This window comes from Anolis sagrei, chromosome 3, assembly GCF_037176765.1.
Source record: "Anolis sagrei isolate rAnoSag1 chromosome 3, rAnoSag1.mat, whole genome shotgun sequence".
NCBI classification, from domain to species: domain Eukaryota; kingdom Metazoa; phylum Chordata; class Lepidosauria; order Squamata; family Dactyloidae; genus Anolis; species Anolis sagrei.
Window position 1 is genome coordinate 170921630 of NC_090023.1, and position 123804 is coordinate 171045433.

General features: G+C 41.7%; 3 protein-coding genes across 4 annotated transcripts; all 3 read left to right on the forward strand.

Moving 5' to 3' along the window:
• Window positions 1-33020: 33020 nt before the first annotated feature.
• SRGN (serglycin) lies at window positions 33021-45810 on the forward strand. The gene is made up of 3 exons (XM_060768880.2): window positions 33021-33230; window positions 41896-42043; window positions 44667-45810. Exons 1-3 carry the CDS (start codon window positions 33158-33160, stop codon window positions 44875-44877), a joined length of 432 nt encoding a protein of 143 aa, XP_060624863.1. The 5' UTR covers window positions 33021-33157; the 3' UTR covers window positions 44878-45810.
• Window positions 45811-52061: 6251 nt separating this feature from the next.
• On the forward strand, window positions 52062-74783 carry VPS26A (VPS26 retromer complex component A). The gene is made up of 9 exons (XM_060768879.2): window positions 52062-52230; window positions 63135-63284; window positions 65786-65861; window positions 66644-66800; window positions 67876-68040; window positions 69406-69512; window positions 69945-70013; window positions 70269-70411; window positions 73111-74783. The coding sequence occupies exons 1-9, from the start codon at window positions 52228-52230 to the stop codon at window positions 73222-73224; spliced, it is 984 nt and encodes a 327-aa protein (XP_060624862.2). The 5' UTR covers window positions 52062-52227; the 3' UTR covers window positions 73225-74783.
• A 10063-nt stretch (window positions 74784-84846) lies between these two features.
• SUPV3L1 (Suv3 like RNA helicase) lies at window positions 84847-121461 on the forward strand. Of its 2 annotated transcripts, XM_067465684.1 has the most exons (15): window positions 84847-85169; window positions 88886-88963; window positions 89284-89391; window positions 90738-90852; window positions 93581-93749; window positions 95692-95803; window positions 98398-98475; window positions 98779-98870; window positions 103007-103187; window positions 105128-105221; window positions 107056-107275; window positions 109458-109538; window positions 112450-112626; window positions 117018-117166; window positions 120969-121461. In XM_067465684.1, exons 1-15 carry the CDS (start codon window positions 84848-84850, stop codon window positions 121435-121437), a joined length of 2445 nt encoding a protein of 814 aa, XP_067321785.1. In that variant the 5' UTR covers window position 84847; the 3' UTR covers window positions 121438-121461. The 2 variants fall into 2 exon arrangements, with proteins under 2 accessions (XP_067321785.1, XP_067321786.1); XM_067465685.1 differs by lacking the exons at window positions 84847-85169; window positions 88886-88963; window positions 89284-89391; window positions 90738-90852 and having other exon boundaries at window positions 93628-93738.
• Window positions 121462-123804: the final 2343 nt, after the last annotated feature.

The following is a 123804-nucleotide window of genomic DNA, read 5'->3' on the forward strand; positions in this document are numbered from 1 at the left end:
CCACCAAATGCAGCATTGCCCAACATGAATCGAGGAACATGAAAGGCACTGCAGACTAACTCAGCCAGAGAAGTCAGCCATAGCAGAGCATCTGACGAATCTACCTGAGCATAACATATTATTTGAGAACACAGAAATGCTGGACCACTCTAACAACCACCATGCCAGACTACACAGAGAAGCCACTAAAATCCATAAGCATGTGGACAATTTCAACAGAAAGGAGGAAACCATGAAAATGAACAAAATCTGGCTACCAGTATTAAAAAACTCTAAAATTACAACAGCAAAACAACATCCAAACACAGGGAAACTCCAGAGAGGAAACAATCAGGGACAGCTAATCACCTCTCAACAAAAGATTCCCCAAGGAACTAACAAGCCACACCAAAAAACTGCCAGGCCATCAAATGCTAATCATGGTGGCCAACTGAAACATTCACACCTATCTCTAACAGACAAGAGTTTTTTCTCCCAGCCTGGACATTCCATAGATATATAAACCTCACTTGCCTAGTTTCCAACAGACCTCACAACCTCTGAGGATGCTTGCCAGGCGAAACGTCAGGAGATAATGCCTCCCAGTGGTTCTCAACCTTCCTAATGCCGCGACCCCTTAGTACAGTTCCCCATGTTGTGGTGACCCCCAACCATAACATTTTCATTGCAACTTCGTAAATGTAATTTTGCTACTGTTAGGAATTGTAATGTAAATATCTGATATGCCGGATGTATTTTCAAATCCCAAATACCCAATATGCCCAAATTTGAATACTGGTGGGGTTGGGGGATTGATTTTGTCATTTGGGAGCTGTAGTGGCTGGGATTTATAGTTCACCTACAATCAAAGAGCATTCTGAACACCACCAATGATGGAATTGAACCAAACTTGGCACACAGAACTCCCTTGACCAAGAGAAAATACTGGGAGGATCTGGTGGACATTGACCTTGAATTTTTGGAGTTGTAGTTCACCTACATCCAGAGAGCACTGTAGACTCAAACAATGATGGAATTGAACCAAACTTGGCACACAGAACTCCCTTGACCAAGAGAAAATACTGGGAGGATCTGGTGGACATTGACCTTGAATTTTTGGAGTTGTAGTTCACCTACATCCAGAGAGCACTGTAGACTCAAACAATGATGGAATTGAACCAAACTTGGCACACAGAACTCCCTTGACCAAGAAAAAATACTGGGAGGATCTGGTGGACATTGACCTTGAATTTTTGGAGTTGTAGTTCACCTACATCCAGAGAGCACTGTAGACTCAAACAATGATGGAATTGAACCAAACTTGGCACACAGAACTCCCTTGACCAAGAGAAAATACTGGGAGGATCTGGTGGACATTGATCCTGAATTTTTGGAGTTGTAGTTCACCTACATCCAGAGAACACTGTGGAGTCAAACAATGAAGGATCTGGACCAAACTTGGCACGAATACTCAATATGCTGAAATGTGAACACTGAAGGAGTTTGAGAAAAATAGACCTTAACATTTGGGAGTTGTAGTTGCTGGGATTTATAGTTCACCTACAATGAAATAACATTCTGAACCCCACCAACGACAGAATTGGACCAAACTTCCCACACAGAACCCATGACCAACAGAAAATACTATGTTTTCTGATGGTCTTTGGTGACCCCTCTGACACCCCCTCGCGACCCCCACAGGGGTTCCGACCCCCAGGTTGAGAAACACTGTTCTAGAACATGGCCATACAGCCTGAAAAAATCTACGACAACCCAGTGATTTCAGCCATGAAAGCCTTCAACAATACATAGAACACAGTACTCTTCGAACATGCAGTTTTGTGCAGTTAAATGATATCAAAGTAGTGCTTTCAAGTTGAAATGAATAACTTTTAATATCATGACACTGAGGTCCCTTCTACACTGTGCTGATATTAAGGATCTGATCCCAGGTTATCTGCTTTGAACTGGATTATATGAGTTTCCACTGCCAGATAATCTGGGATAATCAGATAATCTGAGATCAGATCCTGGGATATAAGGACAGTGTAGAAGGGGCCTGAGATCTCTTTTTGCCATAAGCCTTTGCATCTATGAAATAGTTTACCTGGTAAAAACAAAATCCCTTTTAATTTTTTTCTGTGTAAACGTCACATGTATTTATTTCTCATTTAAACATATTAAGATTGGAACGGAATACAACTTTCAATGTCTTTAAGGTGTAACTGACTACTTTCCCGACTCCAAAATCAGCACTTCCGTTACTCAGTAATTGAAGTTCCCTCTGAATCAGAGACTTGGGAAATTGTAAGTTCGCTTGGATGTAAAAGAGGTCTTTGAAGGGAAGACACAAAATAATTATACATTGACTGAGTGAAATTAACTGTTTAACTATCACAAGGCTGCAAAATTAAAGATCATAATAACTTCTTTAAAATGTCTGCTAGATTTATGGGAATTATAGATCCAAAAATGACCTAAAATTTCCACCACCACATACAGCCGCCCCCCCCCCCCCACTTTGATATTTTAATATTGTAATATGTGGCTGAATGAAATGAGAAGAGGCTTATTTTTTTTTAATCTGAAACAGGACCAGGAACGTTTTCTACTTGAGATTTTGGAATATCTGCAGAGGCGGCCCTAGGTAATTTTCAACGGTAAGCAAACAGTATTTTCGCGCCCTCCCGCCCCTCAACCAATCATTGATATATATTTTCTGTTCATCGTGGGAGTTCTGTGTGCCATATTTGGTGGTTCAATTCCATCATTGGTGGAGTTCAGAATGCTCTTTGATTTTAGGTGAACTATACATCCCAGTAACTACAACTCGCATATGTCAAGGTCTATTTTCCCCCAAGAGCACCTCAAGAGCGCCCCTGGGCAAAATCAACTATACTGCAAATGCTTACTTTGCATAATGGGTTGAGCTGCCCCTGGGGGGAGGTCAAGCAGCACCCCTCCCCCTCTTAGTCTCTCTCTCTCTCCCCCTTAAGGGGGAGGAGGAGGTCAAGCAGTACCCCTCTCTCTTTCTGTCTCTCTCTCCTCCTCCCCTCCCCATAAGGGAAAGAGGGAGGAGGGGGTCAAGCAACACCCACTCCCTCTCCCTCTGTCTCTGTGTCTCTCCCCCCCTCCCCTCCGAGGCACACTCCCCTTTTGTCCCCCCTTCCCTTCTCACACGCGAAGGCATCCACTCGCCCACCCGCCCATCCACTCGCGCTCCACCTGCCTCGCGCTCCTCTCCTCTCCCCAATCCGTGGGTGGGCCAGGAGTCGGAGCCGCCGCGCCGCACTTGCTCCCTTGCCTGGCCCGCTTCAGGGCCAGAGGCGTGTCTGAAGACTCCAGCGTGCACACCAAAAGTCGCCTCTTCTCCTGACGTTCTCCTCAGCTATTGGGACCAAGAGAGAGAGAGAGAGAGAGAGAGAGCCCTTCTGGCTGGAGGTGTCTCCCACCTCTGCTCCCTCCTTTGTTTTTGTGCCTACCTTCAGAAAAGGCGGGCCTCTCTGGAGGGGCTCTCTCTCTCTCTTGGTCCCAATAGCTGAGGAGAAAGTCAGGAAAAGAGGCGACTTTTGGTGCGCACGCTGGGGTCTTCAGACACGTCTCCGGACCCGAAGCGGGCCAGGCAAGGGAGCAAGTGCGGCGTGGTGGCTCCACCCCTTGGCTCTCCCGCGGATTGGGGAGAGGAGAGGAGCGCAAGGCGGGTGGAGCCACGGGGGCTTGGGAAAGGGAGCCGGTCATGGGGAAGGGATCGAACGCGGAGAACGATTGAGTGCCGGCTCTGTGCATGCACCCGGTGGCCGGGTGAAGCAGGAACGAGAGGGGCTAGGTGAGGCTCAAGGGCCCGGCCCCTTCGGGAAGAGGATCGCCCGGCAGCGAGGCAAGGAAGCCGAGGCTCCCCCCGGACTGCTAGGGCTGTTGTGAGCCGAGGAGGCGCTCCTCAAGTGGCGATCGAGGGGCATTTACAGAGGCGCCTCTGCGCCCCTGGCAAAAAAGTGTACCGCAACCGCTTACTTTGCGTAATGGACAAGCCGCCCCTGAATATCTGACTTGGCATATACCATATGCCTTCCACCAATTCACAGATTCTCAATCTCTCTTCAGACTCCTTTCTCACAAATACAATGGGGATGAGGCTTTTGGGGAGACCAAATTTGTGAAATGGCAGGAGGTGTGGAGTCACACTGAGCACTACACTTCAATCCTGCCATTTCACAAAACTTTATTCTCTCTCCAGCCTCATGTCTAGTTTATGTATGAACAGTCCAGCTGGAGAGAGACTAAAGACCTGAAAGACAACCAGGAGCACCACAGATGCCACTTCAAAAGCAAAATTGGCAACTGCTGGCAAAAGTTTCACATTTTGGAGATTTCATGTTTGTTATTTATATTGAAATCTATATATATAACAAACATCCCGCCTCGGAGTTTAAGATCTTCTGGGGAGGCCCTGCTCTCAGCCCCACCTCTATCACAAGTGAGATTGGTGGGGATGAGAAGCAGGGCCTTCTCGGTGGTGGCCTCTCACCTGTGGAATTCACTCCCCGGGGAAATTAGGTCATCGACATCCCTCCTCTCTTTTAGAAGAAAATTAAAAACATGGATTTGGGTACCAGGTGTTTGGGTAACCTGGCAGATAGATAAAGGACAATGACAACTAGAATTGATAGGAACTGACAATGTGGAATGAATTTATGGATTCTGAGCTGGCAAACATTGAGCATGAGATTGGTGTTATTGATTGTGATGTATAATTGATTATTTTAACTGTTTATAATTGTTTTAATTGCTGTTTATATATGTTTTATTTGTACTGTTGTGTAGGCATCCAATTGTGCCTTTTGTAAGCCGCCCTGAGTCCCCCCTCGGGGTTGAGAAGGGTGGGGTAGAAATACGCGAAATAAATAAATCAATGTATCTATATAGGTGATTTCCAAGATGGCACCCACTTTCAGAGAGCACTGTGACTCCCACCAATGATGGATCTGGACCATACTTGGTCCACAGACCTCACATGACCTCAGTGAGCTCAGTTGATCATGCTGGGTAAGAGTGCCAAGTTTGGTCAAGATTCATCATTGGTTGGGTTCAGAGTGTTCTCTGGATGTGAGTGAACTATAACTCCCAACATTCAAGGTCAATTCCTTCCAAACCCCCAGTATTCAGAGTTGGTCACATTGGGTACATGTGGCAAATTTGGTTGAGAAATGTTGTTGGCAGGAGTCATAGGGTTCTCTGGTGTGCAGTGAACTATAACTCTGCAAATCCAGGGTCAATCCCCCCAAACCCCTCCAGCATTTTTGCTCTGAGTGGATGTTGAAGAAGAAGTGCATGCGCTATTAAATCATGCAATAACACTATGTTCCTGATTTTTGTTCCTGAGTTAGAAATTTATTTATTTATTTATTTTATTTACAGAATTTTTATTCCGCCCTTCTCACCCCGCAGGGGACTCAGGGCGGATTACAATGCACATATACATGGCAAACATTCAATGCCATAGACACGCAACATATATAGACAGACACACAGAGGCTATTTAACATTCCAGCTTCATGAGGGTATTCTGGCCACCAGGGGAGCTGTTGCTTCACCGTCCATTTGTGACACTGATGGAGTACTTCCTCATTCTTTTGCTTGCTTTCTGGAGATTTTATGGCACCGTAAATTAGTTAAATTAGCCTCCCTGCATAAGCGGTACCTAAATTTCCTACTTGACAGATGCAACTGTCTTTCGGGCTACAAAGGTTGACAACAAGCTACACAGATGGTCGGAAGCTCACTCCGACCTGGGCTAGCTTCGAACTCATGACCTTTTGGTCAGTAGTGATCTTAATGTAGTTGACTCCCAGCCAGCTGTGCTACAGTCCCAGTGCAATGAAATGTCATTTCCTAATTGGTTCTATCATAAAGACACAGAAAAAGTTCATTAAACTGCAAAAACTTTGTTTTTGCGGGCCGTCCTGCAGCACATTTTGCCATAGTTTTTCAATGAATATCTCATAGAATTTCTGGGAATTCCTACGTACATATTTTCTGCCTCTATTGCATCTCTATTTCATGATAACAAACTTTTAGCATATGATTCAATAGTTTTATCTAACGAGAGAGCAAGAAAAAGCACAACGTTGTGTTCAACGGAAAGAGAGAAAAAATCTAAGCGATAAAACCATAAGTAACATTAATTGGTGGCCATTTGTAAAATCAATACCAAACAGCTGTTTCAGAGATATCAGATCAATAAAAAGCATTATACACATATCATTCAAAAAGCATGTTGTCTTAATTCAATTGTATATGTCTTGCATTTCACAATCTTCATAATTCTGAGATGGATAACGAACATTCTCAACATCTGATACTAATCTGTTTTCCTCCAGTATTGATAAAGAAACTGACAGATAAACACCAATCTGAAAGACTCTTTAAAAGAGATAGAAATGACCAAAAGATAGCTTAGGTCACCAACTGATCAGTAAAAGAACTAGGTTTCTTTTACATTTTGAAGCCAGCGGCAAGAAAAGCAAAGGCAACCAACATGTTTTAGCAGGAGCGACCTCTTATTTTAGCCTTCAAGGATTTAGCAGAAGAGTCTGAGGAGGCTGGGATAAGACATTTGGGGGCGAGAAGTGTTCATAAGCATAAAAAGGTCATGGGGGTCCTGTGTTCCAAGTTTGGTCTTGATCTGTCTGGGGGGGGACGGGGGACAGGGATCTATGGTTGCCCAAGTGTTTTAAAGTACTACATATCCCATAATCCTTTCATCTGAAGAACAGAGAAGCATCCCAAGCTCTGAGGATCACCTGGGAAGGAATCCCACTGGAGCATTGCAGCGCACCCAAATACCTGGGAGCAGGCCTGTAGCGAGGGGGTGGTTTTAGGGGTTCAAACCCCTCCCGAAATGTTTCAGATTTTTAAAACAACCTGGTTTACTCATGAATTTTAGCTGGTTAACCCAATCCCCATGCTGCTAAGTCTATGAGATGCAAAAAATTAAGAGTCCCTCCAGAACTGCAAGCACTATCTCAAGCAAATATTGACAATGTATTGACACTGTCATTACTTGCAGCAATAGCCGATGTAGTGAAGCAACCAAGTTGGGTGTGTGTGTGTTGAATGCTCCCATTAAGGAGGCCAGACTTGGTGGAGGTGGTTGACAGGGGCAGAGTTGCAGGCTATTGAAGGCTGCTCTACCCCCTGCTGTATTCTTTGCTTCAGCGTGAGCTAGGAGGCAGGTTTCAACCCCCCAGTGAAAATTTAAAAAAAAAACCCCGCGAAAATTTCAACCCCCCCCAAAAAAATTTCAACCCCCCCCAAAAAAAATTTCAACCCCCCCTGTGAAAATTTCAACCCCATCACGAAAATTTCAACCCCCCCCCCCCCCGCAAAAATTTCACACACCCCCCATGAAAATTTCAACCCCTCCCGAAATTTTTTTCTGGCTACGGCCCTGCCTGGGAGTCACTCTGGACCGTGCTCTGACCTACAAGAAGCACTGCCTGAACATCAAGCAGAAAGTGGGTGCTAGAAACAATATCATACGAAAGCTGACTGGCACAACCTGGGGATCACAACAAGATATAGTGAAGACATCTGCCCTTGCGCTATGCTACTCTGCTGCTGAGTATGCATGCCCAGTGTGGAACACATCTCACCACACTAAAACAGTGGATGTGGCTCTTAATGAGACATGCTGCATTATCACGGGGTGTCTGCGCCCTACACCACTGGAGAAATTACACTGTCTAGCCGGTATCGCACCACCTGACATCCACTGGGAAGTGGCAGCCAATAGTGAAAGGACCAAGGCAGAGACATCTCCAGCTCATCCCCTGTTTGGGTATCAGCCAGCACTTCAACGACTTAAATCCTGACATAGTTTTCTAAGATCTACAGAGACACTCGCTGGAACGCCTCAGCAAGCGAGAGTCCAAAAGTGGCAGGCTCAAACCCAGAACCTCAACCAATGGCTGATACCAAATGAGAGACTCCCCCCTGGGCACACAGAGGACTGGGCGACTTGGAAGGCGCTGAACAGACTGCGCTCTGGCACCACGAGATGCAGAGCCAACCTTCAGAAATGGGGCTACAAAGTGGAATCCTCGACATGCGAGTGTGGAGAAGAGCCAACCACAGACCACCTGCTGCAATGCAACCTGAGCCCTGGCACATGCACAATGGAGGACCTTCTTGCAGCAACACCAGAAGCACTCCAAGTGGCCAGATACAAACTCACACATTTTGTATTTTCTCTGTTTGTTTGCTTTGTTCTGTTAGAAATGTAATATAATTGACTGGCTGCCCTGACATGAGAAATAAATAAATCCCATAATCCGTGGTCCACCTCCCCCAAACTGTACCAGAACGTAAAGTGGGTCATGGGGGTTATTTGCGCCAAATTTGGTCCAGGTCCATCACTTGTGCACGTCACAGTGGCACGTCACAGCTAATCAGAACGCTGCCACATACATACACCGCCCTCCCTCCCGCAGCATACAAACAGTGACTTTTATTATATACATAGATTTACTTGTTTATTTCATTTACATACCACCTTTCTCTGGTTATAGGACCCAGGCAGCTGACAAAAAAGGCCAAAACAAGATCAACTAAAATCCTGATAAAATGTTAAAACACCATTATTTATTATGTTAAAATATCATTAGCTTTAACATTGTTTAAAAACAGAATAATAACATCTAAATGCAACCATCCAAAGACTCTCAAATGCCTGAATTATTAAAATTATGAAAAGCCTGCTTTTGCCCTCTGGTGAAAAGAGAACAGAAGAGGGCAGTTTAGCTTCCATGGAAATAAATTTGACAGCCTTGGAGCATCAATGGCTGTCCTCCTTCCTCCAGAATCGGGGACTGCGTGTGGTGAGGGGAGGGATAATTTCCGAGAGATCTCCACTAACTTGCGGGGTCCCGCAGGGAGCTCTCTCCTCTGTTATTTAACATCTATATGCGACCACTTGCCCGACTGGGCTTGAGTGCCACCAGTACGCTGATGACACTTATCTTATTCTAAGGATGGAGGGCCGGCCGGACTCTGTACCCGAAAATTTCCATCAGTGCCTTGAGGCTGTTACTGGATGGTTGCGTGCCAGCAGGTTGAGGGTGAACCCAGCGAAGACGGAGATCCTTTGGCTGGGCCGTCCGGGTGGGAGGGAGATTCCAGTTGCCTACCCTGGATGGCAGGACACTACGTCTGTCATCTTCTGTAAAAAGTCTTGGTGTCTTATTGGACCCTCTACAATGGAGGCCCAGGTCTCTGCTGTGAGCAGATCTGCGTTTTTCCATCTACGTCAGGCTAGGCGACTGGCCTGGATACGTCAGGATAGGCTCCCTACCTATCTAGGAACAACCTGGCTACGGTGATCCAGGCAACGGTCATCTCGAGGCTTGACTACTGTAACACCCTCTACATTGGCCTTCCTTTGTCAGCGATCCAGAAACTGAAGCTGGTGCAGAATGCGGCGGCTCGTCTTCTCGCCGGGGTGTCGGCGAGGTGTCGTATTACCCCAATTCTCCAACAGCTGCACTGGCTACTGATTGAGTACCGGATTACTTTCAAGGTGCTGGTACTAACCTTTAAGGCCTTATATGGTCTGGGGCCGGCGTACCTGAGGGCCCGCTTATCCCCCTACCAACCCCAGAGATTACTTCAGTCCGAAGACCAAAATTTGCTTGAAGTCCCCAACATCCGGACTTATCATCTGTCCTCGACTAGGCAGAGAGCCTTCTCGATTGTAGCCCCTTATTTATGGAATGCCTTACCAGTTGAAACCCGAACTATCCGAGACCTACTTGCTTTTCAGAAAGCCTGTAAAACCTTTCTCTTCCGACAAGCTTTCAGTGGGTGAATAACTCGGGACTATGTCGGTTCTTGTTTTTATTGTATTTTAAAGTTAATTGTATTGTTTTAATCTACTGCTGTAAACCGCTCCGAGCCAAATTGGGACTAGCGGTATACAAGTCAAATAAATAAATAAATAAATAAATAAATATTTGCTTTATATGGTCAGTGTAGATGAAGCCCGTGAAGGCTCTCTCTTGTGTCCTAGACTGGCCTGTTATGGTGGTGGGACCAAAATAAAGATCTTCTCAGCCTTTAGGTAAAGGTAAAGGTTTTCCTCTGACATTAAGTCCAGTCGTGTCCGACTCTGGGGTGTGGTGCTCATCTCCATTTCTCCAAGGTCATGTGGCCAGCATGACTGCATGGAGCGCCATTACCTTCCCACCGGAGCAGGACCTATTGATCTACTCACATTTGCATGTTTTCAAATTGTTAGGTTGGCAGAAGCTGGGGCTGACAGCTGAAGCTCACGCCGCTCCCTGGATTCGAACTTGCAACCTTTCGGTCAACAAGCTCAGCAGCTCAGTGGTTTAACCTACTGCGCCACTGGGGGCTCCTCAGCCTTTATCTAGGGATATGTTGGACGGGGTCGTACTCCCCCTGAAGACGCAGGTTCGCAGTTTGGGTGTGATCCTGGACTCATCGCTGAGCCTGGAACCCCAGGTTTCGGCGGTGACCAGGGGAGCATTCGCACAGTTAAAACTTGTGCGCCAACTGCGACCGTACCTTGGGAAGTCTGACTTGGCCACGGTAGTCCACGCTCTGGTTACATCCCGCCTTGACTACTGCAACGGTCTCTACGTGGGGTTGCCTTTGAAGACAGTCCGGAAGCTCCAATTAGTCCAACGGGCGGCAGCCATGATACTAACAGGAGCGGGGCACAGGGAGCATACAACTCCTCTGCTGTACCAGCTCCACTGGCTGCCGATCTGCTACCGGGCTCAATTCAAAGTGCTGGCGTTGGCCTTTAAAGCCCTAAACGGTTCTGGCCCAACTTATCTATCCGAACGTATCTCAGCCTATCAGCCCACCAGGGCCCTAAGATCTTCTGGAGAGGCCCTGCTCTCTATCCTGCCGGCTTCACAGGTGCGGCTGGCGGGAACGAGAGACAGGGCCTTTTCTGTGGTGGCCCCTCGGCTTTGGAACACCCTCCCTATAGAGGTAAGATCAGCCCCCTCGCTGATGGCGTTTCGGAAAAGACTGAAGACATGGATGTTTGAACAAGCATTCGGATAATCCGACGAAACGAATTTTGACGATTAAAGGATTGGTAATCACAGACGATGAATTTGGACTGCGATTCCAGTTACGAGATGCATTTGGATTGTTATTGGTGGCCCAATAATTTTGTATTGTATATGTGTTTTTATGCTTTTAAATTGAATATTGTTGTTTTTTAAATGTTGTAAACTGCAATGAGTCGCTGATTTAGGCTGAGATATTAGCGGTATACAAGTGCAATAATAAATAAATAAATATTTTGGTAGTCCATATAGGAACATAAAATCTTTGAAATAATCTGGACCTAAATGATGTAGGGCTTTATCACAAGCACTTTGAATTGTATCTGGATATGGACCAGGGTTGAGTCCAGTGGTTCACCCAACCTAAACACTGTGGCCCTTTCTACACTGCCTCTGTAGTATCTAATTTTCTTTGAAGGATACGGCTATCATCACAGAATCATATAATCAAAGAGTTGGAAGAGACCTCATGGGCCATCCAGTCCAACCCCCTGCCAAGAGGTTAATTCCATTTTCTTAGCCCTGCCTGCAGTTCTGAAGTGATATGTAGCATAGAAACAACTCCCACCCCTCCTTTTTGGGTGTTTTTGAGGACTAGGACATAGTTGTATGTTAAAACATGTGAATTTCTGTCGTGGTGTCTGTGGGTTAGATCGCAAGGATGATTTTTGTAATGCCATTTCTCATAGCAGTTGCTTCATGCAGAAACCACAAAAGACGTTAAGAAGGTATGTTGCAAAGCTGTGCAGTAATAACAACACAGGATTGACCACTTGCAGCCCATTCTCATGCACATTCACAGTGGCAATTATTCACTCATAAGGGTACACAAGATGTACAGTTGTACACATCAGTGATTCATTGCCCTACATCATAATGGTGAACAGGATAGTGACGTCTCTCTGACATAACAGTACAGTCAGGTGTAACCACAGCACACAAGTATAGCAGTTTGATACTACTTTGACTATTCCTTAGATTCCATCCTAAGAGATCTCAGGATTTGTAGTTTTGTTAAGCGGTTTCAGCTCTTCAAGAACCATGGGTTTAGGGACCCAGCGTGTCAAAAGCTCCCAAAGAATGAAATAAAACACAGATGGGATTGAAGCTGATAGGAGCTTAGGAGGGTCTTCCCCAGGAGGAGGGACCCTTAGACCCCACCAAAGAGGGTTCGCTACTTTGGCGAGCCAGAGAAGCCTGATTTCAGCAATTGTATTTAGATTAAAAATTCAGCATAAAGCTCACCAAAGTTGAAGAAGTGGCACTGAGGTGTTTTTATTAGCGATTCAGCTGAAAGGGATGCAATGTAGCAATCATTCGCCTACAGAGCATACCAGTACAAAGATCAGAGGCATTTTTATAGGAATTTACAGGTTTGAAAGTTCAAAAGGTTATTCCCCGGGCGTAGAAGCCCGAAATGCAAAAAGCGAGATAGCAGATAGTGTTAGAATTAAACTAGGAAAAATATGCCATCAAAATGGAGGCGATCCGCCATCTCGCAGATACTGGGGCCCAAAAGGGGGGACTCAGTATCCGCGGTTGGGGAAGCGCAGATTCGGCCTCCCCGGAACGCCAGGAAGGCATCCCGGGCAGGCCTGCAGTCTCCCGCGGCCTGGAAAAGGTTAGTTTCATGCTCTTAGATAGTTTCAGGCAAGGAAAAGCACAAAGAATCCAAAGCTGGAGAGTTAAAAGTTGCAATTTCATTAAGTTTTATTTGGGGATTTGTTACAAAGTTGGGGCTGGAAAGTGAAAAGAGAGAGAATAGGGCAGTGTTGAGTCCCCGGTTGAGCTTGCTGTTGGGGCACATTTCATCAGTTTGGCCCAATCTTTGCATCCAGGAACTGCGGAACTCCCTGCTGCAGGTCAAATTAATTTAAAGGCAGGGGTCTGAGCTGCGCTCGGTATCAGAATGAAGACAAAGAAAATAAGTATTTATTTACCTTGGCCAAAGCGGATCTCGGCAGAGTCTGGGCTCCAAAAGCTAACATGGTGTGGGAAGGGAAATAATATGAGTAGGGCTTAAGATAATGGGTACTACTAATGATGGTAGTTTCCCCAGCCTGGGAGGGCAATGGTCTGTGTTGGTGAAGTAATGGGTGGCCTTGGGTGTTAACCATCCTGTATGGGTTCCCAGGGGAACAACAGAGGCAGGGTGTTGGCCAACTTCCATGGTCTTTGGTTTGGCTCCATTGTTAGGTGTGTTATGCCTTCTGGGGTTTTCCTATGTTCTCCCCTGCTGACAGTATGTGAAACTTATACGTCCAGGCTAAAAGTCATCTGTGGAGGTTAGCCTAATTAGGAAATTTTGAAATTCTGTGCCACAAACCTCTAGCCAAATTTTTGAACTACAGTTAATAATAATAATAATAATAATAATAATAATAATAATAACAGGGTTGTTGTAGGTTTTTCCGGGCTATATGGCCATGTTCTGGAGGCAATTTTTCTCCTGACGTTTCGCCTGCATCTATGGCAAGCATCCTCAGAGGTAGTGAGGTCTGTTGGAAGTAGGATGCTTGTCACAGATGCAGGTGAAATGTCAGGAGAAAAATTGCCTCCAGAACATGGCCATATAGCCCGGAAAAACCTACAACAACCCAGTGATTCCGGCCATGAAAGCCTTCGACAATACAATAATAATAACACTTTATTTGTACCCCGCTACCATCTCCCCAAGGGACTCGGTGCGGCTTACATGAGGCCGAGCCCAAATACAACAATACAAGCAATAAAACAACAATACAAGCAATAATAATAATAAATCATATACAATAAAATATACAACATTATCAATAAGACAACACACCGTTAAAAACAGTGGGAAGGCCAAATGTAAGGTTAAAAATGGAAGTAATGCTGGGACATGGACAAAAAGGTGATAATGGTGTTTGTGTACGTGGTGCTGCCCTTGAAAACGGTCCGGAAATTCCAACTGGTCCAATGGGCAGCGGCCAGGCTGTCAACTGGTGCTCCTTACAGAGAGAAGTCAACCCTCCTGTTTAAGGAGCTCCATTGGCTGCCATTCATTTTCCGGTCCCAATTCAAGGTGCAGGTGCTTACCTACAAAGCCCTAAACGGTTTGGGACCCGCATCTCCGTATACGAACCCACACGATCTCTCTGGAGAGGCCCTGCTCACAATCCCACCTGCGTCGCAAGCGCAGTTGGTGGGGACGAGGGACAGGGCCTTTTCTGTGGTAGCCCCCCAACTCTGGAACTCTCTCCCCAAGGACATTAGACAAGCCCCAACGCTGGCAGTCTTCAGGAAGAGCTTGAAGACGTGGCTGTTCCGGTGTGCTTTTCCAGAATAGGAAGCTCCTAGCATCATGTCCCAAATGCACTTTACTAGAGATTTAAGATTGTCTGCACACCACACCTATCTCTAAAAACCTATACATGTCACCTGTCATGTCCAGCACTTTTAAATTTTATTCATTACATTTGGCTCGGCCTTAGTTTTAAATGCGTCATGGTGTTATTGTTTTTAATGTTTATTGTTATTGCTTTAATTTTTTTGTTTGATTTATGAGTTTTATTGTTCTATTTGTTATGCTGTTGTTTTATTGTGGGCCTTGGCCTTTTGTAAGCCGCACCGAGTCCTTCGGGAGATGTTAGCGGGGTATAAATAAAGTTAATAAATAATAATAATAATAATAATAATGATAATAATAATAATGTGTAAGGGCATACGAGCAGACCTAAAGAAATGTAAAGTGCTTTGGAGGACAAAGTGCTATGGGATCATTATTTCGGGAAGGCACACTGGAACAGCCACGTCTTCAAGCTCCTCCTGAAGACTGCCAGGGTTGGGGCCTGTCTGATGTCTTTAGGGAGTGAGTTCCAGATGCCGAAAAGGCCCTCTCTCTCATCCCCACCAACTGCGCCTGCGAGGCTGGTGGGATCGAGAGCAGGGCCTGTCCGGATGATCGAAGGGATCGTGTTGGTTTGTATATGGAGATGTGGTCACGCAGGTAGGCAGGTCCCAAACTGTTCAGGGCTTTGTAGGTAAGAATCTGCAGCTTGAATTGGGTCCGGTAGATGAATGGCAGCCAGTGGAGCTCCTTGAACAGGAGGGTTGACCGCTCCCTGTAAGGCGCCCCAGTTAACAACCTGGCTGCCGCCCGTTGAATCATCTGGAATTTCCGGGCCATTTTCAAGGGCAGCCCCATGTAGAGTGCATTGCAGTCAGGGGCGGCTCAACCCATTACACAAAGTAAGCATTTGCAGTATAGTTGATTTTGCCCAGGGGCGCTCTTGAGACGCTCTTGGGGGAAAATAGACCTTGACATATGCAAGTTGTAGTTACTGGGATGTATAGTTCACCTACAAAGAGCATTCTGAACTCCACCAATGATGGAATTGAACCAAACATGGCACACAGAACTCCCAAGCCGAACAGAAAATATATATCAGTGATTGGTTTGGGGGGGGGGGGGGCAAAATACTGTTTGCTTACCGTTGAAAATTACCTAGGGCAACCTCTGATTGCAGTAATCCAGTCTAGAGGTGACTAAGGCGTGGACCACTTTGGCCAGATCCGCCTTCCCGAGATACGGTCGCAGTTGGCGCACGAGTCTTAATTGTGCAAAGGCCCTCCCGGCCACCACCGACGCCTGAGCCTCAAACGTAAGTGGAGGACCCCCAAACTGCGGACCTGTGACTTCAGGGGGAGTGCAACCAGCACAGGTTGCCACCCTATTCCCCGGTCTGGTTTGTGATCACCTATCCCTATTGTTAGGTTTACCTAACAACAGGGTTATTTGAGTGGGATCTGCTCACAGTAGAATCATAGAATGATAGAATCAAAGAGTTGGAAGAGACCTCATGGGCCATCCAGTCCAACCCCCTGCCAAGAAGCAGGAATATTGCATTCAAGTCACCCCTGACAGATGGCCATCCACCCTCTGTTTAAAAGCTTCCAAAGAAGGAGCCTCCACCATACTCCGGGGCAGAGATTTCCACTGCTGAACAGCTCTCACAGTCAGGAAGTTCTTCCTCGTGTTCAGATGGAATCTCCTCTCTTGTAGTTTGAAGCCATTGTTCTGCGTCCTAGTCTCCAAGGAAGCAGAAAACAAGCTTGCTCCCTCCTCCCTGTGGCTTCCTCTCACATATTTATACATGGCTATCATATCTCCTCTCAGCCTTCTCTTCTTCAGGCTAAACATGCCCACCTCCTTAAGCCGCTCCTCATAGATATATCTTTGTTGTTGTAGGTGGATGTCTTTGAGTTCAAGATTTTTTAAACACCTTTGACTGACGATGAAGCTAATGGAGCTTTGAAAGCTTAATTAATGTATTTTATGCCCAATAATGCGATGGATGTTTTGTGGATTTGGGATGATTTCTACGTAAGATACAGAAATAGCGATATGTCTAGGCACAGTGGAACCAGAGCATGCCACGTCTATATGCCATGTCAACATGTCTTCCTTGTTCCTTCTGAGCTTAGCCACAGTCTTTTGGGTTGATAGAGGGAATCTGATTGCCGTAACAGGATGGTTGACATTGTGTTAGGCAGCTAATGATGTTGTAAATCAGACTTGCAACCTTGCAACCGCATTGCCTTCACATTTAATATCACAGCAGCATTGTCATGATCACAAATGTCTGTAATGCCCTTGATGAGTTTGGTGCAAACTGATTGTATAATCCCAGAAAATAAATTCTAATGTAAACTGGAATCCAAATATTATTTCATAATATTCAAGGGCCCCGTGTCTTTATGTGCTCATTAGGAGCTACTTTCAAATTTCAGAAATAATCCCAGCTATGCAACAATGAGCCACATGTGTCTGCTTGGACAGGCAATGCCAGACTATTCACAGAAACTAAATCCCCCTTCCTAAATTAATGCCTTGGAAGAATGCAGAGCTCTTAATCTAGTTCACATGCAGTGTGAAGGTAACATTGCATTGGGTCTGAAGTGGAGGAATGCAATTAACTGAGTTTTACATATTGCTTCCCCTTGTATTATCTTTTCGGTTCCTTCTGAATCCTTTTAAGAAAAAAGATTCTTGTAGGGGGTGGTTTTAGGGGTTAACCCCCCCCCCCCCGAAATGTTTCAGATTTTTTTTAAAAAACCTAGTTTACTCGTGAATTTTAACTGGTTAACCAAATCCCCATGCTAAGTCTATGAGATGCAAAAAATTAAGAGTCCCTCCAGAACTGTAAGCACTATCTCAAGCAAATGTTGACAATTTATTGACACTGTCATTACTTGCAGCAATAGCCGATGTAGTGAAGCAACCAAGTTGGGTGTGTGTGTGTTGAATGCTCTCATTAAGGAGGCCAGACTTGGTGGAGGTGGTTGACAGGGGTGGAGCTGCAGGCTATGGAAGGTTGCTCTGCCCCCTGCTGTGCTCTTTGCTTCAGCGTGAGCTAGGAGACAGGTTTCAACCCCCCCCCACCCTGAAATTTTTAACCCTCCCCGAAATTTTCAACCCCCCCCCCCCGAAATTGTCAACCCTCCCCGAAATTTTTTTCTGGCTACGGCCCTGCTTGTAATGTTAAGTAGTGTAATGTTAAGAAACAAAAAAGAGAGATATACTTATTGAGGAACTTGTATCTTAGCAAGTACAGAGATGTATTTCTTGAGGCACTCTGAATTTTTTTTTTGGTAGGAATCTTTGAGATGGGCTTGTTCTTTGATAAGCTCTTTTGATCTAATATTCTTCACTGTCCTATGTGTAAACTTAGAGCCAACAACATATATCAGTGTTTGGTCCTGATATTGCAACTTCTGCTTCTTTACTTACTTAGGCGGACCCTTGTTCTCTGAGTATGATGGCCTTCCAAGTGTAGTATCTTGGTGGTGGGTACATAGGTGACTGTGGAACCCTATTCTTGAGCTGGATGTTCTCCCACCATGAGGGCATTGGTTTTCAGGTGGAAGGCGGTCCTGGTCAGGGTTGGCTTGATGCACCTTCCTCTTGACACATTTCTCTCTTTCGCCCTCCATTTGTGCCTCTTCAAATTCTACAGCACTGCTGGTCACAGCTGACCTCTAGTTAGAGCACTCAAGGGCCAGGACTTCCCTGTTCTCGCCACAGTTTTTAAAGTTAGCTTTCAGCCCAACTTTAAATCTCTTTTCCTGTTCACCAACATTACGTTTTCCGTTCTTGAGTTGGGAGTATAGTAACTGCTTTGGGAGACAGTGATCGGGCATTCAGACAACATGGCCAGTCCAGCAGAGCTGATTGCATAGAAGCATTGCTTCAGTGCTTGTGGTCTTTGCTTCTTCCAGCATGCTGACATTTGTCTGCCTGTCTTCTCAAGAGATTTTTAGGATTTTTCAGAGGCAATGCTGATGGAATCATTCCAGGAGTTGAGTGTGATCTTTGTAGACAGTCCACGTTTCTCAGGTGTATAGCAGGGTTGGAAGGACAATAGCTTTATAAACCAGCACCTTGGTCTCCCTATGGATGTCCCAATCCTCAAACATACTCTGCTTCATTTGGAAAAAGTTTGCACTCACAGAGCTCAGGCGGTGCTGCATTTTAGTATCAATGTTTACTTTTGGTTCATTCAGTAGATGATGCATCAGTAGTTGATGCATCACTAACAATACAATAATACATCATAGAATCATAGAATCAAAGAGTTGGAAGAGACCTCATGGGCCATCCAGTCCAACTCCCTGCCAAGAAGCAGGAATATTGCATTCAAATCACTCCTGACAGATGGCCATCCAGCCCCTGTCAATGTATTGTTGTTGTTGTGTGTGAAAGGTCCAATGTGTTTTCTATTTAAGTTAACATTTAACAGTCTTATTTAATGGAAAATTTATAATTTGAGCCCCATTGAATTATACTAACAGAAAATAATTTAAGGCATAACACCCTAAAGACACAAAATGCCATCAGATCTTGGAAATCAAACTGAGTCAAGTCTCGGTACTTGGATGGGAGACTGATAACAAATACTAGATGTTATAAGAATATATTTCAGAGGAAAGAACTGGTAAAAACTGGTAAAATTATCTGTGAGTATTCCTTGCTTAAGAAACCTCTAGGCAATGAATGGGGTCAACAGAAGTCTACCTGTTTATTTACCAGCAATTGTTTAATTCATTACATTGTTAGATTTTAAAACAGCATTTTCAAGTACTAAAATGAGCAATAATTAAAGTGCTGAGCAAAGTTATGTTAATGCCACTGTTTTAAATCTCAAAAACTATGATTGTAATTTGGTGAAATGTTGTCTATCCTGTCAGGTCAAGTAGTGAGAAAACGTTTTCCATACTTCCACATGTGATCAGAATGCTAAGTAAGGAAAAAAGGGGTCAGATTAATTTTGGTGAAACCAGAGTAGCAACTGGGCTGTATGTATCTAGAAAGCGTTCATTACAACTTGGCAAATCTTGCCTTCTTCCAGCCATGATATTCATGGCTTCTCAAGGGAAGCTTGAAGCACAGGTATCGGCAGTGGCCGGGAGAACCTTTGCACAATTAAAACTTGTGTGCCAACTGCGACCATACCTCGTGAAGTCTGACTTGACCATAGTGGTCCATGCCTTAGTGACCTCTAGACTGGATTATTGCAGTGCACTCTACGTGGGGCTACCCTTGAAGACGGCCCGGAAATTACAACTTGTCAAGCCAGATTAATAACAGGGGCGACTTACAGGGTGCAGTCAACCCCCCTGTTCAAGGAGCTCCATTGGCTACCGTTCATCTTCCGATCCCAATTCAAGGTACAGGTTCTTACCTATAAAGCCCTAAATAATTTGGGACCCGGCTACCTTCATGATCATATCTCTCTCCATGAACCAGCCCAAACTCTTCAATTTTCAGGAGAGGCCCTCCTTTCGCCCTTGCCAGTTTCTCAGGCTTGCCTTGTGGGTACAATGGAGACAGCCTTTTCCTCTGTGGCCCCTCGACTCTGGAACTCATTGCCTGGAGAGATTAGGAAAGCCTCTACTTTTAGAAACCTTTAAAAAGAGTCTCAAGACCTGGCTCTGCCGTTGCGCTTTCGGAGAGTAGTCACATAATCTTATGCTATTGCTCCCTCAACGTTCTTGTCCTAGGAGTACACCCCCCTTGTACAAAGGTTTGTTTATTTCCCTGTCTCTATATGAGTTCTCCCTTACAAATAGTTCTGCCCCTTTAAACTCATTCTGAGTTTTTAAATCATTTTATGTACATGTGGCCAGCTCACTGTCATTATGTTTGGTTTACTGTTTTTAAAAAAAATTATTTTATTTATTTACAGCATTTATATTCTGCCCTTCTCACCCCGCAGGGGACTCAGGGCAGATTACAGTGTACACATTAATGGCAAACATTCAATGCCAATTTTGACATACAACATATGCAGACATACTCAGAGGCTATTTTAACTTTTTCTGGCCGCCAGGGGAGCTGTCGCTTTCATCGTCCATCTGCGACACTGATGAAGTACTTCCGCATTCCCTGCATGCTTTCTTGCTGGAGTGCTTTGCTGGAGTCTCTTTTATGGCCTCATAAATTAGTTAATTTAGCCTCCCCACACTTTAAGGTGGTACCTAATTTTCCTACTTGACAGACGCAACTGTCTTTTGGGTTGGAAAGGTCGACAACAGGCTACACAATTGGTTGGAAACCCACTCCAATCCGGGCTGGCTTCGAACTCATGACCTTTTGGTCAGAGTAATCTTAATGCAGCTGACACTCAGCCAGCTGCGCCACAATCCCGGTGTGTATATGTTTTGTGTATATTGTTTATATGCTTTTATGTTTTATACTTTAATGTTATGTTATTTATTTTATTATATCTTATTGCATTGTAATTTGTTGTTCGGGCTTGGCCTCGTGTAAGCCGCTCCGAGTCCCTGTTGAGGGAGATGGAGGCGGGGTATAAATAAAGACTATTATTATTATTATTATTATTATTATTATTATTATTATTATTAAGGGAAAATAGATATATGCAATTATTCAGTAAAGTTTTCTGCTTTGGTTCCTAGAGAAGGGTTTAAAGTTATAGGACGGAAGTTTTATACATAGGAAAAGATTACTGTTGAACTGAAAGATAAATCTAGAGGCATTTATCTATATTGTTGCAAAAGAGGCCACTTCCTTCAAGGAGGTGGGTAGATTATCTCTAATAAGCACATTAAATGTTCTCTTCATCATACAGTTTGGGCACTTTTTGCCTGCAATGAACATATTATTGAGGCAGACCTTCAAACCTATGCTTTATTTCTCTGTCTCAAATATATGCCCACTTCCGCATCGGAACATTGAATGCATTTGTTTAAATCACCCTAATTGCAATTGATAGCAATGCACATTCAATGCCTTTTTCACATGTTCTCCTGCCTGATAAGGTTTTATATAGTGCATCCAAAGGTTCAGGTAACCTTTGAGGCCCAAGTTAAACATCTATGCTGGGTTTGGATTCTTTGAATCCTGTGGCATAAAAGTTGTATTGTATATTTGAGGAAACAATGGGCAGAAAAGTCACTCTCCTCTTGTTTCCAAATTCCTTCCTTTCCTGTAGTAACTTCTTCTATGAATAATATATAATATAATATTAACTTTATTTTTATACCTCGCCAACCATCTCCCCAAGGGGACTCGGGGCGGCTTACAAGGGACAAGCCCAAAATTTACAAATAGAACACACGATTAAAGCATCAGATAAAATATAAGAACAAACATAATTGTAAACAATATCAAACAATATGGCTGAGAAAAAGCATAGCTCACGTTCAGGCTCCATGAGTGCAATACATCCTGAAGAGGAGCGCAAGGAAAGTGCAAAAAATCAAGTAGACAGGACTGGGAATAGTGTCGTCAAAGCGTTGAGGTGGATGATAAGACGGCCGGACATAAAGTGCTGAATTTAAAGTAGGGACAGGGAAAAATTATTGCTGGACTGCTTAATCGAAAGCACACCAGAACATCCAGTTGATTCCGGAAACAGGACAAAGTAGGAGCCTGTCTGTTCTCCTTAGGGAGGGAGTTCCTGAGCTGGGGGGCCACCACCGAGAAGGCTCTCTCTCTCATCCCCACCAACCATGTTTCAGAAGTCGGAGGGAGAGAGAGAGAGAAGTGCCTCCCTGGATGATCTCAAGGTACACACTGGTTCATAGGGGAAGATGCGATCACAGAGATAAGCAGGTCCCGAACCGTTTAGGGCTTTATAGGTAATAACCTGCACCTTGAATTGGGACTGGAAACTTATTGGAAGCCAGTGGAGCTGTTCCCTGTAACCAGCTCCCATACATAGTCTGGCCACAGACCTTTGGACCAACTGTAGTTTCTGGGCCGTCTTCAAGGGCAACCCCACGTAGAGTACGTTGCAGTAATCCATCCTACAGATGACTAGGGCATAATTGTAATTTTGCTATTGTTATGAATAAATTGCCATTTGGCTGTTACATGTGTTTGTGTTTAATATACAGTATTTTTCTTCGGTGTTGAAATCAAGCAAATTTAATGGGTCACGGATAGTGAGATCCGGACTGCGGATAGCAGAAACCTGAAGTGCAGATACCAAGGTCTGTTAAGTGGATAGGAGGTACTGGCCGGAGGTTGCCTGTGGATCTGTGCCTGGCTAGCCCAAGAAGCTATAAACCCAATGTTTCCCAATCAAAAGATTTCACCAGTTGAAGAAGAGGTATTTGGAAAGCTCTGTTCTAGCTTCTCCACTGCAACTTTATGGCCCACCTCTGGCAGAATCTCACTTTCTAGAGATTCCTAGAGAAAACATTAAAGTCAAATCCCCAAACAATCAAATCTGCAAAAGTCATTTTCTTTCTCAGTTGCCTCCATGTCTGAGTAATCTTTATCTATACTTTGCACATGTAGTAGTTTACACACTGATGTGGAGATATTGGAAATATAGATATTTATACATATATTATATGTACATTACAAGCACTGAAATATAGAAAAATCAGGTTCTCTCTGTATTAGGAAGCCATGCTGACAGGCCAGAAAGAATGCTGTGCAGGTACAACTGTACCAGGAGCCCCAATTTTGTTTGCTTTGCATTGAATGTTTGTTGTAGTCTTAAGTTTCAGGGACTCTGCAGATAGGTGGCTTCTTTTGGCTGCAATCATAGGGCAAGCCACCTGTCAATTATAGTTAGGTTCCCTGGTCCCACCCCCTTTGGGTTTTTGGAGGGAATAGGAGCCATTTTGGGTCAGTCCACACAGAGAAGCTTTCCATGCAGGACATAATACGAAGAGCTCCTGTAGAAAGCTTTGTCTTCTATGGCTTGGCCGGGAGATATACAGCCTTACAGCTCCTTTGCTGAGGGAATCTGGTCCCACAGCACTTCAGCCAGCCATCACAGACACCTGAACTCCTTTTCCCCTGGAAGTCTACAAAGCTCTGCTTGGTAAGGGTCACTCGCGGAAGCCAGACGCAGTTGGTACCGGGTGTAGGGGCTCCACGCCAACAGAGGCAAAGAAAGACTGCCCAGATTAGAAGTTAAGGATTTCCCCATTAGTTAAAATACCAGTCATGAAGATAGTGCCTGTTCCCTGTAGACAAGATTGAAAGAGCCTATAGACTGTTAAGAAAGCCTTGAAATACCTGTTTGATTTCATTAATAAAGAACTTTGTTGAACCTCTAAGCAATCTAAAGACTTTGTTTTGGGGAGGTCCAAGGGCCTTTAATCTGAGGCAGCCCCGGCGTCCCGTTGGGCACACAGAATTTATGTCCTGTCTACAGTCTTATGCACAGGCCCAGCGTGCGACAGCATAAATGCTGAAGCAGATCTGTGTTGAAAGGGGGATGGGGAAGGGGAGCATGTTATCTATACAAAGACTGGTATAGTTAGCACAGGCCATACCTTCTTTCTTCTAAAAAGTAAAGAATCTTCCTCCCTCCTGACAGGTCAAAAGTAGGCCCCTGATGAATGTAAGCTGCTCTTTAGAAAAAATACAGAGACGTGCCCCTTGCATGTTGGAAGATATAATTTGATATTTCTATGATGCTTAAGGTGACGTAGTGATGATGTTAATGTATGTAGAAGCATGTTTCTGTTTGCCTGCATTTGAAGATGTATAAAAGGAAAAGTCAACGCATTTATCCTCACTCTGGTTTGCTTTTGCATGAGATTCCACGCCGAAGTATCAGCTGAAAATAAACGTTCTTTTCTGCCTCCAGAAAGGATCGCTCTTGGAGAACAAGCCCTATAAGGAGCGGCTTAAGGAGCTGGGCATGTTTAGCCTGAAGAAGAGAAGGCTGAGAGGAGATATGATAGTCATGTATAAATATGTGAGAGGAAGCCACAGGGAGGAGGGAGCAAGCTTGTTTTCTGCTTCCTTGCAGACTAGGACACGGAACAATGGCTTCAAACTACAAGAGAGGAGATTCCTCTCTTGTAGAGAGTCGTTCAGCGGTGGAACTCTCTGCCCCGGAGTGTGGTGGGGGCTCCTTCTTTGGAAGCTTTTAAACAGAGGCTGGATGGCCACCTGTCAGGGGTGATTTGAATGCAATATTCCTGTTTCTTGGCAGGGGTTGGACTGGATGGCCCCTGAGGTCTCTTCAAACTCTTTGATTCTATGATTCGATGATTATCTCTCCTATCAGCCATAACAACACAGTGCTAGAATTGTCTTTGGCATCTCTTGGTTGCTAGAGCATGAAGGTCATTTCTGAGTGATTTCCTGGTGGCATGAAATTGGTTGAGAACAGCATCATACAACCAGTTCCACTATCTTGAAACATAACAGTTTAGATAAAGTGGTTTCCTCACCCCCTTCATCTGTATTCAGATCTGTTAAGAATTCATGGTATGTAAGGGAAAGACGGGAAGTTGTTCTTCCCCACTTAACAAGAATTATGTTGTCATAGGAGGTATCTTTCACAAAACGGGAATGCTTCTCAAGAAGGCTTTTTACTGTGTTGTGGAAGCTCCGAAATGTTGTCATCTCCTATTTGCAACCCTCCTGTGTTTTTCCACTTCTGCTTCTGTCTGTTTCTCCTCTAATAACAGATAATCTACTATGGAGGGGGGAATTGAATAGCTGCACAATGCCTTTTCATTGATAGTATGGATAAATCAGGATCCACCATCACCACCACCATTTTTACCCAACAGGCTGGAGATGTATCCGTCTTCAATTTCATTTGTGGTTGGCTTCCCCTTCTTTCATCTGATTTTACTGCTCTTGATTTTTTCCCCAGTTGTCCTTTTCTGTTTTGCCAGGGTTTTCTTTTCTTCGGTTAACTCATGTACATTTTTGTACTTTGGGGTGTGTTGGAATATTTGTGGTGGACATTGTAGCAGCATGGAGGGGGTTTGAATCTGTTATAAGGCCTTTTAAGACCTGTTTAACAAAAAGAAAAAAATATTTTCATTATTTCCACACTATGCTTGTGGAAACGGAAAGTAAAGTGAGTGAGAGGCCCAGAACTTTATTCATATTAGACATAGGTTTGTCACGGATGCTGTGGCAAATATAGGCTATGACCAAGCAGGAAGGGTGTCGAGTCTCTTCTTCTTCTCTCTCTCTCTTTAAAGTTGGTGCCTTGCTGTCAATATGAAACGTGGACTAGACATCAGGATCAAACCTGGAGTTATCATGCACCGTAGATCCGTATTACGTACACCAGTGTTTCTCAGCCTTCCTAATGCCGTGACTTAATACAGTTCCTCATGTTGTGTTGACCACAAACCATAAAATTAATTTCGTTGTTACTTGTTGTTGTTCATTCGTTCAGTCTTCTCCGACTCTTCGTGACCTCATGGACCAGCCCACGCCAGAGCTCCCTGTCGGCCGTCACCACCCCCAGCTCCTTCAAGGTCAGTCCAGTCACTTCAAGGATGCCATCCATTCATCTTGCCCTTGGTCGGCCCCTCTTCCTTTTGCCTTCCACTTTCCCCAGCATAATTGTCTTCTCTAGGCTTTGCTGTCTCCTCATGATGTGGCCAAAGTACTTCAACTTTGTCTCTAGTATCTTTCCCTCCTGTGAGCAGGTGGGCTTTATTTCCTGGAGGATGGACTGGTTGGATCTTCTCGCAGTCCAAGGCACTCTCAGAACTTTCCTCCAACACCACAGCTCAAAAGCATCTATCTTCCTTCGCTCAGCCTTCCCTAAGGTCCAGCTCTCACATCCGTAGGTTACTACAGGGAATACCATGGCTTTGACTAGGCGGATCTTTGTTGCCAGTCTGATGTCTCTACTCTTTACTATTTTATCGAGACTGGACATTGCTCTCCTCCCAAGAAGTAAGCGTCTTCTGATTTCCTGGCTACAGTCTGCATCTGCAGTAATCTTTGCACCTAGAAATACAAAGTCTGTCACGGCCTGCACGGTTTCTCCCTCTATTTTCCAGTTGTCAATCATTCTTGTTGCCATAATCTTGGTTTTTTTTTTGACGTTTAGCTGCAACCCGGCTTTTGCGCTTTCTTCTTTCACCCTGATTAGAAGGCTCCTCAGCTCCTCCTCGCTTTCGGCCATCAGAGTGGTGTCATCTGCATATCTGAGGTTGTTAACGTTTCTTCCAGCAATTTTTACCCCAGCTTTGCATTCATCCAGCCCTGCACATCGCATGATGTGTTCTGCATACATGTTAAATAGGTTGGGTGAGAGTATGCAGCCTTGCCGTACGCCTTTCCCAATCTTGAACCAGTCTGTTGTTCCGTGGTCAGTTCTTACTGTTGCTACTTGGTCCTTGTACAGGTTCCTCAGGAGAGAGACAAGGTGGCTTGGGATGCCCATCCCACTAAGAACTTGCCACAATTTATTATGATCCACACAGTCAAAGGCTTTAGAATAGTCAATGAAGCAGAAGTAGATGTTTTTCTGAAACTCCCTGCCTTTCTCCATTATCCAGCGGATATTGGCAATCTGGTCTCTCGTTCCTCTGCCTTTTCTAAACCCAGCTTGAACATCTGGCAACTCTCGCTCCATGCATTGCTGGAGTCTTCCTTGCAGGATCTTGAGCATTACCTTACTGGCATGAGAAATAAGGGCCACTGTACGGAAGTTGGAGCAGTCTTTCGCATTTCCCTTTTTTGGTATGGGGATATAAGTTGATTTTTTCCAGTCTGATGGCCATTCTTGTGTTTTCCATATTTGCTGGCATATGGCATGCATCACCTTGACAGCATCATCTTTTAAGATTTTAAACAGTTCAGCTGGGATCCCGTCTTCCCCTGCTGCCTTGTTGTTAGCAATGCTTCTTAAGGCCCATTCAACCTCACTCCTCAGGATGTCTGGTTCTAATTCATTCACCACACCGTCAAAACTATCCTCAATATTATTATCCTTCCTATACAGATCTTCTGTATAGTCTCGCCACCTTCTCTTGATCTCTTCAGCTTCTGTTAGGTCCCTGCCATCTTTGTTTCTTATCATACCAATTTTGCCTGAAATTTACCTCCAATGTTTCTAATTTTCTGGAAGAGGTCTCTTGTCCTTCCTATTCTGTTGTCTTCTTCCACTTCCATGAATTGCTTATTTAAAAATTACTACATAATTGTAATTTTGCTACTGTTATGAATCGTAATGTTAATATCTGATATGCAGGATTCACTGGATATGCAACATTCTGATATGCAACATTCACTGGACCAAATTTGGCACAAATACCCGATATGCCCAAATTTGAATACATCAATATATTCACATTTGGTTTTGTTCTTCTGTTGTTTAGCTTTCATAGGTTTCCTTTGTTACGCACAAGTAAGCATTTTGGTTGTCACTTTTGTCCTTTTAGCAGGTATCTTGTACTGTATCAATACAGGATTTTGTAATGTACATCGCACATTAGATAAATTAAAACGGATCCAATCTTAAGTGGAGACACTGTTTTACAGATTGTTTGCTACATTTGCTGTTTCCCTCCTCCTCCTTCTAAATATTAATAAAATTAAGCTAAAGCCAGTAGTAGTTTTGGTCGCCTTTTCTGTCATGGCTGCTATGAGTCATCTACAGATACATATGAAAAACAAATCAAACATCAATATAGATACAGGGGGAAATTTTCGTGTTCCCAATTTTTGCTTTTTTGCCCTCTTGTTAACATATAGTAGTCCTGTCAAAAGAAAACTGGATAGGTGGGTACCAGTTGATTGCTTGTGATAAAAAAATGCATAAAAAAGAGAAAAAAATACAAGCAGAAAATCTATATAAATAAAAATGCAATGTTCGTTTGTGGGATTAACATAACTCAAAAACCACAGGATGAATTGACACTAAATTTGGACACCATATACCTATCAGGTCAACGAGTGACCATCACTCTAAAAACACTGAAAAAGACAGTGGAAGGGACTTAAAAAGCAAAAAGACACTACAGTTCATGTGGAAAAAATGACTCCCCAGCAAATAAAACACACAAAAGCATATCCACGCTCTCTTCCGGACTACAGCTCCCATCATCCCCTAGACCAGGCCCTTTAGGAGAGGAGGATGACTCAAATGCACTGCTTCCAAGCTGCAAGCTTTCTTCTCTTTGGTTCTCTTTGAGAGCATCCCAATCCCTGCATATTTCCAATTTCCTATTCCTGGACTGCAACTCCCAACAATCCTTCAGATAGAGAGATTAGATAGAGATAGGTAGGTAGATAGATTGATCAGGAGGACTACTGGGGGTTGCAGTCCAAGAATAGGTAGAGAAGGAAGAAAGGGTGAAAAGAGGAAGGGAAAGAAAAAGGGGGGGGGGGCGAGGAAAGGAAGAGGAAGAGAAGGAAGGAGAGAAGGAAAGAAAAAAGGGAAGGAATGAAGGAAAGAAAGAAAGGAGAGAAAGTGGGAGGGAAGGTTGGCCACAGCAACACGTGGCAAGTTCAGCTAGTTATATATATACTAGTTGTACCCGCCACACGTTGCTGTGGCCAACCTTCCCTCCCTCTTTCTCTCCTCCTTTCTTTCTCTCCTTCCTTCCCTTTCAAAAATTTCCTTCTCTCCTTCCTTCCTTTTCTTCCTCTTCCCTTCCTTTCCTTCCTTGGGCAAATAAGGAGGGAGGCAATGATACATGATGATACTATACCTTTGACTGGACAAACCAACACTATGTAGATTTATCACTTTCAGAAAATCATCTGCATTTTAATTCTTCAGTAGTTTAAACTTTTCCATGGAAAGTATGACATTGTTATCATGTATATGTTTTCTGTGACATAAAGGAAGTTGTAGTAGTGTTCAAGTGACAGAGTCATTCTGCCCTGTGAGTTTCCTACACAGCCTGCTTATCACCTCTTAACCAAAATAACTTTGAGGGTTTTTTTAAGGAAATGAGAAACATTTTGGTTGTTGAATGTGTGGACAGTTCGTCGAGGCGAGCTTCACATTAATTTCACATCTTCCAATGAAGAAGATTAGAAGAAAAAATAGGAAGGCTCTTATTTATTTATTTATTTACTGCACTTGTAGACCGCCGTTCTCAGCCCTGGGGCGACTCACGGCGGTGTACAACATGTAAAATCAGGTACAATTTACAACATAAGCAATATCAAAAACAACATTAAACAGCATCACTATCAATAATACAATTACACTAAGTCATTCGCGACGTCTCATTGTTGAATCACAATCCAAATCTCATTATCCATGTTCCGTTCCAATCGTCATTGCCAATTGTTGCAGCACTTACTCAAACGCCTTCTCAAACAACCACGTCTTTAGTCTCTTGCGGAATGTCATAAGGGAGGGCGCCAGTCTGATGTCCACAGGAAGGGTGTTCCACAGCCGGGGGGCCACCACCGAGAAGGCCCTGTCCCTCGTCCCCGCCAGGCGTGCCTGTGAGGCAGGCGGGATCGAGAGAAGGGCCTCCCCGGACGATCTCAAAGTCCTCGTGGGCTCATAGGCCGAGATGCGGTCAGACAGGTATTTTGGGCCGGAACCGTTTAGGGCTTTGTAGGCCAACACCAGCACCTTGAATTGGGCCCGGTAGCAGATCGGCAGCCAGTGGAGCTGGTACAACAAGGGCGTTGTATGCTCCCTGCGTCCCGCTCCTGTTAGTAACATGGCTGCCGCGCGCTGGACTAGCTGGAGCTTCCGGGCCGTCTTCAAGGGCAGCCCCACATAGAGAGCGTTGCAGTAGTCAAGGCGGGATGTGACCAGAGCGTGTACTACCATGGCCAAGTCAGACTTCCCGAGGTACGGGCGCAGCTGGCGCACGAGCCTGAGCTGTGCAAATGCTCCCCTGGTCACCGCTGAGACCTGGGGGTCCAGGCTCAACGATGAATCCAGGATCTTACTGCATTGTACAGGCAGTCCCCAAGTTACAAACATCTGACTTACAAATGACTCTTAGCTATGAACGGGGATGAGACAACAGGAAGTGAGAGAAATCTACCCCTCGGAAGGGAAATTTACTCCTAAAAGAGTTATCATGGGGAAAAGGTGTCTCCACTGAAGCTTTCTCACTAATCTTGGTTTCCATAACAAGCCATTTTTTTTCAAATTACAATCATCACAGGGGCAGGAAGTGTGGTGAAATCTTCTGAAAAGAGACACATAGCAAAACAAACACCACAGGCATGTTAATTCTTCCCTATGCAATTCAAAGCTAAATCTATATAAATAAAAATGTAATGTTCGTTTGTGGGATTAACATAACTCAAAAACCACTGGATGAATTGCCGCCAAATTTGGCCACAAGACACCTATTACCCCAAGGAGTGACCATCACTTAAAAAAATGATTTTGTCATTTGGGAGTTGTAGTTGCTGGGATTCATAGTTAACCTACAATCAAAGAGCATTCTAAACTCCACCAACGATGGAATTGAACCAAACGTGGCACACAGAACTCCCATGACCAACAGAAAACACTAGAAGGGTTTGGTGGGCATTGACCTTGAGTTTGGGAGTTGCAGTTCACCTACATCCAGAGAGCACTGTGGACTCAAAAGATGATGGATCTGGACCAAACTTGGCACGAATATTCCATATGCCCAAATATGAACACAGATGGAATTTGGGGGGAAAAGACCTTGACAATTGGGAGTTGTAGTTACTGAGATTTATAGTTCGCCTACAATCAAAGAGCATTTTGAATCCTGAAGTCGAACATGACCGCCCGCCCCCCCATAAAAGATAGTAACTTATAGTTTCGCTAAGGACAAGGACATCACACTGGATAATAAGGGTTAAGCCTTTGTCAAATTGCCAAGACACTAAAAACAACAAGGACCCTTCCCATGTTAGATAGTGTGTACATTTACTCAAGGTTTTATGACTTACGTTTCATATATAGCAGAAGGTAGCACGTTTATTACTGAGAAACTACCTCCCTTTACACTTATGTGCTCTCTTGAACTTCTATGGGACTCTGGTGGGAGGGATAAGTGGGTATATTTGCTATAACATGATTTCTATATTTCTATATTCCTCCCTGTGTATCTGACCTTTTCCTGACCCTTTTGCCCAATTCCCCTTTATTGAAAAATGTATAAAAATACAAGGCAGCAACCCCTGTGTGACCCTGGAAAGAAGGAAATCTCCAATTAAAAAGACCCTTATCAACAGACACATTTTGCATGGACAATAACAAAGGACCGTGACCTCTGGCCTCGGAGTTGGTCCCCCAGAGGAAGCAGTCACTTGGCATTTATGATCATATCTCAATAGGACAAAGGAAGCCTTCGGAAAGCCATACTTTGTCCTAATTCAACTTTTATCCACTGAAACCACAGCCAAAATTCCCTCATTGTTCCTGTCTCTCAGCACTGGAAAAATCCGGATTTTGGCAGGATTGCCAAACATCAATGTTTATTGCAGCCACTCAGTGACAATAGCCAGACTGGCTCGCAGTTCCTTGGGACTCGCTGGTTACTTAGACATCTCAAAATCTCCATAATCCACTCAAGAATGCATTGTTTCCTCTCGTCCCGCCTCCCTCTCTCCTGATTTGTCAAGATGCCGAGGCGGCAGAAGCCCAGTGATTGGCCCAGGCACTCGGGAGAAGGCCAAGCCTCCTCCCAGCTGAAGAGCACCAGCCAATCATCGTCGTTTGAGAGATTCAAACCTGGCAGCTCTGTTTTATGTATAAAAACAGATGGCTCTTTGTCAGGAGGGCTTTGATTATGTTTTCTTGCCCTGGTGAAGAGAGTTGGACTGGATGGCCTTAAGTATTTTTGGCTGGTCACGGGGGTTCTGTGTGGGAAGTTTGTCCCGATTCTGTCATTCGTGGGGTTCAGAATGCTCTTTGATTGTAGGTGAACTGTGAATCCCAGTGACTAAAACTCCCAAATGTTAAGGTCTATTTCCCCCAAATGCCATCTGTGTTCATATTTGGCTGTATTGAGCACTTGTGCCAAGTTTGGTCCAGATCCATCATTGTTTGACTCCACACTGCTCTCTGGATGTAGGTGAACTACAACTCCCAAATTCAAGGTCAATGCCCACCAGATATTTCCAGTATTTTCTGTTGGTCATGGGAGTTCTGTGTGCCAAGTTTGGTTCAATTCCATCATTGGTGGAGTTCAGAATGCTCTTTGATTACGGGTGAACTATAAATCCCAGGAACTACAACTCCCAAATGACAAAATCATAATTTTTTGAGTGATGGTCACTTCTTGTGTAGTAAGACGTTTTGTTGCAAAATTTGGTGTGATTTCATTCATTGGTTCTTTTGTTTTTAAGGTACTCATTATGCACAGAGCATTTATATATATGGCCGGAGTTACACTTAAAAATGTACCTGTTCTGACTTACAAACAAATTCAACTTAAGAACAAACCTACAGAACCTATCTTGTTTGTAACTTGAGAACTGCCTGTACTGTAGTAATTCTGCCTGGATTCCCACCACTTCGCCTGTGAAAATCATGTTGTCCCATGATAGGTTCCTTTTGGGTTTGCCATGAAGGCACATACATCCTTTGTATAGTTGCTTTGAACTAACTCCTGTTGAGTTAGTGGGTCTTATTTCTGAGTAGACACAAAATAGCTTTGTACATGTTCAGACCAGTTTTCTTGTGGTAAGTGGGTCAAGAACTGTAGAAGGCAGATCTAGTTTTTGATACTAGATGAGCTACTTTTCGGTGCTCAGGAAGCTGTGACGCAAGTCATGGGTTGGGTTTGAGGTTTCCGAAACCTTTTGTAAAGGCACTTGCTTTCCTTGTCCTGCCACAGTTTGAAAAGTCCTAGTGACAGTTTGCGGAGTGTGGAGGTGCGCAGGCAAAACAGACATGCTTGCCAAACATAACGGGAGGATTTTCATCGCTCTCTGTGTAATCCTCTTTACGGGATGCACAGTACAAGGTAAAACTCTAAGCTTTGGTCTTTTGGGAATTTCCCTTCTTAAGCTCTTTAGGATGGTATAGCAGAAGCCAATTCTTCTGTACATCTCTACTCATAGAAGTAAGCAAAGGGATCTTGTAATATCTCTGAGAATACGTTGGTAGCAGAGAAGTAAATTTTACTGAGTTTAGCAGGCAATTCCTAGTTCATTGGATATAGAACTGCAGATTAAAATACACACGTCAACTTGTTTCAGGTAATGTCCTCCTTTCCTAGATCTTCTGTTTAGTGATATATGTTGGTGGTAGTGGTCAGTATGGTGATATCCTATTGTCAAGCAGGAATGGGGAGCTATGTCTGTATCCAGAATTAAAATAGTAAGGGTGGTGCATTTTGCTGTTATTTTTGATAACAATTTATGTTTAAATATTTCTATATAGATACTAGCTCCCCCTGCCACGCGTTGCTGTGGCCCAAATGGGGGTTCTGTGTGGGAGGTTTGGCCCAATTCTATTGTTGGTGGGGTTCAAAATGCTCTGTGGTTGTAGGTGAACTATAAATCCCACCAACGCAACTCCCAAATGTCAAGATTTTATTTTCCTCAAACTCCACCAGTGTTCACATTTGGGCATATTGAATATTTGTATAGAGTTTTGTCCAGATCCATCATTGTTTGAGTCCACAGTGATCTCTGGATGTAGGCGAACTACAACTCCAAAATCAAAGGGCACTGTCCACCAAACCCTTCCAGTATTTTCTGTTGGTCTTTGGGGGAACTGTGTGCCAAGTTTGGTTCAATTCCATCGTTGGTGGGGTTTCAGAATTCTATTTGATTGTAGATGAACTACAACTACAACTCCCAAATGACGAAATGAATTTTTTTGAATGAAGGACATACATTGGGTTGTTAGGTGTCTTGTGTCCAAATTTGGTGCCAATTGCCCCAGTGGTTTTTGAGTTCTGTGAGTAGCACAAACAAACATTACATTTTTATTTATATAGATATCTAGATCAGTGTTTCTCAACCTTCCGAATGCCGTGACCCCTTAATAAAGTTTCTCATGTTGTGGTGACTCCCAACCATAAAATTATTTTTGTTGCTACTTCATAACTGTAATTTTGCTACTGATATGAATTGCAATGTAAATATCTGACATGCAGGATGTATTTTCATTCATTGGACCAAATTTGGCACAAATACCTGATACGCTCAAATACTGATGGGGTTGGGGGGATTGATTTTGTCATTTGGGAGTTGTAGTTGTTGGAATTTATAGTTAACCTACAATCAGAGAAGGAAGGTAGGAGAGAAGAAAAGAAGAAAAGGGAAGGAAGGGAGGGAGGAAGGGAGGAAGGAAAGAGGGATCAAAGGAAGGAGGGAAAGAAAGAGAGAAAGAGGGAGGGAAGGTTGGCCACAGCAATGCGTGGCGGGTACAGCTAGTCCCAAATAACTGTTAATGGCTAAGCCAGCACTCCTAAATGGGCTAACTTTTAAACAACTATTTTAAGACTAAAAATACCAGTTTTACAGATATCTACTTTATTAGCTGTCTGAGCTTTTTCTCGAGAAAGAAGCCTGTTGTTAAGCAGTGGTTAAATGTGGAGAATGTTAATCTGGTGAGGGAGAAATGTTATGCTAACCAATGGCCTCAATGGGATATTTAGTATTATTTACATATCTTACTGCCACATTTCCACATCTATTTAAGCCAGCCTGACTTTTATATACTACACATGAATGAACTGCAGGCTAGTGGATGCAGCCTATCCATTCCTGTTTCACTTGATTGTTTTTTTTTAAAAATAGGCAAACAAAGCAGGAATGGGAAAAAGTAACATGATATCTGAAAATAGGATTTTGATTAATTGCATCCAAACAAACCAGGAGTTGTAAGCTATTCTTCCGCTATGGTTTGCAAGCTTGCTTGAGCATGCTGAACCATAACACCATGTAACTGTTGTTTTCTCTTATATAATTGTATTTTTAGAGAGTTATTTATGAGAGTTTTCTGCCTCTGGTTTCAATATTGTAGGTCTATATCGTGTAGTTGGACTTTATTTATTTATTTACGATATTTATAGCCTGTCTTTCTCAGCCATACGGCGACTCAAGGCGGGTTACAGATTGGCACAATTCAATGTCAGGCATTCATAAAAGTGCCATTAAAAGTAATCAACATTACAATACAAAACATAAATAAAAACTGTTAAAGTGTATAATCATTGGTGCCATCTTGTTAAAAACGTTATCCAGTAACTTCATCTGGCCATTCCGTGTTCATCATCCATAGTTCCGTGTTATCTATTCCGCTGCATTCTCAAAAGCTTGCTCAAAGAGCCAGGTTTTTACTTTTTTTCTGAAAGTCAGGAGGGAGGGGGCCGATCTACTATCCCTGGGAGAGAGTTCCATAGCTGGGGGGGGGGGGGGGGGGGCACCACTAAGAAGGTCCTGTCCCTCGTCTCTGCTAATCGCACTTGCAGGGCAGGCGGGATCAAGAGCAGGGACTCCCTAGACCAGTGGTTCTCAACCTTCCTGATGCCACGACCCCTTAATACGCTTCCTCATGTTGTGGTGACCCCCAATAATATTATTATTTTTGTTGCTACTTCACAACTACAATTTTGCTACTGTTATTAATTATAATATAAATATCTGATATGCAGGATATATTTTCATTCACTGGACCAAATTTGGCACAAATACATGATATGCCCCAATTTGAATCCTGGTGGGGTTGGCAGGGGATTGATGTTGTCATTTGAGAGTTGTAGTTGCTGGGATTTATAGTTTACCTACAATCAAAGAGCATTATGAACTCCAACAATGGAACCAATCTTGCCACACAGAACTCCCATGACCAACAGAAAATACTGGAAGGGTTTGGTGGGCATTGACCTTGAGTTTTGGAGTTGTAGTTCACCTAGATCCAGAGAGCACTGTGGACTCAAACAATGGTGGATCAGGACCAAACTTGCCATGAATAGTCAACATGCCCAATGTGAATGAACACTGGTGGAGTTTGGGGAAAATAGACCTTGGCATTTCAGAGTTTTAGGGTTAGGGTTTTAGAGAGTTTTAGTTGCTGGGATTTATAGTTCACCTACAATAAAATATCATTCTGATCCCTACCAATGATAGAACTGGGCCAAACTTTTCACATGGAACCCCTATGACCAACAGAAAATACGTTTTTGGATGGTCTTTGGTGACCCCTCTGAAACCCCCTCGTGACCCCTCAGGGGTCCCGACCCCCAGGTTGAGAACCACTGCCCTAGACGATCTTAAGCTCCTAGATGGTTCATAGGAGGAGATACGTTCAGACAGGTAAGCTGGGCCGGAATCGTTTAGGGCTTTAGGAATGGGTTTGCTCTGTCTCAGGCAGCAAAACCTCTTAGGCCAACCCTGCAACTTCCTCAGTTAAGACTTCAGGTCTTTCTTCCGGCAGTAAAGAAAATTTGTGTAAGTAAGTGTGAAGAAACAGAGGCTCTGCTCCAAAAAGATTACTACACAGTATATGTACAGCACAAACTTATGAACGTTGGCCTCAGGGATATCTTGCTTTTAGTGAGACCTAATCATGGGTACTGTATATACTCGAGTATAAGCCGACCTGAATATAAATCGAGACACCTAATTTTACCACAAAAACATATTGACTCGAGTATAAGCCGAGGGTGGGAAATGCAGTAGCTACCAGTAAATTTCAAAATTAAAAGCAGACACCAATAAAATTACATTAATTGAGGCATCAGAAGGTTAAATGTTTTTGAATATTTACATAACACTCAGAAATTAATTGCACTGAATTTAATGGGTTTAATCTATATAAATAAAAATATAATGTTCGTTTGTGGTATTCACAGAACTCAAAAACCCCTGGACGAATTGACACCAAATTTGGACACAAGACACCTAACAACCCAATGTATGTCCTTCACTCAAAAAAATTGATTTTGTCATTTGGGATTTGTAGTTGCTGGGATTTATAGTTCACATGCAATCAAAGAGCATTCTGAATCCCACCAACGATGGAATTGAACCAAACTTGGAACATAGTTCTCCCATGACCAACAGAAAATACTGGAAGGGTTTGGTGGGCAGTGTCCTTTGGTTTTGGAGTTGTAGTTCACCTACATCCAGAGAGCACTGTGGACTCAAACAATGATGGATCTGGACCAAACTCTACACGAATACTCAATATGCCCAAATGTGAACACTGGTGGAGTTTGGGGAAAATAGAAACTTGACATTTGGGAGTTGTAGTTGCTGGGATTTGTAGTTTACCTACAATCACAGAGCATTCTGAACCCTACCAACGATAGAATTGGGCCAAACCTCCCACATAGAACCCCCATGTGGGCCACAGCAACACGTGGCAGGGGACAGCTAGTTTAAGATAAGACTGTCCAACTCTGATTCTAAGATGCTTCCGTGTAAATGTGCTTATGTATCCTTCCAATAATAATAAAGAGAGTACCATAATAAATGTAATAATAATAAGAAGAATAGAGTAAATTAATGGAAATGTAATAATAACAGTAATATAGTAAAATAATAAATGTAATAATAACAATAATAGAGTAAAATAATACATGTAATAATAACAATAATAAAGTGTCATAATGATGTAATAATAATTGAGTAAAATGATAAATGTAATAATAATAATAATAATAATAAGAGTAAAATAACACATGTAATAAAAGTAATAATAACAGAGTAAAATAATAAATAACATTGACCCTAGTATAAGTCAAGAGGAACATTTTCAACCTATAAAAAGGACTGAAAAACTAGGCTTATACTCGAGCATAGACAGTAATTTGTATTCAATTACAACCTAAATAATTAAATAGAAAGGCAGTTCACAATTACGTTTATTTAACCTGTATTCTAAAGCAAAGTAATTTTCCAAGACCTTGTTTAAAGAAGCCAAAATAGTATCCACCAACATTTAGGATAGAGGTCTTCAGACATAAATGTTTTGAAAATAGTATTGTAAGGCAAGGATGAGCAACTCTGTCTCTGGATTTTGCCTCCCACAATCTTGCATCATTATATTTATACAGCCAGGGCCCTGAAGTTGTATGTTGGAAAACATCTAGAGCGCCACAGCTGTTGGAACTAAACTGCCAAATGCAAAAGAACCTTGAGTAGGTAAAGGTTTCCCCCTGACATGAAGTCCAGTCGTGTCTGACTCTGGGGTGTGGTGCTCATCTCCATTTCTAAGCCGAAGAGCCGGCGTTGTCTGTAGACACCTCCAAGGTCATGTGGCCAGCATGACTGCATGGAGCGCTGTTACCTTCCCGCTGGAGCAGTACCTATTGATTAACATTCTGTATGTTCAGAAATCCTATCTTTTACGTACTATTAATGGTATTGTTGTAATTGTTGTTATTATTATATTTATTTGTACCCTGAATTTCTCTCTGGATCGAGACTTAAAGAAGAGAATTTGCATCCTTTTTCTACCTTACTCCACAATGTCATGTTTTGTAAAATCTCTCAGTTTCAAGTTGGGCAAATGAAACAGAACTGCAGGCACTCGTGCCGTACTGCTGTAGTCAGAGGCGGTCCTAGGTAATTTTCAACAGTAAGCAAACAGTATCCCCCCCCCCCCCAACCAATCACTGATATATATTTTCTGTTCGTCATGTGAGTTCTGTGTGCCATATTTGGTTCAATTCCATCATTGGTGGAGTTCAGAATGCTCTTTGATTGTAGGTGAACTATACATTCCAGTAACTACAACTCGCATATGTCAAGGTCTATTTTTCCCCAAGAGCGCCCCTGGGCAAAATCAACTATACTGCAAATGGGTTGAGCCGCCCCTGGCTGTAGTCCAACCTCAGAAAGAGTATGTTTTATACTTTGTATTCAAACCATTAAACTGGCCTCTAAAGGACATCTTTGAGTTCTACAGTAAAGGTTTTGACTTTCCATTTCCTTTCAATGGCAGGATCATGGTCGTAGTACAATAATTTAGTACTACTTAGGAGAGGGATGAAAGCTGAAATTCATAAATAGTTCTGCGTAGCTTTAAGTGTTTCATTCTACTCTTTTGAACTTCAAAGAAAAAGGAAGAAAAAAATAGGCTGGAATGTGGTTAAACTGAAAAGGAAGTAGTTGAACTGAGACATCTCAGTTCCTTAAGTCTGGGCCTATTAGGAAACATCTGCAGCAGTTATTTCACATTGCTGATAAACGGAAATACACAAACTCTACGCAGCCAGGTACTATTGCATCTTCCCACTTGTACGAGGTAAGATTGGAAGATGTGAATGGGAGAAATGTTTGAATCAGAGCATGAAACTCAACCCTACATTTAAGGCAGGGGTTCTCAAACTAAGGTCTGGGGGCCGAATACAGCCCTCCAAGGTCATTTATCCGGCCCTCACTCAGAGTCAACCTAAGTCTGAAACGACTTGAAAGCACACAACAACAACAACAATCCTATCTCATCAGTCAAAAGCATTGCAGCGGACCCAAATACCTGGGAGTCACTCTGGAAGCACTGCCTGAACATCAAGTAAAAAGTGGGTGCTAGAAACAATATCATACGAAAGCTGACTGGCACAACCTGGGGAATCACAACCAGATACAGTGAAGACATCTGCCCTTGCGCTGTGCTACTCTGCTGCTGAGTATGCATGCCCAGTGTGGAACACATCTCACCACCCTAAAACAGTGTAAGTGGCTCTTAATGAGACATGCCGCATTATCATGGGGTGTCTGCGCCCTACACCACTGGAGAAATTACACTGCTTAGCCGGTATTGCACTACCTGACATCCGCCGGGAAGTAGCAGCCAATAGTTAAAGGACCAAGGCAGAGACATCTCCAGCTCATCCCCTGTTTGGGTATCAGCCAGCATGTCAACGACTTAAATCTAGAAATAGTTTTCTAAGATCTACAGAGACACTCGCTGGAACACCTCAGCAAGTGAGAGTCCAAAAGTGGCAGGCTCAAACCCAGAACCTCAACCAATGGCTGATACCAAATGAGAGACTCCCCCCTGGGCACACAGAGGACTGGGCGACTTGGAAGGTGCTGAACAGACTGTGCTCTGGCACCACGATATGCAGAGCCAACCTCAAGAAATGGGGCCACAAAGTGGAATCCTCGACATGCGAGTGTGGGGAGGAGCAAACCACTGACCACCTGCTGCAATGCAACCTGAGCCCTGCCACATGTGCAATGGAGGACCTTCTTGCAGCAACACCAGAAGCACTCCAAGTGGCCAGATACTGGTCAAAGGACATTTAATCAACTACCAAACTCACAAATTTTGTATTTTGTCTGTTTGTTTGCTTTGTTCTGTTAAAAATGTAATATAATTTGACTGGTTGTCCTCACACGACAAATAAAATAAAGTCAAAAGCAGGCCCACACTTCCCATTGAAATACTAATAATTTTATATTTGTTAAAATTGTTCTTCATTTTAATTATTGTATTGTTTTAAAGTGTTTTTTGCACTACAAATAAGATATGTGCAGTGTACATAGGAATCCATTCATATTTTTTTTTCAAATTATAATCCGGCCCTCCAACAGTTTGAGGGACTATGACCTGGCCCTCTGTTTAAAAAGTTTGAGGACCCCTGGTTTAAGGATTGGATAGAAGACGATGCTTCTGCTGGTGTTGTTTGTTTAGAATTAGATAACCAGTGACACAAACATTGGGTTCCTCAACTATCACAGACATCATCCTGGTCTTACAGATGTGGACCTCACTACAAAAGCTGGCAACTCTAACCCTCCAGCTGTTCTTACCTTAAAATTTCCATGATCCTTAGTTAGGTAAAGATGAGGGATTATCGGTTTTGAACTCCAAAAACATCCAGAAAGCCAGAGTTGCCCAACTTTGAGACACACAGTCCTCTGAGGCAATTCTGGCCATTGTCTGAAACATAAGCATGCAAAAAATAGATTACAATAATATTACAATAATAATATAATATATGTCTCCCCTCAACTGAGTTAGGACTTAATCATAAGGTGAAACTGAGGATTTTAGTACATGTGGGGAGATAGAATACCAACAAAGGTCTTGTTTCATATGCCAATTGACTTCTTTAAGCAGTATTCAATATTTGTAAATGCAACATGCAATGTCCGCAAGATCTCTGCAAACAATTGAGCACTGTGTTTGTATTTTGGATTCTGGATATTTTACTTTAATGTACGTTTTATCGTCATGTGAGGAGTATTTATTTCATCTTGTAAACTGTCTTATCTTCTATAATTAAAAGCCTGTAAATACTCATAAACAAATTCAGAAGGTTCTTTTTAAAGAATCTGTGGGTTGAATACGAACCCACACGCAAACAATTCAAACTTGTAGAACAAGAGGCTATTGATTTACCTTCAACCATAACACCATCCTTTATTGCTACATTTTTTGCTATCAATGTTAGGAAAAGAAAGTCGATTATCGTATTCCCATGAATTGGCATTAAGACAGAGAAATGATTATTTGGATTCTGGTGGAAATTATAGTTTGCTTGTCTTCAGACCTCTATTTGACAACTATTTGAAACTTCTAACACTTGTGCTTTGCATAAACTATATGTGAGAATGAGGATAACTATTTGCATTTCATATTACTGGGTTGGCACATTAATTAATTGCTGAAATTCATGAATATATCTGATTTTAATATCTATCTATCTGTTTTTTTATCAGGGGGTCCTGTCCAAAGAGGCCGTTACATGCGCGTGAGGTGCAGACCCAATGCCCGTTTTGCAAATTGCATTGAAGAACAAGGGCCCGTTTTTGACATTCCTGATGGAAGTGCTAACATGATCCTTCCTCCCAAAGCTGATCCAGAACTGTATGTAAAATTAATTTTCATCAAACATATGAATGCTACTTTTTGCTAATTCTGAATGCATACCAAGCATGTGAGTGATGGAGAGTGATGGAGCAAAACACAGTCATTTCATTACTTGCGCAGACAGTGTCAGATACTCTGCATTTTAGCAATATATTTCGGTAGAAATGAGGTTACTTTTATTCAGAATACCATGACTTGATTTCTAAATATATATACACAGATAGGCCTGCTCTCTCTCTCTCTCTCTCTTGCCCACTTGCTTGCTGCCAATAATAATAATAATAATAATAATCCTTTATTTGTACCCCACTACCATCTCCTGCAGGACTCGGTGCGGCTTACAAGAGGCCGAGCCCAAAGTACATCATTAACAAAAACACAACAGACAACAATACAATGCAACAATAAATAAGCAAACAGTAAAACAATAACAAAAGCACGACACTGTTAAAAAAACCTGTGGCAGGGCCAAATGTAATAGTTAAAATTCTAAAAATGCTGGGCATGTCCAGGTGAGGTAGAATGGATATTTTGGGAATAGAAGGGTGTGCAGACAATTCTAACTCTCTCATAAAGTGCATTAGGGACAATTGCTTGGGATTCCTTAATCTGGGAAGGCACACTGGAACATCCATGTTTTCAAGCTCCTTCTGAAGACTGCCAGTGTTGGGGACTGCCTGATGTCCTTGGGGAGGAAGTTCCAGAGTCGTGGAGCCACCACCGAGAAGGCCCTGTCCCTCGTCCCCACCAATCGCGCTTGCGATGCTGGTGGGATCGTGAGCAGGGCCTCACCAGATGAAAGTTTCACATAGCTGAAACTTTTCCCACTAGGAAAATTAAACTACTCTAGGGCTGGATCTACATTGCTATATAAAATTAAGATGATCTGCTGTGAACTGAACTATATGGCAGTGTAGACTCATATAATCCAGTTCAAAGTAGATAATGTGGATTATCTGCTTTGATGATCTGGATTATGTGACAGTGTAGACCCAGCCTTAGTTTGAAGCAGGAACTAGAACTTTATCACATGAAGGCAGTTGCTTTGATGACGGTTCCTATCATATGATACTTGGGTGATACCCATTGCTGCTCTGCCACCTTCTTGCAATGAAGCCATCCCTGGCTATTGATGGGCAAAGCCAGTCAATAGTTTCTGATTACACCGTGGCACCAGAACTTATGTGCTCTGATGAGATCCAGGTGCTCCTGTGGCGGCATGCAATCTTCTCCTCTCACTGAAAAATTGATAAAAAGGCTATTTAACACGTTTAAAAAGCAAATAATAATAATAATAAAGAAATAAAGGGGCGGGGGAAGTAGCAGAGTCGAAAGATGGAGTTAACATCCAAATGGAACCGTGGTGCCGCAATTGCACAATGCCAGCAGTAGTGCAATAACGACAGTAATAATGCTGATAAGCAGCCACTACCCCAGACTGCAGGAACAAGGTGGGATAGCGGCGTTGTGCAATAATGTCCACAGCCCAGGCCCAGTGCTGGTTACCCTTTTTTCTAGTAGTAAAAATCCAACCTTCATTTCTTTGACAGTATATGTATGGTCCAGGTTCAGCCCCTTTCCTCCTCACTGATGTATATATCGTGCCAATGTTTTACTTATCAAATTCAGAGAAGCACTATAATTAACAGCTCTGCATTTGTAATATATTGTTGTCTTCTGCCTTCAAGTCATTTCGGAATTATGGTAACCTTAAGGCAAACCAATCACAGGGGTTTCTTGGCAAGATTTCCTCAGAGGGGGCTTTCCTTTGGTTTCATTATTCTCACTTTATTTCTCAATTGCCCAAACTGGCTGCCAGTTTGCTACCGGGCGCAATTCAAAGTGCTGGCTTTAGCCTATAAGTTCTGGCCCAACTTACATGTCCGAACGCATCTCCCCATATGAACCATCTTGGACCTCTGGGGGGGCCCTGCTCTAGTTACCGCCTTTGTCACAAGTACATTTGGCGGAGACGAGAGACAGGGTCTTCTCGGTGGTGTCCCCTTGGCTATGGAACGCCCTCCCTATAGATATTAGATTAGCCACCTCTCCTTTTAAAATTCTGGAAAAAAGTCAAGACGTGGCTTTATGAACAGGTGTTTGCAAATGCAGAGTAACTGACACATGAAAATGGAACGACTAGACAATGAATTCGGACAACTTTTTTAACAAGGAGACACTATGAATTTATATTTTATTGATTTGTTTAGTTTTTGTTATATGTTATGTTTTTAATTGTATTTAAGGCATTGAAACATTGAATTTTGCCCTGTTAACCGCCTTGTGGGCTGAGAAAGGCGGTATAAATAAATAAATAAATAAATAAATACAAGTACAATTAACCTGAGTGAATAAGTTAGAATGAACCTGCCCACTGCAATCAGGGGAATGCACTGGTGCGAGAAATTGATTTTTCTCACCCATTTTTATTTGCATCCTTAGAAAAATCTAGGGAGGATAGTGTACCACCTCCAGTTCTAACAAACCAAAGATAAATAGTGAATTTCATTACTTTAATGTTAATTTAATACTAACAGTTTATCCTGGGTTTATTTGTTGGGGGTGGTAAGGAAGGCGTTATATCCATATATATATGATCTTCTGAAAATCTGTATTGCAGAATGAAAGAATTTCAAGACTATCCTGATGCTTTCCAGCTTTCTGGAGATGAATATGGATCTGGAAATGAAGGAGATCCAGAGTTTGGGTCAGGTGCTGAGTATGATATGGATGATCCCAGTATGCCTAAATCTGATGTGAACCAACCAGATCAGAAATTGACGCTTAAATTAACAAAGGAAGGTTTATTTCTGCATGAAAACAGACTGTGATCTCTGTTCCGGCAATTATGATCTTACTTCTTAAATTCCTTTGGAGTTTTATGACCAAGTGCAATTACATATTGGTAAAAAAATATTGTACGAACTATAAAATGAATAATAAATACCTTAAAACGTTTAGCGCTTTTCTTTGATATAAACTGTAATGAATGCAAGCTTTTCCCTCTCTAAGATGTAAACCATTTCATAGCCTGGGCCTCTTTGTATTGTTGTAGTAAAAAAAGTAGCATGAGTTTATCAGACATATAGTCAAGAGTGAGCTAAATGAAGAAAGATGACTACAATGATATAAGATGAACACAGTGATGCTAAAATCAGCCATACCCTTTAGAGGAATTCAAGGCAAATTTCCTCCAATGCTTCTTTTTCTTTTTTCTTTCTTTCTTTTTTTCTGGTAACCATGACAAATCAGTAAGAGTGAACCCTAACAATCCCATGTCATTCTGGAAGTTTAAGGACACACTTTCCTCTTTACACAAAGAGCTCTAGCAGTGCTACAACATGGAGCTGTGCATTATTCCCATTGATAGTTTTTGATTTATGCCACTCATGGAAGCCCTCCAGTTTGTGTATTTACATTGAGCCCTTCATTTCCACTGAGGATTAGTTTCAGGACCTTCATGAATATCAAAATCTGTGGATGCTCAAGTCTCATTATATACAGTGACGTAGAAAATTGTGTCCAGTATATAAATTTTTCAATTTTTTTTCAAGTGGGTCAACTTTATATAACAGTTTTCAAAATATGCTTTTGAAGTGCCTGCATTAGTAAAAAGCAAAAAGAGCGGTTTTGTAATTCATAAAAAAATGTTAAGCTGTACTTCTCTGGAATATGTTGTTTATAGTCAGATAAATTTTAAATGCTCAAATCTCTTGTCCTGTTTCCAATTATAATAAAACTTGGTCTTGTGTTTGCAAATCTTATTAATCTTGTCTCTTGTTCAGTACTTGTTTTTACTGTAAACTGCTGGATTTTCCCTTGAGACATGCTTTTCTTTACCAATAACTGTCGCACCTCAGGATAGCTTCGCCTTGCTCAGAACACCACACACACCAAGGCTGTAGGTTTGGTAGTTTATTAAAGAAAAGGCAGTCTTAAACACAAAAGTAAGATTGCAAAAGTTCAATAGCCAAACAGAGTCTTAAATGCAAAGGCAGAGTTTCCCAAAGTCCAAAGGCAAATAACATGAAGCATAATCCATAAGCATTGATCAAACAAGATTCCATGGCAGCATGACAGAGTCCCAAGAAGCCAAGATCCAAATCAAAGTCCCAAGAAGCTAAAAGCATTGCCCAAAAGCCCAGGCAATTCCAAGAAGTTATCAGGGTGTTCGCTGAAGTTGCACTGAAAAAAGGTTGCCTTCAATGAGCTCACTAAACATACTTTCCCAGCATGAAAGCATTCCTTTGACCTCTAACCAATCTCTTGTTCGCAAGCCTTGTACTACGGTGAACCCTGAATTGGAAACGATCTTCCCTACCTAGATCTGCAGAGCTTTCAAGGTCTAATAACTCATAATCTTGGAGCTGGGAATTGCCAGCCTGAGACTCACCAGTCAGAGCTGGCTCAACTCCTCCACCTGCACCTGTGAAGTTTTACTAAGATCAGAAACATCTTCTAAGACAACATCCCTTCCCATGGGAAACTGGAACTCCTCGTCTTCATCATCAACATCGTTTGTATCAACAATAGGAACATGTTTAGGAATCTGAAACCCATCATCCCTTTCCTGCTCTTCCTGAGGCTCCAGCTGAGCTACAACAATAACTCTGTTAAAATTTAATCACATCTGAAGACTTGTTCTTCATTTGGTAGATACCAGGCTAAATACCGGTAGTTTGGCCATACTGTTGAAAGCAGGTTATAAACATACTATCCAAATTAGAATGCATGTGAAAAATGAAAAGTAGATTGGGTTGTTGTAGGTTTTTTTCGGGCTATATGGCCATGTTCTTGAGGCATTCTCTCCTGACGTTTCGCCTGCATCTATGGCAAGCATCCTCAGAGGTAGTGAGGTCTGTTGGAACTAGGAAAAAAAGTGTTTATATATCTGTGGAATGACCACGATAGGACAAAGGACTCTTGTCTGTTGGAGCTAGGTGTGAATGTTTCAACTGATCACTTTGAGTAGCATTTGATGGCCTGACAGTGCCTGGGGCAATCTTTTGTTGAGAGGTGATTAGATGTCCCAGATTGTTTCCCTTCTGTTGTTTTGCTGTTGTAATTTTAGAGTTTTTTTAAATACTGGTAGCCAGATTTTGTTCATTTTCATGGTTTCCTCCTTTCTGTTGAAATTGTCCACATGCTTGTGGATTTCAATGGCTTCCCTGTGTAGTCTGGCATGGTGGTTGTTAGAGTGGTCCAGCATTTCTGTGTTCTCAAATCATAGAATCATAGAATCAAAGAGTTGGAAGAGACCTCATGGGTCATCCAGTCCAATCCCCTGCCAAGAAGCAGGAATATTGCATTCAAATCACTCCCGACAGATGGCCATCCAGCCTCTGTTTAAAAGCTTCCAAAGAAGGAGCCTCCATCACACTCCGCGGCAGAGAGTTCCACTGCTGAACGGCTCTCACAGTCAGGAAGTTCTTCCTCATGTACAGATGGAATCTCCTTTCTTGTAGTTTGAAGCCATTGTTTCGTGTCCTAGTCTCCAGGGCAGCAGAAAACAAGCTTGCTCCCTCCTCCCTGTGGCTTCCTCTCACATATTTATACATGGCTATCACATCCCCTCTCAGCCTTCTCTTCTTCAGGCTAAACATGCCCAGCTCCTTAAGCCGCTCCTCATAGGGGTTGTTCTCCAGACCCTTGATCCTTTTAGTCGCCCTCCTCTGGACACATTCCAGCTTGTCAATATCTCTCTTGAATTGTGGTGCCCAGAATTGGGCACAATATTCCAGGTGTGGTCTAACCAAAGCGGAATAGAGGGGTAGCATTACTTCCTTAGATCTAGACACTATGCTCCTATTGATGCAGGCCAAAATCCCACTGGCTTTTTTTGCTGCTACATCACATTGTTGGCACATGTTTAAATAATATGCTACGTCCAGGTTGGTTCATCAGGTGCTCTGCTATGGCTGACTTCTCTGATTGAAGTAGTCTGTAGTGCCTGTTTGGGCACAAAAGATTGCCCCAGGCACTGCCAGGTCATCAAATGCTACCCAAGGTGGTCAGTTGAAACATTCACACTTAGCTCCAACAGACAAGAGTCCTTTGTCTCACCCTGGTTGTTCTACAGATACGTAAACCCATTTTCCTAGTTCCAACAGACCTCACTACCCCTGAGAATGCTTGCCATTGTTCCCCCATGGTCGCAATTGCGTCTGGCGGGGACAAGGGACAGGGCCTTTTCTGTGGTGGTCCCCCAACTATGGAACTCCCTCCCGAGTGAAATTAGATCTGCTGCATCCCTCCTGCCCTTCTGGAAACAAGTAAAATCCTGGCTATGGGATCCTGGCTATGGGCCTTTGTAGATTAGGCTGACTTGCTGATGTGTTGACTTATAGAGAACTGATGGACTGTGGAACAAGGGTTTCAAACTACAAGAAAGGAGATTCCATCTGAACATGAGGAAGAACTTCCTGACTGTGAGAACCGTTCAGCAGTGGAACTCTCTGCCCCGGAGTGTGGTGGAGGCTCCTTCTTTGGAAGCTTTTAAACAGAGGCCGGATGGCCATCTGTCAGGGGTGCTTTGAATGCAATATTCCTGCTTTTTGGCAGGGGGTGGGACTGGATGGCCCATGAGGTCTCTTCCAACTCTTGATTCTATGATTCCCTGGAGACTGGGACGTGAAACAATGGCTTCAAACTACAAGAAAGGAGATTCCATCTGAACATGAGGAAGAACTTCCTGACTGTGAGAGCCGTTCAGCAGTGGAGGCTCCTTCTTTGGAAGCTTTTAAACAGAGGCCGGATGGCTATCTGTCAGGGGTGATTTGAATGCAATATTCCTGCTTCTTGGCAAAATGGGGTTGGACTGGATGGCCCATGAGGTCTCTTCCAACTCTTTGATTCTATGATTCACACTTAGCACCAACAGACAAGAGTCCTTTTTCCCACCCTGGTCGTTCCACAGATACATAAACTCACTTTCTTAGTTCCAACAGACCACACAACCTCTGAGGATGCTTGCCATAGATGCAGGCGAAACGTCAGGAGAAAATGCCTCTAGAACAGTGTTTCTCAACCTGGGGGTCGGGACCACTGGGGGGGGGGGGTTGTGAGGGGGTCTAAGAGGGGTCGCCAAAGACCATTAGAAAAAACAGTATTTTCTGTTGGTCGTGGGGGTTCTGTGTGGGAAGTTTGACTCAATTCTATCATTGGTGGAGTTCAGAATGCTCTTTGATCATATTTATTTACCTTACTTATATACCGCTGTTCTCAGCCCGAAGGCGACTCACAGCGGTTCACAACAAATACGAACAGCAAATATTCAGTGCTACAGTATAGAAACAGTTAACAACCTAACACATTACACAATTAATAAACAGTTACTACAATACCCATTCACTGTCTTCTCATCATCAAAAACATGTTCCAGATTCGTCATCCATTGTTCCATTCCAGTGTTCATTAACCAATCATTGCACTAATTATTTGAACGCCTGCTCAAACAGCCAGTTCTTCACCTTTTTGCGGAATATCATTAGAGATGGTGCTAGTCTAATGTCCGTAGGAAGGGAGTTCCACAGCCGAGGAGCCACCACCGAGAAGGCCCTATCTCTCGTCCCCGCCAGCCAAGCTTGAGAAGCAGGCGGGATCGAGAGCAGGGTCTCCCCGGAAGATCTCAAAGTCCTGGTGGGTTCATAGGCAGAGATGCGGTCAGATAGGGAGCTTGGGCCGGAACCGTTTAGGGCAATGATGGACAACCTTTTGAGTTTGGTGTGTCAATACTCGCCAAAAAACCAAGCATAACTCGAGTGGGGTGTCACTTCGAGAAAAACCCATAATTTCATGATATTTATAGTTTAATAGCAAAAATATGTTATTGTAATATATAACTGTATTTAATAAACCAAAAGCTAATTATTTAAGTTACCTGCTTTTTCTATAATGCCATATATCTTGGCATTATAGAAAAATGCTGGTGTAGGAGCCATGGATGAAATGTCCTTCTTGGGATGCGGCCCCATCTTCGCTGTGTGTCATCGAAAATGGCTACACGTGTCAGTGCTGACACATGTGTCATAGGTTCGCCATCATGGGTTTGGGGCTTTAAAGGCCAACGCCAGCACTTTGAATTCAGCCCGGTAGCAGATCGGTAGCCAGTGGAGTTGGCGCAACAGGGGAGTTGTATGCTCCCTGCGCTCCGCTCCTGGCTGCTGAGCGTTGGAACTATAAATCCCAGCAAATACAACTCCCAAATGTCAAGGTCTATCTTCCCCAAACCCACCAGTGTCCACATTTGGGCATATTGAGTATTCATGCTAAGTTTGATCCAGATGTATCAGTGCTCTCTGGATGTAGGTGAACTACAACTCCAAAACCCAAGGTAAATGTCCACCAAACCCTTCTAGTATTTTTTGTTGGTCATGGGTGCTCTGCGTCCTGAAGTTTGGTTCAATTCCATCATTGGTGGAGTTCAGAATGCTCTTTGATATTGTAGGTGAACTATAAATCCCAGCAACTGCAACCCCCAAATGACAAAATCAATCCTCTTCTCAACCCCACCAGTATTCAAATTTGGGCGTATCGAGTATTTGTGCCAAATTTTATTTATTTATTTATTTATTAATTATTTAAACTTATATGCCGCCACTCCCCTGGGGCTCGGAGCGGCTTACAAGAATAGCTAAAATCTAACAAAGTTTAAAACAATTTAAAACAATTTAAAAACAACAGTATCAAACATTAAAAGCCTGTCGGAACAGGTATGTCTTACATGCCCTGCGGAAAGCTGGCAAGTCCCGCAGGGCACAAACTTCAGGTGGCAGAGCATTCCAGAGGGATGGCGCCACTGCTGTGAAGGCTCTGCGTCTGGTTGCCGTTAGACGCAAGGTCTTGACACTGGGGACTTCCAATAGATCTTGGTGCTCAGAATGGAGGGATCTCTGGGGTTGGTAGGGGGTGAGACGATCCCTCAATACATTGGCCCCAGACCATGCAAGGCCTTAAAGGTGAGTACCATCACTTTGAAAGTAATCCAGTGTTCAATTGGTAACCAATGCAGCTGTAGTAAGATTGGTGTTATGTGGCATCTCATCGGAATTCCCGCAAGAAGTCGAGCAGCTGCGTTTTGTACCAACTTGAGCTTCCGGATCACCGACAGAGGGAGGGCAATGTAGAGGGCGTTACAGTAGTCCAGTCTTGAGATGACTGTGGCCTGGATCACCGTAGCTAGGTCGTCCCTGGACAGGTAGGGGGCCAGCTGTCTAGCCTGCCGCAGGTGAAAGAAGGCGGTTCTGCTCACAGCGGAGACCTGGGCCTCCATTGACAGCAGAGGGTCCAAAAGGACTCCCAGATTCTTTACCAATGATGACGGGCGTAACGCCTCACCATCCAGGGTGGGCAGATGGATGTCCCCACTGCCCGATCCACCCAGCCATAGGATCTCCGTCTTTGCTGGATTCACCCTCAACCTGCTGGCACGCAGCCATCCAGTCACGGCCTTGAGGCACTGATGGAAACAATTGGGTACAGAGTCCGGTCGGCCTTCCATCTTCAGCACCAGCTGAGTGTCATTGGCATACTGATAACACTCAAGCCCAAAACCTCGAACCAGCTGAACAAGTGGTCACATATAGATGTTAAACAACAGAGGGGAGAGAATGGCCCCCTGAGGAACCCCACAAGATAGAGGGGACCTCTCAGAATGAGAATATAATTCTGCATATCATATATTTACAAGATGATTCATAACAGGAGCAAAATTACAGTTGTGAAGTAGCAATGAAAATAATGTTATGGTTGGGGGGTCACCACCACATGAGGAACTGTATTAAGGGGTCGCGGCATTTGGAAGGTTGAGAAACACTGCTCTAGAACATGGCCATATAGCCCGAAAAAACCTACAACACAGTGATTCAGGCCATGAAAGCCTTCGACAATACACTCCCTCAACCGTTTTGAGGCTCCAGACACAGGAAAGAGCCAAACCGGAAAGAGAGCTGGCGTAGGGCGGGGCTTCCGGCGTCCCCTGCCCTCTAGCGCCGGGTACCTTCCACTACCGCTTCCTTTCCGGCCTCCTACCTCAGGGAGGGGCGGTCACGTGCCGGGGGCGTGAGCGAAGCCCCGGCCTCTAAGGTCACATGACAGGGGCGCGGGCCCGGGTTGCTGCCGCCGCCTCTGCTGCTGCTCGGGGAGGGGGCCCGGAGCCTGACTGACTGACCCACTCAATCACCATGGTAAGGGGGCCTGTGGGGTGTGGAGAGGCCCAGGCGGCTCTTACCGCCTCCTAAGGCCGTGGAGGCCCGCTGTCGGGTGAAGGGAGCGGAGGAGGCTTCCTCCTTCTCACTGGCTTCTTCTGTCAGGCGAGCTGGGCCTTGTCTTCGGCCGCCCGTCTCCATGGAGACGGGACCCCCTCGACTCCCCCTCCCCCCGGACCAACGGCTCTTTCTGGGCGCGCGCGAAAGGCTGCCATTGGTCCCCCCTTTCTCTTCCTTCTTCCACGCGCTCGCCCCGCCTCCCTAGCTGGCGTCACGGAGAGCAGCGCGCGCCGGGGGAGGGGGAGGGGGGGGGAGTGAGACTTTACAGCGTCCAGATAGTTGAGGTCTCCCTTCAGGAAAGCAGGGGTGCAAATGGTGCCTCTACGCTGCTGAATGAATGCAGTCTGACCCCACGTTGACCGCCATAGCTCAGTGCTATGGAATCCTGGGAGTTCTCACTGTGTAAGGCCTTCAGCCTTCTCTGATAAAGAGTGCTCCTGCCTGCCTCTTAAAACTATGACTGCCACGATTCCATAGCAGTGACCCGTGGCAGTTAAAGTGGAGCCGAACTGCCGTGTATCTATGTATTGTCGAAGGCTTTCATGGCTGGAATCACTAGGTTCTTGTAGGTTTTTTTCGGGCTATAGGGCCATGTTCTAGAGGCATTTCTCCTGACGTTTCGCCTGCATCTATGGCAAGCTTCCTCAGAGGTAGTGAGGTCTGTTGGAAATAGGAAAATGGGTTTATATATCTGTGGAATGACTGGGGTGGGGCAAAGAGCTCTCTGCTGAAGCTAGGTGTGAATGTTTCAGCTGACCACCAGATGCAGGCGAAACGTCAGGAGAAATGCCTCTAGAACATGGCCCTATAGCCCGAAAAAACCTACAAGAACCTACCGTGTATCTATCTATATAAATAAAAATATAATATTCGTTTGTGGGATTAACATAACTCTTGTGTCCAAATTCCCGCTTCTTGGCAGGGGGTTGGACTGGATGGCCCATGCCCCATGAGGTCTCTTCCAACTCTTTGATTCTATGATTCTATTTATTTGTCATGTCAGGGCAACCAGTCAATTATATTACATTTCTAACAGAACAAAGCAAACAAACAGACAAAATACAAAATTTGTGAGTTTGGTAGTTGATTAAATGTCCTTTGACCAGTAGCTGGCCACTTTGAGTGCTTCTGGTGTTGCTGCAAGAAGATACTCCATTGTGCATGTGCCAGGGCTCAGGGTGCATTGCAGCAGGTGGTCTGTGGTTTGCTCTTCCCCACACTCGCATGTCGTGGATTCCACTTTGTAGCCCCATTTCTGAAGGTTGGCTCTGCATCTCGTGGTGCCGGAACGCAGTCTATTCAATGCCTTCCAAGTCGCCCAGTCCTCTGTGTGCCCAGGAGGGAGTCTCTCATTTGGTATCAGCCATTGGTTGAGGTTCTGGGTTTGAGCCTGCCACTTTTGGACTCTCGCTTGCTGAGGTGTTCCAGCGAATGTCTCTGTAGATCTTAGAAAATTATGTCTAGATTTAAGTCGTTGACGTGCTGGTTGATACCCAAACAAGGGATGAGCTGGAGATGTCTCTGCCTTGGTCCTTTCACTATTAGCTGCTACTTCCCGGCGGATGTCAGGTGGTGCAATACCGGCTAAGCAGTGTAATTTCTCCAGTGGTGTAGGGCGCAGACACCCTGTGATAATGCGACATGTCTCATTAAGAGCCACATCCACTGTTTTAGCGTGGTGAGATGTGTTCCACACTGGGCATGCATACTCAGTAGCAGAGTAGCACAGTGCAAGGGCAGATGCCTTCACTGTATCTGGTTGTGATCCCCAGGTTGTGCCAGTCAACTTTCGTATGATATTGTTTCTAGCATCCACTTTTTGCTTGATGTTCAGGCAGTGCTTATTGTAGGTAAGAGCACGGTCCAGACTGACTCCCAGGTATTTGGGTGCGCTGCAATGCTCCAGTGGGAATACTACCCCAAGGAGTGACCATCACAAAAAAATGGATTTTGTCATTTGGTATTTGTAGTTGCTGGGGTTTAAAGTTCACCTACAATCAAAGAGCATTCTGAACCCCAACAACGATGGAATTGTACCAGACTTCGCACATAGGACTCCCACAACTAACAGAAAATTCTGGAAGTGTTTGCTGGGCATTGACCTTGAGTTTTGGAGTTGAAGTTCACGTACATCCAGAGAGCACTGTGGACTCAAACAAGGATGGAATTAGACCAAACTATACGAATACTCAATATGCCCAAATGTGAACACTGGTGGAGTTTGGGGAAAATAGAATCTTGACATTTGGGAGTTGTAGTTCCTGGAATTTGTAGTTCACCTATAATCACAGAGCATTCTGAACGCCACCAATGAACCTCCCACACAGAACCCCCATGACCACCGGAGTAGGCCACAGCAACGTGTGGCAGGGGACAGCTAGTCTATCTATATAAATAAAAATATAATATTTGTTTGTGGCATTAAAATAACTCAGAAACCACTGGACGAATTGACACCAATTTGGACACAAGACGCCTACTACCCTTGAGTTTGGGAGTTGTAGTTCACCCCGGGCCAAATTGCCTGTCCAAACGCATCTCCCTCTATGTACCATCACAGAGATTAAGATCCTCCGGGGAGGCCCTGCTTTCCGTCCCGCCATTGTCACAGGCGCAATTGATGGGGACGAGGGACAGGGCCTTCTCTGATTGCTCCCCGGCTATGGAACTCCCTTCCTCGTGAGATCAGGTCGGCACCCTCCCTCCTGTCCTTTAGAAGGATGGTAAAAACTTGGCTGTGGGACCAAGCTTTCGGGTCAGGACAATGAAGCGATAATGGGAAAGATGACAGGGCCAATTGGATTTGATGTGGATGGCTAGGACTGTTTTAAATTGTGTTATTTTAAATGGTGTATTTTAATATTTAGATAAATGTTTTTTAATGTTTATGTATTGTACTCAGGCATTGAGTGTTTGACATGTATATGTTGTGCTCCGCTCTGAGTCCCCTTCGGGGTGAGAAGGGCGGAATATAAGTGTTTTAAATAAATAAATAATAAATACATCCAGAGAGCACTGTGAACTCAAACAATGATGGATCTGGACCAAACTTGGCACAGATACTCCATATGCCCAAATGTGAACACTGGTGGAAATCTTGACATTTGGGAGTTGTAGTTGCTGGGATTTATAATTCACCAACAATAAAAGAACATTCTGAACCCCACCAACAATAGAATTGGGCCAAACCTCCGACACAGGACCCCCACAACCAACAGAAAATACTGTGTTTTCTGGTGGTCTTTGGCAACCCTTCTGACATCCCTTCACAACCCCCCCCCCCCCCCGGGGTGCTAACCCCCAGATTGTGAAATGCTGCCTTAAGGTCCACCTCCCCTCACCAGGGCAAGAAAATATAATCAAAGCCCTCCTGACAAAGAGGCATCCAGCCATAGATATAGGTAGATAGATAAATATGATTCACACACACACAGATATAGTATCATAGATTTGAAAGGGACCCCTAAAGAAGAACAATTATATGTTACATGTTCCAGAGTAGGCAAATCAGACCATCTCCACATCGACCCTGATAAAGAAACAAGAAGAAATGCTGTTTACCCACAAGCATAAAGAAATTACATATATTAGAAACCAACACTTTCTCATTACTTTATTTTCCAGATCGGCAGACTGGGCCACAGCAACGTGTGGCAGGGGACGGCTAGTGTAGAATAAAATCCTACATTTTCTGCTTTAAATTGGAATATATGGTAGTGTGGACTCAGATAACTGAGGGCCCTTCCCCACAGCCATATAACCCAGATTATCAAGGCAGAAAATCCCACAATATCTGCTTTGAACCAGATGATGGTGCTTGAGGAGAGCTTCTTGTCAAAAATGGAATTATTATATGACAAACCATAAGGTGTGCCTTCAAAAACAGTGTTAGCTAAGGACAGTATGTCTTCTCTGAATGAATGTCTGGAAGAGGGAGTGGGCTGGATGAAGAAAGTCAAACTGAAGCTGAATTCAGGCAAGATGGAGACCATACTGTCAAGGGCCTTTACCAGGGTTTGAAGGTGTGCTAATCAGTTCTGGATGGTGTGTCCCCCACCATCACCCAAGACTGTGTTTGCACCATGGGGATGCTTCTGGATCTGGGTTGTAGGTTTTCTGGGCTGTATGGCCATGTTCTAGAAGCATTCGTTCCTGACATTTCACCTACATCTATGGCAGGCATCCTCAAAGATTGTGAGGTCTGTTGGAAACTAGGAAAAGGGTTTATATATCTGTGGAATGTCCAGGGTGGGAGAAAGAACTCTTATCTGTTGGGGCGAAGTGTGAATGTTTCAATTGGCCACCTTGATTAGCATTTGATGGCCTAACGGTTTTTAGGTGTGCCTTGTTACTGCCTGGGGGAATTCTTTGTTGAGGGGTGATTAGCTGTTCCTGATTGTTTCTTCTCTGGAGTTCCCCAGTGTTTGAGTTTTGTTCTTTATTTATTGCTATAATTTTAGAGTTTTTTAATACTGGTAGCTAGATTTTGTTCATTTTCATGGTTTCTTCCTTTCTGTTGAAATTGTCCACATGCTTGTGGATTTCAATGGCTTCTCTGTGTAGCCTGACATGGTAGTTGTTAGAGTGGTCCAGCATTTCCCTGTTCTCAGATAATATGCTGTGTCCAGGTTGGTTCGTCAGGTGCTCTGCTATGGCTGACTACTATGGTTGAAGTAGTCTGTTCCTTGATTCATGTTCCTTGATTCGTGTTTGGGCGCTGCAGAGAAGAAAGAATCAGGAACAGCTAATCGCCCCTCAACAAAGAGTTCCCCCAGGCAGTAAGAAGACACCTAAAAACTCTCAGGCCATCAAGTGCTGGCCAGCTGAAACATTCACACCTAGCTCCAACAGACAAGAGTTCTTTCTCCCACCCTGGACATTCCACAGATATATAAACCCCATTTTCCTAGTTTCCAACAGACCTCACAACCTCTGAGAATGCCTGCCATAGATGCAGGTGAAACATCAGGAAGAGAACACTTCTAGAACATAGCCATACAGCCCGAAAAACCTACAACAACCCAGTGATTCTGGCCATGAAAGCCTTCGACAGTGCTTCTGGATCTGTTGCTCCAAATGACAGCTCAGACATATGTGATGACTAGTGGCACCTATTATCAGCTTCAACTATAATGCCAGCTGCTTCTCTTCCTAGAGCTGGAGGAGCTAAAGATGGTAGTGCACATGCTGGTAAGCTCTACAGAAGTCCAGCCTTGAGCTAACCAGAGTGTGCACTACTATCTTAAGATTCTCCATCTCTGCGTTGGCTGTTTCTAGTTCAGAAGCCTGATTGGTCACTGGTACAGCAATGGATTATCATATTACACTATATTAAATTCACTCTACTGGCTACCAGTTAATTTCTGGGAAAAGTACAAAGTGTTGGTTAATACCTTTAAAAGCCCTACATAATTTGGGCCCAGGTTACCTACGGAATCTCTTCCTCCCATATAATCTGTTGACACACTCAGGTACTCTGTGGGACATTTAGTTAGTTAATTAGCCAGAACTTGGCTGGCAACGATCGTGTAGAGGACTTTTTCTTCAGCCACTCCTAAATTGTGGAATGACCTGCCTGAAAAGCTGCAACTGCTAAATGTGTTGTCTGAATTTAAAACATTGTTAACGGCCAGTCTCTTTTTGGTAGGCCTATCCAGATTATTTTAAATCATGATATTTAAACTATGTAGTAATTGTCTCATAGTATAAATTGTCTATGTTCTTTTAAACAGATATACATTGTATGTTAATATATTGTTGCTCCCCATCTCAATCCATGGTGGACAGGCAGGTAGGAAGTAATAAGAACAACAATAGTCTAGTTCTCTTTTAAAACTATTTAATTTAATGGCCAACATCACCACATTTTATGGCTTCAAATTCCATAGTTTAAATGTTGACTGCATGAAGAACTACTGTATTGAATCTAATGACACTATTAAATGACTCTGGTTTCTATCATTATGATAAAAAGAAAATAACATCTTCCTCAGGAAGGCTAAAAGAGTCTCGGGGTGTATTTACACTACTGCACCTATGATTCCACAGCATTAAACACTGGCAGTTAAACTGCATTGATTCTGTAGTGTAGAATTAGATGCACCGTCATTGCCTTGTCATCTTCCTTGAAGTGAAGTTGTTGCAGCTCTCAGACCATCTGGCATGTCTGAGACACTTTTCTCAGCTCTACAAAATAATCTGGAAATATGGCAGCCAGAAATGTGCACAGTATTCAAAAGGTCACTCCACAGATTTGAATGAAGTCATTGCTTGGAGTCTTCTTGTTGACATATGCATGTGTAACTTTAGGTCATGTCATGTGCATTGTTTTGGGATGGTGCTATGCCCACCCCTTACTGGTGCTGCCATGACCATCTACCAATGGGGGATAGAGACCAGGTAAACCCCATTTGGGCTTGCAGCCAGGAAAGAGAATGAGTTCATTTATTTTATACTAGCCGTCCCCTGCCACGCATTGCTGTGGCCCAGTCTGGTGATTTGGAAAATAAAGTAATGAGAAAGTGATGGTTTCTAATATATGTAATTTCTTCCTGCTTGTGGGTAAACAGTATTTGATTACGTTTTCTTGCCCTGGTGAAGGGAGTTGGACTGGATGGCCTTAAGTATTTTCTATTAGTCCTAGGGGTTCAGTGTGGGAAGTTTGCCCTAATTCTATCATTCATGGGCTTTAGAATGCTGTTTGATTGTAGGTGAACTTTAAATCCCAGTAACTACAACTCCCAAATGTCAACGTCTATTTCCCCCAAGCACCATCTGTGTTCCTAGTTGGGCATATAGAATATTCGTGCCAAGTTTGGTCCAGATCCATCATTGTTTGCATCCACAGTGCTCTCTGGATGTAGGTGTACTACAACTCCCAAACTCAAGGTCAAGCCCACCAAACCCTTCTAGTGTTTTCTGTTGGTCATGGGAGTCCTGTATGTCACCTTTGGTTCAATTCCATCATTGGTGGAGTTCAGAATGCTCTTTGATTGTAGGTGAACTATAAATCCCAAGAACTACAACTCCCAAATGACAAAATCAATTTTTTTGAGTGAAGGACATAGATTGGGTTGTTAGGTGTATGCTGTCCAAATTTGGTGTCAATTCGCCCACTGGTTTTTAAGTTCCGTTAATCCCACAAACGAACATTATATTTTTATTTATATAGATTCTGGCTTTTACTGGAGTGGAACCCAAGGCAGCTTCCAATCACTATTCTTTTGGATCTCCAGCACATCACTGGAGAGTGGTGTGAATTATTTTTTCATGGATCATAGTAGTAGTAGTAGTAATAATAATAATAATAATAATAATAACAATAATAATAATAAATAGAATTAAAACTTTATTTATAATCACCCTATCTCCCTTGGAGCACTTTTCACCAAAAGATGGCAAACATTGAAGGCTATAATAAACAATAGAAAGAAAACAAACTAAATCAAATTTATAGTAGGATGTGGTCTGTGAAAGCCATCACAAATCATGGTCCACTGATAGATGCTAGAATATCTCTTTAGAGGCAACCTATTCATTGTCATGACCATGTTCAGCAGAAACCTTAAGTGTTTTGGATATAATGTAAAATTTTGGCACTACATGAATGAACCTCCCAGGACCCTTGATTTCAAGGGTTGGAATCTATTGGTGCATATGTTGCAAGTGGTTTGAGTTTCCTAATTTGAAAACGTGGGAGAGCAGAAGTGGCAGTGGTTGAGAATACAGCCTACCCCAAGCCATTTATTTCATGAATTCCTGATTTGAGGTAGGTGTGGTGTAATATCGGAACAGCGGATAGGAAAATTGCCTGTGCCCACTCCTGAAGCTAGGCAAGGCATAGATGGTTTGGAGCTGGTTGTGCCTTCCTCTTGACTTCATCATCTTTATTTACAAAGATTTTCTAGTTCTTGTAATTACACTAGTAAAACAATAGGATCTTGACAATGTATTTTTCTCACCATACATTGTGATTCTCTCTCATCTTGATTTAGACAGACTGGACAATTGTGTGCTTATTCTTGGTCTGCAAATGAAAACTGGAAAGTACTATTTGAAATGTAGTATGTACCGTAAGTTTATTTTAACCAAGAAAACACAAGCTACAGTGACTAATAATCACACTGCATTATTAAATCCCCATACGTACAGGTCTAGGATTATTTCCCATTTTCTTTCATTATCGACAATCCTACTGTCCTGTTTTATATATTCTTCTGTATGTTGCTGAAAATGCACTATTGGAGTATACTTACTTTGGGCTTGATACTGTAAGTAGAGCATTTATGTAAAAACAAATTCCTTTACAAGCCAGAAATCTATCCCATTGGATGTGTATTCATTCTAATTTTATGGGCATTGTGTGGTGCTTATGGGTGCATTTACTATCATACCTTGGCACAGTGTTTGTGCATGTAGAGGGAAAAAATAGGGCTCTTTATGCCCTATGGAAAACCTTCAAGGAGAGCTGGATTAAAACTATTGTTTTAGTTGTTCACATGATTAAACAGCTAGTCTTAATTAAAAACACACACACAAATGTGTAAATGAAGCATTTTTATAGATAATGAAAATCTTGGATAGTTATTTCAGTGCTATCTGGAATTTGGCTTTAAATGATTTATTTACAGTCAGCTTTCCACATTCGCTAAGGTTAGGGGCATAGTGCCCCTGAAAAAAAAATAAGGAAAATGTGGATAAAAAACAAGGAATTTCTAGATGTCATCTCTAGGAATAAAAATAGAAGAAACAAATCGTATGATTTGAGCTGAACAGGATTTAGAAACTAATACAGTGGTATTGCAAGAAGATTCATTTTCCTTATAGAATTCCTTTATTTGCGATCAAAGTTTTCATAAAACTATATAATGTATCAGGTTCCCCCGTCCCCCATTCTGCCAGAAAAGGTTTGTTTTGCCTTTAGTTGTCCTTATTGAATGCTTCTGTGATTTCTTTGAAGTCTGGTCTTCCGTTTTGCTTATTTTTAAAATAGTTAGCATAGTTTTTGATGACAGAATCAACAGTTTTATTATTATAGAGGGGCTTGTGTCAACAGGTTGAGCCAGAATGCCTTTAATAATTCCTTCAAAATGCTTTGAAGCACTAAGACAGGATACAGGTGTTCTGTGTTTCTATTTATTCCTCCACAAGTCTCTGTAGTGATGCTCCTTTCCTGCTTTATATGCAAGGAAAATTATGAGTCTTGATGGCCAAAGAAAATAAAAGAAAAAAAAACTAGAAAAGAGGATCTGTAAAGAAAGGGGACAGAAAGTACATAAGCTGTATCCTGTCTGCATGCTTTTCAAGTTGTGGGCCCCAGATGGAAATGAGGTGGCCCTCGAGATGTTGGATTGAAATTCATTCCATACCAGCATTCCTCACCATTGATTACACTGGCTACAGTGACCTATGCAACCGGCAATGGACTGATTCTGGAGCATGATTTTAAACTGTGGAATTTTAATTTTATATATATAAATTTTGAATTTTAAAAAAAATTGAATGTTTATAATTGTTTTTAACTGTTGTTTATTTATGATTGTTTGGGTTGTTGTAGGTTTTTTTGGGCTATATGGCCATGTTCTAGAGGCATTATCTCCTGACGTTTCGCCTGCATCTATGGAAAGTATCCTCAGAGGTACCTGAGGATGCTTGCCATAGATGCAGGCGAAACGTCAGGAGATAATGCCTCTAGAACATGGCCGTATAGTCCAAAAAAACCTACAACAACCCAGTGATTCCGGCCATGAAAGCCTTCGACAATATGATTGTTTGGTTTGATGTTCAGCATCTAATGGCTGCCTATTGTAAAGCCATCCTGAGCCCCCCCCCCCCCCCCCCCCGGAGTGAGAAGAACAGGGCACAAATGCTTGAAATAAATAAATAAATATAGTTGGCTGTAAGTAGCAGTATATCAGCATGGAGCAGGCTGCATAAAACTCTTTTTACATCCTGAATGTCATAATGATTAACTTCTTTTTTGTAGAGTGGGATCCATGTATTATGATTTGCTAGCTGCTGGGGGCTAGGGTGCCACACTGGGCCCCCAAAAGACATTGGAGAACTGAACCCATTAAAAACATAATTTAAAAAATATCCTGAGAAGCTCCAAAATGCAACCTTATAGGACAGAGAGAGAATTTTGCCGTGGTTTTGTCCAGCAAAGACGTTTTTCCTCAGTAGGAAATGACTCAAAAGTCATATGCAATGAAATTGCACTCTCTGGGAGACATCAAGGAATTTGGAGGCCTTGGAGCCACAGAAATTGACACTGGATTGCACTTAACAGTTAAACTCTATAAGAAGACCAAATAATTCCCAAATAGTTGTGATTTTACTAGAGTGAGGAAAGAAAATAGATGTCTAGAGGAACATAATTTGGCAATTTGACTAGGCAATGGGCTGTTTTTGAATGTAGGGCATAGAACATTTATTATTTACCACTAATATTGGCATTTGAGCAAAACCCACCATAGATTAGGGTTCTATCAAGCAGGTGTACTGGATTTTACATAGGGATGTGAAGTCCTGAAAAACTTCAAGAAAGAAACTAGGAGTTTGTTTTGGGAGTTGGAAGGATGAACCGATTGAATGTTTTCCATTTTCCCCTAGCGTTCTTCTGTTGTCTCCCTATTATTTCAGCTTCTTCTTCCAGCTAAAAGTTTAGCTAGAACATCATTTCTGTTTTTGTATCCAAGATCAATTGTGCTAAACCATAGAGCTTTGTTCTAGTAACTTAGCTTCTAATATCTTTTGAGGTTACAATACTGTCCTGTTTATTTCCTGTTTAGTCTATCTAAATTCATATGTTGTTTTTATTGCAGAGTTTTCTTGGAGGATTGTTTGGTCCCATTTGTGAGATTGATGTCGTTCTTAATGATGCAGAATCACGAAAAACAGCCGAAATCAAAACAGAAGATGGTAAAACAGAAAAGCATTATCTCTTCTATGACGGTGAATCAGTTTCAGGAAAGGTAAACTCATTTTCTTGTCTACCGAAATCTACTTTAGAAAACACAACAGTCAGAAATATATACCAATGAGTAGACTGTTGTTAACTGTTGTTTGTTGATTTTATTCTGATCTTACAGTATAAGATGGACCCTGAGTCCTAAGTTTAGTTATTTAGAAGTGAATTGAAATAGTTAAATAAGCTTTCCATAAATTTTTGTCCTCAGATGTTTAAACTTCCGCTTTGGTCAATCCCAATAAGCATGGCCAATCAATTAAAATGCTGAGTTATAGTTGCAGATATTGTGAGAATTCCACGTTGAGAAAAGCAGGTCTAAGAAATATCCACCACCTCAAACTAAAGATTGTCTTCTCTGTCTCTTGTTGTTTGCTATCAGAGCTAGTTATAAAGCTGTAAGTCGTACATATTCATAACTAGTTCTGGGAACAAACAACACTGAAGGGCATTTTTACTGTTTTGTATAGTGCTTAGAATAAGATCTATTAAATAGGGGGCTACTCATCACTGATTTCAGCAAAAAGCATTCATGTAATTGAAATGAAACTTTTTTTTGTTTAGCTCAGTATTGTTGGGACTACAATACTGGAAGGCTTCCTATTTTGCAGGCACTGTAAACATCCCGTCTTTCTGTTTCTTGTATGAGACTTGGTGGAAAAAGCTTCAAATTATGGGGAATGTTTAAGGCCCCTCAAACTTTTTAAAGAGAGGGCCAGGTCACAGTCCCTCAAACTGTTGGAGGGCTGGATTATAATTTGAAAAAAAAAAACATGAATGGATTCCTATGCACACTGCACATATCTTCTTTGTAATGAAATAAAATAAAACAATACAATAATTAAAATGAAGAACAATTTTAACAAATATAAACTTATTAGTATTAGTGTGGGCTTGCTTTTGGCTGATGAGATAGTATTGTTGTTTTTGTTATGTGCTTTCAAGTCATTTCAGACCTAGGTTGACCCTGAGCGAGGGCCGGGTAAATGACCTTGTATTCGGTGTTCGGGCCTTAGTTTGAGGATCCCTGGTTTAAGGTAAAAGTGAGAGCTAGGTATAAGGGCCAGAATTGCTCAATTTTCTTCCTGTGTGAAGAATTAAATAATTTCTGTTGTATGGCCCGGAATTTTCAGATGATCCAACGGGCGGCGGCCAGGTTGTTAACTGGGGCTCCTTACAGGGAGCTGTCAACCCTCCTGTTCAAGGAGCTCCACTGGCTGCCATTCATTTACCCAATTCAAGGTGCAGGTTCTTACCTACAAAGCCCTGAACGGTTTGGGACCTGCCTACCTGCGTGACCGCATCTCTGTATACGAACCCATGCGATCCCTTCGATAATCCGGGGAGGCCCTGCTCTCGATCCCACCAGCATCGCAGGCGCGGTTGGTGGGGACAAGAGAGAGGGCCTTTTCGGTGGTGGCCCCTCGACTCTGGAACTCACTCCCTAAAGAAATCAGACAGGCCCCAACCTTGGCAGTCTTTAGGAGGAGCTTGAAGACGTGGTTGCTCCAGTGTGCCTTCCTGGAATGATGATCCCATAGCACTTTGTCCTCCAAAGCACTTTACATTTTTTAGATCTGCTCGTATGCCCTTCCACAAACCCCACTATCACCTTTCGTCCATGTCCCAGCATTATTTCCATTTTAACTTGGCCTTCCCACTGTTTTTAATTGCGTGTTGTCTTATTGATAATGTTGTATATTTTATTGTCTATGTTTTTATTTTAATTGCTTGTACTGTTGTTGTTTTGCTTGTATTGTTGTATTTGGGCTCGTCCTCATGTAAGCCGCACCGAGTCCCTTGGGGAGATGGTAGCGGGGTACAAATAAAGTATTATTATTATTATTATTATGGGCATGTCCCATCTCATAGAATGAAAAGGCAGTTGGCACCCAATCCAGAGCTTTGTATTCTTCTGTCAACTCTTTAAATGTTTGGAGAAAAAAATGGGCGGTGAGTTTGTCGCAGTCATTCACCTTCAAATGCCTGTCACTTCCTAGTTCTCTGATTTATCTCAACTCTTCATAATTCATTGCTTAAATAGCTGTTTCACCAGTTTTTCTTCCCACAGTCATGAGTTCCTTATTTTTTTTAACATGATAAGTGATTGCATAAGGAGGAATTGGGCGTTTTGTGGAAAAGGGTTGTCCTTTTCTAGTAATTTGCCTATATTTTTATCTGCAAAGAAACTTTGGTTCAACTTTGGTGAAAGGCATCAAAATGTCACACAATCCAGCATTTAACATGGGCTAGGAGCAAATTATGAATAGCCCTGTTTTTAACAAATTCCATTTTTATTGACTGAAACTTTCTCAGTTAATTTCCTGTTTGCTTTTTCCTGGTTTTAAATAATTGTGAAATGCACAGATTGTCAAGCTTACCACAGAAGAATGATATGAAAATTATTTTAACAAGTAATCCCATTTGAGTCCTTGTAATGAAAGTGATTTGGTGCATTTATGCACAGGGGAAAGAGTATTTCAACATTGTCGTGTGTTTTTTTTGCAGGTGAACATAGTGTTTAAACAACATGGGAAGAGGTTAGAACACCAAGGAATCAGAATTGAATTTGTAGGACAAATTGGTGAGTTACAAAAATTGTACTGATTTGCATAATCTTGATGTGTGGAAATCAACACCTGGATTGGTCAGAAGAAGTTAATATGTTGAATGTGTCTGCTTTAGAGTAGAGTGAAAACTTAAATAAAATAAGTGATTTGTGCTGTTGTCTGTCAAGCACCAGTTACAAGAACAAGGTAACATCTTCCCTTTATGACCGTGAGTTAGCTAGGGAATAGTTGCTTTATTGGTCCTAGAGAATTATATTCAATAAGTAAGAACGGTGTACTTTATTGAAATAAGTTTTCTTGAACATCCCAATTTTGTTCCATTTTTCTTGGAGGGAGAGCTTTTTCAAGGGTATCTGCTTTGTTTCATTAGTGAAAGTGCATCAAAATGTATCTCTAGTTATACTATGAAAAATCTAAAAATCCTTATATTTTAGAGGAGAATAGATTTCCCCTGATTTCTCACATTTATGGTATAAAGTTGCTTTTTAGTCTAACTATCTGGGATTAAAAGAAGGTTGACTTTTGTGCAGCACAATAAATAAAACAGTTATTTTTAAAAAATGAATTTAGGATTTATGCACAGAAATTGAAAGACTGCTGAATTAATATGCTAAAAGAGCAAATGTACTCTTTAATCTTAAAAAATGCTAGATTCTTTGTACATTTTACCTTTTTCTCCCCTCAATTCTTACTCACTGCTTCTAGCATTCCAAGTGCCTAGCCATTAAAAAGCGATTGTATGTTCTTCAGAAAAACTTCTCTACTTGTTTTCTAATTGTGTTTTTTAATTTTGTAGAACTTTTCAATGACAAGAGTAATACTCACGAATTTGTAAACCTAGTAAAAGAGTTGGCCTTACCTGGTGAATTAACACAAAGTAGAAGTTACGACTTCGAATTTATGCAAGTTGAAAAGCCATATGAATCCTACATTGGTGCCAATGTCAGATTGAGGTATGGAAACCGATAAGGTGATAGGCTTATCAGTAATGGAATATATATACATTTTAAGGAGTATCAGAAAGGTCAACTTGTGGGTTTGATTAAAGGATGATTTGTACAAAAAGAAGGGTGAAAGGGACTTTTGCTAGATCCTCCACAGCAACACGTGCTTTTTGAAAAAACTGATCTGGAGGGTTAAGAATTGCAGGAGGAAGAGGCTCTTGGGGAAATTCAGACTATAAATGTCAGTCAAAGTAACTTTGGGGATTAAAAAAACACTTCACTAGCATATTGTTTAATTGTAGAAATATAGAAAAACTAAACAAGATGCAGTAAACAGGAATAAAAAAATCTTACATAGAAAAACAGGGTAATCCATTCTTTTTATACTATAATTCTCCAATGCTATAAACGGTAGCATTTTTTTTTTAAAAAAAACCCCTGCAGTGGGTTAAACCACTGAGCTGCTGAACTTGCTGCGGTTTGAATCCAGGCAGCGGGGTGAGCTCCCGCTGTTAGACCCAGCTTCTGCCAACCTAACAGTTCAAAAACATGCAAATGTGTGTAGATCAATAGGTATTGCTCCAGCAGGAAGGTAACGGCGCTCCATGCAGTCATGCTGGCCACATAACCTAGGAGGTGTCTATGAACAACGCCAGCTCTGTCTATTTCTTTTTGGGCATTGAATGTTTGCCATTTTGTTATTATTTGTAAACAGCCCTGAGTCCCTTCGGGGAGAGAGAGCGGGTTATAAATAAAGTTTTATTATTTATTATTATTCAGCTTAGAAATGGAGATGAGCACCAGCCCCAGAGTTGGATACTACTAGACTTAATGTCAAGGAGAAACTTTTACCTTTACCTTTTTGTAGAAACTCGGCTAGATTTTTCCCATGTTTTGGAGATGATGACTAGCTTCTATGAATTTATGGTACCTTTGCAAAAGAAAGACTAGCATTGTGGGTTAATGCAATTTATTATCCTCAATATAATCTTATGGTATTAGCTCAGTTGAAAAAGGTAGCCAAATATATAGTCCTAAATATATGAAAATATATGTACAGAGTCTTCATTAAATTGTTTTACAGGTATTTCCTTAAGGTGACAATAGTAAGAAGATTATCAGACTTGATAAAAGAATATGACCTTATTGTTCACCAACTTGCAACATACCCAGATGTTAACAACTCTATTAAAATGGAAGTAGGCATTGAAGATTGTCTGCACATAGAATTTGAATACAACAAATCCAAGTATGTATGTCTCTGAATAAGCCAAACACATGGTCTTGTGAAGGGCAATCAATAAAGGACTTTAAATGAAGCCTAGCAGTGATAAGCAAGAGGTCGCTTTTGGATTGTTCATCAGGATATGTGGGGTTTCCACTGAAAGTTGTCACAATTCTGAAAAAATTCATTTTGCCTTGAAGCAACTGTTCATGTAGCTTCCCCTTTTTACAATAAAGCTTTAACTATACATATTGAATATTCAGTTCTTGGAGTGATACAGGGATTCCAGAGCAGAAATGATGTTTAATGTTTCATGTGTATTAAAGATGTAATTAGATTATTAAATAGTGAACTGGCCCAGCAAGAATTAGGTTGTGGTAGCATCTCCCTCCCTAGTGGGCTGGTTCCTTACTTGAAGGGATATTCAGCTGGGAAGCATTCAGAGACATCATTAGACTCCTCTAGATTATCTTTGTTGTCCTTATTCCATCTGCTGCACATCTGTGCTGGTGTGGAGATAATCTGGAGCTGGCTTGCTTTTCGAGAGCAAGGTAATGGTTGCAATAAGTAAGGAATAGTGTGCCACCATGCTTTGAGAAGAGGATTTGGCCAGAGTTACACATGTCTATTATGAACTATAATAAACATGCCAAGGTTGGATTATTGTAATTACCAATCTGTGTGGGATTACCTTTGATGAATGCTTGGAGTCTTTGGGTATCAGCTTGCACAAAAAGCTGTGGCTAGAGTTTTGATCATGGTCAGTTGTATTTTAGATGCTTCAGTTTGGTGTTTTGGTTCCTTTGTGTGTTTCTCACCTAAGTTTTTAAAGTGCTTGTCATTGCTTCTAAAACTTTTAATAAATTTGGGAATATTTTTGCCTGCCTGCTCAGAGAATTGAAAGAGACGTTGTGCTGTGTCCCACCACAGCTGCAGTATGACTTGGTGGATATGCCAAAGAAGACTTTCTGAACAGGGTTTCTCAATTTCTGGAACTGCTTTCCCTAGGAGAGACACTTGGTTTCTGGTGAAAAGAATGGATTAGGAATAAGGAATGTTTACCCCACGATTTGCATACAGAATCTCAGTGCTGTGTCAAAACAACTTTGTAATGGAACTTTTTCAGTGATGGACACTATCCATGAGTGAAACAAATAAATCAGTTCAGTCATGAATATTGTTAACATGATGGCAAATGTTTAAATATCTGAGGACCAATGTTAGATTCACTGGTAACTGGCAACAGCAACAAGATCAATTTTTTTTGAAGAAACCTAATTTTGTTTGATTCAAAATCTGAATATTGTTAACAAACATGTACCATAAATGTCTGTGTGCACGCAATGTACAAATTCAACATATTTACATGTTGTCTTCCTTTGCATTAAGGTATCATTTAAAGGATGTGATTGTTGGAAAAATTTACTTCCTTTTAGTAAGAATAAAAATACAGCACATGGAATTGCAACTGATCAAAAAGGAGATTACTGGAATTGGTAAGATGAGAGAAAAGATTCATTCATAGTATAGATCTAGCTTTTTCTAACAGATTTCCTCTCATTAGGTAATGTATGTAGTTGTTTGTAATTTCTACTTTGTCTGTGACACATATCTGTAGGTTTGTTCACAGTGACAGGTTCTGAAATAATGAATTCTTCAAAATGGCCTTTAAAAAGGGGTTGATAGAAGTGTTGGGTTGAATCCAACTTTTAGCATAGAAGACTGGGCTGGCAGAGGCATACTTCCCTGCCTTGTCTTTTCTCTAAAAATACTACACAAAGGGTTTGGGGGCTTTTTTGAAAAATGTAGAGTGTAATTTGTGGGTGAAGGGGAGATGCTGTCCGTAGTAATTGTGTTCAATTATAAATGGAAAACTGGAAATAAAATATAGAAAATACAGATGAACAGACTGATCATTGTTATTCTAGGACCCAGTACTACAACAGAGACAGAGACTATTGCAAAATATGAAATCATGGATGGTGCTCCAGTTAAAGGTGAGTACCTACATGACAAAATCTGTGGAGTACTTTTATATTACATGTAGGCACTTTACAACAATGTTTGTATGTAATACTAGAATAGGAATTTTAAAAGTCTAAACCAGGGGTCCTCAAACGTTTTAAACAGAGGGCCAGGTCACAGTCCTTTAAACTATTGGAGGGCCGGATTATAATTTGAAAAAACAAACAAACCATGAATGATACTCTATTTTTCCCCTACAAAACTCATAATTTCTTCTGTTATTTAAGGTGAATCTATCCCCATAAGACTCTTTTTGGCTGGCTATGACCCTACTGCTACAATGAGGGATGTGAATAAAAAGTTCTCCGTGAGATACTTCTTGAATCTAGTGTTAGTTGATGAAGAGGACAGACGGTACTTCAAGCAACAGGTACATTCTGCAAATTGTAGCATTTTAATGAGATGGTTTTATCCGTTTTGTCATTTTCTGTTGTATTTGAAGTGCTAGTGAAGTCATAATTAGAATGCTAATCAATAAAACAGATTCCATTAAAATTATTCAATCAGAATAGCAGCAGTAGAAAGTTCTCATTAATATTTGTTAACTAAAACCATTATTTCATTAACTATTTTTTCTGAACTCATGGCTGTTTCTGCTCACAATTTTGAAGAAACCACGCTTGAAATACATTTCTGAAGAAATCAGGCTTAAAGTAATTGAAGAGCACTTCTTTGTTGTATTCTATTTTTAGGTCTATGAAATTCAATAAGAAATATTCTGGTTTCATATTGAATTTAATATTTAAGATTTTCTGTATTTCTTCATGGATTGGTTTCCAATATTTCTTGGCTTTGTCGCACAGCCACCACATATGGTAGAAGCTTCCTTCTTGACATTCACACTTCCAACAGTTATTGTTTAAGCTCTTATAGTATTTACTTAATTTGGATGGTGTTATGTACCATCGGTACATCATTTTGTTTTGTTTTTTAATATAATTATTGAATATTTGGATAATACATATTAGTTAAAAATAAAAAGTAAAAGAAAAAAAGAAAAGGAAGAAGAAGAAAAAGATAGAAAAAAGAGGGGGGGAAAGAAGAGGAAGAAATGTGAGTTAAAAACAATACGAAACAAAGAACAAAATTTTTCATTCTTTTTCAGTCTGACTTCCAGGGACCTTCGAGGAGGGTATCTTCCTTTTCCTTCTTCTATAATTTTTCTTCTTTTTCTCATTTATTCTTTACCTTATATTTTACAGTTAGTGGGGTTAATCTGGAATTCAACATATCTTACTTTTCCCTTCTTATTTTACATAATCATTTAACAGTGTCCAATCTGTCTCTTTTTCTATTATCTCTTTATATTTTTGCAGTAAATAGTTTAGCCTGTCCATATTTCTTATGTCCATAATTTTCTTTTTCCAGTCTTCCATTGTGGGTGTTTCCTTTTTTCTCCATAATCTAGCATAACAAATTCTAGTCGCTGTTGTGGAGAGAAATAAAAGTTTCTCTATGTTGCTGTCAATATTTGTATCCAAAATTCCCAATAAGAATATTTCTGGTTTTAGTGGGATATTAATTTTCAATTTTTTTGCAAGTTTTCTTGTATTTCTTTCTAATAATTTCTTGCTTTCTTGCATTGCCACCACATGTGATAGAATGCATCTTCCACTTCTCCACATTTCCAACATTTTGAATTTAAGTTTTTATAATTCTTCCCCAATTTATGTGGTGTCAGGTACATCGTTTTGAACCAGTTTTCTTTTAAGTCATATGAATAAGTTTGTTTGATTTTGTTATTCCAGCTTCTTTCCCACTCCTCTAACTTTATTGGTCTTCCGAAATTAGTGGCCCATTTTATCATGCAGTCTTTTATTAAATCCCTCTCTATCGACCACTCCAATAATTTCTTGTATATTATCGCTATTGTTTTGTTTTCTGATTTCATTATTTTCTCCCAAAAGTTTTCTCTTTCCGAAAATCCTATTAGTTTAACTTTATTGTAATACTCCTTTAATTGTCTATATTGAAGCCAAGAGAGGTTTCTGAATCTTTGTTTTAATTCTTCATGTGTTTTTATTTCAAAAATATCTTTTCCTTTTATTAATATGTCCTTGCAAGTCTGCCATTTCTTCCAACCCAATAATCTTCTCTGTGAGGCTTCTAAAGTTGAGATCCAGAGGGTTTTTTTGTGTACATTATCTTTTTATATCTGTCCCAGATCCTTATTAGTGCTGCTCTTATAAAATGGTTTCCAATTTTTTTTCTGTCTTTATTTTCTGGTACCATATATAGCCGTGCCATCCCACTCTTAAATCATGGCCTTCAAGAGTTAATGCTTTTTCTCGATGTAATGTTGTCCATTCTTTTATCCATAATAGGCCCGATGCATCATGGTATAATTTCAGGTCCGGGAAATATAAATCATTTTTAAAGTGCTGTTAAATTGCATTCTTCTTCTATCTCCTTCCTTTTTATGCTGTAACAGAATAATATGGCTAGTTCTCTAAAAACGTTTTACGTATCAGTTGAAAAGCAAATTGCATCCCATCTTGGTCTTGAAACAATTACATGACTTATTGGTTAACTTTTAGATACTAAACAGTAGATGCTTCTTACACTGCTTGTATGGTGTTATATTTCAATTCTTACGTTCAAACAAGTTTGTGGGGGTTTTCCTTTTGTTATGGTTACCATTTACTTTGTTTTATCCACCTTAATGTGAGAGAATTGTTTTGTACTTCCCCTACCATTTGGGGAATAGTAAATGCAGGATAAAAACATTGTAAACGAAATAAATTATGTTGCATTTTATCAGATATGGTTTATGCAAATAACTCAGTTTCTAGGTTCTTGTGGGGTTTTTCGGGCTATAGAGCCATGTTCTAGAGGCATTTCTCCTGACTACCTCTGAGGATGCTTGCCATAGATGCAGGCGAAACGTCAGGAGAAATGCCTCTAGAACATGGCTCTATAGCCCGAAAAAACCCACAAGAACCTAGTGATTCCAGCCATGAAAGCCTTCGACAACTCAGTTTCTAGTTCAGCTGCTTCTGTCTAATCCATTGATCTATCTGTTCAGCTATCAAACTTCTAAATTGTGTATTTTATCTTCTTGTTAAACAGGAGATCATTCTTTGGAGAAAAGCTCCTGAGAAACTGAGGAAACAGCGAACTAACTTTCACCAGCGATTTGAAAGCCCAGAACCACAAGCCTCCGCAGAGCAGCCTGAAATGTGAACCAGGTGTAGGGAGTGAAAGAACTGTTGATAGGATCAGCAGGTTAAAGGTGGCAACGGGCTGTAGGGAAGAAGACCAAAACTCGCATTACCAACTGTCTTCGTCATCTTACAGTACTGCATTTCCCACACTACTAAAACATTCTTCAAGTAAACATTCAAATGTGTATATACATTTAAAACAAGTGCTTTCTCAAACACTGGAACTTTCTTAAGCTATTTTATACTGCACATTTTACTTTTGTCTGATGTGATGCACTCAGATATACATAAAGCTTACAAAAAAGTCTAGCTATACGTTTCCATGCATGTAGGCTGGTGCATTTAAGTTTTGCTAATCATTGATGATAAACGAAAGCATTTCCTCTTCTATGCCACATTTCATATCATACATATTTTCTCAGTGTCTGTTACCTGTGTCCTTGAAAATGTAATAAAATATGTTGTCCTAAAATGACACATTCAGGGTTTAAAATAGGATTTTACTCTAAAAAGTACATCAGTCCTTACCACAGGGAATAGGTGACACGTATCAAAGATGATGTGCTTAGGATAAGTCTAAGACTATCATGGTCTCAGATCTGTGCATCTTTGAGGAATATGTATAAATAAGTTCTGTCCTCAAACTTGCTTTATAAAAGGAGTAATTACACTTCTATATTCCTTCCTAATTCTAATGAGTCTGTTATCAGGTTTTAACACCCTTGAAGATCATATGCCCTATCTAAATGAAATAGTTTTTGCATCCTGCCCTATTTCAGTGGAGAGGGCATGTGTAAGAAAGAAACCATGTTTTAATACAATTGTATTGGTGACACTGTTGAAGTCTGAGTCACATACACACAACTTTATTCTTGTTGCACTCATATTGCACCCTTTCACTCTCTTTCAAACATGCCCAAATATTGAAAAACATCCATATTTTATGCTCAGTCCTTAGCTACATGGATGGAAACCATCTAAATTCTAAATGGATATTGGATGTTGGTGTGATGAAATATCTGATAGTTTTTTTTATTTTTATAAATTCATTCATCAGGTGAATTTAGCATCTTTGGAAAGCTGCCATCTGTCCACAATTAAGCATGTCGTTCACAAACAAGGTGCTTGTTTTGGGCACAACCTGCTGAATAGAAGGCTACTCACCTTTATAATTCACTTGGCCTATCTACAGATAATGTTTCTGAACTTCAGTGCAAGTGTTATTGGTTACCTTACTTTATGAGTAAGCAAAATTACTAAATTACACATTGGTAAGAACTGTTTTATTACTATGGCACTTTGATAAAACAGTCAAAGATGCTGCGTGCTGGGATATTTCTCTTATAATGGATGCCTGGGACTGAGAGAACTTAATCCCCTCATGTAAGTGCCTGTTCAGAATTTCAAACAAAAAAATGCCAAATATTTTCATGAACACTTGCATATAGCAATCTGAAAAATATTCCAAGAAATTTTGAAAACTGATTGTATTTAACCAGCCTCAAATTGTGCATCTGTGTATAATAGACATAATGAACTGCTATTTGAATTATTAAAATAGTTGTATTCTCACTAAAACATTTTGATTGTCTTTAATTTAACATGGCACTGTATGCAATGCCTCTCACTCAGAGTCAACCACATAGATTAAGTAGACATCTTGAAGTCAGACTTGGGTTCAAAGTATGAAGCTCTGGGAATGGAGAGGAATACTTTTGTCATTAGTTGAGTGATGATACCCAAGTACTTCATGATGAGCAGTTTATGATTTTCAGAAGATGCCCAATTTTTATCATAAACATCTTCACATAGCAAGAAAAATACTGGTAAAAGCATATTTCTGACAGTAATGAGTAGTTTATTTGTGTTTCCATGCCTAACACTTTGATTAGCCGGCCATCTGGTGGGGGTGCTTGGCTTGTGCTTTTCCTGCATGGCAGGGGATCGGACTAGATGGCCTGTGTCAGTGGTTCTCAACCTGTGGGTCCCCAAGTTTTTTGGCCTACGACTCACAGATATCGCAGCCAGTTTACCAGCTGTTAGGATTTCTGGGAGCTGAAGGCCAAAACACTGGACTATGTGGTCTCTTCCAACTTTATGATTTTATGATTTACTACATCCCTTGATGTCAGGTGTACTTTTGCATATAGGTGTATTGCTCATTGATTTCAGTGTGCATGTCTTCTTATATTTATACAGCTCTGGGTTGGGATAATTCCCAACACTTCAACAATAGCACTAAAATACATTGCCTTAGGATATGGGCAATGATACATAGAAGTCACAGAGAAATGTATTACTAATGTCTTGTTTTAGCCTGAGGATGTTTTGAGAACCTCCTTAATTCAGCACTAAAAGGTGGAGAAGATGCCCTGCCATCACTTAAAGGAAGATAAATGACACAAGGATGGGGAAGACTGCCTCTTGGTATTGTAAGGGGTGCAATATTGTGTTTAATGTATTGCCGAAGGCTTTCATGGCTGGAATCACTGGGTTGTTGTAGGTTTTTTGGGCTATATGGCCATGTTCTAGAGGAGGAGGGAATGCCTCTAGAACATGGCCATATAGCCCGAAAAAAGTTTATTTATACTCCACTTTTTCTCTCCACAAAGGACACTCAGGCCCCTTCTATATTGCCATATAAAATTCAGATTATCTGCTTTGGTAATCTAGATTACATGGCAATGTAGAAGGGCCCTCAATCGGGTTACAAACCAAGGCGTTGCCATTCTGCTTTGACTGAGTAATTTATCACGTCGGAAGCAAATTGGGAATACACTTCTATATCTATATAAATAAAAATATGTTTGTTTGTGGGCTTAACAGAACTCAAAAACCACTGGCCGAATTGACACCAAATTTGGACACAATAAGCCTATCAGGCCAACAAGTGACCATCACTTATGAAAACACTGAAAAACAGCAGAAGAGACTTAAAAAGCCAAAAAACAAAAAATACATTACAACACATGCACAAAACCATATATATATGTGGCCGTCTGGTGATCTGGAAAATAAAGTAATTAGAAAGTATTAGTTTCTAATATATGTAATTTCTTTATGCTTGTGGGTAAACAGTATTTCTTGCTGTTTCTTTGTCAGTGCTGATGTGGAGATTGTCTGGTTTGTCCACCCTAGAACATGCAACATATAATTGTCTTTCTTTAGGGGCTCCTTTCAAATCTATGATAATATATCTGTGTGTGCGTGAATCATATATATCTATCTATGGCTGGATGGCTCTTTGTCAGGAGGGCTTTGATTAGGTTTTCTTTCCCTGATGAAGGTGAAATCGAGCTCTTTTGGGAGGGTCTCCCAGCGGGAGAGATCCCTGAAGACCGCTAAAGGAGTCTTTAAACCTCGGTGAGCAGCCAGCGAAAGCCAATCCAAAGAATGAAAAATATTAAGAATTAATCCCACCGGAGGCTGAAGAGGTTCAGTGACCGAGGCGTTTATTGTGATTCAGCTGAGATCAGATGCATTGCAGGAATCATTCCTCTGCAAGCATGGTTTTACAGAATTTCCAAGCATTTTTATAGTACACAGACAAAGGAAAACAGTTTCAAAAATCCCGCCCGCCCTCTGTCAGCCGGCTTCGTGCTGATTGGCTGGCCGCGGAACAGCTGGGAGGAGGCTTGGCAGCATGCCTCGCCTCTGGACCAATCAGCGGGCTCCGCTGCCTCTGGGAGGCCAATCAGTGCCTTTCTAGCGCCTCTGAAGATGGACCAATCGGCAGCTAGGAGGCGGGACGAAGCCTGACAAAGACTGAGGAAATGGCAGCCTTTGTGGCATCTGTGTGGCTTTTGTTTTCTACACGGCGGGGTGCTAGGTAGGAGAACAATGAGTTTCCTGGTCTGAGATGGGATTTGGGAGGAAGTATGAAAAGGAGCTTTTGATGGTATTTGGACCTCAGAACCTTGTAAACAAGGGGGATCAACAAATACCTAAAAATGATACAATCAGCTTTTTATCCTTGAGTTTCTGTTGACCCTCCTCTCATCTTTTTTTTTTTTTTTTTTTTTACTTTTTTTTTTAAAGATTTTATTTAAATACAATAACAACTTACAAAATAGACAAAACCCAAAACAGTGAACATTTTACAAACACATAACCCCACCACCAAGGCCTGAACAAGTATAATTTCCTTCACCATGTATTTATAAATCAGCCGTTAATCAAATGTCATCTCCAAAATTCCTGACCAACCAAATTCTGTTGTTTTCCATTTTCGCTCTCTAAGACATATTTAATAAAGACCGACCAGTATGTCTCAAAATCCGACCTGTTAATTTCCCCCCTGAATACCCTCATTTCCATTGTTAGTTTATCGTTTAAAGCTACATTCCAAACTTCCCTGTACCATGCATCCAGTGTTAGATTGGTTATTATTTTCCAGTTCTTTGCTATTATAATTCTTCCCACTGTGAGCAAAATAGTCACCAATTCTTTCTTAGTTATTTCTACATTCAGCTTCGTGGTGTCCATTAATAATGCTAACCTAGCATCCGGCATAATGTTTAATCCTATAATGTTGTTAATTTCGATAAATATATCCTTCCAAAAATTCTTCACTTGGGGGCATTCCCACCATAGATGAAAATATGTCCCTTTGTGTTTGCCACATCTCCAGCAGAGGTTACTTTGCTTGCTATCCATCTGATGTTGTTTGACTGGCGTAGTATACCATCTCCATATAACTTTGTATACATTTTCTTTTAATCTTATTGATAGGTTCTTGGCCACTCTCCACTTCAGGACTCCTTTCCAATCAAAATCTGTCAGAGGCCCTAGGTCTCCTTCCCATACGTTTTCTAACTGCTTCAGCCCTATTTCTTCGCCAATTAATCCCTTATATATTTTCCCAATTAATCCTTTCCCCATTATTTCTTTGTTTTTAAGCTTGCTTAACCATTCCTCATATTTATTCAGTGCTCTACATCCGGGATTTTTACCTAACCAGTCCTTTCTCCAATTATACAGCTGTTGCCTCTCAAACCAATTCAAGGCACCTTGTTCTTCTAATTTATTAAACTTGCCCATCGAGTTTTGTATCCATTCCTTCCAGGAAAGAGCAGTTTCCCCCTCCACTAATTTTTTATGTTTAAGTTTAATTCTTAGGTCTTCTGGGAAGTTTTCCAGTACCACTATTGGAGTTAGGGGGGAAACTCCTGGAAATATCTTATTTTTTAACTTAACCCATGTCTCCATAACATCTTTAGCCAGGTTATTTTTACACCCCTTAATTTCTTTGCCTATTTTTGACCTAAAAAACATTTCCCCATAATCTCTGTGCCAGCATTTTCCTTCCACTTCCCGCCAGATTAATTTAGGTTCCGAAAGCAGCCTAAACACCCCCTTTATTATATGTGTCTGATGGTAGGTTTTTAGTTCTGGTATTCCTAGTCCCCCTAATTTCTGAGAAATATACCATAAGCTTCTCGGTAGCCTAGATCTTCTACTTCCATTACAAAATTCATTGACTAATTTCTGCCATTTTTTAAGATCAGCCTCTGGCAGTTTAATAGGTAACATGTTACAGAGGAAGTTAAATTTAGATAATATTTTCATTTTAAAGATTGCAATTCTGCCGAACCATGAGAGATTGAATTTTTTGTATTCTAGTAGCCTTTCTTGAATTTCCCTAAATAGTCTGTCAAAATTTAATTTTTTTAACTCTGAGTAATCGACAGATATTGTAACTCCCAAATACTTAATTTTGTTTCTAATCTTGACTTTAAATTGATTAATTATTTTCTCTTTGTCTTTTCTCTCCAAGTTTATTGCCATTACCTCCGTTTTCTTCCAATTAATTATTAGGCCTGTTATATTTCCAAACTGTTTTAAATGTAGGTTTATCCGGTCTAGTGCCCTATCTGGATTTCTGACCGTCAAAAGTGTGTCGTCTGCAAATAAGCTAATTTTGATTTTGTTGTCCACTCCTATTCCCTGTATTTCTTTATCCTTCCTGATTGCAGAGGCTAATAATTCCATAACTAATATAAATAGTACCGGAGAAAGAGGGCAACCCTGCTTTACTCCTTGCATGATACTAAAGGGTTCAGTACTTGAGTCATTAATTATAACTTTAGCCCTATTTTCCGAATATATTTGCTCTATTATATGTTGGAACCCGTCTCCAAAACCATATTTTTTAATTAATGATTTCAACACTGTCCAACCCACTGAGTCAAAGGCTTTATATATATCTAATGCAATAATGCCTACTTGAGCTTTCTCGTTTTTTGCGTTCTCTATAATATTTATCAGTCTGCGGACCAAGTCAGACATTTGCCTGCCCTTAACAAACCCACATTGATCTGGGCTAATATAATCCTCTATGAAGTTTTTAAGTCTACTTGCCAAAATTGCCGTAAAAATCTTTGCGTCTTGGTTAATTAGAGAAATAGGGCGATAAGAGTCTAATAATAATTTATCTTTGCCCGGTTTAGGTATTAATATTATCCTAGTGTGTTTCCATGAATTTGGTATGGGTTTTCCCCTTAATATTTCATTGAATAATATCTGTAATTTGGGAACTAGAAATTCTATATAAGTTTTATAAATTTCAGCTGGAATACCATCTTCACCCGGTGATTTACCCTTCCTTAATTTATGTATTGTGTCTTTAATTTCCTCTTGTGATATAGATTTCTCCATTTCCTTACTGTGTGTCTCACTTAATTTCTTATCTAAGTTTTGTTCCAGATATTTATCCAGCTCAGCTGTATCCACTTCTGTATTTCTGTACATATTAGAGTAGAAATCCTGTATCACTTTAATTTTATCTACCATTCTGGCACTTACAATGCCATTACTATCCTTGATACATCCAATCTCCCTTCTTACTTTTTTAGTCTGTGCTAATTTTGCCAGCAGTTTTGAGCTTTTGTTATTATATTCAAAAAAGTATCTGTTTGTGTACATCATATCTTTTTTAACTTTTTCTATATCTTTAGCCTCCAACTCTTTCTTTAGTCTTGTAATATTATTTATAATCTTCAGATCCTTTGTTAACAAGTACATTGATTCCAGTTTTTTTATTTCTCCTATCAGTTGGTTCTCTCGTTCCCTTTCCTGTTTCTTCCGTATGGCCGAATATTTACTAAACAGTCCTCTCAAAACTGCTTTCATTGCATCCCAGAGCACCTCATATGAAGGGGGTTCCCTTGCATTCAACTCCCAAATTTCTGCCCATTCTCTTAAAATATTTTCCCTTATAGATTTATTGTTAATAATATTTATATCCATCCACATTCTTTTTAGAGGTTCATAATCAGTTTGGTAATCTAATATCATGTTCACATCTCGATGGTCACTTATAGAATTTAAATTTACATAGACATCTTTAACATATTTTACTAGGGGTGGTGTTATGAATATATAATCAATTCTAGTGAACACCTTGTGCACTGCTGAATAATATGTATATATCTTTTCGTTCCCTTTCATTATTCTCAGTACATCCTTTAAATTATAATTATTAATCAACTGAACAAAAGCACGCCTCGCTTGTAAATCCCCTCTCTTTTGTGATGATGAATCCAGTTCCTGATTGAATGTTGCATTAAAATCCCCTGCCACTATCATATTGTCTGTTTGTACTTTTCTCATCCTTTCGTCAACCCCTCTAAAAAAATCCCTTTGACCACTATTTGGGGCATAGATGTTCACCAGTACATAGTCCTCATTATTTACTGTACCCTTAATAATCAAGATTCGCCCTTCATCATCTTTATCAATTGAATCAATCTTAAATCCCACTTTTTGTGAAATCAACACTGCAACCCCCCTGGCTCTAGCACTTCCAGATGCCTTTATATAATGCTCTACCCAATTCAAATGAATATCACTACGTCTCCCTCCCTGGTGGATCTCCTGCAGAAAAATAAAGTCTGGTCTTGACCTTTTTAAATACGCTCTCAATCTCTGAGTTTTAAGCTTTGATAAGATACCCCTAACATTAAGGGTAATGCATTTATAACTATGCATTATCAACAAAAGTAATAGGCATAATAAGTAAATTCCTCATTACAGGCCTTACACACACCCCATTTGACATACAAAAAAACATAACAGAATGCCCCATTTGCCCTAATTCCCCTATACCCCCACATACATATGCATTTCCCGATTCTGCCTTGGCTATAACCACAGCCAGCTTGTTAGATACTAACATGTGTCTAACAATCGGGAGGAGAAACCACATTAGTTGGCCCGCACTTAATTATTTCCTAACCCTTCTACCCATATATATATATTACCGAGTAATATTTGATACAAAATACATTCCTTTGACCCCTTATACACTTATCATAATTACAACCCTTCTCATTTTAACTTCCTTCATTTTTATTTTTTATGTTATGTTTTATTTTAATTCAACTTGATATTTTTCTCTAACTCACTCCTTTGACTGAAGTTATCAGTGTTTATATAACCTTGGCAGCCAGGCATGCTGCCAATCTTGTGCACCTGGAATTTACATCAACTAAACCAAACCTCCCTCCTCAAGCAGAAGCAGGCAAAAAAACCAACAAAAAAAAAACAACAACCAAAAAAACAAACACTCCAGAGTCCTTTTGTTAATGTCTTTTTGAGTCCCCTTATTAGTCCTCGGAGTCTTCATTTTTATGATTTTCTTCATTATCTTCTTTGGTCGTGCCTTTCCCCCAGCAGAAGCAAGCAAAGAAGAAGAAAAAACCCAAAACCAAACACTCCAGACTTAACTGTGAGTCCTTTTGTTAATGTCTCTTTGAGTCCCTCTATTGATCCTCGGAGTCTTCATTTTGATGATCTTCTTCATTATTTCCTTTGGTTGCCTATTGTTCCAGTCCTAATTTTCGCAGTAACATATTTCCTTGATCTATTGACTTGGCAGTTAGAAGTTTCCCATCCTTATAAATCCTAATAGTTGCCGGAAATCCCCACGAAAATCTGATGTCTGCAGCTATCAAACTTTGAGTAATAGGGCGCAAATCTGCCCTTTGTTTGATCGTCTCTTTCGCCAAATCTGGGAATACCAAGATTTTTTTCCCTTCATATTGCAAATCTTTGATGTGCCTGAATTGTTTTAAGACCAAGTCTCTTTGGGATTCCTTCACAAAAGCAACCAAAACATCCTGAGAGTTGTATTTTTGTGAACTGTAAACTCTGTGAGCTCTTTCAATTTGGGATGGCTGCAGTTTGATGCCATAAGTTTTTCCCCAGGCAATCAGTTTGTTTAGTAAATCAGTATTAGACAGGTCATTGGGCAGACCCTTAATTCTGATATTCTTTCTTCTTGATCTGTTTTGAAGATTTAATAATTCAGCTTTCAAGTCTGCCATGTCCTGATGAACAGCATGTAAGTCTTTCTCGGTTTCCTTGCTTCTGGTTTCTGTCACTGTCATGCGCTGGTCCATTTCTGACATTTTTGTTTGTATTTGAGCCACCTCCGCCACTAAAACATTTACTGATGTTTCGACCCGAGTTTGCGATGCCTGCATGGACTCAAACGCCAACAACAGCTGGTCGATTTTTGTTTCTATTGATTTACTGGGCGAATTGCTGGGCGATGTAGGTGCAGTCTTATCTTTAGGCTTTGTTGCCATCGTGATTATATTCTCTTATATACACTGAAATACCAGTGTTATTGTTTTCAATTCTTCTTAACTGCAACTTGAACTTCTTTAGAGCTATCAACGGCTCCTGAGCTCTCTGTTGCAGAAGTTAGATAGCAAACTGCCTGCCACAGCTGCCCTCCTTTAAAGCCAGTTAGCTGTTTAATTATAAAGTTCCTTCATAAAATGTTGTGAGATAGAAAATTCTTCTTACAGAGCTGCATATAGTCCGTTATTAGCAAGGAGTCTTCGTAATTCTGATAAAGATATCTATATTACTCACATTCCTTGTGCGGAGCTACCGCCAGATGCGACTTATCTGACGGCCGGCATGCTGCAACTCCCCGACCCTCCTCTCATCTTACTGTCTGCTCTGAAAGTAAGTTTGAAGAGGGGGCCAACTATAGGCCCATGCAAATGTAAATATGAACCATTTCGGGAGGACAAAGCGTTTCCTCCCTGTCACAGTAATCCTCAGGTCACATTCCTTTTGGGGCATGGGTCAAAGAGGAGAAGCAGGGAGGGGGACCAGAGAACATTTCATACAATATTCCATTACATAGATTTCATATATCTTACATTTCATGAGACAATCCCTCCCCCATCCCCAGCGAAAGTTTATTACAATATTGGATCTTTATTATAACGCAAACTGGAGATCTCATAGTCCTTTGGCAAAGGTGTGTGGAAACTGAGGCTGCTTGCATTTCAAGGCAAGCACCAGAAGGAAGTTCGTGGATGTGCCAAACAGTTCAGTTCATGAAGCAGAGAGTCAATAAGAAAAAGGCAGAAGCCCAGCGATGGGCGCTGGGTTGGGTAGTAGCAGAGTCCATAGTCCAGTGCATAAGTCAGAGAGTTCACAAAGAGGAGACAGGAACCCAGTTATGTGCGCTGGGTCAGGAAGCAGCAGAATCCATTGTCCGGCCCTTGGCGAACTACAAATACTTGGGAGGGGGGGGGGGGAAGATGCTCAGTATCAATTGGAGTGGACTGGATGGCCTTAAGTATTTTCTGTTGGTCATGGGGGTTCTGTGTGGGAAGTTTGCCCCAGTTCAGAATGCTCTTTGATTGTAGGTGAACTGTGAATCCCAGTGACTACAACTCCCAAATGTCAAGGTCTATTTCCCCCAAACTCCATCTGTGTTCAAGTTTGGTCCAGATCCATCATTGTTTGAGTCCACAGTGCTCTCTGGATGTAGGTGAACTACAACTCCCAAACTCAAGGTCAAAGCCCACCAAACCCTTCCAGTCTTTTCTGTTGGTCATGGGAGTTCTGTGTGCCAAGTTTGGTTCAATTCCATCGTTGATGGAGTTCAGAATGCTCTTTGATTGTAGGTGAACTATAAATCCCAGCAACTATAACTCCCAAATGACAAAATCATAATTTTTGAGTGATGGTCACTCCTTGTGTTGTGAGATGTTTTGTTGCCAAATTTGGTGTGATTTCATTCATTAGTTCTTTTGTTTTGTTCATGCTCTGTGCATGAGTGCCTTAAAAACAAAAGAACCAATGAATGAAATCACACCAAATTTGGCAACAAAACATCTCACAACACAAGGAGTGACCATCACTCCTTGTGTGTGTGTGTGTGTGTGTATGTATGTATATATATATATATATATATATATATATATGCACACATACACACACACACACACATATACATATACACACGCAAACATATACACAGATATACACAAAACACATATACACAGACTGGGCCACAGCAACGCGTGGCAGGGGACGGCTAGTAATGTATAAAAAAAAACACAAAGTGGTTTGACTGAGTGAGAGCAAACTTTATCAAGACCCATCCAGCTTTACAAGGGCACATGGCCAGCCAGTGCCTTCCTAGCTGGCTATCGCTTTGCCTGAGGGGGCCTTTCAGACGAGGGCGCCAAGGTCCTTTGCGAGAGGGTTGGATCAGAGTCGGCCTTCTGGCTAACCCTTCCCTCGACTTGTAGGTTGCCTTGAGGCATTCTGTTTTCCTCCGCCGTTCCAGGCACCTCACTAGTCACCTCAGGGGCCTGCATCGCGCGCTGATGACGACAAGGAAGTGCGCCGGCGTCTCACGCTGGTTTCTCCTTGGCGGCGTCGCGTCCATGTCTGTCCGCAGTTACACTCGGCTCCTGGCGGGCTCGCTCCGCTATGGCGGCGCCGTCGCTGCTCTCGGGAGGCGGCGGGGAGGCCTTGCTGGGGCTAGAGCGGCCGCCTCGGCTTCCTCCTCCTCCTCCTCCTCTTCCGATGGCGGCGGCGGGCTCCGTGCTCCGGACACTTCCTTGTTCGTGCCGCTTCCCGTCTCCCCTGCGGCGCCGGGCCCTGAGGGGGACATCGGGGCCGAGCTCACCCGCCCCCTCAATAAGAGTAAGGCCTCAGGGTGGGGGGGGGGAGCGGGCCCAGAGCGCGGGGGTCCCACAAAAGGAAGGCATTTCCCGCCCAAATAGGAAATATTCCTCACGACCTCCCTTTACTTGCACTCGCTGCAGGACCTTTCACGCAGCCATATATCATAGAATCAAAGAGTTGGAAGAGACCTCGTGGGCCATCCAGTCCAACCCCCTGCCAAGAAGCAGGAATATTGCATTCAAATCACCCCTGACAGATGGCCATCCAGCCTCTGTTTAAAAGCTTCCAAAGAAGGAGCCTTCACCACACTCAGAGGCAGAGAGTTCCACTGCTGAACGGCTCCCACAGTCAGGAAGTTCTTCCTCGTGTTCAGATGGAATCTCCTCTCTTGTAGTTTGAAGCCATTGCTTCGCGTCCTAGTCTCCAAGGAAGCAGAAAACAAGCTTGCTCCCTCCTCCCTGTGGCTTCCTCTCACATATTTATACATGGCTGTCATATCTCCTCTCAGCCTTCACTTCTTCAGGCTAAACATGCCCAGCTCCTTAAGCCGCTCCTCATAGGGCTTGTTCTCCAGACCCTTGATCATTTGAGTCGCCCTCCTCTGGACACATTCCAGCTTGTCAATATCTCTTCAATTGTGGTGCCCAGAATAGCAAGGCAGATAATCCACAAGATCTGCTTTTGAATTTCCAGAGAAGTCGTGCTTCCCCTCTCTTCTGCTTTGGTTAGACCACACCTGGAATATTGTGTCCGATTCTGGGCACCACAATTGAAGGTTGACAAGCTGGAATGTGTCCAGAGGAGGGCGACTAAAGTGATCAAGGGTCTGGAGAACAAACCCTATGAGGAGCGGCTTAAAGAGCTGGGCGTTATGCCGTTACGCCCAGACGCTTTAAAATAAAACTTTGATGTGCTGGCTATCTATGTCTGGGCGAAACTGCTGGGGTCTTTCTTTAGACAATTGAGCTTTCTTGAAAAACTGAGTCCACTTCAAGATTGAAACATTAAACAGGGTATTTATTCACGAAGTCCTGGTAGACTTGGTTCCGCTTATCAATATTACAAAACAATCAATGAGTAATCAACTCCATCTATATTAATAAATTCTATCTATATTCAATTGTTCCCTATCTATGACTCAATTAAACTCAATTACTCTATCTATCTATCTATCTATTTATTATCTATAGATCTCAATTAAACTAAATCACTCAATTAAACTAAATTAAACTCATTTTTTTTTACAATGGTATCTTCTGAGGTACCTGTCTGCCAACAGCACATCATGGATTCTTCCTTTAGGCTGAAGAGGCAGGGAGACCTCCTAAATGGCTGCTTCTACCCTGGAAACAGGGGCGGGCCCAAAGAGCTACTCTTTGGCCAATGAAAACTGCCTTTCCTGCCTCTGGCTGCTAACTTTTTAGGCCTTTGCAGAGGCTGCAGTAGCCTAGGAGAAAGGCAAGGGGCAACCAAATTAAGCAACCCAAAAAGGCAATAAACCCAGTCTCCTGGGAGACGGAACAGGCGTGTTTAGCCTGGAGAAGAGAAGGTTGAGAGGAGACATGATAGCCATGTATAAATATGTTATTTTTATTAATTTATCGTGTCAGTGAAACCAGTCAATTATATTACATTTCTAACAGAACAAAGCAAACAAACAGACAAAATACAAAATTTGCAAGCTTGGTAGTTGATTAAATGTCCTTTGACCAGTATTTGGCCATTTGGAGTGCTTCTGGTGTTGCTGCAAGAAGGTCCTCCATTGTGCATGTGGCTGGGCTCAGGTTGCATTGCAGCAGGTGGTCAGTGGTTTGCTCTTCTCCACACTCACATGTCGAGGATTCCACTTTGTAGCCCCATTTCTGAAGGTTGGCTCTGCATTTTGTGGTGCCAGAGCGCAGTCTGTTCAGCGCCTTCCAACTCACCCAGTCCTCTGTGTGCCCAGGGGGGAGTCTCTCATTTGGTATCAGCCATTGGTTGAGGTTCTGGGTTTGAGCCTGCCACTTTTGGACTCTCGCTTGCTGAGGTGTTCTGGCGAGTGTCTCTGTAGATCTTAGAAAACTATTTCTAGATTTAAGTTGTTGACGTGCTGGCTGATATCCAAACGGGATGAGCTGGAGCCTTGGTCCTTTCACTATTGGCTGCTACTTCCCGGCGGATGTCAGGTGGTGCAATACCGGCTAAGCAGTGTAATTTCTCCAGTGGTGTAGGGCGCAGACACCCCGTGATAATGCGGCATGTCTCATTAAGAGCCACATCCACTGTTTTAGTGTGGTGAGATGTGTTCCACACTGGGCATGCGTACTCAGCAGCAGAGTAGCACAGCGCAAGGGCAGATGTCTTCACTGTATCTGGTTGTGATCCCCAGGTTGTGCCAGTCAGCTTTTGTATATTGTTTCTAGCACCCACTTTTTGCTTGATGTTCAGGCAGTGCTTCTTGTAGGTAAGAGCACGGTCCAGAGTGACTCCCGGGTATTTGGGTGTGCTGCAATGCTCCAAAGGGATTCCTTCCCAGGTGATCTTCAGAGCTCGGGATGCTTCTCTCTTCTTGAGGTGAAAGGCACATGTCTGTGTTTTAGATGGGTTGAGGATCAGCTGGTTTTCCCTGTAATAGGCAATGAGAGAACCTAGAGCTTTGGAAAGCTTCTGTTCTACCATTTCAAAGCTCCCTGCTTGAGCAGTAATGGCACGATCATCAGCATAGATGAAGCTCTCTGTTCCTTCTGGCAGTGGCTGGTCATTTGTGTAGATGTTGAACATGGATGGAGCAAGCACGCTCCCCTGAGGCAGGCCGTTCTTCTGCTTCTCTGGCCCTGGAATTCAACAAAAAGCTCCTGTTTTGTAGCAGGTTTCCTATGAGACAGGTGAGGTGGTAGTCCTTTGTGATATTATACATTTTTCTCAGGAGGAGAAACACTTGCGATGTGCAGCTTTTGCTTTTTCTGAAGCCAGCTTGCTGTGGGAGCAGACAAGGGTCAATTTATCCTCTTTAAACTGGATTATCTGAGTCCACACTCAAATAATGTGGGATTTTCTGCCTTGATATTCTGGGATATAGGGCTGTGTGAAAGGGCCCTGAAGGTGAGTGGGAAAACATGCTTATTGAAAAATTTCCCCAATAGAGATGTCAGTAGCCTTTTACCTTCCATAAAGGACATGCTATTGTATATTAATGTATATCATTGCTTTCCTTCCACAAATAAAAATATTTGGCCTCATATCATATGAGTGTTTACGTACCAGTGTTTTGTAGGTTCCAAACAGCTGAGTAAAATCCCACATTATCTGCTTTGAACTGAAGTATATCGCATTGTGGACTCAGATAACCCAGTTCAAAGCAGATCTTGTGGAATTTTCTGTCTTGATGTTCTGAGTTATATGGCTGTGTGGGAGGGCACCTAGTTTCATTTTAAATCTGACCATCTATGATGTGACAGAGAGCCCCTTTCCCAAAGTCATTGACTAGTTTCTACAAATATCCCTGATCTGAATGGCCTGTCACTTTATTTTGGATTTCAACACTTCATGTTTTGTGAAGAAAATAGTTTGAAGCAGGTTTAAAGAATATGGATTTCAGTGTGTATCTGGGGACAGTTGCTTCTCTCTGAATATATATGTATACACACACACATAAATTAAATGCTGTTAATAAAAGGTAAATAGCTGCATACTGTATATTTCTGTAACATTTCTTGTATTTATTAGTGTGATACAATCTTTATTTTATCTTCTAGGTGAAGCGCTGAAAATATTAAATAAATTTTACAAGAGGAAAGAAATACAGAAACTGGGGGCAGAAAATGGACTAGATGGTATGAAATGCGTAGTTCTTGGATATTATTGGATATTTCTTCTGAGATATAGTTCTCCCACAACATGATCTTTTTTTTAGCATCACGAACCATTCTGAGGAAATTCTATTTGAAAAGCTAGCTGCTTAAGACTTAGATTATGCTAAAATATCAGTACCCAATAAAATAATGTTTTAAGAGTACCAAGTATCTATGAAGAACCTTGAAATGTTATAGGACCTATCATAAAACAACTTCTTAGTGTATTCAATTTGTGTTAATGTTTTAGTATATGGAACTTTACAAGCATTTCTGAACTTTTTTTTTCTTTCCCTTTACAGCTCGCCTTTTTCATCAAGCATTTATAAGCTTTAGGAAATACATTATGGAATCCAGTTATCTGAGTCCTGATATTCACATTATTCTAAATGATATATGCTGTGGTGCAGGTAAGCATGGAGAAAAGAATATTTCATAAACATCCTTTTAATACAATCTCTGGTTAAAGGTTATCAACCTTGATCTTGCTCAGGAGAGTCTATTAGGGATTAGATTACAGAGTATGTAGTGAGATGGATACTGTGGTCTTTTGAAAAGATAAATGTGTCTTAGACAAGTTAAGCCTGAACTCTCACTAGAAGCAAAGAAGACTAAATGGAGGCTATTGTATAAAATCTGTATTAGAAGTTACCTATTTTCCAAAAGATAGTTATCATTTATTTTAAAGATTCTTTTTGAGGGAAAAATATAAATATGATTCAGAGTTCTCATGTAGGGATAAGATGGTAATGCAGAACAGCTCTCCCAGCTGTGAAGGGTCAGAATAGTTTTATACTCATGGTGGTCCGCGAGAAGGCCTTACTGATACATTATTTAAACTGTTATGTTTATTCATATCATGATCTGATCACCATGCTCAATATATCTCATGTGCATGGGGGTATTGGGGTAATGATACAAAAGGTTTGCTAGGGTAGACCCTCTTTCACTTACACTCAGCCCCCCCCCCCCCCCCGAATCAAAATCCTGGCTACGGGCCTGACTGGTAAAATCAGTTATTTGCATTTAACAAGACTACACTTGTTCTAAATACATGTTTTACCCATCCACTCATGATTTTTTTTATTGCAGCATTTTAATTCCTTTTCTCTGTTCAGCTGTTAAAATGCCGATCCATAAAAACGGACAACAGCAATGGCATTGTGTGTAGCCTCCAACAATTCTTCCTCTGTACATGAGGCAGGGCATAGTAGACAAGCATACAGAGGAGTTGTCTGTTCTGCTCCACAGTCACATAAGGTGTGGGATTCTTTTAGGCAGTGCCATTTTACCAGGTTGTCTTTTGATTTGCCCACTCCACTTCTGAGTCTGTTCAGGGACTTCCAAGTTGCCCATTCTTGGTTTGCCCCTGGAGGAAGATCCTCGTGGGGGGCCATCCAGCTGGGGTTTCCTGGTTTAGCTGCCCAGAGGGATACCCTTGCTGTTGTTGGGGGGACGCCAAGAGGAGTGGTAGTTTTCATAAAGCTTTTCCTTAATTTGAGTCTACTGGGAGGAGGCTGGTAGCCATGTAGTGGATGGCTTTATGGCTTTCACAGTGTTCAACCTTATTTCTCTCACATTTAGCAGCAACTTCCTGTTGCACATCGGGGGTGGGGGGGTGGGGGTGGGATGCCAGCTAGCTTGTAGAGTTTATCAACACGTGTAGGTTTAAGACATCCTGTGATTATTCTGCATGTTTTTGCTAATAAATTATTTTAAGTTTCTTTTATCCTTTCTCTCTCTCTTCCTCCTGCAGGCCATGTCGATGACCTATTTCCATTTTTCATGAGACATGCTAAGCAGATCTTTCCTATGTTGGAGTGCATGGATGATCTGCGTAAAATCAGCGACTTAAGATTGCCACCCAACTGGTTAGCTTTTTAAAATCACTAACACATTTTCCACTTTGTAACTATATACTATTGTTAATTGCCATTAAATTGCTTTGACTTATGGCAACCCTATGAATGAGAGACCTCAGAGTCTCCATATTATCAAAAGCTCCGCTCAGGTCTTGCAGACACAGGATGTGGTTTTCTTGATTGAGCCTCTCCATCTGGAATGTGGTCTCCATTTTTTCCTACTTCCCAAACTTTATAATTTTTTCTACTGAGTTATGTCTTCTCATGACAAACATGACAGTCTTAGTTTAGCCATTATGGCTTCTAGGGAGAGTTCAGGTATGATTTACTTTACAATACATTAATTTGTCAATTTTAGCAGTCCACATTATCCATAGAACTGCTCTCCAGTACCACATTTCCATTGAATTGATTCTTTTCCCATCCACTTTCTTCACTATCCAGCTTTCACAACCACACATAAATAAGGACAATGATGGCATGGACAATCCCAATTTTTTAATTCAATTATATGTTTGTGCACTTCAGGATCTTGCCTAGTTGCCTGTCTGTATGGCATTCTCTCATGGCCAAACAGCCCGGAAAACCCACAGCAACCCAGTGATTCTAGCCATGAAAGACTTCGACAACACAGTCATTTTGTTTGTTTCCTTAACCACACTTTTCCAAACATCTTGCATGTGTTATATATGCTGATTGTTTTGGACTTGTGTTGCTTTTAATATGTTGTAAAATACTTTGGGTCCCTTTGTAGGAAAAAAGCGGGATACAAATAAAAATATTGTTGTTGCTCCATCCTACATGACCCCCATAGATGCAATTATGTGTCTTACATCTCCAACATTTCACTCAATGAAATTTATCCATTTTAGCTAACATCTCTGGTGTTATATAACATCTATAGAACATTTTATACCTATTTATCTAATAAAGACAGCTATTGAAAAGTTTAAATCATCTTTTTCATAGATATTCCCATTTCTTCATCTTCCAGATATAGGAATGTAGCTGGACTAATATTTTCTGCTCCTCCCTCTACCAATAGGGAACTATCCATGGGGCAAATTCAATGGAAGATGAGATGCTTGGAGGAGAACAGAATTCTGATCTCTGCAGTAACTAAATAAGTGGGTTATGATGGTGTACGTTGGATCTGTGTCGTCATAATCCACTAACAGGGTGCTAGCTTAATAATAATAATAATAATAATAATAATAATATAATAATAATAATAATAGTAATAATAATAATTTATTTATATCCCGCCACCATCTCCCCAAGGGGACTCGTGGCGGCTTACATGAGGCCAAGCCCAGCAACACATCAGTAAAAACAAAACAGCAAGCAAATAAAACAGTACAATTAATATAACTCGCATATAAACAATAACACACCGAATTAAAAACCTTATGGTCGGGCCAAATGTAATAAATTAATTTTTTAAAAATAAACACTGGGCGTGAACAGAGGTAGGATGTATCTAAGTAGGAGGGATTTAAAAGATAATGTAGGGAGACCAACCCAACGGATAGTAAAGTGCTTCTGAGGACAATTACAGAGAATTAATTAGAGCAGGGCATTGTTTCCTTATTCAGGGAAGGCACACTGGAACAGTCACGTTTTCAGGCTCCTCCTAAAGACTGCCAATGTGGGGGCTTGTCTGATATCCTTGGAGAGTTAGTTCCAGAGTTGGGGGGCCACCACAGAGAAGGCCCTCTCCCTTGTCCCCACCAATTGCGCCTGTGAAGGGGGCGGGAGCGAGAGCAGGGCCTCTCCAGATGATAGATCGCGTGGGTTCGTATACAGAAATGTGGTCACACAGGTAGGCGGGTCCCAAACCGTTCAGGGCTTTGTAGGTAAGAACCTGTATCTTGAATTGGGACTGGAAAATGAACGGCAGCCAGTGGAGCTCCTTAAACAGGGGGGTTGATCGCTCCTTGTAAGTTGCTCCTGTGTAGTTTAACATCAGTGACTTTTGCTTTATTCCATTACTTGACAAGTTAGGTTATGTAGATTTGCTACCCAGTTATCGAATCACATGCTCTAAAATAATATAAAGCTGCATTACTAGTTTATTAGGTTTCAGTGATATTTTGAATACATTTTACTAGTTCAGCATTGCACTCCAACATTCTTATTCCATCGTATTTTTACTTGGGACTAAGGTTTTCCTGTTTCCTGGGATATTCTCCCAAGTCAGTGGGTATAAGATTCCCCCAGTGGCGCAGTGGGTTAAACCCTTGTGCTGGCAGGATTGCTGACTGACAGGTTATCGGTTTGAATCTGGGGAGAGTGGGTTGAGCTCATTCTGTCAGCTCCAGTTCCAATGGGAGGACATGACAGAAGCCTCCCACAAGAATGGTAAAACATCAAACAGCCGTACGGCCAATTCTCTCACACCAGAAGCAACTTGCAATATCTCAAGTTACTCCTAATACAAGAAAAAAAGTGTGTATAGGATTTCTGTCTATGTGCTCTGCACCTTCAATAGAGACTTGTTTCATAGTGTGAACTGAAACGTGCTGGCAACAATCTTTCTCAGATGAACAACTCAGACAAATCAGGGTTAGTATTTAAAATGGGTGAAATGACACGTGCCACCTAATAGGAAAGGGGGATTGATTCAAAAGTGAATCTAGACTGCCTTATAACTTTGCATTTTTGTATGTTTTTTTAATTTCCGATTTCCTATATTTATACCCTGCCCTCTCCCCCCATTTGTGTTTGTGTATTCTAGGTATCCAGAAGCAAGGGCTATCCAGAGGAAAATTGTGTTCCATGCTGGCCCTACGAACAGTGGAAAAACCTATCATGCCATCCAGAGATATTTAGCAGCAAAATCGGGAATCTATTGTGGCCCTTTAAAGCTTCTGGCACATGAAATCTTCCAAAAGAGTAATGATGCTGTCAGTATGTCAGTGTATTTTAATGCTGTTATGTTCATGTAGTTTATGCTGTGATAGCAAGTATTCTGATGATGATACATGAAATAAAAATGCCAAGTTGGAATAATGTTTTTTTCTCTTAATTGTATAAATTGGTACTCCCTAGAAGTGTATGATTTGTATTTTTACTGTGGAGATGAGAGTAGAAAGAAAAATAAGACAGAATAAGAGTATTATGGATTTTTTGAATAAGAGTACAGTATTATTTTATGAAGAACTAGCCGTCCCCTGCCACGCATTGCTGTGGCCTACATGGGGATTCTGTGTGGGAGGTTTGGCCCAGTTCTATCGTTTGTGGGGTTCAGAATGCTCTGTGATTGTAGGTGAACTATAAATCCCAGCAACTACAACTCCAAAATGTCAAGATTCTATTTCCCCCAAACTCCATCTGTGTTCACATTTGGGCATATTGAGTATTCGTGTAGAGTTTGGTCCAGATCCATCATTGTTTGAGTCCACAGTGATCTCTGGATGTAGGTGAACTACAACTCCAAAACCAAAGGACACTGCCCACCAAACTCTTCCAGTATTTTCTGTTGGTCATGGGAGAACTGTGTGCCAAGTTTGGTTCAATTCCATCGTTGGTGGGGTTCCGAATGCTCTTTGATTGTAGGTGAACTATAAATCCCAGCAACTACAACTCCCAAATGACAAAATCATTTTTTTGAGTGAAGGACATACATTGGGTTGTTAGGTGTCTTGTGTCCAAATTTGGTGTCAATTCGTCCAGTGGTTTTTGAGTTCTGTTAATCCCACAAACGAACATTACATTTTTATTTACATAGATAGATGGAAATGTGTACTTCTGTAATTGTTATTGCATGTTCTGTAATGGTTTCAATTTGTATAAATAGGTATCCCTAAAAGCATATAATTTATATTTTACTGTAGGCAAGTAGGACAGAGATTAGAAAAATACAGAGGAGATGAGAGCAGAAAGGAAAAAATAAGAATATTATGGATTAGATTGTATGAAGGATCAAAATGTGTACATCTGTAATTGTTATTGCGTGTTCTGTAATGGTTTCAACTTAAGGAATCTAGAATAACTGAGCTGCTTGAACGCCCACACTATTGCAGAATTTTGCATGGGCTTTTTTCCTCTCCCTTAGAAAGAAAACTAAGCCAAAATGCAAGAAGGAAATGAAGCTTAGACTGCTTTTACTATCTTTTGCTAGTAATCGAGCCTTGCAACAGTTTATATATCTCTGTGTTTATCTACCATCTTATGTGTCTCTGTAAATGTAACTTCCAGTAATTTTTCATCCACAATATTATTTATTTATTTATTTATTTATTTAGTACACTTGTATACCGCTAATATCTCAGCCTAAAACGGCGACTCATTGCGGTTTACAACATTTAAAAACAACAATATTCCAATTAAAAATATAAAACACATACATATACAATACACAGTATTGGGCCACCAATACAGACCAATGCATCTCTTAAATTAAAATCATAATCCAATTTCGTTGTCTGTGATTGCCAGTCCTTGATCAGAGATTTCATCGCATCGGATTAGCCGAATGCTTGCTCAAACATCCATGTCTTGATAGTTATTTCCAAAATTGGAAAGGCTACAGTTCAATAGTATATCTGAAAACTCTTAATTTTTTGGGGGCATTTCCTAGTCAGCCCTGGGAAGAGCCTCATCTATCATCCTACAGGTAATATAGAGATAGATCAGCCCATATTTATGATAGTTTCCATGGAAGTGAAACAAATTTGATATTACCTATTGAATCTAAAGGAAATGTGCTTTAGAACCTACATTCCTAAGGGTTTGAGTGTTTCAACTATATTTAGGACTTTACTTTTCACATCTCTCAAGTGTAGTATCGATGATACTTTCTGACCATCATTTTGTTTGCATCCATTGCCTTTTTCTTCCTTGCAGAATGTGCCCTGTGACTTGGTGACCGGAGAAGAACGTGTCTCGGTTGATCCCGAAGGTCGGCCAGCTGCCCACGTTGCTTGCACCATTGAAATGTGCAGTGTCAATACACCCTGTATGTATGCTCTTTTTATTTTTTGAAAAGTTTTTCAAGAATTTTGAACCATAGTCATAATTGATTTTTTTTTTTTAAAAAATTGGGAAATATCTTAACTAAAAACTCGTTCCTGGCTTTGTTTGCTAGATGCCAACTTTGGGGGAGTATATAAATTGAGTTGTAGGGTTTTTCGGGCTATATGGCCATGTTCTAGAGGCATTTAGGGGGGAATGCCTCTAGAACATGGCCATATAGCCCGAAAAAACCTACAACAACCCAGTGATTCTGGCCATGAAAGCCTTAGACAATATATAAGTTGAGCATCCTTTATCTGAAATACTTGGGACTAGAAGTGTTTGGGATTTCAGATTTTTTTTCAAAGTCTGTATTTTTATAGTAAAGGTAAAAGGTTTCCCCTTGACATTAAGTCTACTCGTGTCCGACTCTGGGGGTTGGTGCTCATCTCTATTTCTAAGCCGAAGAGCCGGTGTTGTCCGTAGACACCTCCAAGGTCATGTAGCCGGCATGACTGCATGGAGCTCCATTACCTTCCCGCAGAGCAGTACCTATTTTTAATCATCTTTATTATACAATTTTCCTTAATTATTATATACAATACAGAAGGGAAGGGGAAGTGAAATACACAGTTGAATATGAAGGTTGTCAGAGAATGGGGATGGGAAGTGGGGGAGGGAAGTGAAATGGTAAGCGTGGGCATGTGGTGTTCTGTGCAATGGTTGACTTCCAGAATAGTCCACAGGGTTAAATGAAAAAAAAAGTCCTTGCTTCCTATATTCTTGTTGCATTCTAAGATCACCTTCACTTTTACTCTATCTGTATAGATTTCTTTTCTTTAAGATACTTCCTTAGTGGTTGCCAATCAATTATTCTCTTCTTATTCTGATCATAAACCATGTTCGCCAAGTTATCCATGTCCATATATTCTCTTATCTTAAGAATCCAGAATTCAAATGATGGGAGTTCTTTGGTTTTCCACTTTCTAGCTAATATAGTTCTTGCAGCGGCAGACAAATAGTATAGTAACTTATTATTTTTCCCTGGATCAAAGTCCAGTAGATGTAATAAATACTCCGGTTTCATGCCGAATTTAATATGAAATATTTTTTGTACGTGAGTATGTATCTCTTTCCAAAAGATCTTTACTCTTTTGCATCAGAGCAGTACCTATTGATCTACTCACATTTGCTTGTTTTCGAACTGCTAGGTTGGCAGGAGCTGGGGCTAACAGTGGGAGCTCACCCTGCTCCCTGGATTTGAACCACTGACCTTTTGGTCAGCAAGTTGAACAGCTCAGTGATTTCACCCACTGCACCATCGGGGGGGGGGGGCTCTGTATTTGCATATATGTATGAGTAATGAGATATAATGGAGCTGGAAGCCAAGTCTAAATAAAAATTATATAGTGTATATTGTCGAAGGCTTTCATGGCTGGAATCACTCAGTTCTTGTGGGTTTTTTCGGGCTATATGGCCATGTTCTAGAGGCATTTCTCCTGACGTTTCGCCTGCATCTATGGCAAGCATCCTCAGAGGTGAGGTCTGCTGGAACCATGGGCTATATGGCCATGTTCTAGAGGCATTTCTCCTGACGTTTCGCCTGCATCTATGGCAAGCATCCTCAGAGGTGAGGTTCCAGCAGACCTCATCTCTGAGGATGCTTGCCATAGATGCAGGCGAAACGTCAGGAGAAATGCCTCTAGAACATGGCCATATAGCCCGAAAAAACCCACAAGAACTGAAAAATTATATACTTTGGAGAGCTTGGCCATTAGAATATAGTCTAATAATTTCCCTCTCCAGTCCTTTATAACTAACTCGTTTTCCTCCTCCGATTATTTTGCTATAATTAATTCTGCAGCAACAAAACTGTATCAACAAATCTCTACATCTCATTAACTAATTCTTTCATAAAATAAACCTAATAGACACATCGGGGAGGAACAAATGAACATTTTGTTAGAAAATGGAGGCATTTGAGTCTTTAGAAAGGAAGACAAATGTAGACTTTAAGGAAGCTGCAAGTGGGCTGTATTAATATAAAGATAAAGGTAGTTTTTTAAATTTAGTTTCACTCTGAGTGAATGGGTGGCGATTCACGGGTGAGGGAAGGGGGTGTGTTTGGTGGACAGATGTACCTGTATTACGTGTATTTGAATTTCCTTTTGCATTCTGTATACCACCTTTACACAATAAAATTTTGTTAAAAATAAAATAACAATTATATATTTTTCATGTATATCTTATAAACATACCCAGAAAATAATTTCATAATATGTTAATAGTTTTATCCATGAAATAAAGTTTGTATACATTGAACTACCAGGAAGCAAAGTTGTCACTACCTTAGCCATCGATGTGGACAGTTTTGGATTTTGGGGGTATTTTGGCATTCAGAATAGGGATGCCCAACTTTTCCAAGCACTTATTATGATGTATTGACAATCTAGAAAAATCAAAACATGGAAAACACTTTTAAAATGAATCACCACTTTGAAGAGCTCATACTAAGAATCACGAATCACTATTACATTGTGCCTTTATATTCTGTATGGCTTTCACTGCATGCCCCACTATCTTGTTTTTTTTTTCCAGATGAAGTGGCTGTGGTGGATGAAATTCAGATGATTAAAGATCCTTCTCGAGGTTGGGCCTGGACGCGAGCTCTCCTGGGTATGTCTTTTTGCTATTTCTAAAACATCTTATCCAGAGGCACAGGCTTGTATGGCTTCCCTTAAATGTTTACTACGTAGCTGTTCTATTATACTGATATGAATATGCTGAGTATTAATTTTCTCTGAAACTCCAGTCGCTATACACCACTTTGAAAGGAGTCATACTAATTATAGGTTTGCATTGGACAACACTTGCAGGACAGTGCTAGTTATGTCAGGATTGTGTTTTATTACATTTATTTATGTTGCAGGTGAATTGCTTTGAAATTCTTTTCTTTTCTGTATGTGTGGATATATTCAGGACTATGTGCAGAAGAAATCCATGTTTGCGGTGAAGCTGCTGCTATTAATTTGGTGACGGAACTCATGTATACTACAGGGGAGGAGGTGGAGGTATGTTTCACAACTTTGCTTTTATATCTTCCAGCTGCCTTTTATTTAAAATAGTCATGAGTTCCTGTTTGCTAAAATCACGATTTTTATATTAGGAGTTATTTTTTAAGGTCTCCCCAAATTGTGTTTTATTAGCTATAGCTATATTACATGAAACTAGTGGTTTTTTCTGGCATAGATATATTACATGTAACTAGTGGTTTTTGGTTTTTTTTGGCCCCCTAATTTGTACTCTAAGCTATAGCTATATTACATGTAACTAGTGTTTTTATTAGCATAGCTATATTACATGTAGCTAGTGGTTTTTTTGTAGTGGCAGCCCCCTAATTTATACTCTTGAAGTCTAGTGGCAGCCCCCTAATTTGTACACTAAGCTATAGCTATATTACATGTAACTAGTGTTTTTATTAGCATAGCTATATTACATGTAGCTAGTGTTTTTTTTTTTTGTAGTGGCAGCCCCCTAATTTGTACTCTAAGTGTAGTGGCAGCCCCCTAATTTGTACACTAAGCTATAGCTATATTACATGTAACTAGTGTTTTTATTAGCATAGCTATATTACATGTAGCTAGTGTTTTTGTTTTTGTTTTTTTGTAGTGGCAGCCCCCTAATTTGTACTCTAAGTGTAGTGGCAGCCCCCTAATTTGTACTCTAAGTGTAGTGGCAGCCCCCTAATTTGTACACTAAGCTATAGCTATAGTACATGTAACTTGTGTTTTTATTAGCATAGCTATATTACATGTAGCTAGTGTTTTTGTTTTTGTTTTTTTGTAGTGGCAGCCCCCTAATTTGTACTCTAAGTGTAGTGGCAGCCCCCTAATTTGTACACTAAGCTATAGCTATAGTACATGTAACTTGTGTTTTTATTAGCATAGCTATATTACATGTAGCTAGTGTTTTTGTTTTTGTTTTTTTGTAGTGGCAGCCCCCTAATTTGTACTCTAAGTGTAGTGGCAGCCCCCTAATTTGTACACTAAGCTATAGCTATAGTACATGTAACTTGTGTTTTTATTAGCATAGCTATATTACATGTAGCTAGTGTTTGTTTTTTTGTTTTGTTTTTGTTTTTTGTTTTTTTGTAGTGGCAGCCCCCTATTTTGTACTCTAGGTGTAGTGGCAGCTCCCTAATTTGTACTCTAAGCTATAGCTATATTACATGTAACTAGTGTTTTTATTAGCATAGCTATATTACATGTAGCTAGTATTTGTTTTTTGTAGTGGCAGCCCCCTAATTTGTAATCTTAAGTGTAGTGGCAGCCCCCTAATTTGTACTCTAAGTATAGTGGCAGCTCCCTAATTTGTACACTAAGTTATAGCTATGTTACATGTAACTAGTGTTTTTATTAGCATAGCTGTATTACATGTAACTAGTGGGTTTTTTTTGTAGTGACAGCCCCCTAATTTGTACTCTAATTGTAGTGGCAGCCCCCTCATTTGTACTCTAAGCTATAGCTATATTACATGTAACTAGTGTTTTTATTAGCATAGCTATATTACATGTAACTAGTGTTTTTATTAGCATAGCTATATTACATGTAGCTAGTGTTTGTTTTTTGTAGTGGCAGCCCCCTAATTTGTACTCTTAAGTGTAGTGGCAGCCCCCTAATTTGTACTCTAAGTATAGTGGCAGCTCCCTAATTTGTACACTAAGTTATAGGTATGTTACATGTAACTAGTGTTTTTATTAGCATAGCTATATTACATGTAACTAGTGGGGTTTTTTTTGTAGTGGCAGCCCCCTAATTTGTACTCTAATTGTAGTGGCAGCCCCCTAATTTGCACTCTAAACTATAGCTACATTACATGTAACTAGTGTTTTTATTAGCATAGCTTTATTACATGTAGCTAGTGTTTGTTTTTTTGTTTTGTTTTTGTTTTTTGTTTTTTTGTAGTGGCAGCCCCCTAATTTGTACTCTAAGTGTAGTGGCGGCCCCCTATTTTGTACTCTAGGTGTAGTGGCAGCCCCCTAATTTGTACACTAAGATATAGCTATATTACATGTAACTAGTGTTTTTATTAGCATAGCTATATTACATGTAACTAGTGTTTTTGTAGTGGCAGCCCCCTAATTTGTACTCTAAATTCCCTTCTGGATTAGAGGAGGGAAAACTTATCATGTCCAATATACAGCTTTTGGGGATGCAGGTATGTTGCCCTCATAGAACCATCATTGTGTAGTGATTTGAGCATTTGACTATGACTCTGGAGGCCAGGATTTGAATCTCCATATTGCTATAAAAACCCTGTGTGGGACAAATCACATTCTCTCAGCTTCAGAGGAAGGAAAAGAAAAAAAAACGCTGCAAACAAATCTTGTCAAGAAAACTCAGTGATAGCCGTGCCATAGGTCGGAAAAACACACTGCTGGGAGCTCTCTGGGAAGCTCTGGGTCAGTATATGAAGATACTTGACCTTTGTGTCAGATCCCTTTTCCAGGTTGACCCTGCAATCCCAGTCCTTGGACTTCCTGTCACTCACCCTGCCCTTTCCTCCTATGGATGGGCTTCCTTGTAGTGGGCATGACCTCATTAACAGATAGTAATTAGATAGTCAGAGGCAGTCATAAAAAAAACCACATAAAAGTTTATTAAACAAGAGACAACCTGTTGACCCCTGAACATTCTGTTTATTAACAGGCCACCAAAACCAGAGTCTTATCTCTGATTGACTATCCTGTTACAGCATTCATTATTTCTATGTGAAATCCAAACAGTTCTCTGTGTCAGCTTTGTCCTGTCTGGCTTCTGACAGAGACAAGTGTCTATTTTGTAATATTTCTTCCTCACATCAACCACCTCTCCCTCCATATCACAGACTTCACTGCACTGCGGAATTTGGTTTCAGTTGGTTCCTGCTTCCTGAAAAACCTTTGAAAACAAAAGACCATTGCACTTATTTCCTTCCTGTATTTGCTTTATCTAGATCACATGGTTCTAGAACCATGTGATCTAGATAAAGCACATACAGTAAATTAATTGGATGACTTGACGAGGGTGAAGCACTTCAGTTAGGGTGCTTTGTTTCCAGGATGTGGAAAAGTTACTATTTTGGCTGTTCTGGCTAGATGATCCTGAATTGTGATCCAAAAAAATGGGATGTTTACCACACTCTGTTTTTTGGGGTTTTTTTTTTGTGTGTTTGTGGCTCTGGAACTCGCTACCTGGTGAGATTAGGCAAGCCCCACCCCCTTTAAGAAAGATCTAAAAACTTGGCTTTTCCAATGTGCCTTCTGAGAGTGACCATTCAACTCATTTTATTTCTTTTCATCTACTTTCCCCTTTCCTTAATTAAGGCCAAACCCTACTGCTCCCTCTTCTTGGGCTCCTCCCTCACAAATATACTTTTTAATACACTTTTTTATTCCTATCTCACCCAGGGTTTTAACATTTTATCTCGTGCATTTGACCCGCCCTTTGTGTTTGATTTTTATTACGTTATTTTGCACTGTTTATTTTATTCTGTTATTTTATTATTTTGTTGTGATGTAATTTTTCTGTTGTTTTGTGTCTAACTTTGCTGTATTATTTTTGGGCTTGGCCTCATGTTAGCCGCCTTGAGTACCCTTTGGGGAGATGGTGGCAGGGTATAAATATATTATTATTATTATTATTATTATTATTATTATTAATAGTCTGGGTTGTTGTAGGTTTTTTCGGGCTATAAAACCGCATTGAGTCGCCTGTTTGGGCTGAAAAATGCGGTATAGAAATAAAGCAAATAAATAAATATATTTTCTCCTGACGTTTCGCCTGCATCTATGGCAAGCATCCTCAGAGGTAGTGCTTGCCATAGATGCAGGCGAAACGTCAGGAGAAAATGCCTCTAGAACATGACCATACAGCCTGAAAAAACCGACAACAACCCAGTGATTCCAGCCATGAAAGCTTTCGACAATATATTAATAGTCTGTGACCAAGATTAGAAAGTCAGTTATTGCAAAGTCTGTATACGGCCTCCCTGCCTTGGTCTGTTTGGCAAGCTGTGTTTGAAATCCAGGCGGCTTTCAGACTTTGGGTATAGGAAGCAGACGTTATTTCACACAATCAAGGCCTTGTTGTGCCAATATGGCTTCTTAGATGCTCTCAAAGATTTTTTTGTTAATGACAATTGTGTTACAATTGCTGTCTGTCTCTAGGTGAGAAACTACAAGAGGCTGACCCCTATCAAGGTGCTGGATGAAGCACTCCAATCACTAGATAAGCTCTGCCCTGGAGACTGCATTGTCTGTTTCAATAAGAATGATATTTATTCAGTGAGTCGACAGATTGAAGCACGGGGCCTGGAATGTGCCGTCATCTATGGAAGTCTGCCCCCTGGTAAATATGCATTTGGAGAAGTTCATGGGGGGGGGGGGGGAGTGCTGTGACGCCCAGCTATCAACTGCTGAAGTAAGTGACTTATAGTGGGCCTGCCATACCCAATAGGATTCATTACCAGGACCTGACATGGATAGCAAAACACAGGCTGTTGTTTCTCATATTACTAATTAGTGGTCATGTGAATATTCATCACCTCAGTTGACTAATATGGGATGTAACCATTCACGGTCACTAGAAATCATAAATTTGGATGCTGCAGACTGAGAGGGACCTCTGTATATCCTTGGTTTTCAGCTATTGAATTAGTATGAAATAAACTGTTGCGACTACTATATTAACATTCCCTGTGATTTGGTCTTGGATTAGGTATCTATCTGTCTTGTCATGTCTTGTGAAAAACAACTTTTAAATCTGTTTTGTTCACTTAATTCGTAATAGGGCAGTGGTTCTCAACCTGTGCGTCCCCAGATGTTTTGGCCTTCAACTCCCATAAACATCAAACACCCAGTCATCAAACACCCAGTCATCCCCTGAGCAACATCCTTGCATTTCTGGGAGTTGTAGTCCAAAACACCTGGGGACCCACAGGTTGAGAACCATTGTAATAGGGAGCTACTTGATTATCTAACCTGTATAGTGGAGATATGTAGCCAAACCACATTAATATCATTGAATGATGTGGAAGTCACTCTACCTATGGGGTTGTGTCTAAGTTTGTATTTCTTGAGAGAGTACTTTATGGTTTTTTGTTTGCACATCTTAAAGTATTGTGAGCAGTGTGAGAGAATACAGGTGTTTAAGATGGAAAGACAGCAGGAATATTAATCTAGGCAGCTGTTCACTTTTTGTGAATAGCTTACACACAGAGAGAAGTTATCTAATCTAACCCCTGCTGAAATTAGTGTTCCTTATTGGAGGGAATCTGCTCTCAGAAACCTTTCACAAAGGAGAGTAGCTTCAAAGACAACCTGTGATAAGAGGAAGTTTTTCCTCATGTTTATTCAATTCCTTTTTCCTTGGAGTTTGTCCTAGAAATAGAGATATTGTGTGGATTTGCAAGTCCAAGTAAGAAAGTATATACATGGCTTCTGTAGCATTTTCTTAACCTTCTGCTGTAATGGGAAATTTGTTTGATGATATAGTACAATCCGCATATCCATGGAGGATACATTCCAAGACCTTCAATGGGTACCTGAAATAGCGAGTCCAATATTTTGACTATTTGGTTTGAAAGCATACCATCGAGTTGCACTGGAGGATCTAGACAGGTCCACAGACACTTATGGGGGAATATTTTCTGGAATATGGATAAATAAAACTGTGGCCATCAAATCCATATACAAAAGAGTTGTACTGTAAATGGACAACTCCATATTGATCCATTTGTTTACTCAAATAGTGCTGAGCACAGGCTGCATGTTACCAAAGGAATCTCAGTGGACCGTCTTTTGTGTGTGTGTGTGTGTGTTAGGAGTGATTTGAGAAACTGCAAGTCACTTCTGATGCAAGAAACTGCAAGGAGCCCCTGGTAGTGCAATACGTTAAACCCTTGTGCTAGCAGGACTGCTCACTGACAGGCCAGAGGTTTGAATCTGGGGGGAGCGGATTAAGCTCCCTCTGTCAGCTCCAGCTCGCCATGCGGGGACATGAGAGAAGCCTCCCGCAAAGATGGTAAAACATCAAACACCCAGTCATCCCCTGGGCAACATCCTTGCAGACGGCCAATTCTGTCACACCAGAAACAAAGAGAAGAAGTGGGCCATTGATGTGCCTGGTCTTTAGCAGTTCTTGAGTCTATATTTATGCAGTCCACTGGAAAATGCCACTGTGGATGGGAACGAAAAAAGTTGTGATTCTTACATTTCAAGCCAATATAAAACCAGAGAATAGAATTGTATCTATATTTGGGGCACAGTCTGTTTTTGTGGTTATTTCAGGTACAAAACTTACCCAGGCAAAGAAGTTCAATGATCCTGATGATCCATGTAAAATCATGGTTGCTACAGATGCAATCGGGATGGGCCTCAATTTGTAAGTATGCATGTTATATCTCATTGAGGTGCAGGTGATGGTGGTCCTTAGCTCTTTCAGATTCTTTTTCTAAATGGTGTGCCTCCCATGAGCCAGTGCAGTGTACTGGGTTGAGTTTTGGGCTGGGACTTTTGGAAGCCAGAGTTTAACTCCCCTCTTTGCCATGAAACTTGCCCACTGGGTAAACTTGGGCAGCTCACATTCTCTCAGTGACCTTGCCAAGAAAACCCCATGATGGGTTCACCTTAGGATTACCAAAAGTTGGTAATGATTTAAATGCACACAAATACATGCACTGATTTTTCGTTATTTAAAATAAATATTTAAGATTCGATGTGTTTTTAGAAATGAAACAGCTTCAAGCTTCTTAAATTTCATTTACAGTACTTTTTTTGGACTTCAAAACATGTGCCTCTTTTATGAGCCAAGTGCAAGTGATACAGATACTAGGTTCTTGTGGGTTTTTTCGGGCTATAGAGCCATGTTCTAGAGGCATTTCTCCTGACGTTTCGCCTGCATCTATGGCAAGCATCCTCAGAGGTAGTGAGGTCTGTTGGAATTAGGACAATGGGTTTATATATCTGTGGAATGGCTGGGGTGGGGCAAGGAGCTCTTCCCTGCTGCAGTTAGGTGTGAATGTTTCAGCTGATCACCTTCATTCGCATTTGAAGGCCTGCCTGAGCCTGGGAAAATCTCTTGCTGGGAGGTGTTAATCTGTGCCTGGTTGTTTCCTCTCTGTTGTTTTGCTGTTGTAATTTTAGAGTTTTTTTTAATACTGGTAGCCAGATTTTGTTCATTTTCATGGTCTCTTCCTTTCTGTTGAAATTGTCCACATGCTTGTGGATTTCAATGGAACATGAAAGGCACTGCAGACTACTTCAACCAGAGAAGTCAGCCATAGCAGAGCACCTGATGAACCAGCCTGGACACAGCATATTATTTGAGAACACAGAAATGCTGGACCACACCAACAACCACCATGTCAGACTACACAGAGAAGCCATTGAAATCCACAAGCATGTGGACAATTTCAACAGAAAGGAAGAGACCATGAAAATGAACAAAATCTGGCTACCAGTATTAAAAACCTCTAAAATTACAACAGCAAAACAACAGAGAGGAAACAACCAGGCACAGATTAACACCTCCCAGCAAGAGATTTTCCCAGGCTCAGGCAGGCCTTCAAATACGAATGAAGGTGATCAGCTGAAACATTCACACCTAACTGCAGCAGGGAAGAGCTCCTTGCCCCACCCCAGCCATTCCACAGATATATAAACCCATTGTCCTAATTCCAACAGACCTCACTACCTCTGAGGATGCTTGCCATAGATGCAGGTGAAACGTCAGGAGAAATGCCTCTAGAACATGGCTCTATAGCCCGAAAAAACCCACAAGAACCTAGTGATTCCAGCCATGAAAGCCTTCGACAATACATTGATACAAATACTTCTAGGTTGGTAAACTACAACTGTTCAAATAGTCTGCCTTCATGCTTTGGTCTTTCACTCTTTATGTCCTTCAAACTCTGTGGAAGATCAAATACCATTAGGCTTGTATTGTTGACTCTTGTAATTGAAACAAAACAATGAGCAACAAGGTTGTTTTTAACACATTGCCTCCAAGCTTTAGTTGTTAACAGCTTATGTTCATCACTTGAGAATGTCTAGAAAGCTTTCAGTTTTGGGTATCTAGCAACTTTCCGACCTATATTTAGACTTCTAATTGTGTTTTGGGCTGGCATGAGTAGGGTCTTCTGAAGGAGCTGTGATCTGGTGTAATATAGGTAGCAGTTTTCTCTGTCTTCAATCCGTCATCTGTACTTTTGTTCTAGGAGCCTTAAAAGGATCATTTTTAACTCCTTGGTCAAGCCCACTGTGAATGAGAAGGGTGAAAAAGAAATGGATACAATTACAACTTCCCAAGCACTACAAATTTCAGGCCGAGCTGGAAGGTTTAGCACGGTTTTCAAAGAGGGGGAAGTTACTACTATGCACCGAGATGACCTTCCTTTGCTGAAGGAAATCTTGAGTAAATCGGTGGATCCCATACTGGTAGGATCTTAAATATTATAAACTTGATGCTAGAGCTGTGTTAGATCACATTAACCTGAGTTAGGTAACACCTTCTACTACAAAGGTGGGACACTTTAGTCTTCCAGATGTTGTGGACTTAAATTCGTATCATCCCTCATTATTAGGTGTTCTGCCTAGGGCTCTACTGATTGGCCCAGCTATTCATCTAGGACAGAATTGTCTCCTTCAACTGACAGCAGTTTTCCTGGGTCTCAGGCTTCGGGGTTTTCCATTTCTGCCTGCTGGAGATGTCAGAGCCTGAACTTGGGAAGTTCTGCAAGCAGGAGAGGTGATCTACTACTAAGACAGTCTGACATTGCAGATATGCAATGCAGATACGTGGGGTTGCCTTTGAAGACTGCTTGGAAGCTTCAAATAGTCCAACGAGAAGCAGTCAGGTTAATAACTGGGGCAGCATACAGGGAGCATACAACTCCCATGTTATACCAGCTCCACTGGCTGCCTGTTTGCTACCGGGCACAATTCAAAGTGCTGGCTTTGGCCTATAAAGCTCTAAACAGCCCTGGCCCAATTTACCTGTCCAAACGCTTCTCCCCCTATGAACCATCGCGGAGATTAAGATCCTCCAGGTAGGCCCTGCTTTCTGTCCTGCCATTCCATCCAGTGATTGCTCCCTAGCTATGGAACTCCCCTTCCTGGTGAGATCAGGTCGCCCCCCTCCCTCCTGTCCTTTAGAAGGATGGTAAAAACTTGGCTGTGGGACCAAGCTTTCGGGACCGGGCCATGAAGCAGCAATAGGAAAGATTACCAGTCCAATTAGATTTGACGCTGATGACTAGGATGGTTTTAAATGGTGTATTTTAATATTGAGATAAATCTCTCAGTTCTTGTGGGTTTTTTCGGGCTATATGGCCATGTTCTAGAGGCATTTCTCCTGACGTTTCGCCTGCATCTATGGCAAGCTTCCTCAGAGGGTGAGGTCATTGAGATAACATTGAGATAAATGTTTTTAATGTTTATGTATGTGTATATGATTTTGTGTCCCAGCATTGAATGTTTGCCATATATATGCTGTGCTCCGCCCTGAGTCCCCTTCAGGGTGAGAAGGGTGGAATATAAATGTTTTAAATAAATAAATAAATATGCATTTTGAATAGCCTTGGTGACTGGGGCACTCATCAAGCCCTGCTGACCTCCACAACTAAAAAAAAATACATCCCTGACCATCTGCTATAGTGTTGAAGGCTGGGCATTATAGCCTAGGCCAGGCCCACACAACCTCCAGGTGTCCAGATGTTTTGGACTTCATCCTCCAGAATTTCTGACCATTGGACAAGCTGGTTAGGACTTCTGGGAGTTGGAGTCCCTAATACCTGGGAGGCCACAGGTGGCGAGCCTGATCTAGGCCCTAGATTCTAGAGCACCTGAGGCATCAAACTGGAAAATACTGTTCCATATGTTGGCTTGCTAGTAGAGAAAGCTTGCATGCTGGTCGCTTCTGTAAGCTTTCTCTACTAGCAAGCCAACATATGGAATTCTACAAAGTGGAATCCTCGATATGCGAGTGTGGAGAGGAGCAAACCACTGACCACCTGCTGCAATGCAACCTGAGCCCTGCTACATGCACAATGGAGGACCTTCTCGCAGCAACACCAGAAGCACTCCAAGTGACCAGATACTGGTCAAAGGACATTTAATCAACTACCATACTCACAAATTTTGTAATTTGTTTGTTTGCTCTGTTCTGTTAGAAATGTAATATAATTTGACTGGTTGTTCTGACATGACAAATAAATAAATAGTAGAGAAAGCTGCTAGATTAATTTTGTTTGTCAGAAATTTAGAATATTTGTGGAACATACATTAGCAGTTTCAATGAGCTGAATATAAGGACTTTGCCCAATAAAAGTGATCCTTGCTGCTTATTTCCTATCACGCAGTCAAGTTCGTAAACATAGAATACAGTCTTCAAGCTGGTTCTCTTGATAATTACACTCATCTTGGTAGCTGTAAATGTTATATACGTTGTGAGCATGTGGATCACATTCTTTCCAGCATGTTTGGGTTATATTTTCTCATGCTTATACATATTTATTTATTTAATGCATTTATATACTATCCCTCAGCCCGCAGGCGACTCGGGACGGTTTAAAAGATTGTAATTGTGGTGTAAAATTGAACATTCTTCTTCTCTTCCCAGACTGCAGGTTTGCATCCCACTGCTGAGCAGATTGAAATGTTTGCATATCACCTTCCTGATGCCACCCTCTCAAATCTAATTGTAAGAATCAGAAAGGCGGTTGAACTTTTTCAGTGTACAATAGTTCACATATTGCATTCCTCTAGGGAGGTCACACTATTCTCACAAACATCTGTTTTATATAGATATAATCTGCACAAATAAGATTTGCAGTTTTTCTTTCTGTAGCTGATAAGCGGTAGAGCTTTTGAAAGTTCTGAGGGCTTGATTGATTGGCTGGGCTGGCAAGGAAAATGCTAGCCCTAGTTTTTTTTCTGTGTAAATTATTATTTTGAATCATACACAGTAAGCTCTCCGTATTCTTGGATTCTGCTTCCAGGGATTTATTTATTTATTTATTTATTTATTATTTGCTTTATTTCTATACCGCATTTTTTCAGCCCTTGACAGGCGACTCAATGCGGTTTACATGGTACAATTATCAAACAGTGTCAGTGCAATTAAAACATAACAATGCAACAAACAGGATCAACAGCATCAATCCACAACAATTAACAATCAACAAGACAGATCAACAAAACAGACATAACATAACGCCTCAGTTGAAATCAGATCCGTTCTCATAATCCTTGTGCCATTCCTATGTTCCATTTACCGTCTTCCTATGATTGGTTGCACTGCTTAACCAAACGCTTGTTCATAAAGCCAGGTCTTAACCATTCTCCGAAACGTCAGCAGCGAAGGTGCCTGCCTGATGTCTGCCGGTAGGGCATTCCATAGCCGAGGGGCCACCACTGAGAAGGCCCTGTCTCTCGTCCCCACCAAGCGCGCCTGTGATGCAGGCGGGATCGAGAGCAGGGCCTCCCCAGACGATCTTAATGTTCTGGTCGGTTCATAGGTAGAGATGCGTTCGGAGAGGTAAGCAGGGCCAGAACCGTTTAGGGCTTTATAGGCTAAAGCCAGCACCTTGAATTGTGCCCGGTAGCGGATTGGCAGCCAGTGGAGCTGGCTCAGCAGAGGAGTGGTATGCTCCCTGAGTGCCGCTCCCGTTAGCAACCTGGCTGCCGAGCGCTGGACCATCTGAAGCTTCCGGGCAGTCTTCAAGGGCAACCCCACGTAGAGCGCGTTGCAGTAATCAATCCGGGATGTAACCAGAGCGTGGACTACCGTGGCCAAGTCAGACTTCCCAAGGTACGGGCGCAACTGGCGCACAAGTTTGAGTTGTGCAAATGCTCCCCTGGACACCGCTGAAACTTGGGGATTTCACCATACATAGCTTGAAAATATTCCAAAATATCCTCCTCCAAAAAGCAGCTTGTCATTTTGCCGTTTTATAAAAAGGACATCATTTTACTATACCATTGTATGTAAAAAGGATGTTACTGTCCACAAAAGGTCCTAGAATCAAATCCCAGCAAATAACAAGAGCTCGCTGTACTATGTTTGGAATAGTTAAATATATGTTGCCTATATTTTTATCTTTTTACTTAGAACAGGAATGGGAAGGCCTTGTGCATTCCAAACTAGATTATGACTCTCAAGAAGCCTGAGAGGAGATATCACGAGGGCAATGTATAAATATGTGAGGGGAAGCCTTAGGGAGGAGTGAGCAGGCTTGTTTTCTGCTGCCCTGGAGACTAGGATGTGGAACGACAGGAAAGGAGATTCCACCTGAACATTAGGAAGAACTTCTTAATGGAGAGAGCTGTTCAGCAGTGGGAGCACACCACCCCCCTGTTGCGTCAGCTCCACTGGCTGCCGATCCAATTCCGAGCACAATTCAAAGTGCTGGTTTTGACCTACAAAACCCTATACGGTTCCGGCCCAGTGTATTTGTCCGAACGGATCTCCCTCTACATCCCACCAGTTTAAGATCTTCTGGGGAGGCCCTGCTCTCGACCCCGCCAGTGGCACAAGTGAGGCTGGCGGGGACGAGGAGCAGGGCCTTCTCAGTGGTGGCCCCCCACCTGTGGAACTCACTCCCCAGGGAGATCAGATCGGCAACTTCCCTTCTAGTGTTTAGGAAAAAACTAAAGACCTGGATGTGGGACCAAGCTTTTGGTCATGCTGACAACTAACTAAAGGACCTGTCGATAGACAAGGACAATGGAATGGAATGGATATATGGACTCTGATATATGGACTCTGACATGAGATTGTTTTTATGATTTTATTAGGTATTGATGTTTTATTTTAATTGTTGAATTGTTATATTTTGTATTGCTTGTTGTGTGATTTGGGCATCTAATTGTGCCTTCCCTGTAAGCCACCCTGAGTCCCCCCCCCCCCCCCGCCCCGGGGTGAGAAGGGAGGGGTATAAGTAGATGAAATAAATAAATAAATAAACTCTCTGCCCCAGAGTGTGGTGGAGGCTCTTCCATTGGAGGCTTTTAAACAGGCTGGATGGCCATCTGTCGGTTGTGCTTCTTGGCAGGGGGTTGGACTGGATGGCCCATGAGGTCTCTTCCAACTCTATGATTCTATAAGTCTGCAATTGAAATGTATCAGCAAAGTGGTAAAAGGCCTTTAAAATAAGCAAACGAGAACTTTTTTGCAAAGTCTTTTCATAAATTGCTGACAGGTTTTGGAGTCAAATTGTCCAAAACAGGAGCAAACTTTCTTGTGATCCTTTAAAACAAGAATGCCTTGATTGCTTTAAAACACTTAGAATCATAGAATCAAAGAGTTGGAAGAGACCTCATGGGCCATCCAGTCCAACCCCCTGCCAAGAAGCAGGAATATTGCATTCAAATCACCCCTGACAGATGGCCATCCACTTTTTTGGTTTGCTGTTAAAATTCAGTGACGCAATTAACTGTCATATTTGGCAGTGCAGCAGTGAAGATGGACTGTGGAGACATTTTCAGATTTGCTAGGCAAACATTGTGAGATTTGTTGGAAATTTACTTGTATTGAACACACAACTTGTATATAATTGGAAACACAGCCTGGGTGATATATTTAATAAAGAATATTTGTCTTTTAAAAATAGGATATTTTTGTAAGTCTCTCCCAAGTTGATGGCCTCTACTTTGTGTGCAATGTTGATGACTTCAAATTTCTTGCTGACATGATCCAGCACATTCCCCTGAACCTGAGAGCGCGGTATGTGTTCTGCACAGCACCCATCAACAAAAAGCAGCCCTATGTGTGCACCTCGCTCTTAAAGGTAAAGAACCCACATCTCCATTATGATCCCTAAAATGTATTTGTGTGTCTGAATCTGTGTATGTTTTGGGAATAGGTTGTGTTGTATTCTAGGGGCTCTCCTCATTTCCTGTGCGGGGGGGGGGGGGGGGGGGGGGGTATAAGCGAAGATCTTTTCTGCTGTCGAAAAATATCCTGATCAAAAAATATCCTGATGCCTGATCAGCATGAGCACTGGCTTAATTCCTGTGCCAAGTAAACACATGGCTTTTGAGGTCTAACTGATTTCATCCAAATTTGCACACGTATATATTTTTATTTATTTATTTATTTACAACATTTATATGCTGCCCTTCTCACCCCGAAGGGGACTCAGAGCGGCTTACAAAATATATATACATACAATATATTATATTATTAGCATATTTCGATGTCAGTATTAAATTACTATATTATATTATACCATTATATTGTAATATTATTAGTAATATTACATCTATATAAATAAAAATGTAATGTTCGTTTGTGGGATTAACAGAACTCCGAAACTACTGGACGAATTGACACGAAATTTGGACACAAGACCCCCAACCACCCAATGTATGTCCTTCACTCAAAAAATTGATTTTGTCTTTTGGGAGTTGTAGTAGCTGGAATTTATAGTTCACCTACAATCAAAGAGCATTCTAAACTCCACCAATGATGAAACTGGGCCAAACTTAGCTCAAAGGACTCCCATGGCCAACAGAAAACACCAGAAGGGTTTGGTTGGCATTGACCTTGAGTTTGGGAGTTGTAGTTCACCTACATCCAGAGAGCACTGTGGACTCAAACAATGATGGATCTCGACCAAATTTGGCATGAATATTCCATATGCCCAAATATGAACACATATAGAGTTTGGGGGAAAGAGACCTTGACATTTGGGAGTTGTAGTTACTGGGATTATTAGTTCATTTACAGTCAAAGAGCATTCTGAACTCCACCAATGATGGAATTGGGCTAACCCTATCCCAGAACCCCCATTTATTTATTTAGTTATCGAGTCATCAGCAACCAGTTATTTATATTACATTTCTAACAGAACAAAGCAAACAAACAGACAAGATACAAAAATACAAAATACAGAATGCAAAATTTATGAGTTTGGTAGTTGATTAAATGTCCTTTGACCCCATGACCAACAGAAAATACCTAAGGCCGTCCAGTCCAACTCCCTTCAGCAGGGCAAGAAAACGCAAACAAAGCCCTCCTAACAATGAGCCATCCAGCCATAGATATAGATAGATATGATTCACACAGAGAAATATAGTATGATATATTTGAAAGGGACCCCTAAAGAAGGACAATAATATGTTGCATGTTCCAGAGTAGGCAAACCAGACAATCTCTACTGACAAAGAAACAACAAGAAGTACTGTTTATCCACAAGCATCAAGACATTACATATATTAGAAACCAACACTTTCTCATTACTTCATTTTCCAGATCACCAGACTGGGCCACAGCAACGCGTGGCAGGGGATGGCTAGTGTAATATAAATATATAATTATATCATATTATTATTAGTAGTATTATATTGCATTACATTATAAAATTATAAATATTATATGTATATACAATATATATTATATTATATTATGTTATGTTACATTATTAACATAGCACAGGAGACAAGGTGGAATTGTCCTCTGCCCCCCCCCCCCCTTTACTCTGGCCCAGAGTGGCAGTTGATGCTGTGGGAGGGGTCCCCAACGAATGACATAAGACATGTATGGCTTAAATTTGTCTTCTAATGAGTTTTAAATTGTTTTAGCTTGTCATCTTACTTGATATTCCTTTGATCTATTGTTATTATTGATAGTATTCTAAAATATTTTACACCGTTCAAATGTTTTTTTGTATGCTGAAGCAAGATATAAATATTCAAATGAATGAATAGCACTTCCTGTCCCTAGCTGGGCGAGAGATTTGGTATGATCCTTGTGCCTAATGAGGAGAGAAATTCCTGGGGAGATCATAGGACTTTGACCTTCCCTCCCTCTCATCTTTGCGGAGCAGCCAAAGCTAAAGGGAAGTGGGTGGTTGGCCAAAGGCCAGCTCTGTTAATCAACCAGTTTGGCTATTGTTTGAGAGACCCAGATAAAGCCCTGCTAATGAGGTATAAGGAGCGGAGGCGTTTCATTCAGTAGCTGAGTTCCAGATCATGGGGCATTTTGAGGAAGCCTTTTCCTCTAAAACTCAATTTTACAAGACATTTTGCTGGAGGATAAAAAAGGAAGATTATTTCATTCCAATGATGATGATGATAATAGTGATCTGCGTTAAGTGCAAAAGACAAAGAGTGAATACCGTAAAAACACAATCCAGAGCAGAAGACTGGTGAAAGAAGGCTCTCCGTTGACAGTTCCTGGGAAAAATTGAGAGCCAAATTGACAAAAAACATGGCTGTGGCTCACAAATGGAACTTTGTAAAAGGAGACAGAGGGCCTGATTCAGGCAGCCCAAGAACAAACCATTACAACAAATGTCATCAAAGCCAAAATTGAAAAGTCAGCGACAGATCCCAAGTGTAGACTCTGCAAAGAAGCAGATGAAACAATAGATCACATCCTCAGCTGCTGCAAGAAGATCGCACAGACAGACTACAAGCAGAGGCATAACACCATTTCTCAGATGATTCATTGGAACTTGTGCCACAAATACCAACTGCCTGCGACAGAGAACTGGTGGAACAAGTCGGAAAAAGTTAGAGAATGAACATGTCAAGCTACTCTGGGACTTCCGAATTCAGACAGACAGAGTTTTGGAGCACAATACTCACGATCCCACCTGCGTCGCAGGCGCATTTGGTGGGGACGAGGGACAGGGCCTTCTCTGTGGTTGCCCTCCGACTGGAACACCCTACCCAAAGACATTAGACTAGAACCCATCACTGGCCAGGCCCTGGTTTTATTGTGTAATGGTGTAATGTTTGTTATTGCTATGTTTTAATTTTTAATTTGCTTTGAATTGTATTGTTAATTGTTTTGTTGTTGTTGTGTTGAGGCCTTGGCCTTTGTAAGCCACATCGAATCCCTTGGGAGATGCTAGCGGGGTACAAATAAAGTTTAATAATAATAATAATACTCCTGACCTCACAATTAAAAAACAAAGTATGGATTGTCGATGTCGCAATCCCAGTTGACAGCAGGATTGAAGAGAAACCACTGGAAAAGCTGATACAATATGAGGATTTAAAGACTGAACTGCAAAGACTCTGGCACAAGCCAGTCAAGATGGTCCCAGTAGTGATCGTCACACTGGGTGCAGTGCCTAAAGACCTTGGCCCGCACTTAAACACAATTGGCGCTGATAAAATTACCATCTGCCAGCTGCAAAAGGCCACCTTACTGGGATCTGCACGCATTATTCGCCAATACATCACACAGTCCTAGTCGCTTGGGAAGTGTCCGATGTGTGATCCAATACAACAGCCAGCAGAGTGTCTGCTGAGGACTCATCTTGTTGTGTTTCAAATAATAATACTTTATTTCTATACCGCCCTGTCTCCTCAAGCGGACTCAGGGTGGTTAACAACATGTAACAGCAAACATTCAATGCCGTAAAATGTAAACAACAAACAAATAAAACTTATATCGATGGGAAAATAGAATTTAAAAAATTCATAAATACTAATAATTAAATAAACATAATTACACAAACACATATACCCCAAAAATTAGAGGCTAAAATAGATTTAAAAGTGCCTTAAAAATACTACAACTTTCCTTTGTTCTGACTCATTTTTCTTTCCAGCTCTCAAAAGGAGAACCTTGCGATATTTTGCTGTATGTCCATGTTTTAAAATAAATAAATGTGTTCAATGTATTGTCGAAAGCTTTCATGGCTGGAATCACTAGGTTCTTGTGGGTTTTTTCGGGCTATAGGGCCATATTCTAGAGGCATTTCTCCTGACGTTTCGCCTGCATCTATGGCAAGCATCCTCAGAGGTAGTGAGGTCTGTTGGAAATAGGACAATGGGTTTATATATCTGTGGAATGGCTCTTTGCCCCACCCCAGCCATTCCACAGATATATAAACCCATTTTCCTATTTCCAACAGACCTCACTACCTCTGAGGATGCTTGCCATAAATGCAGGCGAAACGTCAGGAGAAATGCCTTTAGAACATGGCCCTATAGCCCAAAAAACCCCACAAGAACCTAATAAATGTGTTGCTTGTTGCAGCATCTCCTCTTCTGGATTGAACTTCGAAGCATTGTGAACTCTTATAAATTGCTGAAATTGCTTTACTACCTGAGCTTGGGAAGCAGGGAAAAGGTTGCAAAACATAGTGGACAGTGTGGAGATTAACAGTAGTATCATTCCTGAAGAAATGTTGACTGCTTAACATGTTTCTTTACTTTCTAGTTTGCCCGGCAGTTCAGCAGAAATGAGCCTCTGACGTTTGACTGGCTGTGCAGGCATATTCATTGGCCCCTGACCCCACCCAGGAACATAAAGGACCTTGTACATCTAGAAGCAGTTCATGACGTCCTCGATCTCTATCTTTGGCTGAGGTATCAGAACCACCTTTCTTCTTCCTCCTTGTCTTAATGTGGAGAGATTAGGAACAATGGACTTTTCTGCTTTTAGCAGCATTTTCATAGCATGGTGCAGAGATGGTGGCACATATGTGGGGACTTTTGGGATCTGTCTCTTCTTTTCCTTTGTTCCAGTTGTTCCTCTCTGGTTCACCATGGCAATCACGCATGAAATCATTAATCAAGCCTTTAACAATCTGTGTGAAATTATGTTTTGGGAACAGATCTTGCCAATGACTGGAAACACTCCTCCAATAGGGTTGTTGTAGGTTTTCTGGACTATATGGCCATGTTCTAGAGGCATTTTCTCCTGACGTTTCACCTGCATCTATGGCAAGCATCCTCAGAGGTAGTGAGGTCTGTTGGAAGTAGGAAAATGGGTTTATATATCTGTGGAAAGACCACGGTGGGACAAAGGACTTTGGTCTGCTGGAGCTAGGTGTGAATGTTTCAACTGACCACCTTGATTAGCATTTAATGGCTTGGAAGTGCCTGGGGGAATCTTTCTTTGAGAGGTGATTTGATGTGCCTGATTGTTTACTCTCTGTTGTTTTGCTGTTGTTGTACTCCTCCAATAATATCCAGGGTCTTCATATGCCCATTTCAGATTAATGTGAGATGATAAGCCGTTTAGTACCATATTTTCAGGTGTACTAGATGACCCGGAAAATCTTATTAAAAGTCAGGGGTAGTCTAGTACGCTGGGTGTAAAATTAAAATAATAATAATTAAAAGAAAAAAAATAACATACAACTATCTTAGGAGAGAGGGAGGAGGAGGAGGAGGGCAGAGGGAAGGCATGGGGAGGAGGAATGGCAGGCCGTATTGTCCTCGTGCCCCCCGCCACTCTCCCTGCTCCACTTTCATGGCCCTCCCGTGCCTCTGATGCTCACCTCCTACAAAGGCCACTGGGCTGGTCTAGGCCCAAGGAAGCGCCTTCAGACGACTTCCAGCAGCCCCGGCGGTGGCGTGCCTGGGATTTGCTCACTAAGGCATTCTAGGAGCCATAGTTTCCTGACTCCTACGGCTCTCAGAATGCCTCAGCAAGTACATCCCAGCAGCCCCGGGCAGCAATGTGCCTGAGATGTGCTCGCTGAGGTATTCTGAGAGCCGTAGGAGTCAGGAAACTACAGCTTCCAGAATGCCTCAGTGAGCATATCCCAGGCACACTGCTGCCAGGGCTGCAGAAGTAGTTGTCTGAGAGCTGTAGGAGTCTCCAGGGCTGTTGGGAGTCATCCAAAGGCGTTTCCTTGCACCTTCAGACACCGACTCCCTGCAGCCCTGGCAGCAGCGTGCCTGAGATGTGCTCACAGGCATTCTGGGAGCCGTAGTTCCCTGACTCCCTGGCTCCCAGAATGCCTCGGCAAGTACATCCCACGTACGTCGCCGCCCGGCGCTGCTGGGAGTCATCGTCCGGCAGCGCAAGGAAGCGCCTTCGGATGACGAGTCCCTGCCGCCCCAGAAGCAGCGTGCCTGGGATGTGCTCCCAGAATGCCACAGCAAGCACATCCCAGGCACATCGCCACAAGGGGCTGCTGGGAGTTGTCTTCTGGAGGCGCTTCCTTGGGCATAAGGCGAGCCCAGTAGCCTTCGGAGGAGGTGAGCTTGGATGATTTTTCCCTCTTTTGAAACCTTAGAAGAGATAGGTGTTAGAGTAGCTCAGACACAGTTCTTTACCATGAAGAAATATAGTTACCGTAGTTCTTTATTATTGTAAATAAACCTTTTGTGGTTTTAAAGTTGGGCTCTGCATGTTTGCCTCCTAAGCTCTGAATTCTTTGCAGCCACATCACACGGCACTTAATGCTTTGCTCACAATGAGCTGAATACTCAACTTTAAGTATCGTGTTTCATTTTTTGGATGCTATGCTATTCTGGAGTAGTTTTTCCTAACAATAAGGTGGCCAGAAACTGGAAATGACTTGGAAGTGTACAACAGCAACTCCTTTAATCAGTCTATGAATTTATTTTGTACTAGCTGTTTCCGCCACGCGTTGCTGTGGCTAACCTTCCCTCCCTCTTTCTCTTCTTTCTTTGTCTACTTCCTTCCTTCCCTCCCTCCCTCCCTCCCTCCCTCCCTCCCTCCCTCCCTCCCTCCCTCCCTCCCTCCCTCCCTCCCTCCCTCTTCCTTCCTTCCTTCCTTCCTTCCTTCCTTCCTTCCTTTCTTTCTCTCCTTCCTTCCTTCCTTCCTTCCTTCCTTCCTTCCTTCCTCCCTCCCTCCCTCCCTCCCTCCCTCCCTCCCTCCCTCCCTCCCTTCCTTCCTTCCTTTCTTTCTCTCCTTCCTTCCTTCCTTCCTCCCTCCCTCCCTCCCTCCCTCCCTCCCTCCCTCCCTCCCTCCCTTCCTTCCTTCTCTTCGTCTTCCTTTCCATCCTCCACTTTTCTTTCCCCTTTCTCCTCCTCCCTTTTCTTCCTTCTCTACCTATTCTTGGACTGCAATTCCCAGAACTGCAGTCCTCCTGATCCATTTACCTACCTACCTACCTACCTACCTACATCTATCTATCTATCTATCTATCTATCTATCTATCTATCTATCTGGAGGATTTCAGTCCAGGAATAGGAAATTGGAAATATGCAGGGATTAGGATGCTCTCAAAGAAATCCAAGGAGAAGAAAGCTTGCAGCTTGGAAGCAATGCATTTGGATCATCCTCCTCTCCTAAAATTCCTAGTCTAGGGGATGCTGGGAACTGTAGTGTGGGTATGCTATTGTGTGTTTTGTTTGCCAGGGGGAGTCGTTTTTGCACATGCGCTGTAGCGTCCTTTTGCTTTTTTGGCTTTTTAAGTCCCTTCCACTACATTTTTCAGTGTTTTTATGAGTGATAGTCACTTGTCGGCCTGATAGGTGTATCGTGTCCAAATTTGGTGTCAATTAGTCCAGTGGTTTTTGAGTTATGTTAATCCCACAAACAAACATTGCATTGCATTGTCGAAGGCTTTCATGGCCAGAATCACTGGGTTGTTGTAGGTTTTTATGGCCATGTTCTAGAGGCATTTTCTCCTGACGTTTCGCCTGCATCTATGGCAAGCATCCTCAGAGGTAGTGAGGTCTGTTGGAACTAGGAAAATGGGTTTATATATCTGTGGAATGACCAGGGTGGGACAAAGGACTCTTGTCTGCTGGAGCTAGGTGTTAATTTTTTTAAATCTTTTTTGAATTTTCAAAACATCAAAGTGTCAAAGTAAAGGGGAAAATAGGGGGGGGGGAGGATTTAGGGGTTGTTTAGAGGGGGAATCCAAGGTGTGAATGTTTCAACTGACCACCTTGATTAGCATTTGATGGCCTGGCAGTGCCTGAACAAAATCTGGCTACCAGTATTTAAAAAAAAACTCTAAAATTACAACAGCAAAACAACAGAGGAAAAACAATCAGGGACATCTAATCACCTCTCAACAAAAGATTGCCCCAGGCAACGTCAGGAGAGAATGCCTCTAGAACAGTGGTTCTCAACCTGGGGTCCCCAGATGTTTTTGGCCTACAACTCCCAGAAATCCTAGCCAGTTTACCACTGCTCTAGAACATGGCCATATAGCCCAAAAAAAACCCTACCAAACAACCATTACAGTTTTATTTATATAGATTTTTTGGATGTCCAGTTAATGCAAAGTGAAGCAAAGCCACTGGAAGTGAAAGAATTGTCAGAAAGCATGACTGAATATAAGAGAAGTGAGAGAACTGACAGAAGGCACGATTGAATATTTTGTAGAAATAGGGTGAGCTGTTAACCTTTCAGGCCGTCTTCGCTTCCGCTTGACCATCCTTTTGTGCTTTCTTGCAGCTACCGGTTCATGGACATGTTCCCAGATGCTGCGCTTGTGAGGGACATTCAGAAGGAGCTGGACGACATTATACAAATAGGAGTGCTTAACATTACCAGGCTGATTAGGGCTTCACAGACCACTTCTGGGACTGTTACTGTTCCAGATGATTTTCCTCTGCAGAGGACAACCATTAGTGAAGGGATGTTAAATGCAGAAGACCTCCCACAAGCGCCCAGAGCGCCTCTCTCCAGCGGCATGAAGGGCCAAGGGCAGCGAAGAGCAAGGGGATCTAAAGCTAGGCCTGGAGAAGTTCAGATGGGTCGAATCCAGGGCGCTCTGGCTGCTCGACTAATACAACAAGGACTCCTCACACCGGAGATGCTGAAACAGTTGGAGGATGAATGGATGGCTCAACACAATGGGGATGCCAGTGGTTCTTCTGAAAACACAGGGCCAAGCACATTCAAAGGGAAAAAGAGAAAATAAAGTTATTCCTTTGCTAAATCAAAACTGTTTTAAGTAGTATTTTTATCATGTACATGTAGATTTTAAAAAATAATTATCATTACAAGCAATGCTAATATATTGTCGAAGGCTTTTCACACATTCACACCTAGCTCCAGCAGACAAGAGTTCTTTGTCCCACCCTGGTCATTCCACAGATATATAAACCCATTTTCCTAGTTCCAACAGACCTCACTACCTCTGAGGATGCTTGCCATAGATGCAGGTGAAACGTCAGGAGAGAATGCCTCTAGAACATGGCCATATAACCCGAAAAAACCTACAACAACCCAAAGCTAATATAGCTATATTTATTTATTGTGTCATCAGCAACCAGACATTTGTATTACATTTTTAACAAAAACAAACAAACAGACAAATAAACAGACAAAACACAGAATTTGCAAGCTTGGTAGTTGATTAAATGTCCTTTGACCAGTATCTGGCCACTTGGAGTGTCTCTGGTGTTGCCGCAAGAAGGTCCTCCATTGTGCATGTGGCAGGGCCCAGGTTGCATTGCAGCAGGTGGTCTGTGGTTTGCTCTTCTCCACACTCGCATGTCGTGGATTCCACTTTGTAGCCCCATTTCTTAAGATTGGCTCTGCATCTCGTGGTGCCAGAGTACAGTCTGTTCAGCGCCTTCCAAGTCGCCCAGTTTTCTGTGTGCCCAGGGGGGAGTCTCTCATTTGGTATCAGCCATTGATTGAGGTTCTGGGTTTGAGCCTGCCACTTTTGGACTCTCGCTTGCTGGGGTGTTCCAGCGAGTGTCTCTGTAGATCTTAGAAAACTATTTCTTGATTTAAGTCGTTGACGTGCTGGCTGATACCCAAACAAGGGATGGGCTGGAGATGTCACTGCCTTGGTCCTTTCACTATTGGCTGCTACTCCCCGATGGATGTCAGGTGTTGCGATACTGGCTAGACAGTGTAATTTCTCCAGTGGTGTAGGGCGCAGACACCCCGTGATAATGCGGCATGTCTCATTAAGAGCCACATCCACTGTTTTATTGTGGTGAGATGTATTCCACACCGAGCATGCATACTCAGCAGCAGAGTAGCATAGCGCAAGGGCAGATGTCTTCACTGTGTCTGGTTGTGATCCCCAGGTTGTGCCAGTCAGCTTTTGTACGATATTGTTTCTAGCACCCGCTTTTTGCTTGATGTTCAGGCAGTGCTTTTTGCAAGTCAGGTAATATAGCTGATTTTGAAATATAATAATAATAGTAATACTTTATTTGTACCCCACCACCATCTCCCCGAAGGGACTTAGGGCAGCTAACAAAGCACTCAAGGTGGTACACATAAAATAGAATTACATAGCATCAAAACAATATACAATTTGACTGAATATAAATAATAATAATAATAATAATACTTTATTTATACCCCTCCACCATCCAAGGGGACTTGGGGCGGCTTACATGAGGCCAAGCCCAACAACATATCAGCAAAAACAAAACTGGATAACGTCAATTGATAAAATAAAAAATTTTAAAAAATCTAAAACACAGTCATACCTATGGGTCATTGGGTTTCTTCAAACATGAGCTAAAGTGCTGAATAACAATGGTCGATGTCATCATATGACCATAGTACATTATTCCCGATCAAAGGCCCATGTAAATTGCCATGTTTTTAGGCTTGGATGGAAGGTTTGGAGATTTCAGACTAATCTAATTTCTCTAGGGAGGGCATTCTAATCTAATTTCTCTGGGGGAGCCACCACCAAGAAGGCCCTTTCTCTTGTCCCCACCAATCATACCTGCGACGGTGGTGGGACCGAGCGAAGAGCCTCCCCAGCAGATCTTGGAGCCCACGTCAGCTCAAAAGTAGATTCAGTCTCGAAGATAGGTTGGACCCGAAGTGTAGAGGTAATCACCTGCACTTTGAATTGGGCCTGGAAGCTTGTCGAGAGCCAGTGGAGCTGCTTCAATAGGTGCATGGTATGCTCCCTATAGTTAGCCCCAGTTTGTAATCTGGCAGCCAACCTTTACTAATTGCAATTACCGAGCCATCTTCAAAGGCATTCCCAAGTAGAGTGCATTACAGTAGTCCAATCTGGATCTAACTAAGGCATGGACCATATAAAGAAGTATGTAATATCAATCCCGCGGCTGGACACCAGTATAATGAAGTATGAATTATAATTCCCGCCACTGGCACCAATTATGAAAAATCGTATAATATACTATTATAAATCATGCTGCGGGTCACCAATTATAACGAAATACTATATATCCCACAGCTGGATACAACTGTAAACGATTATATCTCAGACTGTGACGCGAGGCCAGAGGCTTATTGATAATATGTTTTTTAATACTGGTAGCCAGATTTTGTTCATTTTCAT

Bases quoted from the DNA above. Each gene is read 5' to 3' on its own strand.
- SRGN (XM_060768880.2), top strand. From the start codon at position 33,158: ATGCTTGCCAAACATAACGGGAGGATTTTCATCGCTCTCTGTGTAATC. The intron at 33,231-41,895 runs GTAAAACTCTAA...TTTTTTTATCAG, and splicing joins TACGGGATGCACAGTACAAG to GGGGTCCTGTCCAAAGAGGC. The intron at 42,044-44,666 runs GTATGTAAAATT...TCTGTATTGCAG, and splicing joins CCCAAAGCTGATCCAGAACT to AATGAAAGAATTTCAAGACT.
- VPS26A (XM_060768879.2), top strand. The intron at 69,513-69,944 runs GTAAGATGAGAG...TTGTTATTCTAG, and splicing joins AAAGGAGATTACTGGAATTG to GACCCAGTACTACAACAGAG. The intron at 70,412-73,110 runs GTACATTCTGCA...CTTGTTAAACAG, and splicing joins GACGGTACTTCAAGCAACAG to GAGATCATTCTTTGGAGAAA.
- SUPV3L1 (XM_067465684.1), top strand. From the start codon at position 84,848: ATGACGACAAGGAAGTGCGCCGGCGTCTCACGCTGGTTTCTCCTTGGC. The intron at 103,188-105,127 runs GTAAATATGCAT...TGGTTATTTCAG, and splicing joins CTATGGAAGTCTGCCCCCTG to GTACAAAACTTACCCAGGCA. The intron at 117,167-120,968 runs GTATCAGAACCA...GCTTTCTTGCAG, and splicing joins GATCTCTATCTTTGGCTGAG to CTACCGGTTCATGGACATGT.